The sequence below is a fragment of the Cottoperca gobio genome, chromosome 7, assembly GCF_900634415.1.
Source record: "Cottoperca gobio chromosome 7, fCotGob3.1, whole genome shotgun sequence".
Lineage (NCBI taxonomy): Eukaryota > Metazoa > Chordata > Actinopteri > Perciformes > Bovichtidae > Cottoperca > Cottoperca gobio.
This window is the reverse complement of record NC_041361.1, coordinates 14175078-14294090: the sequence shown is the minus strand read 5'-3', so window position 1 is coordinate 14294090 and position 119013 is coordinate 14175078. Positions and strand designations below refer to the sequence as shown.

Below are 119013 nucleotides of genomic sequence, written 5' to 3'. Positions count from 1 at the left end.
TTTAGCTAAATGCTAACATCAGCATTCTAACATGCTCACAATGACAAAGTCAATGTGCTGATGTGAAGCAGGTTTACTATTTACCATGTTGGCAATCTTAGTTAATATTTGCTAATAAGCACCAAACACAAAGTAGGCATACAACTGAGGTATTCATGTTGCAAATATTTAGTCATATGAAAAATGAAAATAATAATAATAGGAAAATGTTGTTGATATTCCATTCTATGTGTGTTGTACAAACTTCAGGCTGTTAACAAATAAGATATTGCTGTTGCAAAAAGTTTCAAAATCAAATGGCACTTCAGAAGAAAGTTATTATATAAGAATGATCTCACCAAGTACAGATAACATTGTAAGATCACACAGGTTAGTCACAAGCAAATGCACACAAATTAAATTAATTCAAAACAATATCTTTGGTTTATTCTAAATGACCACCTCCTCTTACAAGTGATCCATGCATGATTCAACATTGAACCACACGGGTCGATTGAAATCGAAAATTTGCAATAACTATGCATATCAACATGATAAATGGCCCGGACTCTCACCATAATTTGAATTCCTCCAGGCAGAAGCGCACATCTCCTTGTTCTGCTTAGTCAAATCAAATCAATCTTTATTTGTCACACATCCTTATACAAAAGCAATGTGTACTGAAATGCTACATTGCCATGATCCAAGATTGCGCAACATAATTTATTTGCAAAATGTATATCCTAACAAAAACACCGCATTAAGACCAAGAATTCTGTCTCATGAAAAGTTGAGTTATTTATGGGTTTTTTTCCAGAACATTACACAATTACTTGAAACTCACATTATTCTGAGAACTTTTCACAATCTTCACTAATAGTTTCATTAAATAACTAAGGTTAATAAGATGTGTAAAACACATTGCTGTGATATGTTTGCACTTTCATTCCAAGAAGTTGAATACTTTATAATCAAGAGTGTGCCCGGTACTGTAACATTTTGTTTCCTGGTATGTCAAGATGAAGTTTGGTTTTATGTAGTGCTATTTTCTTTGCCTCTGTCTGCAATAAACTCTCAGAAAATTGCAGTTGGCAGCTTATTTTAGAAAAGAAGGTAATCATTAATTACAAATGCACCCATATTTTAAGTTTCCATTTTAATTTTAAAACCAGAAGTAAAATAAATAAAAATAAACAGTACTAACATTTGAGGAAACAAGCCATACAAGTATATTCAAGTAGTAGTCGAGCATGTAGAAGTGTTCCCATCATGTAGTGCGATTAGTGTAAAACCAAAAAAACAAGCACACATTTCATTGTATATCTTTTATTGAATCGACTTTATCAATGCATTAGCTTACAAAGTTTACCATTTAATGTCCTGTGGCTGTTTAACAACACATAACTTAGTAAGAATGAGTCCATTTAAAGTATTGTGTACATTGAATCTTATATGTTTTAATCCATATGCCAACAACATTACAAACACATATTCTCTTATATTTAATACGTAATTTGAGTGATGGATTCAACTTCTCACAACAGCTCTTTCTCCTGTTACAGTACATTTCTGACTCGGCAGTGTTCATTAGCTGATGAGTAGTTCAGTATTGCAGAAGTTTAGGTTTGGAATAAGGGCATGCACAGATTTATATTCCCCACTGGAGAATATATTTTACATGTGAAGAGTGTGAATAATTCAATACTTGCAAAACCAGAAGCATCTTGCATTAAGGACATACAACTCTGACTCCTACAACTTTGTGTAATGTACCTGCTGATATAGCTAAGTCATTGACTAAATAACTTTAAAGGAGAACACTACACTTATTAACCACTCTTGGTACACTTGACAAAAATGTCAATGGCAGTCAATGAGACCTGCACAGTTGAGTTATTGAACAGTGACTTATGTTATCACAATAATTGTTACAGGAGGGCAGAATTCCCCATTAAAGGTATCAGCTATATATTAAAAAGACATGTTACCAACCGTCTCTGAAATGACCTCTTGTGTATGTTGGTTTAGCTCATTTCAAAGCTTTGTTTGACATATTCCTCAAAAATAAACACACTACAATAAAAACATTCATAAAACATTAGTTTACTCTTGGAAGAAAAATGTACACAACATTTTTACATTAGCAGAAGGCATATCGGTTCTTCTGTCTCGAGAGACACATAAACTGGATGCTGCTACTGGCTAAGTGTTTTTGTATAACTCTGAATAAGACCTTGGAAGTACTCCTGTGTGTTTCTGTGGGGTTGAAAAATCATGATGTAGCATTTTGGGAGGAAATAAAACAACAGAAAGTAGTAGAGACTGGAGAGTACTGCCAGCGCGTTTAGTGTTTGGATGTACTTGCCATGGTAAAGCACGTATTCAGTAGCAAAGATGATCCAGGTGAGGATCAGCAGGAGCAGGCAGAAGGTTATTGCTTTGGCTTCATTGTAATTTTTTGGGAGGTCTTTTCCCATGTAAGAGAAAATAAAGCAAAGGAAGCACAAAGATAAAAGTAAAACCAAAGGACCAGAGGACGCTTTGAGATCAATGTCACAACCAAGTATGATTTTGTCTGGGTACCAAAATGTATCTTTGTAGGGCTTTGAGGGGACAAAAGAATATCCAAAGAGAAGTAAGAGTGCCTGAATAACAAATGCCACAGCAATGACCAGCCATTGTCCATGATATTTCAGCCACCAACTGTGGAGTTTGGGGAACTTGGCGGCTATTTTGAAAATGCAAACAATTTGGAAAGAGCGCACAACAAAACACGAGAGACAAACGGTGTAGAACAAGAGGAATGGTAAGTACCTTAAGATACAAAAGGGAATTGTTGGCTTACCAAAGTAAAAGAACACACTAAGACTACACATACTGAGGCAGCCTAAGATTAGGAAGCACATTGGTCCCCCAGCAGATCTGACAACAGGTGTGTTGTAGTTGATGGCAAAGAGAACGGACACGGCTAGTGTGAGGCCCACCAAGGCCCAGGCCCCGACCATGATCAGTATAGCCCCAGTGTCTGTGAATGGGACGTACTCCACCACCCGCAGGTTGCATGATGTACTTCCTGCTGCAGACCATTCTGTCTCCTTACAGCTGATGCACCTGTAGAGATCTCCTGTTTTACATGAAAGAAGGACAAGTTGTCAATGTAAAGGTTACTTAGGACGCTTGCACAAAGCATAGTCTGTTTGCCTGGTCTGAATCAGAGTGAAACTGATGTCTTTGATACTATTTAGTCTGGTTTAGTTTCATAGTAGAAAAATTAAAGCAGACCCAATAAAAAATGTCTTTTGCTAAGGTGCGTTTTGTGGTGGTAGTTAAACAATGAATAACTTTTTGGTAAGAAATGAACAAATATAGAAGCTTTGGTGTTATTTAATGAAGAGTCAGAAGTGTTAACAGAAGTAGCGTGTATGAAGGAGCAGGGCAGAAAATGTACTCGCAGAAGTCTTTCTTATTGGTCAGAAATTTGGCAGTGGAAAATGTAAGCGTTGAAATCAACATGCCGCAGATACGTTTGGTTATACTGGCAGTAATCCTGCTTTGGTGTTCCTACCAGACACATTAGTAGTTTCAGAACAAAGTCCCCCAGTTAAGGCTCCAGGTTGTCAACAATCTGCTGATCTACTATTTCTGTGATCAGACAACAGCATTTTAGTTCACTTCCTGCAAATGGTTATGGTTAAATAAAAATATCAGACAGTTGAAGTGGTAGTGTTAGATTTTTCTTAATCTTTTACACCGTATGTTTTCCTAAAATGATGTAGGGATCCTCAGTTTACACGAGAAAGAGAGAGAGGGAGAGAGAGGGACAGATCTGAACATTTCGGCAAACTTCCTTTTGCTGTTCACAGTAATAAACAACCTAATTAATTCTCATAAGACAAGAATGCATTGCATGGTAACATGAAATAGTCAATGTGATGCAGAAGATGATAGCAAAGCCTTTCATAGTTGTCTTTTAGTGATTAGGCTTGAGACTAGTAGTCATTTCATTGGTTAGAGGAGTAATAATACAAAATGACCGTTAAGCCCTCTGAGCTACAGGAAAAAATGCTCAACAGTCTGAAATTGAACTCCCATCAAGGCCAGTGCTTTTACTCATTTTCTTCTTCTCATGTATAATAATTTACCTGTGATGTTGACATAAGTTCCATTCCGACAGATTTTACAATCGAAGCAGCATTTGTGGATTTGATTTAGTTTTTTTGCAAATCCGACAGGACATTCTGGGGCACACACTGAAGTAGGCACCTGTGCAAGAGAATTATTTAGCAGAACAGTGAAGCAAAGAGAATAGTGTGAGGGTTGGAGGCAAAGAAGAGGGAACTGGCAGTCACATTATATACAACTTTTATAATTTCTCAACAGGATTTGTTAAATCTGAAGAAAATATTTGTATATGTATCCTATTAGAAATTACAACATGTACAGCCACCATCTTTTCATTTTCTTGATAATCTATTTTGTCACTGTTATTGCCAAACCAATGTGTTTTGCGTACACATACACACATCCCTGTGAAATCATTTTCAATCCTCATATACTGTAGTCTTGACATACTGCATTACACATATAATAAGGTAAAAAAAAACTACTTACTTCTCCGTTTGTGTACCACTGGATCTTGCTGTTGTTGATGGAGAAATGGAGTGATGGTTGAAAATGATAAGAGCCGACCTCCTCTGCATCACCACGGTTGTTCCAGTAAACTATGGAATAGGATCCGTAGTTGGGGTCACCGTTCTCATCAAACCGAATACTCTGGTTTAAAAGTGTAAAATGTGACTTCTTCAGCTCTGCTAGAACCTGATGTGGGTACACAAAGTGTAAGGTCTTTTAAGGTCTCTCTCTTTCTGAAATGTCTTGCCTGTTATTTTTAGGCAGGCAATGTTTAACAGGAAATATCAGCTTTAATTGTACTTTCAGGACATGAAGTTTAATATGACAAGTGATGAAAAAACACATTTTAGGCATATATCTTTGAGTTATGATATATTTATCTATAGGTTAGAGATGTGAAAACAATCTAATTATCTGTATACTTACGATATATGGGTGCACTGTAATATTGTCATTACATCTTCCAAGTCCACATTGCAAGACATTGTGCAAGGCATGAGCGATGGCATATACAGCAGTATAAACAGGAAAATTAAAAGATGGGTCCACAGCAAGGATGTTCTCTGTACTCAGGCTGCTGCAGTTGCAAATCTGATTACAAAACATATTTTTTTTTGCATTTTCACAATGAGTCTGGCTTCTGGAGGAATAGATAAAATCACTGAAACCAGGTATTGTCACTACTGGCTGAGATACTCCAATTACAGTTCCAATATTGTTGATTCCTTTTGTTTTGTGGAGCTTACTGCTTAAAGACCAAGTGTCCCCTGCTATCCACACTTTGTTGGTGACATTTAGTTTGATTGCTGACTCAATTAGAGCTTCAGCAGTCATTTTTGGAGTAAAAACAATAATGATGTGTATCTTCTGTGCCTCTATCTGTTTGAATATTAGTGAATAATTTGTATTGCTGTTGAGGCCTTTGGTGTACGCCACGCAGATCTCAGTTTCCTTAATTCTCTTCATGAACAATTCGTGGCCATCAATGCCATAAGCATCATCACTGTTAAGGAAAGCAACCCAGCGCCAGTTGAAGTGCTGCACAATGTTAACAATCAATTTAATGACGCCTTTATTAGAATGCACTGTTCGTAGGAAAGAGGGAAATTTCACTTTCTCTGCAAAGGCAGAGGAAGCAGCTCCATAACTGACCTGATGAAGGAGAAGGAGAGAAATTGTCAACATTTTCAGTAACAATAAATTCTTAAATGTCAAGGTAAAGGTAGTTTCAATTTTTAAAAGGGTACATGTTTTAAAAAGACATTAGTTGGCAAACTTACCATAGGAATGAGATTCATCATGAAGAGAGGGGCTACAGTCAGGGTGTCGCTGCTTGAAAAGGGGCCGACCACTGCCATCACTTTGGACAGATTCTTGTGTGGTTCACCCCAAGGTTGGATCAAGCCGTTGACTGAGAGGAGTTTTAAAATTCCTGGGAAATTGTTTAAATCTGAACAGTGGTCAAATATCTCATAGCCGAGAGATACATTTGGCAGCAGGTTGGTTGAATTATTAATTTCCTCTACGGAGAATCTCATCACTTGAAACCTCCGATAACTTGGGAGAACAAAGAGGGTACTGTGGATAGAGAATGAACAGTAGGAGAGCAGCATTACCTTTCAATAAACATTATCATTGTTCAGACCTCCACACAGATATGGAAGTTACAAATGGTGATTTTATGGAACGAGGACTGAGGTCCGATTAAATGTTATACAGCAACTTTGATAATATAGCAATTATTTGATTGATTAGGATAGAAATGTGCAACTAGCTAGATATTGACCGAGCATTTGTGGTAAAGGTAAAAAACTATGTGATCTGTTACATTAAGAGGTTGTCTTAGTTTCAATTTGAGAAGTTATTTACCCAGATCTCTTATGAAACTCACCTGGAGCAAGCGATGGCTTCTGGTCTCTCGTGATTAACAAGGTCACTATGATGAATATCAAAAAGTCCACCCAACAAATAATCTCCATCCAGCTGAAACTCTGAGCCTGGGACAGTGCATTGAGCCAAGGCATGTAGAAAAGTTCCCAGGAGACACAGAGAAACCAGAAAATGTTTCATTGTTATAATTACCTTTTACCAATCTGATGTCAACTAGCCTCTACCTTTTTAGAAAGCAATGCTAAACTCGAAACAGCAATCCCCCAGTGTTAATTTCCCTGCACTTGGTAATGCATGACAACAGGTGTCATACACAGAGGATACACAAATCAGTATGCAAAAAGCCATTTTAGTTGCACAGACTCTCTGTGATGACTACACAGTTTAACAATATTTAAAGCATAATAATATCCTCATCATTAATACATCTGGATCATAGATAGCATTCCTTCAGCCAAAATTACAAAAGCACTATATGCAGTGCAGTTTTTAGAATCTTCTGTTTTTCTGCATACATTTGAATTAAGATAAGATCATATCTTCATTAAAATCTTAAATCTAGATAAACAGGACCCAGGTAATCAAATAACACCAGGAGTGGTCGTTGAAGAAAAAATCACTCCAAGAGCAAGGCATGTAATACTCAAGGAGGTCACACAGAACCCCAGGGTAATATCTAAGCAGGGATATCATGATACCAGAAATGTAGTAATCAATACCAATACCAGGGAAATTCCCCGATTCTCAATTGGTAAAAAACAATAACTAAAAATAAATCTCATGTACTTCAACATACATGTTTTTCGCTGTGCACTTTCTCACTGGGGGGAGGAACATGGCCGCCTGCTCCTGGCATGACTGCCTGTTTGTCGCGGTGGTCAGTTGGTCGGCAAACTGTCTTAAAACACCCGGTCTCGTTTACCATGCTTTGTGGATGTGACTTTTTTGCTATGTCATCGCCATTCATGTTTGTACGACCAATGTCTTTATAACTAAATTGGTTACAAGAGCATAAAGTTAGATCTAGCCTCTTCATTTCGCTATCAATGTACACCAGATTAATGCATTTAACTTTTACAATGTACAGACCCTTAGAGTGTCCACCCACCATATTCTTGTAAAATCCTCTGAGCACTGGGAGCACCCATATGGGAGACTGAGACCCTAGGTTCAAATCAGATGGGTTTTAGCAGCTCTGAACAATGTTGCAACACAGGCCAGAATGACCAAGGCCAGGAAGGTGCATGGTAGTCAGGAAGTCATTAGTATGTCCCACAGATCTAATCCCACTACAACAAATGAGGTCATAGGGGATGAGGTTTAAGGTTGGAGTTCAGCAGCATTTAACAGATGTGGTCAATACTTTGTTATGACATAAAGCAAGTTGATGCTCTGCTGACTTGCTACATTTGGCCCATTCCTTATATACGTATGTTAGGGATTCCATATAGGCATGGTGTGGCTTCTCAGGACTAAACATGGCAATATTGTGACCTTTCTTCTCCAGCTGTTGTATGAAGTATGAACCTTTTTTAGAGCTGTTGTGCTGGGATCTCGCCCCAGAGTTTGATATGTACTTTCATCACTAGTCTTCTGTGTTGAGCATGACATGTACACTGATCTTGGGCTTGTAGCCACACCTATGGGAAGGACTAAGACTATTTATTCAATGACATACACCTGAGTCAGTTTGATACCTGTGTAGCTGATGAAGAGCCAATTCGAGCTTGAAACATTCTTACATTTAAATGAGTCTATAGGTGCAACATGAGACCAACATGGTTGATTGACCCACCCAATGATAATATACAGACGGGCTGTGTATAAGGGGTGGACACAATAACACACAGAAGTAAATACGGTGTTGATGTTTTTGGATAACACTTTGTCAGGGATTACATTGTATATTGAAAAGCTCCCAATATTAACTCCTTTGGTGAATAATGAAAATATGGTATTTGATTCACAACTTTTGCACTTGCAACCAAAATTATATTTTCTTTCTAATCCAAAGAGCACCTTTTGGGCTGAAGAGGGATTGTGGGGTTTTTTTAATCAACAAACAAAAGTTAGGTGGACATTTTTCTCACCAAAACGATTTGTGCGTATCCTTGAGGGCTAACAAACATGTTGAATGCATTTGTTTCCGATAAAATATTAAAACATTTTTTTAAATCCTTTATTTCTTATCCACATTTGCTAGCTAGCAGTCATTGCTACACTTCTGTGTTATTGCCACCAATATGTGTATACCATCACTGGTTTGTCTACACACGTGCATGCGCAATATAAACAAAACATTGACTCGTACCAACTGTAAAATCATTGCTCTATAGTGCTAATAGTGGCAAAAAACTCTACAGGGTACCTAATAGCTGTAATATTTCACCCCGTCATTGCAGTATATCAGTCAAAGGATAAGTTTTATTTTGATTTGCATCTTCAAAATAATAATGTTCATTACAAGTATAGGTGCAAATCATTGTGCCTTTTGTTGCCAAACTGTGTACATGTGTAACATTAAAGAAGCATAAGTCAACTGCATTCACAATTGTAAGTCATTTATATATTTAAGTTGAAATAAGTAAAGTGCACAGTTGAAACATCTGGAAAGAACAAGCAAAGTTTTCTTCTTCATAAAACAGGCAAGTGCCAGCTGTATGTTAACTGATGCAAAACTACTTTCCTCTCTTCCTGCTTTGGTACTCAAGAGGACATACAATGTACACATAAATATGTGAATGTCAGGCAAGGTTTAGCACAAACTATCAATAGTTAATATAGTGAAATGTGGCCTTGATCATAGAGAAAACAATTAGTAGGTTTCTCCTTTATACATATTTCTTTACATTTTTTACAATGGGTAAAACTGCTTAAAGCTGTTAAACCAATACTCATTACTGTCAAAGTGTAAGCCTCAAAAGGCTACTGAGACGGTTTTTATATTAAATACAGGTTTTTCTAAAGAGTTGGTCTGTGGATGAAGTAAAACAGACGTGCTTGTAAGATCACATCGGGTCACACGCAAATACACACAAATGTATTAATTAATTCAACCAGGTATCTTTGGTTTATGCTAAAATCCTACATCCTCTTACAAATAATCTCTGCATGACTTCAATTTTGACCACACAGGTTATTTGCAATCCCTCTGTGGACGACAATGACAGATGGTCAGGCCATGCTGGACTCTCACCAGAGTTTGAAGTCAGTCAACCTCGTGATGAAAGGGCGGAACTCCTCGTTCTGCTTGGTAGGAAGGGACGGGCCCTCATCTGCAGGAGAGATGGGTGTCATGGTGATGTAATGTTTAATAATATAAATAAAGTTCTATGGAAGCAATACGAGGTGGGTAAACTACTTCACAATAAGTTTGTTGTTAATAGCAGTCATTGCTTTGTAATGTTTGCACTTTACTTCCCAAGAGATCACCTGCTAATCAGTAGTGTGGCAGCCGGTACAGTGACATTTAATTTCTTTTCATGTTAAGATGAAGTTTGACTTTCTACAGTAGATGAACTGCTCTTTTCTTTGGCTGTTTCCGTCTCAATCTTAAATATTACATTTCACATTTAATTTCAACTCTATGGCTTAAACTGTCAATGATAGCAAGTAAATACATGTGGCTTTGATGATCTTCATGTAAATATTAAATAGCTTCTCATGACCATCACTATATATTACAATTTATACATCCCCTAACCCTTGTTTTATATTTCTTGTGTTTCTCTGTCTGATTGACCGATACAGTTGGACAACGTGGAGGCCAATTTCCCACTTACAATCATATTACACTGATGACACTTTTTCAGTGCTGATACAACTGCTGAACACTAAAAGAGAGTATAATAGCAGAATATATAATGTTTTATATGAAACTGAAAAAAACAATGACTAGTGTGTTGTCATCCTGTGGGCCCACCACTCACAGGAAGAACTGCTGGGGTCGGGTGCGCTGTCACACGGGTGGGAGTGATGGTCAGGGACCTCAACGGACCAGACCTGGCCGGGCAACAGAGGCTGGCTCTGGGGACGTGGAACGTCACCCCTCTGTGGGGGAAGGAGCCGAAACTAGTGCGGGAGGTGGAGCGCTACCAGTTGGATCTGGTGGGGCTTACCTCTACGCACAGTCTTGGCTCTGGAACCGTACTCCTGGATAGGGGTTGGACTCTATTCTTCTCCGGAGTTGCCCAAGGTGTGAGGCGTCGGGCAGGTGTGGGGATACTCACAAGCCCCCGGCTGAGCGCCGCTACGTTGGAGTTCACCCCGGTGGACGAGAGGGTCACCTCCCTACGCCTTCGGGTTATGGGGGGGAAAACTCTGACGGTTGTTTGTGCCTATCTGTAGGGGACTCCGTAGTCTTGCTAGGAGATTTTAACGTGCACGTGGGAAACGATGGAGACACCTGGAGAGGCGTGATTGGGAGGAACGGCCTCCCTGATCTAAATCCAAACAGTCGTTTGTTGTTGGACTTCTGTGCTAGTCATGGAATGGCCCTAACAAACACCATGTTCGAACATAAGGATGCTCATAAGTGTACGTGGTACCAGAGCACCCTAGGCCAAAGGTCAATGATCGATTTTGTAATCGTATCATCTGATCTGAGGCCGCATGTTTTGGACACTCGGGTGAAGAGAGGGACGGAGCTGTCAACTGATCACCATGTGGTGGTGAGTTGGATCAAGGGGTGGGGGAAGACTCTGGGCAGACCTGGTAAGCCCAAACGGGTAGTGCGGGTGAACTGGGAACGTCTGGAGGAAGCCCCTGTCCTGGAGATCTTCAACTCACACCTCCGGCGGAGCTTTTCAGACATCCCTGTGGAGGTTGGGGGCATTGAACCTGAGTGGGCGATGTTCAAAACCTCTATTGCTGAAGCTGCAGTGATGAGCTGTGGTCTCAAGGTCTTAGGTGCCTCAAGGGGCGGTAACCCTCGAACACTGTGGTGGACCCCGGGGGTCAGGGAGGCCGTCCGACTGAAGAAGGAGTACTTCCGGGTAATGTTATCCGGGAGGACTCCGGAAACAGTTGCAGGGTACCGAAGGACTGGGAGGGCGGCGGAAAGCAGCGGGTGTGGGAGAAGTTTGGAGAAGCTATGAAGAAGGAATTTCGGTCGGCACCAAGGTGCTTCTGGAAAACCATCCGGCACCTCAGGAAGGGGAAGCAGCGAACCATCCAAGCTGTGTACAGCAAGGGTGGGACCCTGTTGACCTTGACTGAGTAGGTTATCGGGCGGTGGAAGGAGCACTTTGAGGAACTCCTGAATCCGACTAACACGCCCTCTATGGTAGAGGCAGAGCTAGAAGCTGATGGGGGATCATCGTCAATTTCCCTGATGGAGGTCACTGAGATAGTCAAACAATGACGGACAGTTAACGGATCAGTGCATAGAACGTGTTGTTAACAGCCGTGGTCAAATAAACGTATACATCACCCACACCGCAACGCAGTTGGCACATGCCATTATTGAGTGACAATATGAAAGCTAACTAATACCAGTTGGTTGAAAAGTAAGGTCAATAAAAAAAATCCCAAACCCCAAAACACAATCAGTATTCACATCTCTATCTATGTGATGTCATTACAGATGTATCATTGTACAATGATGATAGAAATCATATATGAAAATATTATATGATGGGTAATATGTTACCTTGTGGGTGTAAGAGTAAGTAGAGAATTAGGTATAAGGAGATGGAACGGGGGCAGAGCTGTAATGCTTACTGGGGCAACCCGTTTCAAAGGTGTACACTTACAGCATGCTCTTTTATGGATTGAGATGAAAGAAAAATATTAAACAGAAATTTGCAGTAAGACATTAAACTAAGAATTTATTACATTATATTTCCAAAGATTGAGACTTCATGTGTCCATAAGGACACAGCAACAAACTTGATACAGGCACTGAGAAAAAAATGGTTGCATACAATCGTGAGAAATAGTCTTTATTTATTACTCCAGGGTAATGAGTTCAATCTTAAATGTATTTTTAAACAAATGTGTGCACACAAACTCTGCAATATTTGAATCTGTACAACATCTTCACAAAAACGGACATTCTGAATCCTAATTTTATACTTAAAACCAAAACGTGTGTTACACAAGTATACAAGGTGTGCCTGTAGTCGGCTGTAGACAGCGTCACAATGAAGTGGCGCCATCATGTGGTGACATTTCTATCATAGCAATCTCAGAAAACTTAAAAATAAAGGAAATCACAAATGTTACATTTTGTTTTTATTTAATCATCCTTACTGTTATATAACTGCTGTACATGAAGATATTTCAATATTTTTTTGCTGACAGACATGCCCCTTATAAGAAAAATAGAATTAAAGACAGATGCAGTCCGTAAAGAAGAAACATCTGCACCAGTATGATTAGGAAGGCTAAATCAAACGATTATTAATCAGCTCTCTGCATGTGGCAGTTGCACTACATTTCTAAACACCATCACATCTCTTAAGAACTCATCAGGGTCACACTTCCCACTTCTAATCGAACAAGTGTCTGGTCATATTACTGATAGAACATCCAAAGTTCATCACCATTTCCTCTCCTGTACTCTCCAATTTAAACAGCCTGCAGATTCACCAGTAGAAAATGACCACAACAGACGGAGTCCCCAATGCATCAGATTCTTCTTCTGACTGCACATTTTCATTTAGTTTGGTGCTGATGTTTACAAAGCTCTGCTTAGGTTAAAAGCATGTTAAAACACTGGTGCAGATAATCTTGACTCGTATTTTATTCATTTGAGTGCCCACTTAATTTGTTCTTATTTAGCTCACATTTTTAAACAAACCTCAGTCATTGATAACTATGGTAACGGCGCCGCCTGCTGGGCAGAGACAGGAGTGGCACAGCAGGGAATCAGACAGCTGGGCAGAATCAGGTAATCAGAGACACAATAAGCAATTCAGGGGCTGCGCCCTCCGAAGGTTGCAGCCCCTGAATTGAGACACAGCTAATATAAGCATGCTGGGAACCTGGTTCCGGCTTCAGTAGGCTGGGTGAGATCTACCTTTTTTGACCGTCTAGTCTAAAAAGCCAAATTATCATTATCATTTCATTTAAAGTATGCAAAAGACCTGAAGCACATGAATCCTTCTGTATACAGTAACACATTTACTTCAAGCTATTACTGGCTATTTGTTTTGGTATAATTCAGAATCAGACCTTGGAAGTACTCCTGCGTGTTTTTGTACGATTGAAAAACGATGATGCAGCATTTTGGGAGGAAATAAAACAACAGGAAGGAGTAGAGACTGGAGAGTACTGCCAGAGCATTTAGTGTTTGGATGTACTTGCCACGGTAAAGCACGTTTACAGTAGCAAAGATGATCCAGGTGAGGATCAGCAGGAGCAGGCAGAAGGTTATTGCTTTGGCTTCATTGTAATTTTTTGGGAGGTCTTTTCCCATGTAGTAGAGAATAAAGCAAAGGAAGCACAAAGATAAAAGTAAAACCAAAGGACCAGAGGACGCTTTGAGATTAATGTCACAACTAAGTATGATTTTGTCTGGGTACCAAAATGTTTCATTATTGAGCGTGGGGGGAGACCAAGAATATCCAATAAGAAGTAAGAGTGCCTGAATAACAAATGCCACAGCAATGACCAGCCATTGTCCATGATATTTCATCCACCAACTGTGGAGTTTGGGGAACTTGGCGGCTATTTTGAAAATGCAAACAATTTGGAAAGAGCGCACGACAAAACACGAGAGACAAACGGTGTAGAACAAGAGGAATGGTAAGTACCTTAAGATACAAAAGGGAATTGTTGGCTTACCAAAGTAAAAGAACACACTAAGACTACACAGACTGAGGCAGCCTAAGATTAGGAAGCACATTGGTCCCCCAGCAGATCTGACAACAGGTGTGTTGTAGTTGATGGAAAAGAGAACGGACACGGCTAGTGTGAGGCCCACCAAGGCCCAGGCCCCGACCATGATCAGTATAGCCCCAGTGTCTGTGAATGGGACGTACTCCACCACCCGCAGGTTGCATGATGTACTTCCTGCTGCAGACCATTCTGTCTCCTTACAGCTGATGCACCTGTAGGGATCTCCTGTTTTACATGAAAAACAGACAATTTGTCAATAAAGTTAAGGTTATCTTGTTCTCTTAAGATTTTGATATGGTATCTTAGAGGTGATATTAACATGATGAAAGGAAATTGGTTCCCATGCAGCTGAAGACAAAAGAATATTCTTAGGACCATTTTTCGCAACAGATTTATTTCATAGCAGTCGTTTACTCAATAAGCTCTGAATTCATCGGCATGTTCAGTCGTTACAGTGGAAATGGAAGCTTGTGTGTCAATTTGTCTGTTCATCTCTCTCTCTCATCAAGGCCAGAACAACAGCACTGCTTTTACTCCTTTTCTTCCTCATGTATAATAATTTACCTGTGATGTTGACATAAGTTCCAGTTGAACAGATTTCACAATCGAAGCAGCATTTGTGGGTTCCAGTAAACCTTTTTGTAAATCCTGCATGGCATTCTGGGGAACACACTGAAGTAGGCGCCTGTACAAGACAATTATTTAGCAACAAATAAAATGTAAGTGACAGTGAGGCAAAATAGATGAAAGTAGCTTTTTAAATTCATAAACTGGTTTTGTTAAATGGAACCACCTGAACGCACACTTTATTTATAGACATCCCTGCAAATGACTCACTCAACCGAAAACAAAACAAAACATTTTCATCATCTTATACTGTATAAACTGTTGATATACTATATTATTCTGCACATATACATACACTGTAAGTAGTTAGGAAAATAAACCTACTTACTTCTCCGTTTGTGTACCACTGGATCTTGCTGTTGTTGATGGAGAAATGGAGTGATGGTTGAAAATGATAAGAGCCGACCTCCTCTGCATCACCACGGTTGTTCCAGTAAACTATGGAATAGGATCCGTAGTTGGGGTCACCGTTCTCATCAAACCGAATACTCTGGTTTAAAAGTGTAAAATGTGACTTTTTCAGCTCTGCTAGAACCTGATGTGGGTACACAAAGTTCAGATTACTTCATGTGTTCACAATGAACATGATGAGGTGGAAATTAAATAGGTTTTTAAATGTAATGTAAGTGGTTTAGACTTTAACTATCACAATATCTCGTCATCTGAGATTTCGCACATCTAAAAACATCTAATAACAGATTTACAGGTTCTGGACTAGACACAATATTTGCTCATGAATTACATGAAACAAAATAACACCGCGATGATATTGACAAAGCCTGACATACATCTGTATGAGAGATTGAAAAATTGTTTACATTTGTTATATATGAAAACAAAGCAGAAATTTACTTTAATCTCAATAATCCGGTTTGTGTACTTACCATGTATGGGTGCACTGTAATATTGTCATAACATCTGCCAGATCCACATTGCAATGCGTTGTGCAAGGCATGAGCGATGGCATATACAGCAGTATAAACAGGAAAATTAAAAGATGGGTCTGCAGCGATGACATCTTCTGTACTCAGGCTGCTGCAGTTGCAAACCTGATTACAAAACATATTTTGTTCTGCATTTACACAATGACTCTGGCTTCTGGAGGAATAGATAAAATCACTGAAACCAGGTATTTTTACTGTTGGTGTAGCAACCCCAATTACAGTTCCAATATTTTCGATTCCTGTCGTCTTGCGAAGCTTCTTGTTTAAGGACCATGCATCCCCTGCTATCCACACTTTGTTGGTGACATTTTGTTTGATTGCTGAGTTAATGAGAGCTGCAACAGTCCATTCAGGAGCAAAAACAATAAGGATACTTATCTTCTGTGCCTCTATCTGTTTGAATACTTGGGAGTGATCAGTAGATTGATTGAGGCCTTTGGTGTACGCCACGCAGATCTCAGTTTCCTTAATCTTCTTCATGAATAAGTCCAGGCCATCAATGCCATAGTCTCCATCGATGTAAAGGAAAGCAACCCAGAGCCAGTTGAAGTGCTTCACAATGTTAACAATCCCTACTATGACGTCTTTATTGGGATGCACTGTTCGTAAGAAAGAGGGAAAATCTTTTTTTTCTGATAAGAGAGAACTAGAAGCTCCATAACTGATCTGTTAAAAGAGCAAGAAAAGCATCATTTTCAGTGACAAATGAACATTAAATCCCATTTTACAATGAATTGATCAAATTGATGAGTTTGCTTTTAGTCACTTGGTTTGGCAGGTAAACATTTTAAAATACAATCATTTGCAAATGTACCATAGGAATGAGGTTCATTATGAAGAGTGGGGCTACAGTCAGGACCTGAGTGCTCGTATAAGGACCGACCACTGCCATCATCTTGGACATATTCTGCTGTGGTTCACTCCAAGGTTGGATCAAGCCGTTGACTGAGAGGAGTTTCAAAATATCTGGAAGATTCTTTGCAGATGAGCAGTGATCAAATATCTCATAGCCGAGAGATACATTTGGCAGGAGGTTGTTAGAGTTATTGATTTCATCTACAGCGAATCTCATCACCTGAAACCTCCGATAACTCGATAGAAGGAAGGGTTGACTGTGAACAAGTACAACAGGAGGGTGCCTTCAGAACCTTTTCTTTTACAACAGTATAACAGGCTTAAATAACACTATCATTCTTGAGACCCCTGTACAGATATGAATATATTTCATGGAACAAGGACAGGTTTCAAAAATATCGTAGTACAGCAACTTTGATAACATAGCCATTAACTGGATTGGGTTAGGCTTATAGATACTAGCTATATCCATTGACCTGAAGTTTGAGGCAAAACTCCTGAATGTATAATAATGTCATCTGCTACACCAGGCATTTCTCATTAGTTTCAACTTCAGAAGAAATCAACTCAGATTTATTATAAGACTCACCTGGAGCATTTAATGGCTTCTGGTCTGTCATGATAAACAGGGGCATATTCATGATGAATATCAAAAAGTCCTCCCAACAAATAATCTCCATCCAGCTGAAACTCTGAGTCTGGGACAGTGCATTGAGCCAAGGCATGTAGAAAAGTTCCCAGGAGACACAGAGAAACTACAAAATGTTTCATTGTTATAATTACCTTTTACCAATATGATGTGAACTCTAATAGGATTATCCTCTGCCTTTAGTAAGTTATGAGACACTGGTGAAGGAGTTTAGCCCCTGTGATCATTTACATGCACGTGGGAAATGCTTGGTGGAGGATTCACAAATCAGTATGCAAAAATGATCTAAAATGCGGCTGCACAGAGTCCATGTGATGAATACTCAGAGGTTTTAACAATCATCAAGAAAGTTAAATGCATTAAACACAAATCTGGTAATCCTTTTGAACAATGTAGAAGTCCCCTCCTTAAAGGAGCAATGTGTAAGATATGGCAGAATTTAAGTTTATAACATTAAAATAATGAACTAACTTTTTATGAAGAGGTAACAGTGTTGACGTTGTGTAAAAGACGTCTATGTATTGTGTTGCAGAGCTATCTACAGAACTAGCCCCGGCCCGTCATGCCGTAACAGCGCTTGTCCCTCTAGAGGGATAGTGAGTCACTGTAGCGCCAGTCTGCCCTCAATACAGAGGGAGAAGAAGTACAGCTGCTCAGACTGGCTTGTACATATTACAGCCATGATCTGTGTCTGTTTTAAAGTTTATTTATTGGATTCAAAGTGTAAGAAACGAGAAAACAACCCGCATCCTCTCCTGGTCCTCGCAATGGTCTAACTTCAAACTCCCTTTTGCTGCCGTTACACAGGTCCACCAGCCCGCTGTGACTGCCGGCACTGGGGTTTGTTCTGGCTGAGCTCTTATCACCGGGGCTCCGTCTGACCGAGGCGGCTGCAGAGTGCCGGCTCGTCCGACCCCTCTTCTCGTTCGGCGGGCTGCTGTCCTGGCTGCGCCCCCGACAAGACAAATTTCTGGATAATTTTCTAATTTCTGGTCCAATAGTCCAATAAACAAACTAAAGTCATGTTACAGCCCCGGTTAACATTAGTGCCCCAGTAAACACAGATGATCAGCTCCACCTGAAGATTATAAGACAGCTTTGTTTTTTTGACCAACTCTCAGAGTTTCAGCAGTTTGGTCGAATTATGCGTATATTTGTTAATAAGCACCAAACACAAAGTAGCCATACAACTGAGGTATTCATGTTGCAAATATTTAGTCATATGAAAAATGAAAATAATAATATGAAAATGTTGTTGATATTCCATTCTATGTGTGTTGTACAAACTTCAGGCTGTCAACAAATACGATATTGCTGTTGCAAAAACTTTCAAAATCAAATGGCACTTCAGAAGAAAGTTATTATATAAGAATGATCTCACCAAGTACAGATGACATTTAAAAATCCTGCATTTCATATCCACATTTGCTAGCTAGCAGTCATTGCTACACTTCTGTGTTATTGCCACCAATATGTGTATATCATCACTGGTTTGTCTACACACGTGCATGCGCAATATAAACAAAACATTGGTGGGGAAACGATGAAGTGGACCGCTATGTACAGCAGAGGAAAATTGTCTTTGTCGGTATCGAGGAGTGGGACAGAACACCCAAAGGAAGGGTGGTCCCAGAAAAATCAGTAGTGGAGGTAATACAAGCCGTACACGACGCGCTAGGCCATGCAGGCCCACTACCCACTAAAAAGGAAGTGGAGAAGCAGCAACTGTGGATTACCCCGAGCCAAATACGCCGGGTCCTCAAAGACTGTGCCGTTTGTGAACAGTACAACGCTGGTCGACCATTTATGGTTGCAGGCTCAACCATAAAAAGCACGTTACCCTGGGGATCGGTAGCTGGTCCTCTGGGAGTGACAGGAAAGAAAGGTGAAGTACCTTTTAGTGCTTGTGGACTCTATGTCAGGATATGTTACCGTGAGGCCAGCCAGAAAGGCTAATGGAAATAGCATTGTCAGCATGTTGGACCAAGTTTGCAGTGACATCGGAGTACCGAAAGAGTTACTAACTAACTAACTAAGGATGGGGTCAACATGGACGGGAAGTATAGCTAAAAAGGAAAAGTATGAGTGTGTCTAGGTCAAGAGCTACAAAAAAGAGAAGTATGAGTGTGTCAAAAGCTACAAGACACACACACACACACACACACACACACACACACCAGAGGACTACAACAGAAAGGAACTACAAAACACACACACTAAAAGTATGTGAAACAGGGCGAGAGAGGAGGGGGCACCAAAAGGCCTATATAAGAAGTGAGCTGACACAAGCTCGAGGTTATTTCCTCTGTGTCTTCACCCGAGATGAAAGATGTGAAAACTACAACACCAAAAAGACTCTGGAAGAAGTGATCCGAGCGGCTGACTGAAGCGCAGGATAGGAGTAACCACTTTCCCAACAGCTTGGACTCACAGATTGGATCTTCAGAGTTTTCTATGCTCACTCTGCAAATGGACGATTGACATGGACTAACCTCATAGGACTTTCGACAAAGTGCGGCCCGGAGGCCTTTGTCATGCAGGAAGAATAGGAATGCTAGGCCTGGCGATCCGACCTTTCTCTCTCTCTCTCCAATCCGATAAGTAAATTAGATAGACATGGCAATTAGTGCGTTAGGGAATTATATTATTGTTAATCAATTCTGATAATCATGTTATATGTTGTTTGAATCAATTTAAGCTGTATGCCTTGCCCCTGCTATTACACTTAAAATAAAATGAGTCTTTTGATTTAAACCTAGAATTGTGGACAGTAAGAATTTGTATCTTTAATGAGGTATTTTATAAGGTTTGGAGCGATTAATATCTCAATGGTTCTGATAATGGTTGTCTCTCGCAAGTAGATTAAACATGTCCCTGTGGTCAATTCCTGACTACTAACTAAACCTAGTCAATACCAAGTGCACAGATCATAGAGGAGAGCTGTCAGACGACCGTGACCGGTGGTAGCCGCCAAATTCAAATTGCTATTCATTTTGGCGGGATTATTGGTGCAAGCGGGATAGATGGTTGTATACAAGCAGTAGACACTAGGCTAAGTCTCCTCGCCACCAACTTAAATAGTCGCTATATTCTAGTTAAGGCGGAACTTGATAGGATTAGGACTCGGACCCGTTAGTTGGAGAGTTGGTCGAGACTCGCTCCTGAGGGACCAGGGCGTGACCTATGAGGATCTGACACAGGCAAGGTTTAGTACAAACTATCAATAGTTAATATAGTGAAATGTGGCCTTGATCATAGAGAAAACAATTAGGAGGTTTCTCCTTTATACATATTTCTTTAAATTTTTTACAACGGGTAAAACTGCTTAAAGCTGTTAAACCAATACTCATTACTGTCAAAGTGTAAGCCTCAAAAGGCTACTGAGACGGTTTTTATATTGAATAAAAGTTTTTTCTAAAGAGTTGATCTGTGGATGAAGTAAAACAGACGTGCTTGTAAGATCACATCGGGTCACACGCAAATACACACAAATGTATTAATTAATTCAACCAGGTATCTTTGGTTTATGCTAAAATCCTACATCCTCTTACAAATAATCTTTGCATGACTTCAATTTTGACCACACAGGTTATTTGCAATCCCTCTGTGGACGACAATGACAGATGGTCAAGGCCATGCTGGACTCTCACCAGAGTTTGAAGTCAGTCAACCTCGTGATGAAAGGGCGGAACTCCTCGTTCTGCTTGGTAGGAAGGGACGGGCCCTCATCTGCAGGAGAGATGGGTGTCATGGTGATGTAATATTTAATAATACCTAATGACATTGTTATCAACAGATATCAGTTTGGAGCTACACAGACTCTGGTGTCAGCTCAAGTGTTATGTTGTTTTTTGTTTTTGTTACTTTGATCTATCACTGGCATAGACACCAATATTTTTAGGTTTGTTTCTGGTTTCAGGTTCTTCTGTAAAGATTGTGTTAGCAGTTTGCGTAAATCCATACTTCAGTTAGTACCCCCTCATTCTTAGCTGATAAGTCTACAGTTAACGGATCAGTGCATAGAACGTGTTGTTAACAGACGTGGTCAAATAAACGTATACATCACCCACACCGCAACGCAGTTGGCACATGCCATTATTGAGTGACAATATGAAAGCTAACTAATACCAGTTGGTTGAAAAGTAAGGTCAATAAAAAAAATCCCAAACCCCAAAACACAATCAGTATTCACATCTCTATCTATGTGATGTCATTACAGATGTATCATTGTACAATGATGATAGAAATCATATATGAAAATATTATATGATGGGTAATATGTTACCTTGTGGGTGTAAGAGTAAGTAGAGAAATAGGTATAAGGAGATGGAACGGGGGCAGAGCTGTAATGCTTACTGGGGCAACCCGTTTCAAAGGTGTACACTTACAGCATGCTCTTTTTTGGATTGAGATGAAAGAAAAATATTAAACAGTGCAACTCACAGAAATTTGCAGTAAGACATTAAACTAAGAATTTATTACATTATATTTCCAAAGATTGAGACTTCATGTGTCCATAAGGACACAGCAACAAACTGATACAGGCACTGAGAGAGAACGGTCGCATACAATCGTGAGAAATAGTCTTTATTTATTACTGAATCTGTACAACATCTGCACAAAAACGGACATTCTGAATCCTAATTTTATACTTAAAACCACACCGTGTGTTACACAAGTATACAAGGTGTGCCTGTAGTCTCGGCTGTAGACAGCGTCACAGTGAAGTGGCGCCATCATGTGGTGACATTTCTGTCATAGCAACCTATACTGTTATATAACTGCTGTACATGCAGATATTTCAATATTTTTTGCTGACAGACATGCCCCTTATAAGAAAAATAGAATTAAAGACAGATGCAGTCCGTAAAGAAGAAACATCTGCACCAGTATGATTAGGAAGGCTAAATCAAACGATTATTAATCAGCTCTCTGCATGTGGCAGTTGCACTACATTTCTAAACACCATCACATCTCTTAAGAACTCATCAGGGTCACACTTCCCACTTCTAATCGAACAAGTGTCTGGTCATATTACTGATAGAACATCCAAAGTTCATCACCATTTCCTCTCCTGTACTCTCCAATTTAAACAGCCTGCAGATTCACCAGTAGAAAATGACCACAACAGACGGAGTCCCCAATGCATCAGATTCTTCTTCTGACTGCACATTTTCATTTAGTTTGGTGCTGAGAGGTTTGATTCTTACTGGGGCAACCCATTTCAAAAGTGTACTGCATGCTCTTTTTTTGGATTGAGAACTCACAGAAAACTGCACTAAGACATTAAACTAAGAAATAATCACATATTTCCAAAAATGGGGACTTCGTGTGCCAATAAAGATACCAAAACATACTGATACAGGCACAGAGAAAAAGGGTAGTATACAATAATGCAAAATTGTCTTTATTTATTACTCCAGGGTAATGAGTTACATCTTAAATTTAAAATTAACATCAAAGATGTGCACACAAACTCTGCAAAATCTGAATCAGTACAACACAAAAACTGACATTCTGCACCGTCATTTTAATCACAATGTAAGTGATTGTGTCACACAGTTTATTGAAGTTATGCCTTTAGCCCAGCCTGTAGATAGCGTCACAGTGAAGTGGTGGGGGCCTTCATGTGTTGACATTAGTGTTATAGCAACTTCAAAAGACCGTTGAACAGAAAAGAAACCACACATGTTCCATTTTAGCCTATGGCTACGGTTAGCAGAAGCTTAAACAATTAGCAACTTTTTCTCTCCATTTCTGAAATGCTTTGCCCATAATTATTTTATGATTTCTTTTAAGCGTAAATGCAATCGCCAGAAGTAAAAAGCTAACGTTATGCTACACCATGGTCACATGACTTAACAAACCCCAACATTTAGTACATAAGTTTTCTAGGTGATAACATTGTTAGCAACCACAGTTTTAAACAAGTAAAAGCTTCACATTTCAGGAGTGGGGTATTTATGTTGTGTTGTAGAACAAAACATGAAAATCTCTGTAGCTTGTGCTAACCACAGACCAAAAACACATTAACAAAACCTGATGCTGGTGGGAGTGTCATTAGTTTTCCAAGAATTTTGTAATAATTCAAAGTATTAGACAAACTTAAATGTTAACCAGATTTTGGCTTGGTCTAGCCTATGTGCAACCTTTTTAAACATTAATTTGATAAAGATTGAGATTTGGGATGGCCCTCCAGTATTAGCCTAATAGCCAGTCATCACATCAACTCCTCTCATGCTCTTTAACCCTTTACAGTAAAAGCAGTTAAATGAGCAGAGAGGTTAAGCTTGCCTTTTGGAGAAAATTGTTTTTCTTTGGGAGTAAAGAATATACAGTATCTCAAAGATGTAATATAACTATATTAATATACTGAATTTTACATATTAATATAAATCTTCCTAAATTTATTATACAGCATCCCAATCCTAAGGACATGTTAAATTAAATTTTAGGAGATACTGAAATCCTGTCATTGTGTAAATGATGACAACAAGATATTTTAGAAAGTAATCTTAAAACATGCTCCCATTATTGCTGTCTGTTGACCATATATTTCACATTTTTGAAGGATGCATTAGTCACATGAGAGTCAATCTTAGAACTCATCAGCTATTGTTATGAAGACGATTTATTAAAAAAAAAGGTCAAACTTCAATGGTTCAATACAATGTATATGATTATGTATACATACAAGACATTGATGGCGGACGAGCCACACTACCAGACTGACACACTGAGAAAACAGCTATATTACAGCTATAACAGCTTTAAGACAGAACTGTCCGATATGAACCGCTATTTTTTTCACACCAGTTTTCTCAAATACTAGCAAGTAGTTAGTAGAAAAAGAGTAGTTGAAGAACAAGAGTGATACCAAGCTGCTATAGCGAGGAGCCCCCTCTGTTGGCCAAAACGAGCACAACGCGATTGAGAAATGGACTGCCAGGCCCTGCTCCCAGGTCTTTTTTGCAAATTATTTCTGTGGGGACATTTCCAGGGACAGCTCCAGCTGGGGACAGGCCAATAAAGACCGGTGTGTCGAGTCACCCCACTGTAGACTCTTAGTCTTAACATAGTTTAAGAAGTCAGAGGCTCTGAGTACGACTAAGAGATGCCAACCATCCCGAAGCTTGAATTACATAAGTTATTCTGTATTCTGTACAGTAACACATTTACTTCAAGCTATTACTGGCTATTTGTTTTGGTATAATTCAGAATCAGACCTTGGAAATACTCCTGAGTGTTTTTGTACGATTGAAAAATGATGATGTAGCATTTTGGGAGGAAATAAAACAACAGAAAGTAGTAGAGACTGGAGAGTACTGCCAGAGCGTTTAGTGTTTGGATGTCCTTGCCATGGTAAAGCACGTTTACAGTAGCAAAGATGATCCAGGTGAGGATCAGCAGGAGCAGGCAGAAGGTTATTGCTTTGGCTTCATTGTAATTTTTTGGGAGGTCTTTTCCCATGTAAGAGAAAATAAAGCAAAGGAAGCACAAAGATAAAAGTAAAACCAAAGGACCAGAGGACGCTTTGAGATCAATGTCACAACCAAGTATGATTTTGTCTGGGTACCCAAATGTATCTTTGTAGGGCTTTGAGATGGCAAAAGAATATCCAAAGAGAAGTAAGAGTGCCTGAATAACAAATGCCACAGCAATGACCAGCCATTGTCCATGATATTTCATCCACCAACTGTGGAGTTTGGGGAACTTGGCGGCTATTTTGAAAATGCAAACAATTTGGAAAGAGCGCACAACAAAACACGAGAGACAAACGGTGTAGAACAAGAGGAATGGTAAGTACCTTAAGATACAAAAGGCAATTGTTGGCTTACCAAAGTAAAAGAACACACTAAGACTACACAGACTGAGGCAGCCTAAGATTAGGAAGCACATTGGTCCCCCAGCAGATCTGACAACAGGTGTGTTGTAGTTGATGGCAAAGAGAACGGACACGGCTAGTGTGAGGCCCACCAAGGCCCAGGCCCCGACCATGATCAGTATAGCCCCAGTGTCTGTGAATGGGACGTACTCCACCACCCGCAGGTTGCATGATGTACTTCCTGCTGCAGACCATTCTGTCTCCTTACAGCTGATGCACCTGTAGGGATCTCCTGTTTTACATGAAAGAAGGACAAGTTGTCAATAAAGTTAAGGTTCACTTTTGAAAAAAATAATCTGTAGATAAAGAGAGATCAAACAGTTTGAAGTGTTAGATGTTTCATTTTTGAAACTGTTTTCTCCATGAGCTTTTACTTCATGTCAAACTTGCTAAAGGTAATTGTTACAATACGAATAATATATCGCTCTAGTTTAATAAGCGTGTGCAACTGAACATCTGAAATTAGCTCCAAGGCCAGAACAACAGCACTGCTTTTACTCCTTTTCTTCCTCATGTATAATAATTTACCTGTGATGTTGACATAAGTTCCAGTTGAACAGATTTCACAATCGAAGCAGCATTTGTGGGTTCCAGTAAACCTTTTTGTAAATCCTGCACGGCATTCTGGGGAACACACTGAAGTAGGCGCCTGTACAAGACAATTATTTAGCAGAAAATTAAATGCAGAGAGCAAGGAGTAAAGTGCAAGACAACACTGTCAGAGGTGAAGTTAAATGATGGAGGAGTGGCAGCATTTAGGCCTAAACAGCGTTTTCAAATTCTGAACAGGGTTTGTAATATGTAATCAACATAGAGTATTATTTATAGATGTACCTGCAAATGACATCATAAACAACCACCATCGTTTGATGTTCCTGATATTGTGTTTTGCCCGTCACAGCATTTACTAAATAAATACTTCTTTGTGCAAATATATATATACACACACAATATATAGCGTATAAACTCTAGGTAGGTAAAACAACTTACTTCTCCGTTTGTGTACCACTGGATCTTGCTGTTGTTGATGGAGAAATGGAGTGATGGGGGAAAATGAAAAGAGCCGATCTCCTCTGCATCACCACGGTTGTTCCAGTAAACTATGGAATAGGATCCGTAGTTGGGGTCACCGTTCTCATCAAACCGAATACTCTGGTTTAAAAGTGTAAAATGTGACTTCTTCAGCTCTGCTAGAACCTGATGTGGGTACACAAAGTTCAGATTACTTCATGTGTTCACAATGAACATGATGAGGTGGAAATTAAATAGGTTTTTACCAAGGCAGTGTTTTCAAGGTAATAAGAGTAGAGAGCACGCTCATCCAGGTGCAGGATCAACCAACTCAATGCTGATGGCAGAATCAGACGCAAGTTTTGCTAATTGCTGGTAGCTCACACTTAAATTATATCTAAATTACAGACATGTTTCAACATCACACAGATCTAATGAGATTTAAATGTCTCACAAAAAGTTTAGGAAAGACAAAGATCTCTTTGAGACTGAAACATTGCTCTATTTAAAGTATCCAACTGGAAGCCATCAGCAGATCTATCATCTGATTTCCGTATTCTGAAGTTTAATGACTTTGTTTACATCTCATATTTCATAACTAAACAAGACAGACCAGTTGTTTGTGTTATCTCTGGTCACTTTCAAATAGTTTTTCCTGTAAGATAAACTTCAGAAAAATAAATGTCCAACAATTAGATGGTGAGAATAAATTAAGTGCATTTCTTAGATTATGTGTGTACTTACCATGTATGGGTGCACTGTAATATTGTCATAACATCTGCCAGATCCACATTGCAATGCGTTGTGCAAGGCATGAGCGATGGCATATACAGCAGTATAAACAGGAAAATTAAAAGATGGGTCTGCAGCGATGACATCTTCTGCACTCATGCTGCTGCAGTTGCAAACTTGATTACAAAACATATTTTGTTCTGCATTTTCACAATGAGTCTGGCTTCTGGAGGAATAGATAAAATCACTGAAACCAGGTATTATTAGTGCTGGTTCAGCAACCCCAATTACAGTTCCAATATTTTTGATTCCTGTCATCTTGCGGAGCTTCTTGTTTAAGGACCATGCATCCCCTGCTATCCACACTTTGTTGGTGACATTTTGTTTGATTGCTGACGTAATGAGAGCTGCAACAGTCCATTCAGGAGCAAAAACAATAAGGATACTTATCTTCTGTGCCTGTATCTGTTTGAATACTTGGTAGTGATCTGTATATTGATTGAGGCCTTTGGTGTACGCCACACAGATCTCAGTTTCCTTAATCCTCTTCAAGAATAATTCCAGGCCATCAATGCCATAAGCATCATTAATGTAAAGGAAAGCAACCCAGCGCCAGTTGAAGTGCTGCACAATGTTAATAATCCCTTCTATGACGTCTTTATTGGGATGCACTGTTCGTAAGAAAGAGGGAAAATTCATTTTTCTTGAAAAGACAGAACTAGCAGCTCCATAACTGATCTGTTAAAAGAATATGAGAAATTGTCATTATTTTTTAAAGCCAAATGAAAAGTTCCCATCAATTTAAAAAAATGTATATAAAACTGTTTTTATAACTTGGTCTATCTGGAAAGCTTACCATAGGAATGAGATTCATCATGAAAAGTGGGGCTACAGTCAGGGCCTTAGGGCTTGTATAAGGACCGACCACTGCCATCACTTTGGACAGATTCTTGTGAGGTTCACCCCAAGGTTGGATCAAGCCGTTGACTGATATGAGGTTGAAAATGCCTGGGAAATTGTGCGTATCTGAGCATTCGTCAAATATCTCATAGCCGAGAGATACATTTGGCAGGAGGTTGGTGGAGTTATTGATTTCCTCTACAGCGAATCTCATCATCTGAAACCTCCGAAAACTTGAATGAATTAAGGGTTTACTGTGGACAGAGGAAGGAAAGTGAGAATTTGTTTCACTGTTCACATAAGTTTAATGGAACAAAGACTTTAAGTTTGATAATATAGCAATTCATTCAATTGGTTATGTTGGAGCTGGGCTATCTATATCCATTGACCTGACATTTGAGGTCGAAACTCTTTATTATATACATAAACATGTATACCAGGCGTTTGTCATTATTTTTAACCTTTGAAGGTATCCACTTAGAGCTGTTAAAAGACTTACCTGGTGCAGTTGATGGCTTCTGGTCTGTCATGAGTAACAGGGGCACTATCATGATGAATATCAAAAAGTCCACCCAACAAATAATCTCCTTTCAGCTGAAACTCTGAGGCTGGGACAGTGCATTGAGACGAGACATGTAGACAAGTTCCCAGGAGACACAGAGAAACCAGAAAATGTTTCATCATGGCAGTCAACGATTACTGATCTGATGTGAACTTCGGGGTTGTCATAAATACCTACCTTGGAGGAGAATACACAAATCAGCATGCAAAAATCCTCTACACTCACTGTCCCTACGGATGTACAGTGCATTTAGAAAGTGACATGATTGTGTTAAGGCACAGATGTGGGGTTGGATTTGTTCTTTTATTCGAAAAGTACAGAAGCATGGAAGTAAAACACCTATAATTCTGTAGAATGCTGATGTCTCATTGGTGAATATAATAACTTTAGTTTTAGTAGGAGTAGTGGAGTATTAATACAAGTACAAGTACTATAGTACAAGAAAGAGTAGTACTAGTTGTTCTCGTAGAATTAATTATTTCTAAAATATAACACGATCTTTCTGACTAATGTAGTACTCAATCCGTGGTGTTTGTATTATTGCAGGTCACATAATCAAGATTGTGCTGCTGGTGGTGACTAATTAAATATGTCCTAATAAAAGGTTTCTGCTAAAAGACACAGGGTGTCCAACATCCTAACATCTTCTAATTTACAGCCTGCAAACAAGATAAACTGGGCACTGCCAACCAGATTGGTGGTGCATGGCCGTTCTTAGTTGGTGGAACTATTTGTCTGGTTAATTCCGATAACGAACGAGACTCCGGCATGCGGTCGGCGTCCAACTTATTAGAGGGACAAGTGTCGTTCAGAAGTAAGAGGTCTGCGATGCGCTTTGTTTTCCTGGGCTGAACGCGCGCCACACTGAGTAGATCAGCATGTGTCTACCCTTTGCAAGGAGGCATGGGTAACCAACTGTAGCCCACTTGTGATAGGTCTTGGGGATTGCAATTATTTCCCATCAACAAGGAATTCACAGTAAGTAGTGGTTATAAGGTTGCGTTGATTAAGTCCCTGCCCTCTGTACATCCCACCCGTTGTTACTACTACTGGTGGAGTGAGGTCCTCGGATCAGCCCTGTCGTGGACGGCAAAAAAGACGATCAAACTCTGCCTAGTTTGCCCCCTGTCACTCTGTCCCTGGTGTTTTGTGGCGGGGTTTCCCCAAGGTGAGCGTGTTGGCATTGTCGCTTGGGCCTGTGCTACAGGAAGCCCATTTCAACCAACTACCACTATCTACTATCTGGGCCACGCCCTGACCCCACTCCATCACCTTGACAGTGGGGTGAGCTCGGGGCAAGTGGGTTGCTGGGGTTGCCGTTCGGGGCCACAGGGCTTGGCACGTCATTCGGAACCTTAAGTTAAGTCCATTGTGGCGGCAGGGGATTCAATTATTATTGCGATACATTCTAATAAAACCTATTTCTCACTTTAAATAGTATGTTGTGGTGACCCACTTGGGACACAGACATTCATTGAACATTATGAGAGGAGACACGTCTCCTTTAAGACAGGTAACCCAGGAGCTTTCTGGGAAAGGTTAAGGGTTAATGGAAGTGAGCAACCAGGGGTTGTTATTGTTTTACCTGTCGTGACTGTTGTGGGTGGAGGCTTGACTACTGCCGCTGTATCGCTGTTCATGTTGGGAAGTAAACGTTCGACTTGACAACTTGTCTATCGTCTCCTCATTACTACGCACGCCCACATTGGTGACCCTGAGAGAAAGCATGTTTGAAGCAAACGGTAATGCAGCGCCGGCAGGATTTCTGGCTAACGTCTACGCCGCAACGATCAAGTTGCCTGAGTTCTGGCAGCACAGCCCCCGGCCGTGGTTTCAACACATTGAAGCCCAGTTCCAACTGAGAGGGATAACTCAGGACGCTACCAGATACTTTCATGTGGTAGCGGCGCTGGATGCCGCGACAACGGCACGGGCGATGGGGCTGCTGGAGGATCCACCGACGGACGGCAAGTACATTGCTCTCAAAATGCTCCTTTTAAGAACATTCGAGCTGTCGGAGATGGAGAAGGCGGACCGTCTGTTGTCGCTCACCGGACTTGGCGACAGCAAACCGTCCGAGTTGCTGGAGAGGATGTTGGCTGTTTTGGGCTCGGCGGATCCCGCTTTTCTGTTTACCCACATTTTTCTGCGCCAGCTCCCGGCGCCTGTGCGCACCGCGCTCGCCAGCTCTCCACTCTCCTTCACTAAGGACTATCGCGCGCTGGCTGCTGAGGCCGACAGGATCTTTCTCGCCAGCCGGCAGAATTTTGCGCACGCGCTGCTCCCCGCCCAGACCCCGGACCCGTTGCTGGAGGACACAGCGGGCACCGCCGCAGCGGCTGCCCATCGCCAACGGGACAATGGACTATGTTACTACCACAACAGGTTTGGAACCAAAGCCAAACAGTGTCGCCCGCCATGCACTTTCAGCAACCAGGGAAACGCCAGGGCCGGCGCTCGTTAACGGCCATGAGCGCTGGCGGGGACAGCAGGCTGTTGTTTATTAAGGACGAGGTGTCGAGCCGGCGGCTGCTGGTCGACTCGGGTGCTCAGCGCAGCATCCTCCCTGCATCGGCTGCGGACACCATGGCTGGCGGATACGGCCCCCCGATGGACGCCGCGAATGGCACACCTATACGCACCTACGCCACCAGGTACGTGGAGGTGAGTTTCGGCGGGCGGCGTTTTGGCTGGGACTTCATCATGGCCGCGGTGTCGGTTCCCCTCCTGGGCGCTGATTTTCTGTGTGCCTTTCACCTACTGGTGGACGTTACGAATTGTCGACTCATCGATGCTGTTTCGTTCGCTACATACTTGTGCACGCCCGGAGGTGCGGGAACGCTCGGCCTGTCCAACATGCTTGCCTCCGGAGACTCGTATCAACGCCTCCTTGCAGAGTTTCCGGACCTCACCACGCCTACGTTTTCGTCAGCGGTTGCCAAGCACGGAGTAGAGCACCATATCGTCACGGACGGCGCCCCGGTCTACGCACGCGCTCGACGCCTCGACCCAGCTAAACTCGCCATCGCCAAGGGGGAGTTCATGGCCATGGAGCGCCTTGGCATCGTGCGCCGCTCTGACAGCCCGTGGGCCTCTCCCTTGCACATGGTGACGAAGGCTGACGGTAATTGGCGCCCCTGCGGGGATTTCCGCCGCCTGAATAACATTACGACCCCCGACCGGTACCCCATCCCACACATCCAAGATTTTTCCGCCCACCTCGAGGGAGCAACCATCTTCTCCAAGGTGGACTTGGTGCGTGGCTACCACCAGGTACCAGTCCACCCACAGGACGTGCCGAAGACTGCAGTCATTACGCCGTTTGGGCTCTTTGAGTTCCTGCGGATGCCTTTCGGACTCAAGGGGGCGGCACAAACATTCCAGAGGCTGATGGACTGTGTACTGCGAGAAATGCCTGTTCTTGTTTGTTTATTTAGACGACATTCTCGTAGCCAGTGCCTGTGCAGAGGAGCACCTGACACACCTCCGGCAGCTGTTCGAGCGGCTCAGTGCTCACGGGCTTATCAGTTAACCCAGCAAAGTGCCAGTTTGGTGTGCCATCCATCAACTTCCTCGGACACCTTGTCTCGCCGGATGGAGCCGTTCCACTCCCCGCCAGGGTGGATGCCGTCGCCAGTTTCCCACGCCCCCGCACCGTTAAGTCCCTGCAGGAGTTCCTGGGCATGGTGAACTTTTATAATAGGTTCATTCCCCGCGCAGCTCACCTCATGCAGCCCCTGTACGACGCGCTGCGGGGTAAAAAGCAGAACTGCAGATGTGGACTGGTCCCCTGATAGGGACATAGCCTTTGACGACGCCAAGGCTGCGCTGGCCAGCGCTGCTTTACTGGCCCACCCGTCTCCCACGGCCCCGATTGCCCTCACGACTGACGCTTCCGACTATGCAGTGGGGGCGGTGTTTGAACAGTGGGTGAGTGGTGCCTGGCAGCCACTCGCTTTTTTCAGCCGCAAGCTACGTGACAGCGAGAAGAACTACAGCACTTTCGACCGGGAGCTCCTAGGTCTCTTTCTCGCCATTCGGCACTTCAGGTTTCTGCTTGAGGGCCGACGCTTCACCGCCTTTGTGGACCACAAGCCACTGACGTTTGCTATGGCCAAGTCCTGCCGAGCCGTGGTCTGGCCGCCAACAGCGCCACCTCTCTGCTATTTCAGAGTTCACCACAGACATACAGCACGTAGCCGGAAAGCACAATTTGGTCGCCGACTGCCTCTCTCGACCTGTGGTGGCGGCCGTCCATTTAGGCCTTGACTATGCTGGCATGGCTGCCGACCAGGCCACTGACATGGAAGTGCAGGCCTACCGGACAGCCACCACTGGGCTGCGGTTAGAGGATGTGGAGTTTGATGACGTCAACACCACACTCCTCTGCGATGTCTCCATGGGTCAGTCCCGACCTATGGTTCCCACTAGCTGGCGGCGCCGAGTTTTTGATGCCATTCACAGCCTTTCGCACCCAGGCGTGAAGGCGTCCACTAAGCTAGTGGGGGCTAAGTTTGTCTGGCCTGGCCTTTGGAAGGATGTCAAGAGCTGGGCTGGCTCCTGTGTGGCGTGCCAGCGTTCCAAGGTGCACCGTCACACAAAGGCCCCCTTGGCACCGTTTCTCGTGCCCGAGAGGCGTTTTGATCACGTGAACGTAGACCTTGTGGGCCCCCTGCCCCCCTCCCGGGGGTTCACTCACCTCCTCACTATGGTGGACAGGACGACCAGGTGGCCAGAAGCGGTTCCACTGTCATCAACCACGTCTGCAGACGTGGCTCGGGCGTTTGTCGGATCTTGGGTGGCCCGTTTTGGAACACCATCGGACCTCACCTCTGACAGAGGCTCCCAGTTTACGTCCGAGCTCTGGACTGCTGTCGCTGAGAGCCTGGGGGTGAAACTCCACCGCACCACAGCATACAACCCACAGGCCAACGGGCTTTGCGAGCGGTTTCATCGCTCCATGAAAACTGCTCTGCGGGCCAGCCTCACGGACAGCGGCTGGGTTGACCGACTCCCATGGGTCATGCTCGGCCTCCGCTCTGCCCCCAAGGAGGACCTCCATGCCTCGTCTGCGGAGCTAGTTTACGGCCAGCCGCTTCGGGTCCCGGGTGAGTTTCTCCCGGTTGCTGCGGCTCCCTGGTCTGCTACATTACAACGAACGGGGCTCCGGCACAGCGCTGGTGACTTTGCTCCTATCCCCACTTCTCACCACTGCCTCCCTCCGTCCTATGTCCCCAAGGATCTTCAGTCGGCCACCTATGTTTTTATACGCCATGATGGCCACTGTACTCCCTTGCAGCCTCCCTATGACGGCCCCTTTCGCGTACTGGAGGCAGGGCCGAAAACCTTTTTGGTGGACAAGGGGGGGAAGTCGGAGCGGGTCTCGGTGGACCGTCTCAAACCTGCCCATTTGGACCTGGACAGGCCGGTTGAGTTGGCCGTGCCCCCGCGGCGTGGTCGCCCCCCTGCCAGGCCCCGGGACCCTGACCCACCAGTGCGCACCTCAAGCCCTGCACTGGCCCCTGTTGGACGGGTCAAGTCCCCCATCCCTGCACCTTCACTGGTGAAGCGCAGTCGGTTTGGACGCCCACTCCGCCCACCGCCGGGTGGGCCCTTTCACTTTTGACTGTTCGGTTGTGTAGGTTCTTGTTTCAGTTCTAGTGAATTCTGGGGGGGCCTGTGTGGTGACCCACTTGGGACACAGACATTCATTGAACATTATGAGAGGAGACACGTCTCCTTTAAGACAGGTAACCCAGGAGCTTTCTGGGAAAGGTTAAGGGTTAATGGAAGTGAGCAACCAGGGGTTGTTATTGTTTTACCTGTCGTGACTGTTGTGGGTGGAGGCTTGACTACTGCCGCTGTATCGCTGTTCATGTTGGGAAGTAAACGTTCGACTTGACAACTTGTCTATCGTCTCCTCATTACTACGCACGCCCACAATGTAAAGATTATTTATGGTGCTGAAAACATGGAAACGACAGCTTGGAAATGGCCAAAGTGTTCTATGCAAGTAATCGCAGACAGCCATGGTCATCAGAATGTCAATATGCAATGACCCTTTATCCAGATTTCGTATAAATATATAATAAATATAAATATTATATACTATATACAGTATGTTTGGCGAGATTTGGTGCTTTTATGACAAAATGAACAACATAGCCCTGCTATTAGTGAACGACACATAAAGCCCTAGACAATGAGAAACAACATTCTCTGGTCTGATAAAACTAAATTATACAGTTTGGCCTTAATTCTAAACGTCAAGTCTGGAGAAAACCAGGTGGTACTCATCACCTTCGCAATACCATCCCAACGGTGAAGCATGGTGGTCGCACGATAACACTGTGGGGTGTTTTCAAACGGCAGGGACTGGGGGACCGCTTTATGCTAGTCCCATGCAGGTGAACTGTAGGACATGAGTCTTCAACAGGAGGTCCGTGACCCTTAGAGGGTCCTCAGAGTTACTGCAGATGGTACGCCAAATTGTTGTTTGATAATGTCTTGATTTCTTTTCTTCAAAAATGTAAATGTCTGAAATTGCAAATTACAGGAACATGAAACCAAAATATTAGCAAATATAAATCGGACTTATTCGTAAAAAAAACAAAACATTGATGATAGTCTAACTGTTTTGGATTTCAAATAAATTCTGGCACTCAATAGAATATTCTTGTTTTTTTGGTCTGGTGAGTGAAGCAAATCTAGCAGCCACTTGCATATTTTACTGGTGCTAATTTACAACCCTGCTGTTGCACGTGAATCTCTGTGCGGCACCTATCCATAAAAGCGAACTTAGCTACGGCAATTTAGGCGGCCCTACATTTAATTGTACGCCCAATTTAATATGTAACTCAATTTTATACATATGGAGTAGCTCCGAAACTCGACAGCCACAAACTAGGGACCTGTGATTCAGATGATGTATGGATTTCCTATAGTATGTACATTGACCACAACGGGGGTTCTGAGCAGTTTCCAGGACAGTAGTCCTCGCCATCTGATCTTCCCATCCAATACATTTCTTGCAGAAGTCTCAATGTCTCATTTTTTATAGCAAATCACAACATCGATTTTTTATATGGTGTTCCGCGAGGTCTTGGTGTCTTCATGTGCTATTTGAGGGATTTTAGACCAATTTGTTTTAAATGGTAAAAAAAAAAGCTTAAATCTTGCTGCAAGAATTTACGAGACAGAATGAGAATGACCACCATACTTTTATCATAATGTGCTGAGCCCTTATACACTCTAAACTTTCAACATAACCAAAACACAATGTTTACATACAAAGTGCTGAGCTGCATCTTAAATTGTTCTACAGATGATGTATATCATTTCTATGTGGCTGTGTACTGTAGACCTTCCATCTCTCCTAAAAGATCCCCTGCACCCCCTAAAAAATAATACAATTGGGTCTATGGTCAGGGAGGGGTGGAGTAGAAGTTAATTCGTGTTCATATTCATTTTCATCGTCTTGTTCTTGCATTTCATATTATCAATGTATGTGGAAATTATGAACTATACTGAAAGGGAGTCAACTTTAGGAAATAGACACCTCGAGCCAGCTCAAATTTGTTGTTTGTCCTTTAACTCTCCCCAATATCTATAAAATATGAGGCAGAGACAACTATGTACTGTTTGAAGGGACACAGCCTCTTTAATAGCATTTGGAGTGAAAAAATTACACTTAAGTTATTAAAATCAAGTTTCTGTTTATAACTGTAGCACAAGAAAACAATAAACATGCAATCCATGAGAAACATATTTAATTCATCAAATCTAGAACCCAATTAACCAGTTCTGCTTTCATTAATTTTAACTGAAATGGATTTAAACACTTGGAAACAGTATGTATGGTGGTTGGAAGAAAAACAAAAATAAAAATAATCTCAAAATAATTTCATATTTTAAAATATATATATATACACACACATACAAATCCTCCAGACAACCCTTGAAACACAAACTTTTTACAGGAAAATGTTTTGATCCCTTACTACAGTTCTGATCAAAGTTTAGTAATGACAGATAATCCCCAGCAGTCGGATAAAAATGGAGAAAGAAAATCAACAGGTTTATAGAAAAGAAAGTGTGATCGCCACCCACTTCATCCATTTGTTATAATAAAAGCTCTCAATCTCTGTTTTTCTTATGTTTCCTCTGCAAAAGAAAGAGAACAAAAGTTTGCTTGGAATGACTATATTTACCACAATGTTTTTCAAAGTAAACACAGATTATAAAGCACTACAACAGCTAGTCTACACAAATTGAATTGACCCCAGGCTTTGAAACCCAGATGGGTAAATGTTTCAAAGACAAAAGGTTGTTGGATTAAACATGTAATTGCTTCGACTATTATCTCGGATTAGACCTCGTTATGAATTGGATTTGAATACTGGTTGTGCATTTGAAGACAAAGTATATTTTGAATAATTATGCACATATGGTGTAAAGATCTGATTTCAAATGAATTAATTGACATGCCATTTCAAGTTGAATGCAAAATCATTTGGTTTAGAGGGGTGCTCAACGACACAGAATCCCATCTGTTAAACTCTACAAAGGCTCTAAAGTAGAAAGAACTGACTTAAAAAATGTAGACTACAGGCTACAGGAGACTAAATGGGTTGGGATTAGCGACACTCGCTTTGAATTATGCATTCAATGATGTGGTGGGTGGCTGAAGTTTCCCTGTTAATCATCCATATTGACGCTTGCTCCACTGGCTATGCTAGTGAGAATCAGGTAATACAAAGAATTGTGTTAGTTGCCAATTTCGAGATAAAAATCAAACATTGTTTGTGCCGAGTGTAATCATTGCAACTGATGAATTATGATGCGTGTTTTTCTGCCTCTCATGAATGCATATTCAAGTGAAATGTGACTAATTTCTCCGAAGTGTCTGCATGTAGTACAGAGGACAACTGGCCAAAACACTTGTGGGCCAGAGCAGCCGCGCACTTTTATCACAAACGATGAAATGATTAAACTTGAAGATTGCGTTTCCTTCAGATTTCATCTTACACACTATCATGTTATTTTCCCTAACACTACTGGCTTTCAATATAGAACGTGTTACAAATAAGTAAGTACCAATATATTAATCAAAAGTTGGCAGATTTATTTCACTTGGGAGAAGGAGATGCACTGGAATCACCATCATTGAAATAATAATAATAATAAACAAAGAAAAATCACTAATTTCACTGCAACTTTTTTTCAGTGTGGTTCCTTCTTGGTGGCTTTATACTTACCCCACTGGGTTTAAAAAGGCAAAAGGCAGCACTGAGTCTCACCAACTACTGAATAAATGCAGACCTATCCTAAAAAATGAGGATCTGGCTCCTCGGAAAAAAAGAACCCTAATCCCTAATAGACAAAAGGCTAATTTGAGCCATGCTGCTCATATGAAAACTTGTATTTTTCATGTTATGTTTTCATGTTACTGTCCCGCTCACAAAAAAAAAAAAGAAGAAAAAAACTCATTAACCCTTTGTCATTCCCCACTAGATGTGACCGATTAATTTAAAATGAGAAGGAGGGGAAGGGTATGTGGGAGATTTTAACTAGCAAAAGGTTTCCCTGTTTCGTCCTTGCCTTTGTATGTCCTCTTCCCGTGTGTGAAGGGCAGGTATCTGTACTTGACCATATGCTAGAGAAGGTGAGGTAGAAAAAGAGGAGAATTAGTAACAGGTATTCAGCTGCAGTGTCAATGTAGGCAGTGCATGCATGTCAGTCAATGTATACTTTCTTACCTTGATCTGCCTCTTCATGGTGATGCAGAAGAGCATGATGAAGTACATTACAAGTATAGGCCAGAACACTGGCACATTGAAGGCTTCAAAAAATGTGCAAATCATGGCGATGACGATGCCTTTTGTCGCCGAATGCCTGACAAGAAAAGAAACGGTTAAAACTGTGTAACCACATTTGTGACATTGAGGGAGCTTGAACCCACAGTCATTTACTGAATGTGTCAAGCATGTCTATACACACAAGTATATTTAGTTTGGCAATTAATGTGGGGAGAGTCGTTTGACGAAGGAATTTATGAGTTTATGAGTAAATCCATATTGGAAAAAGCAGGATAAGTTGAAAACAAAATTTGACACTTGTCAATATGAACAAAAGATGTTGACTGAACTTAATATCTTACTGTATTCTAATGCATCTTATTCTCTCAGATCAAATTTCAAAAACACTCATTTATTTGAATCACATGGAAAGAAGAAACAAAGATGATCTTTTCACACAATAGGCAAATGCCAGCTGCATGACTGATGCAAAACCATCTTCCTCTTCCTGTTTTAGAGGAAAGATAGTTTGCATGAACACATGGCACACATGCTAGGTTTAACAAAAAACTAAATAGTAGAACAGAGAAATGTGGATTTTATGGTCAATTAGTAGAATTTTTAACGACACACAATTTTTATAATGTCTGACACTGCTCAAAGACTAACTTTTACAGTGAATGTTGCGTCAAGGTTTACAAGAGTATAATCCGTTTTTATATTTAATGTCTTTTTAAAGACGTTAATGTTATAAAGATGATCGATGGATGACAGGGATGAAGTAGAGATTAAGTTGAGGACGTAAGATCACAGGCTCACAAGCAAATACACAGATTAACTCAATACGTTTGGTTAATGCTAAAATGCTCCCTCTTCAACAAATAAGCTTTGCATGATTTAAACATCGAACACACAGGTCATTCTAAAGAATATAATTTGCAATCCCTCTGGACGACGTTGACCGATGGCGTGGCCATGAGCTGGACTCACCAGAATTTGAATTCAGGCAACCTCCTGATGAAAGGGCGGAACTCCTCGTTCTGCTTGGTGGGAAGGGACGGGCCCTCATCTGCAGGAGAGATGGGTGTCATGGTGATGTAATGTTTAATAAAAAGGTGTAATATTCAATCAGCATTAAGACCAACAGTGTAGCTGCCAAAACATAAAATAAACACTATTTGATCAAAAGTACAATTGTGTTTATATTTTCTTTTCTTGAAAAGACCCAATTACTGTGGAACCGACACAGGTCTGAATCTGTATAATAACAATTAATGTATAAAAAGGAAAAACATATTGAGGCCACAAAAGCGAAATGAACAGCAGAATAAGCAGACACTGCTGGGATGTGTTTGCACTTTACTTCAGACAGATCATTTGTTAATCAACAGTGTGGCTGGCACTATGACATGTTATGTCCTTGGATGTTATGACAAATGTGTCTTTTTGGGTGTAGTGCTCTTTTCTTTGTTTGGATCCATCGATCTCCGTGTTAAGAAATGTTACATACTTCCAACTAAACATTTCTAAGTATATCCATCTATCTATCTATCTATCTATCTATCATCTATCCATCTATCCTTGAAAGCTTTTGTAACAAAGCATTACATACATTGTGTGGTGTATGAAAGCATTCTTAGTATCTTTGATATTAAACATGTGTGACGAGTAAAACTCCTAAAAGAACAGGCAGGTAACAACCATAAAGATAACTGAGTAAGTACACAACATCACCACCTTACTAAAAACTGATCAGATTTAATTGAGTCAACTTGCCTTCGTCAAGCAGTGAAGGATCCACTTTTGGCGATAGAAAAGCAATGAACAGGTTGAGATGGTAGATTCCCAAAGCATATGTTACTATATACCAACCCTGCAACATAAGGAACATCCCCACATTAAAAGGCTTTCTGAGCAGCCAGTGAACATGAATGTGCATCTCTGTTAGTGAAAATTCAGTACACAAATGAGCAAGAACATATTCATGGAAACAGAGCAGGCGAGTAGTTAAATGTTAAACACACATTACATATTAGACAGGTGAGAAACAAAACAAATAAAGATGTACAGTCACTGTCCTCTTGTAGCGTCTCCTATGCCAATCTTTCTCCAAAAATTGGACATTGCAGGGCAAGTGAATATTGTTGCGTCAGTAACGGTGTTGCATTTATTACAACTATGCCTTACATTTGCTGACTTCCCCAGGCAATAAAGTATATTGAAAAAAGATTAAATAAACAATTACCTGTAGTATGTACACTCTGATCATGTAGACAGCAGTAAGTAGTAGAGTGGCTGCCCATCGCATTACATAGAATGGCGTTGACTTGTCTAGCCATGACTGATAGACCTGTTGCAAAAAAAGAAAATGTAGCCAGCAGAGGTAGAGAATATCACTTATGAACAAGTAAGACACAACCTTAGATAAAACACTGCAGAGCTTCCAAAAAACATTCACTTTCACTTCAGGGAGATACAGTGACACCGGAGCATCTAATCATTGCCCTCATTTCTCCTTACTATAAATATATTTTAATTCAAGTATCCCCTAACCCTTGAACCCATGCCTTTATCTGCCTGACTGACCAATACAATTGGATAAATCAGCACTGATACCACTGCTGAGTACAAAGCTAGTACAAAGCTTGTACTACTAAGAGTGATTATTTTACCTACAAGAAAGGAGAAGAATGTGTGGTTGGAAATATTTTACTGAAAAGTAGAAAAAGTACTGCACTGGAGAAGATTGCCACTGTGACAAATGGTGACTTTAATTGACACCCATTTAGCATTTAAGCAGAAAATCTGAATATTTACAATACACAAACATGTGTTAGTAAGGTAAATAGACTGGTCATAATATATGTAATCCAGTGTTTAGGCCAAAGCATCAAATCATTTAACCCCAATTACTTTAATTATATACATATGATCTAATTGATAGACACATACCTGTCCAATCCGTGTGAAAAAGGCAGCGACTACAGATGTTTTCCCATGGATTGACTCCCCAACACTGTCCCCTTCTGACATTCTGCCAGTGAAGATGAAAAATACATTTGATTAGGGGTGCATGAATATAGGCTACTTGGCTAGTCTTACTGAAACAGACTTTGGAAGATGCAGTATTGAATTTGGGACACGAACAAGACTCTCCTAAAATGGAAATGTGTACACTAGATCTGTTTCAGACATTATTGAAACAAAATGCTGTGCTTACAGAATGAGAAATAAGAGTAAATAAAACTCCAATAGCCTTATTATCATGAAACTTTTCACGTGATAGTCCAAAAGAGCTAGTGCTAATAGCAGTAATAAGCAGCTGGTGTGCTGAAAGTGATCCCAAGAAAAGATGAAACAGTAGAGGGGGACATGGATATTTCTGTCTGAATGCACCAGTACAGTATAGTGTATTCACAATTCAAAATTAACTTTGTGCCTGATTGTAACTGAAGGCACTGACAAATAACGCATCCAGTAAGACTACTTAAGAAGGCGATACGCCTACTGAAATTTCTAGTAGTCGATCTGTTAAAAGATAAGAAACTAAGTAACGATTATAAAACTTAGATCTAATCAATGGCGACACATTTCGGATACTTTAACTATGGACTTTTCAGAGATTCATTGACTTCGTAACGAGTGGATCATGAATTTCCTGGGTAACGTTAGCGGTTTGCCCCCCTGTATTGTTTGTAGCTACGGGTTAAGTTTCAGATATTTGATTACTAACTTGTACTGCGTGGCCGTAGCGATTACATGGCCGTTTAATGATTAATTTTAACATACAACATTATTTTAAAAGAAAGGCAAGACCGCGTCGAGATGGTCGTGGTTTTGGCTAACGTTAGCTGCATAACTAGCCAACAGGCTTTGGCAGTCAGGGAGGCAGCTGATAAATCATATTGATCACAACAGGCTCTCTGGGAAAATCATAACTTGGAAACAATCGAAACAAATCATTCAGTAACTTAACAAACGTTTCATCCGTGATATTATTTTAAAGTCACTCACGTTAGCTTAGAAATTAGCCCTAGAAATAGCTAACTAGCCATCTATATGTGCATTGCCCTTTGGCCCAAATTACCGCTTGTATGGGTTATGTAGTTTTAATAAAGCCTCAGTTAGCCCTATTGGCCTTTAAATGAACGAATGCAACTACATTTCCTACAACTCCAGCGTAGTGCCTATTAAAACCTAGCAAAAGAATGTGTAGTTCCTGGCGCGCTCTCTTTCCATTGAAATATGGTTTCATCAGGAATACGTTGAACTACAAATACCAGTAAGGAATAATAATCTGACAGCTCACTTCCGGAGATACGGTACTACGTTGCCAACGGCTAACCAGCTAGCCCAGTTAGAAATCAAACCATTCTCTAGTAACAACATCCGTACTCACTGAATGGTACAATCGTTTTGAAATGTGTTTCTTAGTTTCAATACGTGTCTGCACCTCTTGGTTGTGTTTGCAATTATAGTGAAAATATTCAATGACAGTCCTTTCTTACCTGATACGGCCGCTGTGTCACTACCCGGCTCTACCTAGCTAGCTAAACTAGCCACTTCTCGTGCAAGCTGGTGCGAACACGTCAGTACTTCCGCGAGGATTCGAGCTGACGGCAGACAGGAGAGTAGAGCCCCGAACACGATGAACTAGTGATCGAAGATTGAAGGTTTCCGCCTATGGGGCTATAAGCGAATACAATCCAAAGCGTACAGTATAATATAAATATTTATTTCGATGCGTGTCGCGTTAAATGCTGCCTAGATTTAGTCTATAGCCTTAACAATTAATTGTCTATTCAAATAAAACTCAGAACAGTAATTAGTCTAAAACCTTTTTTGACTTTGAAAAAGAGACGCATTAAAGGAAGGCAAATATTTTAATATCCATGATTTTAAGAAAAAAACATTGAACAACCTCAGAAACTAATGGCCATTGATGAACAGCTATATAGATACACAATAATCGTTACAAAACTGATAACAAAAACTTACTAGGGATATCAAAACAATCACTATTTCTATTTACATTGCGGTAATTCATAATACTGATCATAAGCACAAATAATCCTGAATTATTTTACTTTTAAAGCCATAAAGTGCTCATTTTGACCAGTTGGTGGTTAGTGGGTGAAAGTATGCATGCCTTTGTAAGTGAGAAGGCCTTTGTAAGGAAAATGGATGCACGTCAAGTACAAATGATTATCATGGTACAAAGACAAGTATCTACTACAACAAATTTGACACCAATATAATTGAATCATGGATAATCATGCTTGATGGCAATCTAAAAAAAAAAACTGGAATGTTGCTATTAAATATCCACAAACAAGTGCCATGAAGATACATACTAGGAGGTACACAACTAGCTATTGTTAATATATAAGGACCTTGCCCCGCAAGGTTTTTTCAAATACACAGAGAAGGACAAAAATGCTACGGTCTTGTCTAGTGTTGTGGTAAACAGGGATGCTATAACCAATTTATTATTCACAATTCAGATTAAATCCCTGCTATTAAGATATAATACTGTTTTTGATAGTTTGTCTCTCAACTGTTTTGCAATGTTTTTCTATACAAGGTTTACAGTATTTCCTGTTACCTAATAAAAAGGTAATGGATTCAACTAATTGATGAACAAATATTGACTGTGATTACCATTAGTTTTCATGAATACACACTATTAATACTAAAAGCTCATTAAGCAATGTCTAAACAATGAAATGATCAGGGCATACTGAACTAAAGCTCATCACATTATCATAGCCATTAAAAATATATACGACTATGTGTTCCCATAGCTTTGAGTTTTTACCAGATCTAACATTAAATTCTTTACCTTTGCTTCAAACAGGAGATACACGATTGTGAACCATAATACCCCTTTTCAACCACATCTAGTCCAAAACATTTACAAGATAGTGTATATACATTTGTACAAGTGAGAGGAAACTGAAAGAACAATAAATAAGTCAGCTGAAAACCAATTTTGTGAATTCAAAGACAAGTTGTAAAAAAAAAAGGTGATAAATTGATGGCCACATTTGTGCGGATGTGAAATTGTTACATTTTATTTTTATAAATGTAACTGGATTCTGTAAAAGTAAATGTGTTTTGTGTAATTGCACATTGCAGCCACTCAACATTCTGTTTTCAAGACATTTTTTAAAAATGCACTCCTTAGAGTCCCAACAAGTATAGTCCAGACCAAATGTGTTTAGCATCGCCTTGACAATGCTTTTGCCACAGTGGTATTTGCTATTTAGACTTGAGACATCCTTTTGTGTCATTTAATGTTCAATCTTCTGGGTGGAACAATTGTTCAAGCACAAAATAGAGACTGCACGGGAAAGTTCATTAACACACAGAAATGTCCCACAATCAAAATGGAACTTGATTCTCTGCAATATCACTGACACATTTAGAGGACAAGTATGACAGCAACACCTAAAAACACGTTTAGAGACCCAATCCACATGTGTTCACTTTGTAAATAGGCTGATGCTGACAATAATATTGGACAAACGGTCCAAAGACTCTCTTCGGGCTCAATGAACATCACTTTCCATGAACTCCTCCTTGATGGAGTGCTTGCTACGTGACAGCTTGCAGTCGGGCATGTCGAAACCAAAGTCAGCCCACTCATCAGTAGCTGCTGCCATCCCTGACGTCCCAACGACACCTGACCTGTTGGGGATGGTGATGGTGTGGCGGACACGAAAGTGCACGGCCTCCATGACGCGCTGACGCTGGAGTTCTCCGCTGGCAGCACCAATGGCCGCCATGGCAGAGGCAGTCATGTTGCTGCTGGAGCGAAGAAGCTGCTGGCCATGATAGTCATGGTGATGAGAGGCGGCAGGCAGTTGGAGGGGAGCAACTTGTTTCATGTCCTGCAGACCTCGCCAGATGGCAAGGCGGAATTGCTCCGGTATCTTCAGTGCACCTAAATCCTGGTGACAGCACAAAGTTACACATTGGAGGAGTGTAAGAATATAGGAGAAAACTATGAACAGAGAAAGAAAAGTGCATGTGCATCCTCATGTGTTTGCTTACCAAAACATATATGGACCTGCTCATCAAAACATTGCTCTACATCACCACTAGTGGTCATTAAAACTCCACAGGGTACCTTTAGTAAGACGAGGCAAAACTATGTCCATCCTTTGCTTTTCAAAAACCTTTCTCTGGGACATTTATATCTGTTTTATGGTCACTATTTACTTCTTTTTGTTATGAAGTAGGGCTGTCACAATATCAGATTTTCACTACACAATTATCATGGCCAAAATAATTCACAATAACCATATTTTCGCAATATCTATAGAACAATTAAAATGATTAATAATAATAACGCTATCAGTTTGTTTATTGTGCGTTTTCTCTATTTTCTGTGGCGTTTGAGGAAGCGAGAACACAAAGAAACAGAAATGATTTAAGAGGTGCTGGATTATTTACACAACTTCACCTTATGTGTATTATTAACATGATATCAATATTAGATTTTTTTATATAGGAGTTATCGTCAATACAGATATGTTGCGACACCCCTACTATGAAGCTCTATGCACAGAAATTGTTGTTACTTTCACTGTGAGATTACGAGAGCAGGAACAGAGAGGTTACCTCCATGGAGAGAGTCTGGAGATGGTAGATGGACTGGAGGCCTTGGGAGGTGAAGTACTCAATGAAGTTCTGACAGCCCAGACTGGTTAGAAAACTGTAAGGGGAGAAAAGCAGGGCTGCTTAGACTGCCATTAGACCACATCTACAAAGCTAGAAGTATGACTAGGATATAAAAATCAACGTCATTAACACTGATGAAAAGTGCAGTTGTGCTTGAGTAGAATAAAGAAGTTGATCATTAGGGTTAGCATTTATTTTTACACAGAACTGAATAGAAAAGCACCTTTCTGCACCATTATGTTATGTTCCTTTATTATCTACTCAAGCTGTTGACTGAGTGGAAGACTTAGGCCACTGATCGAGCCTCTAGTGTACACAAACTATACATCTTGATAGATGTTGTGGAAGTAAAAACCAAAAACATGCATTTATATTAATGATTCATAAGGCCATTCTTGCTTTGATGAAGAACCTTTATTATAAATACATGAAATGTTAACGTTTTGGCAACATACAGTGTAATCGAAAAAAAGAAGCTAACTGTACAATTTAACTGTACAATAAACATAACAATCTACAAACCATAAAGGTGGACAAAGTCTGCTGTATCAAAAATGTTAAAATTGCAAAAGCAAACTTTAAGTATTAAAACGACTGCATTGACACATTATCTTAAAAAAATAAAATGAAAAAAACCCTGTTTTAAATTAAACAGAACTTAAACAATGGAATTTCTTTTGAAGAAAACTGGCTGTAGTGCATTGCAAAGGATGGCTGTATACACAGTGACGATTTTAGATCTAAGTGTATGACACACAGTATGGGCTTTTGGGTGGCATAGCAAACCCTCCGGCAGCCATAGTGGACGTCTGCAACTCTTGAGCAGACATGATTTTTGAATGGGAGCTGATCAACACAGCTGATTTAAACACTTAATAGGAGCTAGCTTAGGCTAGAACACCAATTGTTTTGCAAATTACTTTTCGCCATTTAACAAAGACACTTAGACATATCTCGTACTACTGCGGGTACAGGGCAGTTTTTCAATCAAAGTGGCCAACGTTTGGAAACATACCATTACACACTTTTCAATTGTACTCATAACATACTGAATTAACCTACTTCCTTAACACAACCTTTCAAATAACGTCTTCCAGCTTTTTTCCAATTATGTATAGACATTATTTCCATGCAACCAATTCTCCAGTGGACCTTCATAATGGCACCAGCCATGGTTGTGAGACGATTTGTGATGTTATAGCAAGCTTTTACAAAGCAGCCATAATCCAATCAAACTGACTGCATAAAACAACTCCATCCATACACATTTTGCTGCAAATTGGGAACTTTTCAAATTTTGTACAAATTTGTACGAACATGGCCAAAAAAAGCTGTTTTGGCATCAACATGGCACCTATTTGTATTTAACCCAACAAGTGCATCTGATTGTCTGCTGGCCCTTTACAGGAGGATAAATAAATAGTGTCATTGGAGGGTGAGGTACCTGACAAGGCTGGGGTCAGGGTTATATGGAGGGGGCGGGCTGCAGTGGGAGGCAGATACTATAGTCTGACTGCCGTGGCCACCATTCATATCACCATTTCCCTGCATGTGGTGGCTGTTGAGCATGTTTGAACCTGTGAGAAGGAGGGGTGATCAATGAAATAATGAGCAGCAGAATTGGTTTGAAACATGTGCTACATGAGTACATCAGATTTGATTTGAATCACACATACAGTAGATACTCACCCATATGAGCTATGGAGGTGGGGGCAGTGTGGTGTTGCTGATGCTGCTGCCCCACCAGCTGGTTGACTGAGGACGGTTTGTTGAGGCCTCCGTGGACATGAAGCTTGTTCATGTTGGACATTGGAGAGTAAGAGGACGGGGATGCTATATGGCTCCTAGAGGAAACATGAGAAGGGGCTGAGGTTAGAGGAATGTGTATGTCTGTGTGATAGAGAGTGCAAAAAATAATCCTCAAGACTCTAAATATTGCTTTTCATGAGGGATGTTCTAGTCTGAGTTTATAACTCCAACTTCTTCCCTTATTTAAAAAGAAAAAATAATAGAAAATAGTCATAAAGAAATCAGTGTGTGATTTCTATGAACCTTTTTGTGTGTGCATGTGTTTAGGTCGATCCAATCTTTTCAGTCACGGCTTTATGTACAGTAGGTATGTACATGTACCAGCAGCTGTCTGTGTGCCTGTGCATACGTCAGTGTTGGAGTGACTCACGGTCTCTGCAGAAGCTGCTGCTGTGTTTGTTGTCTGTAAGGAGTCCACCAGCGGCTGTGGCACCAGCTCCACCAGCTCCAAACTGTCTTTAATTTTCATCAGCAGCTCAAAGTTCTCCCGACCACGGACCTACACACAAACACAACACATACAATAACATTGAGCAGGTCATTTAAAATGCTACATTTGTTTTTTCTGTGTTTGATACAATACTAATTGACTCTGTTGAGGTCGTTGCAAAGTTAATATTTCCACATTCTGCTCCATGAATGAATTCAACATTTAAAGGGCTAACATTTCATTAGTTACATCTAAATCATCTGCAGACTTTGTCTGTATTGCACTGCTAACCATTTTGCATATACAATGTGTGAAAGGCTCTTACAGGAATATAGTAAATTTCTTCTTCTCCATGCCGCCTCTTCCTCATGTTAATATTTGGACTGGGAATACTTGGCGGACTCTGTTTGAAGTCTGCAAACGACAGAAACAGAAATAAGCTCAAACAGGTTTCTAACACATTTCACAATCTCATTCGAACAATATATTTTGGACCATTTTGTGTTGATTGTTGAAGGTATACCAACAGCCAGACGGCAGCACAAGTATCACAACACATGAAAAGTCCTATAACTATTTAAATGTGTAGTTAACATGAACGTGTTATTCAGTTTAATTTAACTCACTGCGCTTGTTGGCGCTGCCATTTTTGCACACACTCTCATTCAGGACTTGTTGTTCCCTGAAGTGGTCCTCGTCTGCTTTGCGGTCTCGGCCGGGACACGCACATATCCGACCTTCAAACGACCTTCTGCCCAACACTTGACCACTGCAGAGATGATGAGGGGTAAGAAATATACTTATCAAGTGATGTTTGTTGAGAAAACGTAGGTTCTCTAACATTCCAAGTCCAAGCATGTCTTCACTATTCAATTTCACTTTAGCTTGGCGGACCTGAATAGCCTCACAATATTCTATGTACATAATAATGGTAAAGGGCACTGTACAATAAATAATAGAAGTGAATAATCTGATGTGTAAAATGTAGTATGTTCTGCGGGTTGGTTTGGGAGGTTTGTTCTGTATCAGTTGCCAGTATAATGTTGTAAAACATTTGCAAATTCAAGACTGACATTCAAAAATCCAAGTACCCAGTTTCAGAAATAATCCAAATTATTGCTGTATTGCTTGCTTGTTCTATTAAAAAGAAGAACCTTGTTTGCACTTGTGAAAATGTTGACTTACTCCCTGGTTTCCAGAGTGATGATGATGACGATGGGTCTCCTGTTCATGCCGCCCACACAGCTGCTGTTGCACATGAAGTTGTACAGGATGGTGGTAAACTCAGTCCCCACCTGAAACACAAAACAATGAATCTCAACAGTAAGTGGATGCAAAGATTTGTTGGTTTAGTCTCTGACACTTTTTCAAAATGTTGGTATTTCTGTGTTTCAACCATTTTCTTTTCAGGCACATCGGCACACAAGCAAACCTCCCATTTTAAAGTAAATATGACAATCCACCACCAGAGGGCAGTGTTGTAGAGCACTGTGATGTGAGGCGACACAATCGGGCTTTTCAATAACCTCCTCAGGTGCAATCACAGACATGATCATTTCTCACTCTTGCACTTGTTTGGACATGTTCGTCATCTTTATTTATAGATGGGCTTCCTATGAACTACCTCACAGAAATCGACTGTTTCTTTAGTATGGGCTCAACTGATCCTTTGGTTCTCTTGAACCACATCATTTGGGCTGAATGTACAAAATATAAGAGACATCTTTCAGATATTGAGATGTAAACATTTGTACAATTCACATTCCACAAATACTTCAAATTTTTGTGAAAGGGATTTCTCTGTCTGCTTTTTTAACTGGTATAATGGAAATCAAGTGGATTCACTTCATTAGTAAATATCGCTAGACCATCATTTTTGAAAGTCATGAGTTCAGTCCCTAATGCACCTAAAACAAAGAATTCTCTGTTATACAAAGCAGCTGAACAACCAACCTGTGGAGCCTCATACGGCAAGAAGACACTCTGCCTGCCAGTGACAGGATCATCCACATACTGACAGAGGTTATTCCCCTCCGCTCGGATCAGGTGACTGGCCGGGGCTGCTTGACCTGTGGAGAGAATGATGGCAGAAGGAGTGAGGACACAGAATGCACCAAATGTTATTATTAATGAATTATGTATGATGGGTGATTTCACAGTCATTGCCTTTGTTACCCAGAATGTTACACCCAACAACAAAATAATCATATTTAGGGATATTATTGGAGTCAGTTATGGTCAAGGCTCATACCATCGTTGAAGTCTCTTCCTAGTTCGTGGTTGGGGCAGCGTTTGACCACTTCCGTGACGTGCTCCGCCTTCTTGTAGACGGGCATGGCTCTGATGATGCTGCCATGAGGAGGAGAGGAGGACAGCTTGATTTGGATCGGACATGTCTTGGCAATCTGACAGTAGAGCTTCTTCAGCAAGGGAGAGTACTGGGGGGGAGAACACACACAGAACCGGAGAGGCTCGAGTCAGTGGTCTGGGTTGATATATGGTGTGCAATGACGCAATGAAAGAGCTGTATGCGCTCGGATATTCTCAGAACATTACAATAAGTCAGTCCCATCACAGAAAGTTGTGTCTTTGCAGTTTCATATAAATGCTCTCAAGTAGTAGCTATGGATGAATTCAAGGAGAGATAAAAGGTTAATGGAAATGGGTTAATCTCAAAGGCTGTGCAACCACTGACATCATAGCAAAAATAATGTCTCAGGAGATTTGAACCATTGAGTCACCTGTCAACACATCAGCCAATAAAATATTTGAAATAACAGAAGACAAAGTGGACAAATAAAGAGCTGGGTGATGATATGATAATGCAATAGTGTTTTGTTACCACAGGACAATTATGACTGGAGAACAGATTGTGTCATTTCAGGGAAGGGAAAGCATGAAAGGAAGAGAAAATGGGAAAATACACGAGGACTGTATAACAGTTGGCACTAAATGAAGGTCTGTGTAGTAAAGGTAATTACTGTGTTATTAGAACGAATAAATGATTATTATCCAGCAGACTAGGTTTGTGGGTGGCAATGTAAGAGCTGGCGAAGGTAAAGCGGAAGCTCAAAAGGATAGTTTCGAAACAATGGTTTGTCACTGTGTGTACAAGCTGACAGAAAGAGAAAAGAATGGATGATAATTAAAAGTCAGAGTTTTACTACCTTCACAAAGTTCAATGAGAATGTGCTGAGCTGTGATAAAGTCTTCAGTGATTCCTCCGTTTACGAGCATTTACACACACACGCATGCATTTGTGCATGCGTGTGTGTGTAAATGCCAGATGCATCCAAAGAAACCGGGACAAGCGATGAAGAAGCCTTAACATGCCCCGACACAATCACAAAATCTCAAAAATCTTCCCTCTGGAAATCAAACTGAGACCTTCCAGAAAAAACTGAGAAGAAAGTTATCCTGTGTGGACTTGCTACAATGGGCCTGAATACAAATACAGCAGCGCATCTTATGGCAAATACAGTACATACAGCTAAAGATGCTCATGGAAAACACAAGGAGAGAGAGGATCGTACTCAAACCCGACCAGTTACATCTTAAACCAAAATCCCATTCAAAGCATCGTTTTTTAATTAGCTATCATTTTTTATCTGGAAAGTTTCATCAGATCATCCTGCATTTGGTGAATGCTTTAATGCGAGAAAAATGTGAGTTTCGTAGAGGAGTATGTTTTCAGCCTTGGAGTTAACCATGAAGTATGAACCATCAAACATCAATGATGTTCAGAAAGAAAACACTGTATGTTATCTTGGAAGCATATATCCAACCTTCCACCATCTTTACCTTTCCTAAAGGGACGCTCCACCATAAGAGTTAACTCGTCACAAGGAGTACTCACTCACTCTGGAGACATAGTTGTAAAGTCTTCTGTGGAGGTGGCTTTCCAAAGTTTCACAAAATAAGAGACTTGAGGCTGTATTACAAACTGTATTGAAAGACCTTCAGGAGGCAGGGAAGGTCTTTCAGGTCCCCAAAACCCCTCCTGTACCACCCCAGAAGTCCCATCATTCTTTCCCCAATATTTCTCTTCCCATAATTTTCCTGTTTAAAAAGCTTTTCTTCTTTTTCTTAGCCTTTGATTTCCAAACCCATCTCTCCCCCCTCATGCAAGATCATTATTGATTATCCTTAATTGTTCTCTTTTTTTTTTTGGACTCTTGGACTTTGATCCTACTGCACCTTATTGCTACTTATAGTGTCCATGATTTAATAAGAGATTCAAGCTTTTTATAACAGTTAAATAACATTTATTAACAACATTTAAATTCTTCAAATTTAAATGTAATAACCTTTCAAAGACTCTCACAGACAGCGGACAACATCTGGCACAATGACGGCTGGGAAAGAGTCATTCCTACACCAACAACTGCTTGGATTCCTTGTTGTGACACCGTTACTAAGCCCCTCACTAACACACACACACACACACACACACACACACACACACACACACACACACACACCTTGAGGGCAATAGAAATACCTGTGCACAACATTACCTTTTCCCACCTAGCTTTCATGACAAGTCTCAACAGCCCGTCCATACCATGAATAAATAATTTCCCTGAGATGCAACTGCCAGACAGACTTTTTTATTTACAGACCTGGAGACTTTTCCTGACCATGGGTTTGATTTCCTTTATGGCCACAGAAATAATATTAACTCCTTCAGCGTTTGGCAAGAGGAACAAAGGAAATATGGTTTAACCTTTTAGTAGGCAGCATCACAGAAATGAGTCATAGATATCCAGTCATGGGGGTGGTTCAATACACTTCTGTAGAAAAATGCAAACAGCAAACTGACTTTGTTTTTAGTATCTACAGTATAGCACCCTACATCACCAATGACAATGACTTTTAGCAACTGACTTGCAAATGTCAGACGTCGTACAACCTGTGAAGACAACAAGAGTTTCAAAAATATCCATGGTTCAGCTGCATTATTAAGCAATGTAACAAATATTATTCATATTAAAGAACTTGCACGTTCCTGTGAGCTAATTACATGTAGTCTAGTTATGTAGTCATTTACAGAAGCCAAAAACTCAGAGGACAAATGTCCGTGTGCTGACTCTTGTTTTTATGTTAACCGTTTTGACAGGAGGTCAATAATGATTTGAGAAAGGTTTGGTTCTTTATCCGCACAAAAAAGAAAATATGTTTTGATAGGCTGTGGGATCAGTGTGGACGAGCTTTTGATGATATTGTTTTTCAACATCGCAGAGTACATAAAGAAGTCATGAATTACTTTTTGTGTTTTCAGTCTTCCGGGGTACAGAAGCCACAGGAGACGTCTCGACTCGTCCACCACACAGACTAGTGTGCACATGCACCGACGAGGCATAGGCATGCACACACACACACACACACACAGAAATCTGTGAGTTCAGCTCCATGTGTCATTGTCAGAAGTGCGATTCAGCATAAATAAAAGTATCACAGTATCGGATGTGTATGTTCTGGTACAGACAAGAGATGCTCAGTGATCATTAACCTTGGCTTTCTTTCAGGCCGAAGAGAAAGTGAAAGGATGGAGAGGAAGGAGAAAAAGATGGCGGGAGAACAAACACGGTAAAAGGCTGAAGAGATTATTTGTTTTGTCAGTGATCTGGAAAAAATCTTCAAGGTGAGTGACAAGAGGAATTAGGAAAGGGAAGCTGAAAAAGATTAGATTACATGAAGTGTAAAAGTAAAAAAAAAAAACGTTTACAGAATCTACACCATAAACCCTGGCCAATTGTCGACCTTTCCACCAATGTTCAATGAAATCTGTTGAGCTATAAAATACATGTATAGCTCATGTATACATTTGATTTAATCAAATGTGCTGGACACATCCCGCAATTCACTTCAAAATGTTATTATATGATTATGCCTTTACAAGAGCACTGTATAATGCTCTAACTACTGTATGTAGTTGTCAATTTCCTTTGCAATCTCATTGATACATCCATTAATTTATCCATCCATCCCCGGCCCTGCTTCTACGCGGTGGACCAGTAGAGGCAGGTCCTGACAGGCTCTTAGAGACAAGGTGATAATTGCCAGACCGTCATCCATATACACAAGCAACAGCTTGCCCGCCGCAAATTCGCTTAACTGTCCAAATATCAAATACGTTGACACACACATACAGACAGGCACACAGAGCTGATGTACAATATGCATACTGTACACATCCACAAAGCCTAAGCTGGATTTCTATACAGTCTATAATTATATGGGATTCAAATCAATATAGAAAATTGGAGAATCTCTTACACTTTCGTTGACATCGTGGTAATTGCTGTTGAAACTACTGTTTTTCCCTGTGAGACTTTAAAAGGAAATAAAGCAGGATGTAATGACCCCTTAGAGGCGGACTCTTTAACAACATACAGTTATTATCTGAGCCTCCTTTACCCCAGTAAAGTGTTCACATTGACTGTTATTCACCATACTTTAAAGGATGCATTGACAGCACTGGCACAGTCCATGGAGATTGTAAAAGTCGTGCAGACAGAAGGTGTTACATAGAGTGTTAAGGGACAAATAGCAGAATAGACCACATACTTTACATTATTGATGGCATCCCAGAATAGTCCAGAACATTTCCTGACCAATGTTTATACTGGACAATTTATACTGTTGAACAGGAATTAAATGAGCTATGATATCAAACCTGGAGGCTGTTTTCTTCAAGCGCTTCATCTACTGGGTAGCTCAAAAATCACTCGTATTTGCAGTACAAATTGATCTGAATCACATAAACTTCACGTATTTACTGGTGTGTTGATAAAACCCATTTGAGCAACGAAATGTGTGAGAAAAATCTTCCTTATGGAGTGTGTTTTCGCAGATCCGATGCACAGCAGGTTGGTCTGTGGTGATGTGGCCGCAGATGATGCATTGAGAAAGGAAGGGAAGGATGCATTATGCAGGGCGAGTTGAGGCCTGTGTCCTAACGGAGAGAGGCTAATAGCTGGGAAGATCAGCTTCTGACAAGCCGCCTTGCATGCTCGAGCCCGTACCCACCGCATCACACGCCCTCCCACTTCTGACACATACTGTACACGTGCGCGCACACACAGACACACACACACGCACACACACATATAAACTGATGTCTGAGTGTACGGAAAGAGGTCCTGTTATTTGACAAGGCTGAGGTGTTAGATCTCATTTCCAGCCACGATGACGATCGCCAGCGTCCAAGCCAAGGAATCATATTCAAGACGCAAGAGAGTGGCAAGAGTTTCAGAGCTATTATCACTAATGTACAATGTGTCTTGACGAGACAGGAGGGGGACTGGGAGACTACCAGACTAGCTTAACATGGGCTTGAATGGATTTACTGTATGTGGAAACATTATGATAGATGAGAGAAATAAAGGATTGTGTCTTCTGTTCCAATCTCTTCCCCAGGATTATCTTCTCTTCTCTTCTCTTCTCTTCTTTCACCTTTTGAATGGTGAAGCCGACATGGACCGGCTTGGCAGCCAGTTGTATGCAGCCACAAACCACCCGTAAATCATTAAATTGACAATGTGACAAGAAGAAGATTTATTGAGAAATGATTGATGCAATAGGCAGCTGCATTTCTCGTAATCTCCCAAAACACTGCATGCCACCCGCTTTCAGTGGGAGGCAGAGGGGTGGGGACAAGGGGCGGCTAGCTGATTATAGTCAATATGCCCCTATGGCATTTGGCATTCCCCGTTGCCTGAGGCCACAAAAAATCATCAAAAAACCCATAGAGTGTTAACCCCTTCATTCAAAAGAGGTGACTCAGTCTGGTCCACATAGCCATCCTTTATTTTCAAGCATGTTCGAACCTGGGCCTTGCACTGAATTTTGCCTAAATACACACACCCAGATGTGCATGCACATTAGACACAAATCCTCATGCACCCCTTGTTTTTAGGAAATCCCCTGCCATTAGTAGAAACGTATTCATTCCGAGAGGCTAGACTGTAATCTCTTTTCTTTTGAAAACGAGCACTTCTGAGACGACTCGCCGACATGATGTGAGCCTCAGACAAACCTTTATGTACACTTGGTTTTCTTGGTTTGTTTGTTTTCTGTGAAACATGAATAAACTCCTGCATGCTTTCATTTTTATTTGGAATTGCATGTATTGCAGATACTGCATATATACATGTGGTGTGCGAACATCTGTAAGGCGATCAATGTTATAATATTCTTAAGGATCACACATGGTCATACTTCATCATTTCACACATGAAAAGTTGTGTTGTTCTGTAGCTACTGCATAATAAGACTTAACTAGATCTTCTGATACTTCGCAAATGACAAATCTTCTAATCAGGCGTGCGAGCTAAAAACAAAGCATTACAGTAAACTCCATAAAAGCTATGAGCAATCCTCCAGTCGCTCTCTCATTCTAATCCCTCCTGTTTAATGGCAGCAGAGGAATCTGAATAATCACAGGTTTCCTCACAATCTTTTTTCTCCTGCGTCATCATCTGTATGTTAAGTCGTGTGCCAGTCAAAAACTCCTTTGTCTCTCGTTACCTGGTTCAAAAGACTGCCACGACTTGAATTGTTCAGGCAGGTGGATTCAAAGCATTCGTCTTTGTTCATAAAATTGGATCATTTTCAAACTATCCATGCAAACCAATGTCCATAACAGGAGTTTATTTTGCTGCAAATGGTGTAGACTAGACTGCAGGGTTGAGTAGTGAGAAAATAAATCACTTCAAAGTAAAAAGAAATAAGAACTGGGGTATTATCATGGTTTGATTTCATATATTTCCTTAATAAAGTTATTAGGACTATTTTAAACTGTAAACCGATGAAATGTCAGGCAGAGTAAGGAAGGTTCATTTCAAGAGCAGAATAATAAGTATTAAGTTTAACCAAGGTTGAAACAGGTTTCTGACATATTTCAGGGTTTCATTGTTTTGCAGTAATTGCTCAAGTAAAACAAGCAAATACTTCTTGTTCATGTTTCCTTGGTTTCTGTAGATGTAGTTTTGCCGTGAGAATGACCTGAATCAGAGAATGGAAGTGAGGGAAAGGAGATGATAGACATATTTTAAAGACAAAACTTAAGACGCCAGAGGTGACAGCCATGAGTGTGTGTTAAGACCGGGGGAAGAAAAGAGACAGACAAAGAAAAGGAGCAGGTCAAAGACCACCGCTCTAATGTCCAGAGGGGGATCTTCTTACACCACTGAGGGCTGAGTAAAGGAGCCCACCACGCATGGTTACTTCCAGCAAACACAGCCTCAGTCGATCACACACACACACACACACACACACACACACACACACACACACACACACACACACACACACACACACACACACAGAGTGAAGGAAGTGCAGTTTGTCTCTTGGTTCTCTTGTGTCAGGGAGGTCAACTGTGTGACAGTCGGAGGTGACACCTTTCTTCTCAGAGACTTCTCATCGGGTCATGACAAATTACAACAGCTCTCATTTCACCTGTCTCTCACCGGCATCACTTCACAAGGTAGATGTGTTTGGTGACTTCTTGCCCAGAGTTCAGGTTTGTTTATACTTGTACCCCATAAAATGTGTCCTCTAAGTAGTGTACTACTACTACTACTACTACTACTACTACTACTACTACTACTACTACTACTACTACTACTACTACTACCTAAAACTACTACTCCTACAGCTACCATGTATTAGTGGCAAGAGCAGTAGTAGTAAAAGTAATAATCTTCTTACATTTAACTTCATTAAATTAACAATACATGTAAATGTAATATATTGTACCCGCTGCATAACTAAGAATATTCTGGAAGCCATTTCAGTAAGAAGCATGAATCAAAAGTTTAAAAATAATACCAGATGTATATTTTTCAGTAACACTGAATACCATCACAGCCTTTTCCAATTATTTGTATTATTACTCTAATAATACATTATTATTACAATGTAATATTATGACAACAATTCCTAGACTTACATTACATTCACTGTACATACACTCTAAGACATTACTGTAGATGAAACTTCTCAAATTGATATTGAACATTGTGCTTGATAAGATAAAATGGTTTCAGAAACTAAAATGTGTGTTTTAAACTTCTGAGTCAAACTTTGTTTTATTTTAATAGATTGAGCACCCAGGACAAAAACTTTCTCGAACACGCACCAAACTTTCCCTCTTGCATTCATCACATTGGATTTGTCTGTGAGAGGTGAGTAGAGGACATGACGAATCACTGAATGATGCACTACTTTCTCTTGCACACAGCATGCCTGTACATGTGCAGGCTTGAGTAAGTGTGTGAAAAATAATGTCTTTGTACGCATGTTTATGTGTGTGCGCCCAATAGTTACTCAGTAAGACAGAGAGAAAGAAAAAGACGAAGAGACACACACACACACACACACACACACACACACACACACACACACACACAAACTGCACGCCAAAGCCAGGAAAGTGTGTGTACTCACGGTCCATGTGGCAGACTTGGCAGTGCTAGACTGCTGGAAGGACACTTGGAAGGTGTGCAGTCCGGGGTAGTCGGTGTTGGAGGGGATGGTCGGGGCAGGCGACAGGCCCTCGAAGGTGGAGTTGGGCTGTGAGTAGGGTGAGGGAGTGGGCACGGTTGACGAGGAGGCGTTCTCGGAGCTGTAGGGGCTGGCGGACGTCGCTCGGCTCCCCAGGCTCTCCATGCTGCTGCTCAGCATGTTGTATTGGGACTGGGGAGAAAAAGAAAAAGGGAAGAGAATGAGGGAGGCAACAAAGGAGGGAGGGAGGGAGGGAGGATAGGGAGGGAGGAGAGAGGCGAAGGGAGGGCACAGGTAGAGGTGCTGGAGAGACAGGGGTTTGGAGGCTTAAAGGGAGGTCAGATTACAGGGAGTTACGGGTATTGTTATGCTGCATGTGTGTGGGTTGGGTGCATGTGTAACTGTCTAGGTAGGTGTCCATCATCAATGCTGAGACCTTTTTCTGTGATTTATACATGAAAGATGAGATTTGGAGCTAAAATCATGAGGAATGCAGAGACAAATAAATGATGTGTTTGTGTGTGTGTGTATGAGTGAGTGTAAGTGAGCAGCAGTTGCAGTGAGTTCCCCACAGAAGCCTGCTTGAGGCCATACGAGACAAGTTGTAAAACACAGGCGGAATCTGTCTAATTGCCTGCCATTCCCCTTTTGCCCTCTCCACTTTAAGAAGAGGGAAGATTTGTTGCCCTGACGTGTGTGAGGTGAGACACTTGTCAAAATTAACACACTCTGTGAGGCCCTTTTATAGTCGAACACAAGCTCAGGAGCCACATGAGGGAAAGCTGCTTGGTGGCTGCTGTAATTATTATTATTATTTTGGATCATCCATGTAAATGTGTTGTTTCCCTGTCATACTACTTGAACCAAAACACGCAAAAGTCAGAAAGCACAAACAGCAAACTGCTGTACTGTGAGTCCTGCTGCTCCCCTTTTACTCATCAACATCAGACAATTACTTTCTACAACAATGCATCCATTATCCAAACAATTAGCATCAGTTGATTCACATTCAACAACACAAACCGACATGATATAAAAACACAAACAGTTTAAATCATTGATTTATAAAAATAAATCCCCCAGATGTATCCCTGCTGCCTGTACTGTACACATGTGTGTCAAATAACTGACACTGAAGGCAGGCTCACACTCAAATAGCAACACATAATTACCCTATGAGCAGAAGAAGAAAATAATAATTGTTACCTTCTTTTTCACGTAGTACATCTTCTAGTGCTTTAGTCTCATTAGTCAACTCTTCAGTCAAAAACGTCCAAACACAGGAAAGCAAAGAGAGTGCGGGACCATATCCTAACCAGAGAGTTCAAGTGAGGCGTGCATCAGTGGACTCATCACACACACACACACACACACACACACACACACACACACACACACACACACACACACCCACACACTCACACAGACACATACAGCCAGGACAGAGAGAAAGGTGAGGACTGGTGTGGAGAGAGTGAAACGATAGACTGAGACGAGGGGAGAGAAGGAGAGAGGGAAAGACGGATGGGAACCCAAAAATTTTACAACATTCTAATTATGGCAAGCCCGGACATAGACGGCAATGCCGGGGCGCATGTATGCACACGCTCCAAAACACCATGTGAAGGCCTGCACTAAGTAAACACTGTCTGGACTGACGGAGAGTGGGGGAGAGTGGGGGAGAGAGAGAGCGAGGCAAGAAGGAAAACACATGAAAGAACAAGAGTTCAAGGTTCAGACTCCCCCCCCCCCCCCAGTATTGTATATCAATACAGCATTAAGTCAGCAGTCAGGGCTGAATGTTTTTAAAAACGGGGACTCTTCAACACTTGAAATACACCTTGAAATAAATCATTGATACTGGATGGAGATGATCCCAATAAAAGGTTTATTGTCTATGGCTGTGTTACGGTCCAAAATAAGGAGTTAATTAATTTCTACTTCTACCCTCACAAATAATTTGATGCTTTTTTTTCCTTCTCTTTGCACCTTGAGAAAAGGGAATACAACAAATAACATCAGTATACCAGCTGGAAGCATGAAAGCAGTACGATCTTTCACCTGGTTGCCCTATTGCACACCTCCTGTTCATTTAGACTGGCAGAGCTGGAACTTGTTATATTCCCCTAACTTATAAATACCCAACCTGAAGCAATTTACAGCATCACTTCACCTTGGCTCTGCTGTGTTTTTAACACCAGACACTGATGACTAGCACACAAAAACTGAGACAAAGTTACACAAGGATATGTAAACTTCATGTCATGGCTCATCAGATCATAGCAAAGGTACAGGTCAATGGCCTAGACTTAATTCAAACTGTGTAGGTTAAATGAGGATGCACTGTTGCACAAAGGAGACAGCTGGGTTCAAAACAAGTCATGCCTGTGTTGATTTGGATTAATAGTCTTTCTTTAAGCAAAAAGACTCCACTTCCACTGATTTCTAAATGTGAGAATTCTTTGCTTTTCTTCATCATAGATGAGTGTTGGTTTGGATTGAAGAAAGAGTTTAAAGACACATAGCATTTTTGACAATCTACTGATATTTTTAAAACAAAACAACCAATGGATGATTTAAGAAAATAATAGATCAGTTAGTTTTCTCTTTAATATCTGATTGTTTACTACCTTTGAAATCTTCCTCTGACAAGTATTGTCAAAGGGGCTTACGGGCACAAGGTAAGCCCAGGTGTATGCATCAACAACAAAAAAAGCACTTAACACACACACACACATGCAAACACGCACACACGCACACACACTCTCACACAGACACATGCGCTCACAGGTGTGCTTGGTCTTAAAACCTAAACTCGATCCTCAACAAGTTGAAACAGAGCTAAAACCTCTGCCGCCACTGGGTGAGCAAGTGTGTGTGTTCACTATGTGTGTTCACTGTGTGTTTAAGTGTTTAAGCTTTCCATCCCAACAGCATCTGATGTCCCCTATGGGCAGCTATCCTAGTGGATGCCACTCAAAGCTTTAAAGGCTAAAAACATTTAGAAACATAGATAAGTCAGCCACAGTCAACCTCACTTGTCAAGATGAGTGAAACATTACGGGCTGAGTATCGCCCTGATAATGACCTCTGTTTACAGCTACTCATTAAACAGTTAACAACAGGGACTCGCATGTTTTCATATGGCACTGTTGACACAAGGAAACAACATGACCAAAATCAAAAGTTAGGCTCCATAAATGAATGACATGGCATGATATGAAAACTGCAGCCTGTCTAAACGACAGTTAAATAGAGCTGACGATGAGTGGAGGTAAAATGTGGAGTGATGTGTAAGAAGGTTGCCCCCTGTTGGGAATATTTGGCAAAGTGCAGTAAAGCGATATACTTTTCTCAACAAGTCCACATTCTTGCCAACTCTGTAGAATATATATTTATACAATTAAAGTAAACATCTTAGCAGTTTACAATGCCTCAATACTTCATAATTAACGTAAGAGTAAAATGAAGGAACGTTCAATTACAGATAGCCATTGCATCTTGTGGTTGGATCAAAATGTGTCTGTGTTTCAGGGTCATGAGTCACCATCCATCTTTCCAAATGAATCCAACTTGTTAATGTAATGTTGATTAAACTAACCTCATTACACCAGGATACATATCTAATCGTACTATAATAAGCACACTAGTTCAAATTAAAGTAGCCATGGCTTCTTAGGGTGCTATACAAATAAAGATTATTATTATTAAAGCTTATTATTATGCTTGCATGGAAAAAAATACAAGAGGACACAGACTAGATTTTCAAATATCAAACAAACAGCATGATGAGTCATGAGCATATGATTCACTCTTTCATCTGTTGGCCCTCAATTTTGAAACAGTGACACTTCCTGAACCAGAGTAATACTAGAATGTCTACACTCCATAACACAAAGCATCTCCACTACCACACCAGTAAAACACCATTTTCAAAACATTTAAAAAAAGGCCTCGATAAGCCAGAGCATAAACAATTCATTCTGGTCCACTTACCACGGTGCACAGCATCTTAAGGCTCCTGAAAGATTAGATGGGGTGTTCCTATGTCTCTGTGACCCGGCTCTCATAAGACTTACAGTCTGCTGTGGTCAAGTGTGACTGTAAGAGATTAGCTTTCTGCGGCCAGCTGACCTCTCTGTGGAGCGGGACATGATGGAGGATACAGGGGACGTCCTGCCTCTCTTCTCCCCCACTTGTTTCTCTTGCCTGACTGGGCCTTCTCAACTTGCCTTGCATAGGTGCCTAACAACAAATCCTTGCTCCGCCCCCTTATTTCTGTCATGACTGTTCATTATCTGGCCAGGCAGGCCCAGGCTTGCACCCCTAAAGATTAGATTCAACCAATATTCCAGATCAGAAAGGGAGGACAGAGTGGAGAAATGTACAAGAGGAACAGTGCATATCAGTGTGACCCTGCAAAAACTTGACCATCAGTAAAATGATTACATTCTCAAAAGCATTCAATTACTTTCAAGAAAAATCATTCATAATATGTGGATATGAGGTTTCCATTCAGGAAGAAAAATATGCACCTGGGCATGTTTGTTAATGTGCAAAGACACACCTCAGCCTGCAGATGGCTCTATAGTGGAGCAGCTATGGGTCCTGGCTTAGGGTTTAATTAGCCCTCCCCCAACACACACACACACACACACACACACAACACACACACACACAACACACACACACACACACACACACACACACACAGTCCCTACAGGCCGCTCAGCAGGGAGATAAAGAGAGGGAAAAGGCTTCAAAGAAGAGGGAAACTGCATAGGAGGGAATCTCCTCAACACTGGAGGGAAAAAGTGTGTGTGTGTGTGTGTGTGTGTGTGTGTGTGTGTGTGTGTGTGTGTGTGTGTGTGTGTGTGTGTGTGTGTGTGTGTGTGTGTGTGTGTGCTTACAAAGAAACCATCAGATCTGACATAGAGGATGAAAGCATCCTTCAGGTGGCAGAAGCGGCAGCTTTGTAGCTTGACCACAAGGAAGATCACAAACTGAGGTGCAATGGAAGCTTGTTCCTACCATCACGTTGTCGTTCATGTCCCTCATTTGGTAGACATCCATGGAGACCTCGGCAGCATTGCGGTGGCTCCCAGGGGTGCTAGTAGAAGGCAGTTGCCGCTCACCTGGCTGGCTGCCTGGGGGGAGCTCAAAGTAGGTGCTGTCTGGCTCCCTGTGAACACACGACAACATGAACACAAGTTGATCAAAGAGGGATGAGCTTTCAAAATAATTACATAGCACAAGCGTGTCACATGACAAAGTAACTGATAAGCAAATAAACAGACCTTTGTAAGAAATATATTATTTATGTAATGAGAAAAGATTTAAAGGAAGGGGAAATATAACGTTAGTTAAAATTAATCATTGATATTTTTGTTGTTTAACAAACAAAATAATATTTTAGGACAGCTTGTTTAAAGCAATCTGGTATTTGGTATTTATTCTGGTATACATGTTATTGTTGGATATCCCAAAAGATTTTGAAAAGATTTAAAAAGATTAGAACTACTGTGTTATTTATAGATGTTTATTCAGTGCAACATTAAGAAAGAAATGGAAGCTCCTTGGTTGGAAAATATATATTCATTACATTTTCTCATGTGCAGAAATGAGATGAAAATAAGTGACTGAAAATGCAGATATTTGTTTGTCTTTGACTTTGTGTTTTTGAATACTCTGCACACCAAAACCTCTAATAAATATTCATATTTTTTTCAGTCTAAAATGGGACATCACTTTCCCCATGTAGGCTGCTGCTTTTAAATTAAAGCACACTATGGATTAGTGTTGAATTTGGAATAATTATATCATAATTTACTCATAAAATAATCTGGTAGGTTATGACAGAATCATATGGGTATTGTAATTATTTCCTGATGCATTTCAAAATAAAACTATGACGCAATTTGGAAAATATGTTCATGAACAGAAAGTAAAACAATCGTCAGCAGGTGTTGTTGACACTCACAGGGAGCTCCACAGGTGTTCGAAGGTGCCTCCTTCTTCAGTAACAGTGGAGTGGGACATTTTAGAGGATGGGTAGTCTGGTGAGGGACAGATCACCCTGCAGAGCACACACACAGTTTTTTTTAATGAAAAAAATACGAATTAAAACTCACAGAGTTTTAACAAACGTGCGGAAGCAATCTAAAACACACACACACGCACACACACACACACACACACGCGCGCACACACACACGCACACGCACACGTTCTTCCAGGTGTGATCACACCAATGTAGTCCCAGTGAGGTGGCGCATGGTGTCAGGGGGCCTGGGCGTGCCCAGACCTGCCTGCCTCATCACCGTCTCACTCCGGAAAAGTCTGAGCATCACCTCCTCCGCCTCTGTCTCAAAACGACACAGCCTGCTCTGCAGCCTCAAAATGTATTCAGACTTTATGGAGCTCCATCGGATAGCTTCAAGTAAAGAGGTGCATTATTTATCCTCAAGTCATCGAAACCGCAAGGTCTACGCACTTTGGAGAACAATCGCAACTCAAGCATGACAAACACAACTCGGTGTCTTATTTTGACACACCAGAGTCACAATAAAGACATTATTGTGAAAGTTTAGAAATGTACCTGCAATGGGGGACATCCGGGCACTATTGTGTCAATATTCACGTCCAACATAAAATCCTGTCAGGCGTATTTGTTCGTACCAAAGTTTTCTATATTCACAGTTGCGCACCACAACAGCGTCATGTCTCCTTAGTAACCCCTTTGAAGGACTGCACAAGAAAAACTGTGGCAAAGGTGCCTGACTTTAAATTTACACGCTGCAATCAATGACTGTCCTTTTGCTGCATGTACACTATATGTGTGACCTTTTATCTGAATTAGTTGTTTCGTAAAAGTGACTATTTCAGTATTAAATAATTATATGTGTACAGTAACCTTTTCTCTATTGTCTGTAGCCTATAGGCTACTGAATGATTGAAGATATGCAGCTCTGTAAACATCTAAAGTAACGTCTTCATTATTGAACAAAGTCTTTAAGCTGATCTTGTGGCTATTACCACACATTTAGACTAGTATAAAATATTAGGTTTTCATTCATGACACACGATCCATTTTGCGTGACATAAAAAAGGGAGATAAACAACAAAGAGGCCTGCAGCACGCGCGCGCACGCAAGCAGACGCACGCATATTATTTGGGCCGGCTGAGCTCCACAGCAGCTGTGTGGCTGCAGGTTCCCGCTGCTCCCGAGGCGGCAGCCGCCACAGATAGTAGCTTCCATTCCCAGCTCGGCCTACAGTGCCGCCTCGTCGGATCCCAGAGCAGCTCGTGTCGCGCAGGGGATCTGACAAGGCAGCACTGCAGGATGAGCAGAAGGAAGACAGAAGCTGGCCTCAGAGCTCTGCTCCGCATTTTGAGCAGCTTAATTGGGATTCCACCTGGACACACTGGACTTTTTCACTTAGTCTGCACCTCTTACCCTTACCACAAATAATCACAGCTAATAATCTGTCCTACAAGGCTTACACTTATTATTTATTATGATATATAATATAGACTATGCATACTCATGCCTTAATAAACGTTGTTTTGGGTAGGAAAATATGAATACATATTTCCACTGAGGAAAACATAGCATTTATTATTGCATCATTAGCCTTATCAAGACAAACACTGTATGTACCTAAAAGAAAGTTGAAGATAGATTTAAGTTCGAATAACAAATCAGACAGTTATTTGTAAGCGTCAAAGTAAGCTATTTGATTAAATGCCATGTATTGACATGAACTATATGTATATATTTTAATATTAACTTATCAACACTTGTTTTCTGCTCTTCTAATATTCTACACAAAGAAGCCCACAGGCCTGTTTTATTTCTGTAAAGCACTGCCTCTGCTGTATTTTTGCCCAAGTGTCACATCGTCCTATTACGTTTGACATTGTGCTTCACTGATATTCACCTGTCTCTACTTTGTGTCTCCCCTCCCGAGTTACGGCACCCATGACAACACGTACACACTGCCTTCCCAAGGGCCATTTTATGCAAGAAAATACACAGTCCCAATTGAGAAGAAATTGATTTCAAAATTGTTTTAGATTCAATCCATCACAGCCTCAAGTGAAATACTTCGTATGCCATATGATGATTCAAAGGACGAGGTTGTCGCTGGTGAAGTATCATTGGGAGTTGCTCGTTATCTAAAGCATTTATTTATTGAAATATGAACAATACATGTAAAAACTAAAGTAATATTAGGCCTATAGGTTAATATAAATAACTCAGCCTTCTGTGAATGGCAGGCTATTTAACAAGACTTATACTGAGTTCTTTATGAAAATAATAAAAAATGTCCCCCCAAATATATAAGCATAAAAATATACATATTTGAAAAAAGAATTAAAGCCTGTTTATTATTAAATAAATTAAACATCAAAATGGTGATAGTAATATTACACTTGTTGCATCCTGCATATTGTCTACTATCGGGATTCTCTGTAAGGCATACATTTTATTTTTGTTTAGACAACATATTTTATTATTAGACCTATACACTGTCCTGAGACTAGTCTACATAACGCAGACCATTAACAAACTACCAGCTACCCAAACCACGATTAGCTGCAAAATCACATCAACAAAATAACCAGAACGATGTTGAAATAAGACACTTTTTAAATATCCGGAGTCTTATTCAGCCTGAGCAAATTCTAAGGACAGCTAGGCCTTTCTTGTCAACGACCTCGTTTTAATTTTTAATTTGTCACATTTTGCAAAACAGAACACACCGACAAACTTCTAATAAACAAAAACAACAACATATGACATCAGTTAAATATCTAAATAACAATTAATGATGTAGGCCATTAAAATAAATCAACGTACCTGAAGGTTATTATAACTCCAATCCAAAACCCCAAGAATTATGTTGCGCCGATCACCTGCCTGTTTATTATCAAACATGCCCAGAGAGTGACCCTCCATAAACTAACAGCAACAACACAAAACTGAAGAATCGACCGACTTTACAGTAGCCTATGATAACAGCGGTCGGAGATGATTGACTTTTCGGAGAAACAATATTTACTGCGATGACACAGGAGGAAAACTGATTTGCATGCTGTTCAGGAAAGTGTGATCTTGGCTGAGGGAGACCAAGGAGGAGGTGAAGCGTTTTTTTGCGCTGGGAGAAGAAGGGAGGCGGTAGCGCGGTTTGGGCGCACATAAGCGGGAAACATTTTCCAGCTGGGTGATATGAAAAGTAATTTCATTGTCCCGTACTTACACTAAAAGACAGGTTTGTGTGAATAAAACATAACCCACAGACTATACAACGATTAATTATGAAAGTATATTATTGAGACACACGAAAACATATAAATTATTCCAAATATTTTAGCCTACAAAATGCAAGATTATAAGTGTATTAGCTTATAACACAAAACAAATATTGTTGCTTATAATTTGCTACACGGGCGCACATACACATACACATGCAGACGTTGACACATTCGAATATAAAATAGCAAACACAATAATGAACGACATTTCCCAGAAGGCAAAACACAGCAGACGCATGCTGATTGGACAGCAACGGTATGTCGTCACCGGCTCATACAAACAAACTAGCAACAGTTTAATCAACAGCCTGTGTCCAGAAGACAGTCATGCGACGAAAAAAACTTTTCTAAACTGCTCGTAAGACTTTTTGCGTCTCTAATCACATTGACGGAAGCAGCACAATTGTTATTAGAGGTAAGTTGTACTATTGAGGATGAATATAGTGAAGGTTAGCTACCTGCTAAGTTGCTAGTAGCGATGCTAACGTCAGTGATTGAGTCCAGTGACAACAGCTAACTTTACCGTTAGTATGTAAGCTATAGTTCTTCTTTCTATCCACTGCCGACATTATCTGAACTCTACTGATAACGAGAAGATCACATGGCAATGAAGTTGGGAGTTGGACTGGGTTTAAGTGTGGCTTTATTTTACATTAGCTACCTCTTTTAATTACGAGCCAGCTAGCTTCGTTAACTTAGCTACCTGTAGCTCAGTTGTCTTTGCAGAGTTTGTATTTTGAAACGGACTTATTCAGTTTTTACCTATGGTTTTTACGCAGTGCTTTCGCCTCATAATGACTCTTCTTGCATGATAGAAGAACAGTCTGTGTATGTAATGTCTGTGTGTGTACGCTTACTGTGTGAGTGAAGCGTGTTTTGTTATTGGACTTATGGCGCCATCCCGCGTTAACATTTGGAAAGTACACCAGTTGATTCGAGTAATCAGTCAAAACTGTCTCACTCATGCAGTTAAATGTTTATCTTTTTAAGAAACTGAGTTGGGTTAAAAAAACAAAAACACATAATAACTGTATTTCTTTTCTCCAATTTTAACAGTTGTAATCACAAGATGAATTTCTCTGAGGTTTTCAAGCAATCCAACCAACTCTGTAAAATTTCCCCAGATGGGAAATATTTGGTAAGTGGTTTAGTTTTAAATAAAATGTATATTTGCAAATGTATAGTTTTGTAGTGCGTGTAGTGTAATTCAGTATAAATAATACTTTTAACTCTGATTGAATTCACTCGTTTTGGTTGTTAGATACACAGATAAAAGTGTGTTTGTGTTATAAGTCTTCTTTCTGACTTGTCTCTTTGGCTGTACTTGATAGGCTACCTGTGTGCAGTACAGGCTGGTGGTACGAGAAGTGAGCACCCTGCAGATTCTGCAGCTCTACACCTGCCTGGACCAGATATCCCACATGGACTGGTCTTCTGACTCTCTCTTTATCCTCTGTGCTATGTACAAAAGGGGACTGGTACAGGTAGGCTTTCAGAAGAGGACAGTAATGTGAGTATGTGACTCAGCATGTTGTGTTAATGCTGGTGGTCATGTACTCAATAGGTTGCAGTCTCTGCTAGGTTAATATTTGATGTAATCTTTCCTTTTTTTAATAGAACATCACTATAACCATTGGTCAGACAATATTAGCAATGGGAAGGCATCTCTTTGGGCTCCAGTGGCTTGTAGTAGTCATTTGCCATTATTTTGGTTGACACTTTATGGATCAAACTATAAACTAAGAAATCTAATAAGTCATTGAGAGATGAATCGACAAGTAAAATGGTTTGTTGTAGCCTTAAAAAAAATTACGTGTATATATAGTATTGCCCAAGCCAAATGCAAGCGTATGTCACCTTTTCTTACGGTTTTAAAATATTTTGTTTTGGCAGACATATTCAAATAGTCATATAATCTTAAAGATAAAGTAACATTTTAGAGATGATGAAGACGAAGTTTGGTTAGGTAATAATATTGATAAATATTTAAAAGCATCATTGTCACATTTTAATTTAGACAACAGGATTGAAAAGTACTTTTCTGTGATTGTGTTTCTTTTTTTTTTTGCCTTGGAAATCAATAATTTTATAGCTGGAGTTTTGTCTGATAGGTTAACATGAGATGAAGTGCTCTCCGGATTGTATGTGCACAGAATGTTTTTCATTGAAGTACTAAACGGCCATCGTTTATAATGACAATAATTCACCACATCCTGTGTTAACAAACTTTTGAAATAATTTTAACAAATGCAAAATATTTCCTCTTCTTCAAAATTAACATTCTGTGTCCTCTCTGGTATTTTGAGTTTGTAAATTTCACTTAAATATTTTGCATTTGCTTCAAGCATGCCCTCTACATCACAGTTGTTTCTTATATTTCAATATTACAAACATAGGATATATAGTGATGCACACCAGAAATCTGAGACCCAGAGGATGCTGTTTCAAATTAAATTCACCATTTCACACGACATAAAATGACTCATGAAGCTTCTCAACAGTGACACAAATCTGTAAATGATTAATTCACATTTATGTAAAATAGGGTTACTACTTTTGAATTAATCTTGCATCCTAATCGGCAGACAGACCTTGTAATAAATACTGTTTTCTTTTTTTTTTTTTAAACAAGTTTTGCATGCCAGAGTAATGTCAGTTTCATGTGCATCACAGGGCAAGTAGCTTACCTTTGAAGGGGTATCCAGCGCCAGTCTTTCATGGTGTCTGATGCTCAATTATTTCTTACTGTTTGAACTCAAGTTTAGGGAGATGCAGAATGTGTGTGAGGGATGTCATCAGTGATGGCTGATAGCTGTCCTTCTGTCACTCTCTGTCTTTGTCTTCAGGTGTGGTCTCTAGAACAGCCGGACTGGCACTGTAAGATTGATGAGGGCTCAATCGGACTAGTCTCCTCGCGCTGGAGTCCAGACGGACGTCACATTCTCAACACCACTGAGTTCCATGTAAGTGTGAAGTTGGTGCGTGCATGGGGGCGTGCATTCATGCGCACGGAAGTGTGTTTATGCATATGCTTGTCTGGTTTCAACTGTTGCTGGCCCGCAAGGAAGGGGGACCTGAAAATAGCCAGACACCAGAGCCTTTTTTGACTGCCCCTACACCCCCCCCACCTGCTGCATGTATTCAGCCTGATTTCATAGCTCCCCTCCTGTTAGCGTCCTGTCATACATGGGTCTCAAGTACCTCTGGAACATGGGTGTAATTTCTATGTGCCCTTCCGATGTAGGTCTGGTATTTTCTTTTGGCAGCAAGTTCTATTAATGATGTTGAAGTTCAGCAACAGTGAAGAAGAAAAAAGATAAAAACAGCCAAACCAAAAAGCAATGGTATAAAGAGACAAAACAGGCGGTCTAAAAGTGGTTTAATCAGCCAGCCTTAGAGTGTTCCACAAATCTACACAAAATATGTTTTTGATGAAATTTCACTTCTCAGTATATGGCAGCAGTTGAATTAATATAAGGGCCAAACTAAATAAGGTTATGCAGTGGGAAATTTGAAGCTGCATTTGATTTGACTTGAGCTGAGCTGGTGGCGTCTTTTGGCCCTCATGTCAGTGTACTGTACAATTAATGCATTATAGCGAGACTGGTACTGGATGTTTGAGGCTCATGCCGATATTATAGAGTTTATAAAAATCTGATATTTCCTGCAATTCTTTACTGTACACCAATATATCTGCGATAAAGAAACATTGACCGCGGCGGCCAGTACAGAGGCATGGATATAAATATTGGGGTTTAGGAGCCCCTGTATAATTTCAAGATTTTAAAAATGCTCCAATAAAAACACACGACAAGAAAATATTGGGGTTTTGTTAATTGTGACCTAAATAATTAAGTCTACACAGAACAGGAGGAGGAACACCACTTTCAAGAGTAGACTGAGTTTGGCAGCAATGCATGTTGTTTCCCACTATAATAAGAGAACATTCTTTCATACCTACCTCTAATATAACAAGGATACACATAAACATGTTAACCACCAGAAATATTTCATTTAATTAGTTTGAATACTTTAAATCTGTGTCTTGTCAATGGCACTATTGATTTCTCCTGCTTATGAAGGCAAAGAGTCAGGAGGTGTTGAATGTTGTTTATAGCGGTCTGCAGGATGAAAACCAGACTAATAAAGATGCGTTTCGTTCCCTTCTATGCCTCCTAACTCCTGGTTTAAATTCACTTCATACTATGCATGTGTTGTGAGGGGTGAGAAGTTATAGCAGCTATGCTCGGGCCATTTGGAATATGATGGGGGCACCATGGTGGGATGTGTCGGTCATGCTGAACCTGACTCCAGGAATCATTTGACAGGTGTTGTGGCCCAACACACAACTGTGTCTGGTCTGGAGAAGGGTGCAGGGAGTGCAAGTGTCTGTGGCATGTGTGCTTTGTGTCTGTCTGCATCTTTAACAACAACAAAAAGAGGATATGGCATAAGCATAGAACAGTGTAGCTTAGGTCTTAGAAAGTCTGAGTACGACTTCATCTTAAGTTTGAGCAAATGAAGGCAAGTTCAAATGGTCAATATCAAAACATTTGTTTCCCAAATTGATCTGTGTCAAATAATTCTTTATGACCCCGTCAATCAACAGAAGAATAGTCGACAATTATTATGACAATCAATCAATTGTTTTAAATTCATTTTTCCAGCAAAAGTGAGCATTTGCTATTTTCCTTTGACTTATGTCACATTTAAGAGTTTTGGAATTGCAGTTTGCCGATTGTCAGACAAAGCAACCAGTTTTATGATTTAATATAGAAAATAATAGGTAGATTAATGGATAATGAAAGTAATTGTTAGTTGCAGCCCTATGACAGGGTTCTAAAGCACCTCTTTAGACGCTTGTTTTGCACAACCTTTGAGGAGGCCATTTGTTTCTTTAGATGGGTAAACCGTCTACGGCAGACATGTCAAACTCAAGTGACCCGTGGTACAATTATATCAGGCCCGCGATAATGTGAACATTATTCAATATGTGTATCCTGTTCAATAAATGTTGACCTTGTTTGGCCCTCGACGTAGTCCCAGTTTTTAATTTTGGCCCTCTCTGTGATTGAGTTTGACACCCCTGCTCTACGGGTTCTATCAATGGGTAGTGATGTACAAAGGTCAGATAATGATACTCTGCATTATTTTAACGTGTGTGCTTTTACGTTTAAGTCACACTGGGAAGGGCAGTTGAATTCTGTTTAACCAAGTCACTCCAAAAAAAACTTTCTGGTCAAGAGCTCTGAGAAAACCGATTTCAAGCCCTGACATACAATATATGAACATATTGTCCATTATTCATCATCGTCACAGCAAGATTTGTCATTAATCATTGAATGGTATTTTGTGTGGTTTAACAATGACAAGCTTTTCATAGTAGTTCATGTGACAACATCCTCCCTTCTGTGGTGTTGTGCATTCAGAAACGTGTTACTCACTGCCCTTATCACCCGGCTAAATATGAGCCGGACGTTAAGTACTGCAGCTACTGAGCATCCTCTAGTAATTGAGGTTGAAAAACTCATTTAACAGAAGCAAAGTAGGCACATTTCCAAGGGGTCCACTGAACTTACCTTCACCCCAGCCCCACATTTCATTAAGGCTGTGCCAGACGGGTGTTCGTGTCAGGTTTGTATTTCAGCCCCACTCATAAACAGCCTGCTATATTAACTTGTTTAGGGACAGCTGCCTATGGTGTGGATCATGCCACTGTGTGCATGTGTGTGTGTGTGTGTGTGTGTGTTTGTCTGTCTATGTGTCAGTAAATTTGCTTAGCTGGCTGTGTGTGTGTGTGCGTGTGCGTGTGTCTGGATTTCTGTGTGTGGTGGTATGTTTTCTTTATAAACCCAAATATAATATGTTTAGATATTTTTGATTTGCAGGTGCACAATAATGTTTTAGCTCACAACAAACATTGTAACAGTAGGAGAATAAAGCATATTGTGTCTATAGGGCTGACGGGGGGCTCAATGGCAGCCCGAGAGCTACTACAGGTAAGCTCCTCTTTGCCAGGCAGCTAGAAATGCTCTTGAGCTTTCAAACTTCGAGGTAGAACTACTATGCGTTTAGAGACATGTTAAAAAGCCCCAGTTATTTTAAAATACAGGATGGCGCCATGTCACAGGTTTAATAGATCAATAGTCTCATTGCTGAAACCTAGCCTAAGCATTGTGAGACTTCACGCAATGTTTTTCCTATCATTCCCATCGTTTATCTTCGGAGCTCACAAAATGTCACTCACACATCCATGTTAATCCACCTTTACCAGCTGAGGGGTGATAAACTGCGGGTGGAAGAACTCCAGCCAAGGACATCATTAAACTTGACTTCTCTAATGGTTTTTACATTGTTGGGATCAGGATTAGCAATAGCATTCTTGGCCAGTTCTACTGGAGCCTTACTAACATGCAGCGTTGTTGGCAATGGTGCAACCGGACTAAACCGCGAATAAGCAGCTGCTGCACTGCAACACGGGACAATAGCTCAGCCATACCTATGTGTGGGCTGCGAGAGGCTCCAGTTCCTTGGTAGAATCATGAGGCTGTAACAGGAGAAATAGGCTATATTGGTTTGAGATGGTTTCCTATGTGGAATGCCTGAAGTCTAATCCTCTGCTGACAGATAGTCCTATCAAGAAGCATCAAATGCACTCGCCCATTCTCTCGCTCTCAAATAGGCGCGCAACAAGAATGGCTGATAGATAGATTTTATTCCAGGTTGCTGTCAGTAACTCTGGTCTACAATTGATCATAGTTGCCCACAGGCTGCCCTGTTGGAAATGTTCTCTAATTCTCTGGTTTTCTTATGTTTACCTGCTAATAATACTGCTAATAATACTAAGGGGATGTGATGGTAGAAATGAGCTGGCAGTGTGTTAAGAAGATTGTCTTGTCATAACATGTCAAGTGAAGTTTATTTGTGCAGCTCTTAATTACAGTTAGAATTCTTAAACATCTAGTGATCAAAACAATACTAAAATCACCAGTTGCAGTTATGCTAACCCCAGGACAGACGTGCATGTTTCCATCTCTGATGTATAAACAGCAGCTGTTGTAGTGGAATTTTGCCTTTTCACGCTACCCTAAAGTCCATAGCCCCCCTCCCCAGACTGCTGCTCACCTTTGGTGAGGATACTCCATCTAAAGTGTAGCGTTACCAGCTAAGGATCTTATTGTGTACCAGCCCACATGGAAAAGCATTTCCCACCTATTTTCTTCATGCCAACCTTCCTCCACCCAGTTTAAAGTTACACTGCCTTTTGGGTCTTGAAGTCCCCGCACCCTCTATGTGGTGGGTTCAAGGCATCTAAGAATTGTAAGTCTGTTTGTGTTTGAGCCATGTTGATATTGGTTGCCATGGCACCATGTCGGAGGGGATGTCCAGGAAGCGTGTAGTGAGGTGGTATTACAGGGTCTACACAGCTGGATGTCTTGACCAAACAGGAGGCTCGACGCTTCAGCCCCGTTGGGTGACAGACTTGGCCCAGTTCAAATGTCTATCTGGACACTTTGATGAAAGCCTCGTCCCTTCACTAGTTTTTAGCTCTGCACATTCTCAAATGCAAAATACAGCATTAAGGGTAGGCTTGAATTTGAATTGGCGAAAATCGTGTGTGTGTGTGTGTGTGTGTGAAAAAGGTTAACATAATGACTAAGATTGTAGTTCTAATCTTTTGTTCAACCTGTAATTTGCATTTACATCAGAAAAGGAATATGTTTAACAGTCTTATTGGCTAGCGTACATAAGTAGTTTAGTTCAACAGTTTCACATCTGAAACATTCAAAGCATGATCAGACGGGGCTTTATGTACCCACATTATATTTGCTTACTGTAAGCTGTAAAGGACGGTATGAGTGCCATGCATTTAACACCCTCAATGTTGCAGTGTTGTGCTTGCATGCCCTTTATATTTGGATTGTTAGTAATGACTGTCGTGTTTCAAAGACGAGTTAATCAAACAAGATAAATCTGTGCTGTGCAGCATCAGGAACAATAGTATAGTATGAACTGTACGTCAAACTACAAAATCAGTTCACAACAAAGTGGCCTTTAGAAAACAAATGCAGATGTCTACTGTGTCATATACATGTTTGTAAATATAATGTCATTATAGACTGGCACTCTTGTCCTGTTGTTGTTAACACTGTGGGTTGCAGCTTTCTCTGTGAACACCTTAACACCCAGGCAGCTGTACAGTAGTACAGACCACAGTTTCTCTAACCGTGTCCTTAAGTCCGTCATGTGCTCCTTGTTTCTTGAAGGGCAAGATACCACATATCATACTGGTCCTTGAGTTAAATATGCTGCACTGTTGGCTGAGTACCACCTGTTTGCGTTGGTATCAATCTTGTTGAAGTGAGACTGTTTGGTATTTTGAGTGACTGCTGTCAAAACTGAGCATTAACACATGTTGTCTTTTTGTTATGCCGACTTGTGGCCAAATAGTTATCCTTTTGGCACGGCTTCTCATTTTTGGGAACGTATACAACCTGCTGGCTATGCAACTTGCTGTTAATTTGTCACACTTGTCTAACATTTCATTAATGGACTGGTCCTAATTTCCTGCTATGTGTCGAGATGTGGTTTTGGATATGTTTATTTAATCTTCGCTGAAGTTCTAATTTAATCTGAATAATATCCTGACTTTAACCTTTAAACAAATGCATTCATCCCCTGTAGAAATGCACTCCACACACTCGGAGGCCTACAGGGCCATACATCTAATGGTGGATGGGTTCCATGTCAGTGTCTCGTATCCCTCACAGAGCGGTGTCATAGGCCTCTTCAAAGACACGAGGCACTCTGTCCACACAGCCGTTAAAGGGCATGATGGACCATGCTAGCCTGGACTGTCGTCTGGATCTCCCCAGCTGATGGACAAGTTTTTGGGTGTAGAGAAGCACTTAGAGGCCTCATTAGGCTAGTGGCCTGGTTGATTGAGCTCTTATTAGGTCGCTGTTGACACCCAGTCGCCTTATACAACACTTATTAGATCAAAGCCTCTGCTAAGATCGTCTTACCAAAGACCAAGAGTGGAATTGATGTCATAGACCAACATGTATAACGTCTAGAGAGGGTGTCTCGTCCAAATGTTAATGCAGTTTTCTCAAAGTGTCTTGTAGAACCACTGTTTGCTTCAAAACCCCATCCAAAAGGTTTACATAACATTTTTTGAGAAGAGCCCGTTTTTTCAGAATTGCCGATATATTGTTGTCCAATTTGAGCTCGTCACAGATCTTATTGCTATCAATGTATAAGTCTACTGGTAAGAAAGAAGACGTTACAGATACAAATCCCAAAGATATGTTTGTGTGATGCAACAGTGTTTATAAATGACCTCAGTTTATCCACTAAAGCGCTCTGAGAAGTTATTTTTTAACTGTCAAATGTTCCACTCACAATTCTTTAATAACCACAGTTGAAGGATCCTTATCAAAATGTTTATGTGTCGAAGTTACAAAAATAATATTAGCTGGTATATTGTTATCGGATTAAACTCCCAATCATCAATACACATGTGTATATCAATTCCAGTATTTCTCCAGCACTAACTGGTTAATGTATTTATGCCCTTTGTAAGTTTGACAGTATGGTGTGCTTGTCAAACTTTCACTTGCGAGATGATCCACAGTGATTTTTCCCTTTTTCCTCCTGGTTCCTTGACAGCTGAGAGTCACCGTCTGGTCCCTGTGCACCAAAGCTGTGTCTTACATCAAGTATCCCAAAGCATGCCAGAAGGGTCAGTATGATAAATTATATTTTATTTATTTTCTCGTGTCTTATGAGTGTATATGTATCACCAGGAGTACCTGAGGGCAGGGCCAGTGGTCTGAGTGCCTCAGCATGTCCCATGAATCACATGCCGTTCTTTACCTTGTGGCGTGACCCTGGGTATGAGGCCAAATTATGGTCCTCTCTGCTGACAGCTGTGCCCCTCTTCAGTAAATGGGGCATGCTCTTCATAACAGGCCTGTCAGCAGCTTGGGGAAAAATGATTGTCCGTGACTCTCCCCATTTTCAGCATACAATACTACGTCCCTCTGCGACCTATGTATCCTCTAAACCATCATATAAATAATTTGGCCCTGATAGTAACATACCGTCAACCTGATGGTGCCAAAGTGTCTGATATTTACATTGGATGAAATTAACAGTGAGCCACAAGGTTACAGATTCAGTTATCTGAATAGATAATTGGCTTTTTTTCCAGTCAATATATACAGATGTTTTTTTGATCAAAGTTGAAAATGTCATTGGATTTATTCATTCCTTGCTGCTGCTGTTACTAAACCTGCCTTGATTTAGTAACAATCAAAAAGTGTTGTTTGCATCCTTTTCAACGGCTACACTGTGCTATCTTGTACAGTGTAATAATTAAACTTAACTAAAGGTCTTTCTAGGTCGATTTTTTTTTTACTCATTGTTTTTGAACATACTGTATTTTTGAGTTCAATTCTCCTGTTACGGTGTGATTGTAAGGACTTTATCATACTGGTTTAATTTTAGCTTTCTTCCATCATATTTCACCCAAAGGTATTGATTTCAGCAAAGATGGCTGTTATATGGCCTTGGCTGAACGCCGTGACTGCAAAGACTATGTCAGTGTATTTGTGTGTGACGACTGGCATTTACTCAGGGTAAGTAGGACATTCTACGTTTTATGACCATGATTCTACATTTGACATTTGAGTAAGCTAAGTAACAATCAGTGGAAGAAATCTAAATGTAGGTGACCTAAATGATGTGCACTATCCGCCTGTGACGGTAGGAATATCATTTAGTAAAGCATCTAAAACATGATTTCAGATCAGAATCGCTTCATTCGCCAAATGTACACAGGAAGTCTGAACTGGAACATGATTTGTATCACAGTATGATTTACAACATGTTGTAAAAGCTTCACTGTCACATTGGCTCAAAATATAAATTCTTTGAAAATGTAATGTATCCTTAAAATAAATAAAAAAATATTGTTATATTATTCCTTTTTATTTAGGAAGAAGTTATACAAAAGAATGGTGCATGTGTTTTATTTTTTTCTGTAAATGTGTAGTTATTCATTTGATTGAATTAATCTTAAATCTGTCACAGCATTTTGAGACTGAGACACAGGACCTGGCAGGGCTGGAGTGGTCTCCCAATGGATGTGTGCTGGCAGTGTGGGATAGCAGTCTGGAGGTGAGCCATTTGTCTTAAATACTTAAGATTTAACTAGAGAATATGATAGATCAACTGCCCTGCTGGCTTTGTTCAGCAGCTACTTACTGTTTTACATTTACAACACAGAAACTGAAGCAGCTGGCTATGAATAGTCACTTGAGAGTTGAATAATCCAGTGAAGACTAGAATAAACCTTTTGTCCAGCCGAGGCAGGAAAGCTATCGTCACACCCAGGAAAATATATACAGGTACATCTCAATAAATTTGAATATCGTGGAAAAGTTAGTTAATTTCACTAATTCAATTCAAAAGGTGAAACTCATATATGGATTCATTACACACAAAGTGAAATATTTCAAGCCTTTTATTTGTTTTAATCTTCAGGATTACACTTTACAGCTAATGAAAACACAAAAATCAGTATCTCAGAAAATTAGAATATTACATAAGACCAATAAAAAAAGGATTGTTAATACAGAAATGTCAGCCTTCTGAAAAGTATGTTCATGTGTCTGCACTCAGTACTTGGTTGGGACTCCTTTTGTATGAATTACTGCATCACTGCGGCGTGGCATGGAGGCGATGTGGCACTGCTGAGGGGTTATGGAAGCCCAGGTTGCTTCGATAGCGGCCTTCAGCTCGTCTGCATTGTTGGGTCTCGTGTCTCTCCTCTTCCTCTTGACATTACCCCAGAGATTCTCTATAGCGTTCAGGTCAGCAGAGTTTGCCGGCCAATCAAGCACATTGATTCCATGGTCATTAAACCAGGTAGTAGTACTTTTCGCAGTGTGGGCAGGTGGCAAGTCCTGCTGGAAAATGAAATCAGCATCTCCATAAAGCTTGTCAGAAGAAGGAAGCATGAAGTGCTCTAGAACTTCCTGGTAGACGGCTGCGTTCACTTTGGACTTGAGATAACACAGTGGACCAACACCAGCAGACGACATGGCTCCCAAATCATCACTGACTGTGGAAACTTCACACTGGACTTCAAGCAACTTGGATTCTGTGCCTCTCCGCTCTTGCCTCCAGACTCTGGGACCTTGATTTCCAAATGAAATGCAAAATGTACTTTCATCTGAAAAGAGGACTTTGGACCACTGAGCACTAGACCGGTTCTTTTTCTCCTTAGCCCAGGTAAGACGCTTCTGAAGTTGTCTCTGGTTCAGGAGTGGCTTGACACATCCCATGTCCTGGATACGTCTGTGCGTGGTGTCTCTTCACTGACTCCAGCCTCAGTCCTTGTGAAGCTCCCCCAAATCTTTGAGTGGCCTCTTCTTGATGATCCTCTCAAGGCTGCGGTTATCCCTGTTGCTTGTGCATCTTTTCCGACCACACTTTTCCCTTCCACTCATCTTTCTCTGACTGTTTGGATACAGCACTCTGGGAACAGCCAGCTTCTTTAGCAATGACCTTTTGAGGCTTCCCCTCCTTGTGGAGAGTGTCAATGACTGACTTCTGGACAACTGTCGAGTCAGCAGTCTTCCCCATGAATGTGAAGCCTGCTGAACCAGATTGAGACCATTTAACGGCTCAGGAAACCTTTGCAGGTGTTTTGAGTTCATTAGCTGATTAGAGTGTGACGCCGTGAGTCTACAATATTTTACTTTTTCATAATATTCTAATTTTCTGAGATACTAATTTTTGTGTTTTCATTAGCTGTAAACCGTAATCATCAAGATTAAAACAAATAAAGGCTTGAAATATTTCACTTTGTGTGTAAAGAATCCATATAATGAGTTTCACTTTTTGAATTGAATTAATATAAATGAACTTTTCCACGATATTCTAATTTATTAAGATGTACCTGTATAACACAAAATCATGTCTACACTCAAGGGCCTCCATTAAAATAGACCAACCTGCAATTTAGTACTAGTAGCAACATAAATCTTATTTTAACAGAACTGTTAAATTAGTGACACGCTTGATAATAATACATTAGATTTGTATAGCGCTTTCTAGAAACTCAAAGGTGTGTGTGTGTGTGTGTGTGTTTTTTTTTTTTTTTTTTAAAGAATCCCCTGTTTTTGGGAATCATCCTTATTGTCAAAGTACAGTTGACCAAGCCCAGTGGAGATGAATGGCTAGTACTGTTGTGTTATGTGTGTATATCATCTCCACAGTACAAGGTGTTGCTGTATTCGTTGGACGGCCGGTTGCTGTCGACCTACAGTGCCTATGAGTGGTCGCTGGGTATCAAGTCTGTGACCTGGAGCCCCAGCAGCCAGTTCCTGGCCATTGGCAGCTATGATGAAAAAGTATGGACAAACTCATGATGGATGAGGACATTGAGAAATAAGATTATAGCTTGATACAACTCCACTACAAGTAATCATTGTAAAGCCACGTGTCTTAAGAGTCCTCCACCATTGCACTTCTAATTAATTACAAGCTTTGTGATTAATTAATCGCATATAACAATATTTGCTGTGAGAACTCCGTGCGAGGGGGAGGGGGCTCTCGAAGCTCCGTGCGCCATGCTGTCGGAGCAAAAGTCAGGGGCATCTCAGAGCGCGAAAAATTATTATTATTTTATTACCCACAATGCAACTCGACATCATCCAGTTCAGTCAGAGATTAAGTTGTGTGATGCTAAAGTAACTTTGAGTTTAAGTGGCATTACTGAGACTTTGCCATCTTCATCCCCTATACAACTTTATTTTAGATATGCAGACCTTTAAACAGACTTTGATGTGTACGATTGGTGAAGTTCCTCTTTCAGAAATGCAAATAAAGAATAGTATATACTTAAAGTTACAATGCCGAAGATTTTAGCAGTAATTGTAGGCGTGTTTTTGGATCTCACTTCCCAGAGAGCACAACTTGTGATTTTTCCCATCAGTGACTTGGGCTCAGTCACCATTGTTACCTTAATTGGCGATAGTGATGAAACCAACATTTATTTAAATGAAAATCTTCAATATTATTACTTTAAAGTGTCAAACATGTTTATATCTGGACTATGATTTGTTGTTTTATCACAAATATGACAAGACCTTATTACCCTCATGTCAGGTGCGCGTTCTCAATCACATCACATGGAAGAAGATTACACAGTTTGAGCATCTAGCGACCATCAACAACACAAAAGCAGTGAGTATTTTCCAGCCTTCATGATGAGCTTTGCAGTTCAATTATTAACAGTTTGTTGTGTTTCAAGGTTGTGTATAAGGAAGTGGAGAAAAGGCCAACTGTTCGCAGTGATAACCTGTCTCTACACAACATCACAATTGGCACCAACCTCTTCAACACACAGAGCAAATGTATGTCAGCTTTTGAAAAAAATATATTCTAAAGGTAGTATTTGTCTGCTGAGGTCAAGATGCCAACTTTGTCTAATCACAAACTCTCTTTTTGTGGTTGTCTGCTCCAGACGAGATCTGCCCACCGCCAGTCCAGATTCCTGTAGTAAAACCAGACCCGGACCGAGCCAACCCCAAGATTGGTGTCTCTACTTTGGCATTCAGCTCAGACAGTCGCTATCTAGCCACCAAAAATGGTCAGACTTTTCACTGATCTCTCTTACCTTCATTGTATTATATGTAAACTAGAATGGCGCAGACCTCCGCCAACGCCAATGGTACATTCACTTGCTTCACGGATGATCCCATTTCCGAGTTGGGAAGTGTTTTCCCGACTTCGATGTGTTCATGAGCTTTATGTCGTAAGGTAGAAACTACATGGATGCTACAAAGAATATGTATTTTATTGCTCAGAGCATTTAAACAACGCGTTGATATCATTTTTTTTTTTTACTCGCAATGTTAACAAAAGTGAAACATATTTTGTGTATCCGCCCCATAATTCAATGGGTTCTTCCTTGGCCCACACGACACCCTTCTACCAAGTTTTATAAAATTGGATCAGTAGTTTTTCCGTAATCCTCAGACAAACGGACAAACTGAGCCGAAAAACATAACCTTGGCGGAGGTAAAAACTGTTTCCAATTTTATTGTTAACTTATTAGTGCTGCAGTGCTAGTGTTTCATGGCCCTATGAACTGAGAGTGTGCTTTGAGTGCGTCTCTGTGTTTCTCTGACTGTAGACAACATGGCCAGTGTTGTCTGGGTGTGGGACATGCAGAAGATGAGCCTGGAGGCTGTGCTGGAGCAGACATCGGCCGTGCGATGCTTTCAGTGGGACCCCCTACGCCCCCGGCTGGCACTGTGTACAGGCAACACCAAACTCTACCTCTGGTCCCCGGCAGGCTGCGTTTCTGTCCAAGTCCCCACTGAAGGTAACACGCTCCATTATGATGTTCTTAGATATAGAAGAGGGCCAGTGTACTCTAATGCCTTACCCTAACCCAGCTGCACAAGGAAACTTCTGCATGGCAGCAAGAGCTCACTGTTTCAGTTTTAAAGACTAACAAACCTGGTACTCGTGTTGTATGATATTGGCTTTATCCCGGTGAAATGCGTGCAAAGAGAAGGTTACGTTTTGCTCTTCATTTATTTTCAAATTGTTCTTTCTTGTGCAAAGGGAAGACATCCCATCTGGGATCCAATGTCAAACAGAACAAATCTAATGGTATCTCAGTTTTCTGTGCTCATCTGTGTTGCTGCAGTTTGATTTGCTTTAGCCTGAAAGGTGGGTGTGCTTTACTTAGAAACCCACTTGTGCGTAGTCCTCACACTTGCCCTTCTCTCTCTCCTGCCAGGTGGTTTCCAGGTCCAGTCACTAAACTGGCACTGCGGTGGAGACTCTCTGATCCTGCTCGGGAAGGAGCAGCTGTGCTTGTGCTACATGGACACTGACCAGGTGGACAAGTAAAACACACAAAAACACAGGTCTCAAGAATAACTGGATTACAGCTCTGGTTTATGTACCCATACACACTTGGCCGGGAATGTGTCAAGGGGATGACCAAAAGACTGGTTGGAGCACTCCTCCTCAAAATCTCAACGTTCACATGTTGAACTGTTGCTGCTCGCCAAGGTTTGAAGGCCCTCAGTGCCGGTTACTGGGATGTTCCTTTTCTTGTCTACTTAAAAACGTGTGCAAAACCTGCCATGACATTCCTCCTGAGAGACATAGAATGAATAAATATCAGTGTTTAAATAACCAAATGGACACGGAAGCACTCGTTTCAAACACTGATAGTTGTATACAGATTTGTTTTAGAGATTTCACTGTACTTTTAGGTATGTTGTATGTGTTTTACATTGAAATTGTGTAATTATTTTTGAATAAATGTTGTCATAAATAATGCAGCTCAAGGTGAGTTACTAAAATGTGTGCGTCCAAATCTTTCAGTTTATCAAAACAGCCTGTGTCCTCAGCCCAGACGGTACTAAATAAAGAGTATAAGGACTGTTACTTGGCCTTAAGGCATCATCTCTCTGCTGTCACATTTATATAAGGTTGCATTGTTCTCCATTGTAAAGGCTTTACTTTTACTTATTGTACTGCAAATATTTATAACAAAAAGTAAGCCTTCACATGTTTGTAATAATCTCTCAATGAAATTCTTGAAACTGGCAATGAAATATTTATTTTCTAGAAGCATTCAAGAGTTAACAAAATAACAGCAGATAAATAAAACCTGATTAGTATTTACAAATCCATGTAAGATATTCCTTTAAAAACATCTGTCATGCAAACTTAACGTGCAGGGAACATGCACGAGTAAAGACCAGAAAAAGGCATTTGGGGACACAATTATTCATTGACATTGTTGAGCATGAAAATATGGTGTGTTACCGTTTGGTAGCACAACAATGTATTATAGGATGCAGTTTGTGGTTATTGAACTGATGCAAAGCTTTGTCTGCATGTATTTCATTTTGTAACCCAACCATTATTCCCACTGCACAGTTCAGTGCAGCTGACAAATACGAGTTGCATAAAACATCTGGAACATACAAGAACATTTTAGCTACATTAGCTAACGCAGTTCTCAAAGTGGTACGTGACCCTGCTCTGAGCACAGACAGGCGAATGTAAGCATGGAGAGCACAACATTGGCCAATAAGAGAGGAAGGTCACAACAATTAATTTAATCATCTCCACTGAACACGTTTCATGGATGCTGAATAGGCTATTCCAGCTGTTATTCTTCCATAAGCAACACTGCTGATCCCAGAGCTTTTCAGTATAGCAGTGCAGATCCTGCAACAGTTTCCCGATTAGTAACATTTATTAAAATAATCACTTTGTGATCATCTGTGATCTGAACGATGCAGTCCTCGTAATGTTTCAGTTTCACTGCTCTCCTCTAGCTAGCCTTTTTTCGCTGCATCCATAACCTTGATATAACGACCATGATGTTTGCCTTCCTCTAACAAAGTCTAAACTTCACATTAGTTTTGACAATCAGTGGTTAAACAAGGAGTGTGAGACTACAAGAAGCTGATGAATTGATGCAACTGCTATGTCCTTTCTGTCCAACGTATGTCACATGGGCACACACTCCTGGTTGCCCACGTGGGTATAACAAATCTCTGAGCAGCTCTTTGAAGGAAAGGGACTGTGGGGCGCTAAAAACAAACAAAAAACAAAGGCAGTCCATGCAGTGCTGCACATCATTTACCTACAGTAGGCTGACCACTTGTCTGCAACACCAACTTGAGGAAGTGTGGACATCTCATGGGCTCAACTTACACATACAGATTGCGCATTACACTGTAGTGAAGCTTCCCTCCGACAGCGCAGTGTAACACAGACACATGGGTTGAACTTTGTTGTAATTTGGAGAAACTTGGAATTTAGAAGCCAATCTTGCCACGGGTTATGGAGTAGCCCAACTTTGCTTCATTGTTGATGAAGGACATGATTCCCAGATAGGTCTCGATGAGCAGGGGTCTCTCCAGGATCAGGACACCGTTAGCCCGACCGGGGATGGGGTGCTCCTTATGGGCTTTCTTCACTGCCTGCACCAGTTGGGTCCTGAAGTTGTCCAACTGGGCGAGAAAAAGAACATGAAACCAGAATACCCCTCCAAAAACTTTTGCTTATAACATAATATACAATTTATATCTATACAAACACTCGAGATTAAAAGCAACATCTCCTGAAGCTGCTCTAAAGTGTGGAATAATACATATGATTGAGCCTTTAAAGCAGGGGTGGGGAACTTCCGGCCTCCGGGCCGTATACGGCCCGCGAGACCATTTGATCCGGCCCTCGAGGTAATTCGTAAAACACACGCAAAAAAATCCGCTAGCAAAAGAAACTAGACGGCAATATTTTAAACGGGCGACTGACTGGTTTTCCTGGCCACGGTCAGGGTCCTTGAACACAACACGAGCGGAACATGTCATTACGTGGTCACGTCATGTCAAACTTCAATATTAAACGAGACGTCATTGACATCAGTGAACGCAGCGTGGCGAGTGTAACAAAGAGAAAGCTGGATGCGGAATGTCGCACTTTCCAGGAGAAATGGACGAACGATTATTTCTTTGTGGAAGTAAAAGGCCAGTGTGTCTAGTTTGTGCGGATGCGTTTGCGGTGATTAAAAATAGCGTCATTACTGCACGAAACATGTCAAACTGCACGAGCTGAAAGGACGAGTGCGTTTGGATAAAGTTAACGCTCTTTGGCGGAGTTTGGCCCAACAAGCAGCCCTCTGCAGAGCGTAACATAAACACATGGACAGATAGAGAGGTAGACCACCACACCAAGAACAGACTGTTCCACCACTGCTGTGCAATCATCACTGCCATGTGCAATACTCACTTTATGTTCTATCAACCACTTGGTACTTATATTATTTTTGATTCTATTTAATTATTGTGTACTGCCACTTTACTTCATATGTTCTTTTGCTGTGACAAGATACATTTCCCCGTTGTGGGACTAATAAAGGATTGTTTTCTGATAAACAGAAAGATACATGGATAAAAAAGTTGATTTTTTTGCATTTAGCATAAAAGAAAGGTGAAATGAATGGGCTGTGACTTACATTTCTTTTGCAGAGGTTATGAGTTCAATAATTAGTAATGCCCTCGAAGGATGTTTTACATGTATTTACATTATTTACAAATGCGACTGGCTGAAGGAGAAGATGCAGAACATTTCCCCCGGGTACTGTTGTTGCCTTGCCAATGAGATAAAAACAAACAACTTTAAAAATAACTGTTCATACACAAAGTTATGACTGCACTGTTTAAAGTCATATGAACAACTGGATTTTTCTCTCGGGATGACATTTGTGTTTAAGGCAGCAATCAATCTATTGTTTTCAGTTGTGCTGTCACTGCTGGAGCTGTTTATGTATGTTTTTGTATGAATGAACTGCTGCACCAATGGTCACCATTGTTTGTCTTGTGAAATAAGCAGAAGGCACACACACAAATGTTTTTCAATTTTTAAGCTTTAACTCCTTTTTTCAATGAAATGTCAAATAATCCATTAGATGCATTTTTAGTTTTAGTTTTTTTAGATAAGGGATTAAACCTGGCAGAGGGAGGCCACCTTCTCATCAGCGCGGGCCATGGGGTGCTCTGCGAGGGTGGCATAGGGCATTTCTGTGGACCAGGGGTTCCAGCGGTTTAGGAACGAGGCGCGAGGACGTTTGTCCCACTGAACACGAATCCCGTAGCCTTCTCTCCTGTAAGAAAACACAACAGTGTACAAGAAGAGGGACTATTAAGGATCCGCCGGCTACATGTGCCAGTAGAACATCAAAGCACTGCCACCAAGCTGAGCCACGTATGTTTAGAGGGTTGGAGTCTTTTTTTCTTTTTATATCTTTCTTTATTTCTTTATCTTCATCTCCTGATTCTGTTTTTTTTTTTTTACAACTTTTTCTTTGCTTTTGTAAACCTTTCTATAGATATGGAATAAATCAAGCTCATGATTACTAACTTAACAACAAGTATAAATACTACCAACAATACAAAACTTTAACAGTCTGTAAGATAACTTGTTACTTTTTTACAACTAAGCAACAACAAAATCTCAGCTGCATTATTTTAATGATCTTTCATGGCTGTAGTGGAGTCCTATTTTTAACAGTGGAGTACATGCTATAAATGCTAATCTGCTGTTGGCAGACTAACACATGCTGGCGTACTTGTTGAGGGATTTGGGTGGGAACTCAAACTCGCCCACTGAGATGGTGTCTACAGCGTTGAGAGAGATCCTGACGACCTGCTGACACAACAGGTTGATGAAGTCGTACTTGCACACCAGCAGCGACCTGCGCACATGACCATAATATGTCAGATCGTGTCCACATAATGTGTCGAATGTTATGTGGTATATTTCCTCAAACATGGGTCAACAAAATCTACCTTTTTGACTTACCTATCAGTTATAAGCACAAGTCTCTCCCTCTCATTGTTCCAGTGGTCGATTCTGCAGAAGACCCACACACAAATGACAAATATGTCAGCTGCTTTTTGACAGTTATAAAACACAAATTTGAAACCTGGCATAAAACATTTGTCATATACTGAGTTGCATAGTTAAAAACGTAAAAGGTAAAACTACAAGATGAGTTGGATAAACAATCAAATATATTTATTATCATGTGACACGTATAAGATCCTACATATCAAACAGATCACTGTTAAACATTTAGTCCAGTAGATCTAACACATCTCCAGCTGATGCGTCTGTATATAAGTATACTAAACCATACAAACAGCTGCATGCTGCTGGGATACTTACTCAGCTAGCAGCCAGACGCTGAGCACCTCTCCATCCTCTGAAGGGAGTGCCACAGTCCTGATGTCGCTCACAGCCTGCTCAATGGTACCTGGCTGAGATCAGCATCACACAACTGTCAGTCATCAGCATCACCCATTCCTCCCTGCGATGTGCTGGTGTAGCTTCTGCACTGCTACTTACGCGTGGTAAGTTAATGTTCCTGTTTATTTATCACAATTACCTTTTTAAGAGCATGAGTGTATTGGAAGGGGCTATTTTGAAAGGCACATACGCATGCAGTGGTATTAAAACAAACCTGCCGCTTAACTTACCCTAAACACGAAATAGTCCTTCACTTTCGCTTGCATGGTGGGGTTATGCACATGAAAAGGCGTCAGCGTCTGTAACGGGGGGCAGCAGGCCACGGAGGCTCCGTATCCGAGGCTTCGCCCGGCCTCCGGCGGCGTGAAAGCAACCTCGACCCCCTCCTCGGTTTCTGCAGGGTGGAGAATCGCAGCGCCCTGACTCTCCGGCTCCACCTGTGTCGTTCAGCTGAAGCATCGTGCGACAAACGCTGTTCGGGGAGCTCCCCGACTATTTGCGTCAAGTGTTAGATTACACGATGTCCTGTTTGGATGAAGATAAACACTCACCCATTGCGCACGGACAATGTTTTGATTGTGAGATGGCTACGAGGAAGTAGTGTCCTCTTGCTTCACTTCCTTTCTCTTAAAGGAACATAACGAGCTAATTACAGAAACAGGTGTTTAGAGGTGAAGTGCCCACTTTTCATAATGATCAGTTCTACGATGACTAAATAATCTGAAGACGGGTGTCAATTTGATTCAACGCATCCAATTAACCCGTTATTATTTGATTATGACGTCGCCATATTTACACCCCACTCCCTCATCCTGCTTGAGTGTCTTTATTTGCTCCCATCCACTTTAAGATTTAAAATAGAAGGTTAATCCAACACAAATTTGCTTGTGATCTTAATTCTAGCATTTGGCAGATAATGTCCTTGAAGACCCATCTGTAGGCTGTATGTCATGAGGTTAGAGAAGAGTGAGATGAGAAGATGTAAGAAACAGCATCAGTCTGTGTGTGGCAGTGTTGTGTAGTTTCTGTACAACAATGGCACAGAAGAGTAAAATATATCAGGCTTTATCTACACAGACAATACTTGTTGATATATAATATAGATACAGGCAATATTTAAAAAATGTTATTGTTCATTGTATAGTGTAATAGACTCCCTGCCTTGGGGTTGCATGTTCAAAGATCAGCTTGTGTTCATGCATGGTCCCAGGACTTCATCACCAGAGGGCGACAATACACTACAAATGATGGTAACTCAAGTGGTTTGAGTTGAGCAGAGCAGACTGCCAGTAGGCTACGTGTTATCATTGTAACAAATGATGCTCTTCCATTCGGTGACGTGAGGTTCATGGCTGGTGAGGCACTGACTCAGAGTCAGATTTACAAGTATATGAACCATTTTCTTAGCAGCATTAACATTGACCACTAGTTATGTTTAATATCTCATATCAGCATTATTTATAGACACACAGGTAAGGTACATGTTTGGACAAAAAATAAGCTTATATACAGACTATTCAACAAAAGGATAACCAAAAAAGCAAAATAATATTTTATTCTAGGTCAACATTTAGTTTTTAATTTAAATATTGGATTGTTTTCTCTTAGTCAGATCCCATTTTCAATGGCGATTTTGACTATAAAAATGATCAAAATTATTGCAATCATACAGAAAATACATTTATAGCACAGACCAGTGGACAAATATTAATATTTATTTTATTGTTATTAGTTTTTTTACTTTTCATGATAACAGGTGAGGCTCTGCCTCCTCTGATCGCACGATCACACAAAAGGAAAAATCTCCTAAAACCAGAACGCCTCACAAACAAAACACCAGAACAAAGCAAACACGCAGCTGGACCCAATGAACCCAATCAGAATATAGTCAACACCAGTGCTGGTGTCACAGGAGGCACAACCAACCTATCAACCAACCAACAGCAGAGGTAAGTATTGTGTGTAACTGCATGGCTTGATCAGGAAACTTGTAAAGCAGATTTTTAAATCTTAATGATTTAACCTTTTAGTTCATTAGTCATTTAGGGAAAGAATAAGTTTTCAACAGCTATTACTCACCAAACTTCATGTTCTATGACTCTTCCACACATATAATACAGTAATGGTTTTATGTATTTAAATAATATCCCTTACTTTGTTATATTGTCAGAGTTCAGAATCGTTTCCCAAGGTTAAGTAATGCATTGAGTGATTGACCATATTTTCTAAATTCCCCAATTGTAATACTGACTACTAATCCAACTAATAGGCAAAACACATAACACATGTTCAGTTTTTACCGATCACTGAATTTGTAATGAACTTGAGTTTCTGTGCTATGATCACCCACTTCCATTACCCGCTTCCATTATATGATGCCAGTCATACTTCTGCAGTTCATTTGGTAAAAGTAACACACACAAAAGTAACACATTACTCTACACAGACAGAATTATTGTGAAGTAAAGAATAATTATATTTTTCTTGAATTATTAATATATATATATATATATATATATATATATATATACATATGTATATACACACCACTGCCTTTACATTACATCATTATTACAGCTTAATAAAACTAATCCGAAAGGACCAAACAATAAAAACAACTGAGGAGGAAGATATATGAACACAGTCATCTCAATGACCTCTAGTGGCCTTCTATCCATACAGGATACACTTTAGGTGGTTTTTGAAGAAGTGAAGCTGCAGTTTGAAGTCAGAGTCCTGTTTACCAGGGTTTCTGAAGCTGCTGTAGCGAGCAGGGTTCACGTTGACGCCTTTTTTGGGCTGATGGCCAACGGACACATGGCCACATGTGGCAACAAGCAAGGAGCCCATGCCATCCATAAAGAACTCTAGAGTCAGAGACAGACATTTGGCTTTTTAGAAAAACGCCTACTTGTATCACAGTCAACAAAAACTGAAAGAGTGTGGACTTACTGCCACTTGGACTCCAAACTCCGTCTGGGTCTAGACCTACCTGAGTGCGCTACCCTCTTGAGTTTAGGGTCAAATCCCACCCTCTGTACGGCATCTGTACGAGCCAGGAAGAAGTTGACCACTCCACTGGCCAGGTAGCATTGTGGGTAACCATGAAGTGACTGGAACTTCCCTTGAGACTTCCTGTGCAGGCAACCGCCTTCCATGTCCTCTCCTTCCTCATAGATGAGAGAGAAATAAAACTGGTTCCCTTGTACTGTCCCGCCAAGCTGATGAGAACAAAGACATACCGATTATGAAATGGCTACACATACATTGCATATCTGCTTCTTGCCAAATTCATGCTTGGATAGGCTGTAGTTGATAGCGGGCAAACAGAAACAAGTCTAGAACTGTCTTTCCTGAAGTGGAGCTCATATAGTGACAAAATACGTCCACAGACAGACGTATAAACACCTTCAAACATTTTACTTGAAATAATCAACACAAGCTGACCGCCATTTCATACTCACCACGTCCAGTTCGGGGATCGCCTCCATCACTTTCACCAGCTCCTCGATCTTCGTCTTCTCCGTAAACACAAAGTCATCATCCACCCACAAGAAGTATTTGGTGGTTACCTGGGAGACAGCCAGATTCCTGCCAGCAAACCAGCCCTGAAGGAGGAAACAGGTTTCAGGGCGATATCACGGTGACAAAATCCGACAGAACTATAAACACCTGACAAAGTATCCAAAACCTCCTCTGTGGTAATCCCAGGAGCACTTTTTGCCATAATGACAGTCTCACAAGGTGAAGACGAAACCAGCCTCACTGGTTAAAAATAATAACAAATGACCTGTTCCGATTTTAATACATCAGAAGATTATCTGCAAATAAAAGTCTATATTGAGACTTATTTATATTGATACCTGTAGTTGTTGGATCTCCAAAATAAATTTCCCCCAAAATAAGTATCTAGTTAATTAATGATTATAAGGTGTCTGTCTGTCTGTCTCTGGTGTCTGTCTGTCTGTCTGTCTGTCTGTCTGTCTGTCTGTGTGTCTCTGGTGTCTGTCTGCCTGTCTGTCTCTGGTGTCTGTCTGTCTGTCTGTGTGTCTCTGATGTCTGTCTGCCTGTCTGTGTGTCTCTGGTGTCTGTCTGTCTGTCTGTGTGTCTCTGGTGTCTGTCTGCCTGTCTGTGTGTCTCTGGTGTCAGTCTGTCTGTCTGTCTGTCTCTGGTGTCTGTCTGTCTGTCTCTGGTGTCTGTCTGTCTGTCTGTCTGTCTCTGGTGTCTGTCTGTCTGTCTGTCTGTCTGTCTGTCTGTCTGTCTGTCTGTCTCTGGTGTCTGTCTGTCTGTCTGTCTGTCTGTCTGTCTCTGTGTCTGTCTGTCTGTCTGTCTGTCTGTCTGTCTCTGGTGTCTGTCTGTCTGTCTCTGTGTCTGTCTGTCTGTCTCTGGTGTTCTGTCTGTCTGTCTCTGGTGTCTGTCTCTGGTGTCTGTCTGTCTGGTCTGTCTGTCTGTCTGTCTGTCTGTCTCTGTGTCTGTCTGTCTGCTGTCTGTCTCTGGTGTCTGTCTGTCTGTCTGTCTGTCTGTCTGTCTGTGTGTCTCTGGTGTCTGTCTGCCTGTCTGTCTCTGGTGTCTGTCTGTCTGTCTGTGTGTCTCTGATGTCTGTCTGCCTGTCTGTGTGTCTCTGGTGTCTGTCTGTCTGTCTGTCTGTGTGTCTCTGGTGTCTGTCTGCCTGTCTGTGTGTCTCTGGTGTCAGTCTGTCTGTCTGTCTGTCTCTGGTGTCTGTCCTGTCTGTCTCTGGTGTCTGTCTGTCTGTCTGTCTGTCTGTCCTGTCTGTCTGTCTGTTGTCTGTCTGTCTGTCTTCTGGTGTCTGTCTGTCTGTCTCTGGTGTCTGTCTCTGGTGTCTGTCTGTCTGTCTGTCTGTCTCTGGTGTCTGTCTGTCTGTCTGTCTGTCTCTGGTGTCTGTCTGTCTGTCTGTCTGTCTCTGGTGTCTGTCTGTCTGTCTGTCTGTCTGTCTCTGGTGTCTGTCTGTCTGTCTGTCTGTCTGTCTCTGGTGTCTGTCTGTCTGTCTGTCTGTCTGTCTGTCTCTGGTGTCTGTCTGTCTGTCTGTCTGTCTGTCTGTCTCTGGTGTCTATCTCTGGTGTCTGTCTGTCTGTCTGTCTGTCTGTCTGTCTGTCTCTGCTGTTTGTCTGTCTCTGGTGTCTGTCTGTCTGTCTGTCTGTGTGTCTCTGTCTGTCTGTCTGTCTGTCTGTGCGTACCTGTGCTGGAGGCATGATGTAGTGTTGGATGTTGGATCCATTAATTTTCTCTGGTTCAAAGCTGTCATCTGCAATGATGACGTTTATGTTGCTATAGAATTGCCGGATGCTACTCAACAACACCTTGAGTTGTGGGTAGCGCAGGAATGTCTTTGTGGTGATGGTGACGTGAGAGCTGATATCTGAGAGAGGGAAAAGAGTTATTTCAAGAAAAGACACATGAAGACATTATGAGAACCACTGTTCCCGTGATTAGCGATTAGTTGTTGTATTCAGACCTGGATAGATTTGTTAAATTTGTGTTTCGAGCTAGGAATGGATCATTTCATTGCTGATCCGGCTGACTGAGATTTTTCCACATGAACTTGTTAGCTTCTCTAAATGAGTTCAGCTATTGGTCTTTTTTTTGATTGGTGAAAAAAAATTCTAAAGGCAGTCATCGTAAATGTGTCAGTTTAAATGAATTGGTGAATAACGCTAATATACAATACGAAGCAGTGTTGTTTGATGGCTGAGAAAAAAATTCCTCTTTTCACAAATAATGAATGAATACACGTTTAAAAAAAGAAAAAACCTCAATACACAATTTAGTAACAGTTTCATATTCCTGCATCTTTTATGGGTTGATTTTAAATTTGAATAGTCTTAAATATACTAGACTGCATCTTTTATGTGACATCACTGATTGATGCTCGAATGGTTGAAAATGATATTGCTTCTGTTTGTTGCACTTACATTTGTTTGGCTTATTTGAAGCTAATGTACTTGCAAGATTCCTGCTGTTCGGAGTTGTATCCTCATGATTGTTTGCACTTATTGGGCAAATGCGTCAGCTAAATGTACTGTAATGTAATGAATGATTCATCCCACAAAAGCAGAGAAGAAGCACTTTCCTGCCATAACTAATTGCATGTTAACTGGCTTTTGAACCCCCAGAGACCACCATGTTGAGTGCACTCCTACCTGTTCCCATGTCATACAGGACTGGCAGTTGAGGCTGTTGGATGGTAATGGGGAACATGGCTTCATGGTTTTCAAACTGGAAGGTCGCTAAGTACAGAAAATGACATCTAAGCTGTGTCTTACTAGTTATAACTTAGTTATTAATAGTACATTTAGCAGCTAGTGAATCTAAGAACAGTACGCCAACTGTACAAACATTTTCCACAGTAACTCATTTGACTAATTCTAGTTGAACATTACACACACACAGACTTATGCACATGTACCTGTACAAAACATTGACAGCTGCACATTTTGATTTTTGCAATTCTTTTTGATTACATTCACTGTATCAAGACATAAACTATATGTTTTGCATTCAATTTCTATAAAGACAGATTTCTTTATAAATAAAGATTTTTTTTTTCTAGTTCAGTTCCAATTTCTTAGATGCTTACTGAGGTCTCCAGTGTGTATATGGTATTCAGTACTGGTATAGGACACTTTAGCCAGCATTTTATTGAGGATCACCAGGCTGCTCGACTCCATTATCAGTCTGGTCTCACCAGCACCTGGCATGATTTTGCAAAAACAAAAAGAGAACATTTATATGATTTTAACACAAATTAGTGATGCTTTGAAGTAATTCAGTGTAAATCATTGAGTGGCTATACCTTACACCAGGGGTGACCAACGCTGTGCCGCGGGCACTTGGTCGCCCGCAGGGACTACGTGAGTCACCCGCAGAGCATGTTATAGAAATAGCACTAGTCACCATGAAGCTCCGTCTAAAATTTGTATTTAATTATTTTGCTGTTTAAAAAAAAAATCAATAACACTTGAATTATTCTTTATTTTAAAATGACAATATTGAATATAGAATTTAAAAAACAAAAATGTTTTATGTATATGAACTCTGACCCTGTAAGCTAAATCTCCATTTCCCTTTTCGCTGAGACAAGCTAGCGGGAGCAGCTTCGATGTGATCTCCTCTCTCTCCGATGCTAGATGTAAGTTAGTGTTTGTACAAACAGGATATGATTTGAAGATGTGACAGTTAATGATTTCCTAAATCTTTTTACAGAAGTGATACTTTGTATTAAAATATAACCGGTGTGATTCTGAACAAAATGCTACAAATATTCTCATTCATACAAAACTGTCAATAAAGATATTTACAGAAATATCAGAGATGTGATAACTCTGACTTTCAAATGTTGAAAGAGATTGAGAACATTTTCCTAACAGTTTCCTACCATGGTAAATCATTGTGAGGAATAATTAACATGTGATCAGACAGTCTCTTCACATATATAATATAGTATATTTATTATGATTATGAATGATAATATTATCATTAAAGGTGCAACTATGTTATTCAGGAAGTTTGTATCAAACAAGTAGCCCTTCGTATTATTCAGTACCCTTGAAGTAACTCTCAGTATCTAGTACACTAAGGCAGCGGTCACCAACCTTTTTGTCGGGAACCTTTTTGGCTGGGAGAGCCATAAAAGTCAAATATTTTTTAATGTATTTCCTTGAGAGCCATATATTTAATAAATTTGAATGCAACTTTATGTGTGCATTTTTTAAGTATAACACTGAGAACTAATAGCGGTATCAGTGTTTCATTGAACAGGTGTTTTTTTATTAAATAAACTAAACGCTTACGTTATTTATCTCAATTATGTGCACATTTCAGTGTTTACTGCACGGGTGTCAAACTCAAGGAAATTATATCCGGCCCACGAGAAAATATATGTCGAACTTAACTGCCCTGCCGGTTTTGGTAATTAAATCAATGCATGGCACAACCACGGGAAAAGACATTTGAGGAAGAATCTAAATGTGTGAATGAAATGAAACTGCCCCGGGACAAACTGACGGGACTGACGACAGATGGAGCGCCTGCGATGCGGTGAAAAGTGCGGATTAGTGGGCAGCTGACGGTGTATCACTGCATCATACACCAGGTAGTGCTGTGTTGTAAAGCTCTCGAGATGGAACATGTAATAAGCACCGTAACACAGACAGGAAACTTTACTTTATTTAAGAGTCAATTTAAGTCTTTTCTGAACGTGGCGGTGCGATGGCTGAGTCGAGGGAAAGTGCTGAATAGATTTTTCAAGTTGCGAGTTGCTACCAGTTTTTGGAAAGCAAAAGGAAACACCACAGATCTCTGGGACGATGTGAGCTGGACTGTTTGTGCGACATAACGAAGCATCTCACTGTTAAACCTGCAGCTTCAGGGCCGTGTGATCACAGACATGTGTGATGCAGTGAGAGCGTTCCAAGCCGAGCTGCCTGTGGGAGACTCTGATGCAGAAGGAAACTTTGGTCACTGCGTGTTTCCAAACACTGACAAACCATCTCCACCGTTGTGTTCCCTGCTGCGCATTCTGCTGATAAACTGAGAGCATTTGCCGACTTTGCAGCTCAGAAATTTAAATTGAACTGCTCAGCAATCCTTTTGCAGTTGACTTAAATATGTTCCATATCTTTTTGCACTTTATCCAATATGTGTATCCTGTTCAATAACTGTGGACCGTGTTTGGCCCTCGACCGTGTTTTGGCCCTGAGCGGAGGAAAGGAGATTTCATTATTTATTACTTGTTAACAGATCTCTCGTTGCAGACCCTGCATGTTTCACCTGTCAAGCCTGTTTTGGAGCTGTCTGCCTCGCTTGTTTCCCGACCCGACCCGATCAGGGTTAGGGTTAAGGTTAGGGTTAGGGTCAAACTTTGTTGGCGTAGCACTTTTCATACAGGCTAGTTCAGTTCAAAGTGCTAAACAGGTTAACAAGGGACTGACAAGCTGATAATAAGACTATAAACAGTATCCACATGTTGACTAGAGATACAGGAAATTGAATAATTTAACAAAAGTCAAATAAAATGTAAAGAGAGATAGAAACATGTGGAAATACAGCTTGTGTTTCCTTACAATAATATAATAAGTAATATAAACCTTGACAAAAATGAAGACAAGACATTTACTGTGATGGACTAAGCAAATGACCGCATGGAAATTTATTTAAATCAATGGCCTTCTGGGGGGGGAAATAAAACACATTCAAATATCTGAAACACTGCAGCAGGTGCCAAATCAAGGTCCATTATCTTTAGTAAATGCAACGTTTTTGCTATGGCTCACCCACCATTGTCAGCTCTTGGTTGTATATGTGCTTAAGCAAATCAAATTTAGTCACATCGATTCAAGAACCACGATGGCAACCAATATGAAGTTAGTTGAATCTCACCTTGGACCTGCGCTCCTTCAGCTGGAATCTCAGTGGTGAGGACCCCTCTGGACACAATCAAGGAGACCTAGAGTCAACGTCGAGAAGTAAATCATCCATTTTCAACATTTATTTTAACCAATAAAAATGTTGAAATAGGTTTTTAATCTGTTTATTACGGAGCCCGGGAAGCGACATCAAGAGAGGAAGATAAATAGTTCTACGTTCTCCTGCAAAAGTTCTTTGCAAAACGTTTGCGTTCCATCGCAAACAACCACTCTAATGGTGTACACACACACCTGTGGGAGAGGTGAAGCGTGTTCGTGATGGAACTTACTGAGAGAGTATTTAATAAATCGCCAGACCCGCTGAAGCTGGCCGGGCTGCCTCATCTTTAAGTGAGGAGATTCTGAGAGGTCATCACATCATATGTAAAGCTGCGATGCACAGATGGCACACAAGTTCTTTTTTTTTTATTATAAACGTTGCTTTAAAATATCTTTAATTTCATGAAGATTGGAGTAAAGGTAATGAAATGTATTCCAAAAATGAGTCTTGGAATGTTATATATTTGTTTGCAAAGTAAAGCAAAACGTTCAGATTGGGCACCAGGATATTAATATCCATTTATTAATTTCCCAAGAAAAAAATAAAAATAAAGCCAGTCCCACACCAAATGCCACACAATCAAAAGATCAGAGAAAGCAAGGACAGTGTACAGTTAACACAGGCTGCAACAACAAGGTGGGCAGCAATAGAACCTGATCTTAGAGTCAGGTAAAGACGTTTTGAAAGCCAATAGTAATTGCGAAATCTCGTTAATATTATTTATCACCTTTAAATATAGGCTATTCATGGCAAGGTTATGACAAGAATGGAATTATGGAAAAACTCTACTATAAAAATAAATATTGGTTTTCAAAATCAAATCCATAGGCATCTTTTGCAGCAGTTTCAGGAAATGTGTCATATTTGCAGAGAGGTTTCTGCCCCTTTTCCCCAAAGTTAACACCAAGATGGCTGCTGTACAATGTAATTCATTCTATGGGAATATAAAAAGTTATTTCATGTGATACATACACACACACACACACACACACACACATATATATTTAGTTTTCTGTATGTTTCATTTTCAAATGTGCTATCTTCCTGAAGTGCTATATAATGTAATACCATCGCTGTGTTCTACATGTGGCATGTTTTAATACATAGTAAACATTCAGCAGCCATCTTATAAAAACAATCAAACCTGCTACCACAGGTTGCCTTGTCTGAGAATGACAAGTTGCATCTATGGGATCAGACCAACCTTGTAGCTGTTTCTTTGTTCTGCATGCAGTGCCAAACCTGAAATCCAAATGACCTAAAACTTACATACTCTCCAGTTAAATTAAGCAAACACATTCGTCTCTGGCTTTGTTGACTTTGTAACAAAGTAAGCATTTTTCCATGACTCACCTAACCCATTCTTCTCCAACTAACTGTTGAAAGAACTGCAATGTAAACACACTAACCCTTCAAATAGATTAAGAAAAAATACTGTGTCGTGCAGCATACCTGGTATGAGAGTGGAGGTCAAAGGCCGCACCTTAAAACCCTGGATAGGATACTGCAGAGGAGAGTTAGGCAAAGCAAACAGCATTCTGGATAATACAGATGCAGTCCTGTGGGGGAGAAGGAGGGGGGGGGGGGGGCGTGGATTTGCATTGTGTGTTGCAGGTGACACGTATACAGAGAAGATAACTTACCTTAATGGTAAGACATACAGATGATAACTAAAGCAGTAATGATGCTTTATGAGCTGCTGTGATAAGAGTAGAGAAGTATAAAGTAAGCATTGGGATGTGTGGCGGAGAGAAAGAAAAAAACAGTGTTGATGTTATAGTGAAAATAAATATATGATGTAACATTATAATTATATATAAAAATACAACAATATGATAATAATATAATCATTATATACACAACATAATATAATAATAAAAAATACTACAATAATTAAACGACAATGAGGAGCAAGTGAGAGTTTTTTGCAGTTGGTAATTGTACCTATTAACACTGTTTAAAAAAAGAAAAGAAAGAATATTGGTAAGACTGGGTTTTACTTTGTGTAATAGGGTAGCTGATTCATGGGCAAACACGTGAGAGTAATAACAGGGAAAACTTGACAAAATTGACAAAGGGACTGAGCATCAGTAAGGTTTTATAGAAAGGGTAATATGCCCCCAATAATACAGGTTTATTATTCGCAACATTCATGGGATGATATCAGCGAGTCATGAAATATCTCATTGAAAGAAGAAAGCAATGGATGGAGTTTGGATGAAAAGCACTTTATGGTCTTCATATAACAAATGTTGTACATTGCTATACTGGCCTTCACATGTGGACACAGTAATGAAACAGGATTATAAGGAGCAGATGGCACGTTGTTACAGAGATATTCTGTCCCTTTATTAGGTTGAAATGTTCTTGCCTCATTATTATCCTATTACAAAAAATAAAACGCCAGTATTACCAATATTTTCGTAATTACAGTTAGCCAAGATAGTACCTGGTTGTTATCTTTAATTATCATGGAATTGATCGAGGATCACCAACAAGATGGTTATTACCAAGTGTAAGTACCACTGAAGAAGAAGGTAATTAAACAAAAGCACCCCATTCATCCCTGCATACATTCAACAAGCCATCCAATACCTGGCTTTGTGTTGTTTGAACTCTTTAGCGCGCCGTTGCACCAGCTGCTCATACTGATCCTTAGGGAGGCGATCTTTGAGGAGCACTGCACCGCCAGGACAAGTGCACGGAACAGGTGGGTGAAGATTACTCTGGGGTAGCAACCTGGAAAGGTGTGGGTTATATGGAAGTTGTGAAGGGTCACAATTTGGTTTTCATCATTATATTATTATCACCAAAGAGCTACAAAGTCCAACCAAGCGGCTACCTCCAGTTCTGAAAAGTCAAGCCAATGCAGAAGTGCCCTAAACTTGTATTCTGTCAAACTGTCAAGCAGGGCAGGGTTCCACTTACTTCTCACTTCCTGACAATGTTATTGTCTCTAGTTTCAAGTCTTCTTCAATAATGCATGATGTTCATTTTGTAAATGATGGTCCCATTTAGAGTAACATAGAAGACAAAGCAGGCTTTAGGGCGGGGCTACCTCGTGATTGACAGATCACTATCACACAATGTCGTCAGGTCTGGGTGTTATTGTCTTAGAACTTTTAGCGGGTAACATCTCCTTCCCCACTTCCTACATCTGACAACCTCGCTCGGACCATACCCATCTTCGAACTCTGCCTTCATTTGGATCTCAACTGCACACATGTAAAGTTTTGTCACATCATCTTGCACAGATGCCAAACTATTGCAGTGACAAAATCTGTCTACAGACAGAGAGACAATTTAAAATATATTTAAAACAGTAAGAAATGTTCATTTTCAATTTCCAAACACATTTGAGGACTTACAGATACACAAAAACTCACAAAACTTTGCACCAATCTTCAAATTAGTAAATATTTTTGTTTAGTTAAAGTCGGACATTTTGAATGTTGTGCATTTCTCATGTATTTTATGCAAACTTCTTCAAACTTCTAGAGGGTTTATTGGATTCATTTCAAATTAGGTTTTGTATAACTCTCAGACTAAGGTGATGCTGAATTGTGAAGGAATAGCCGATACCTCTATCGATGATGATGATTGATGTGGTCATGTGATAAAACGCCCTTTTACACCACCGTTTCTTTACCTTACGGTTATGGAACTTTTTGAAGCTCCTCCCACAGGATTGAACAGATCCTTCTCACATGTGTTCAGTAGAAACTCAAGACCTTCAGAATACCAAATTGTGAAGCTTCTATGTTTTTGTGGAATGGTGTTACCGTGGCTACGAGAGCAATTTTCGCCCTGATACAGAAAGCTGTTGTAACTTGACTTGACATTGTCCAATCTGATACATTTCACAAGCTGGATCAGAGTCCAGGCCTGAGACATCTGCATGCCCATATTGAAACAGGAAGTCAGCCTTATGCGAAAAAGATCATTGGATTTATATGACATTTACAAAAAAAGTCACACACACACACACACACACAAACACACACACACACACACACACACACACACACACACACACACACACACACACACACACACAGGACATTACCTCGTTTTTTTTTTAGTTGGAACCTCTTTGATGAGCTTGCCATGATCGTTATGGTATACCATAAAACATATTGTCATGATCAGACACACAACAACTACCATCTGAAGTTTAAATCTGTTACACACAGCCATCTGTAGAGAGACACAAACAAACGCAAACAGGTGGTACTCAGCCAACAGTGCAGCATATTTAACTCAAGGACCAGTATGATATGTGGTATCTTGCCCTTCAAGAAACAAGGAGCACATGACGGACTTAAGGACACGGTTAGAGAAACTGTGGTCTGTACTACTGTACAGCTGCCTGGGTGTTAAGGTGTTCACAGAGAAAGCTGCAACCCACAGTGTTAACAACAACAGGACAAGAGTGCCAGTCTATAATGACATTATATTTACAAACATGTATATGACACAGTAGACATCTGCATTTGTTTTCTAAAGGCCACTTTGTTGTGAACTTGTTTTGTAGTTTGACGTACAGTTCATACTATACTATTGTTCCTGATGCTGCACAGCACAGATTTATCTTGTTTGATTAACTCGTCTTTGAAACACGACAGTCATTACTAACAATCCAAATATAAAGGGCATGCAAGCACAACACTGCAACATTGAGGGTGTTAAATGCATGGCACTCATACCGTCCTTTACAGCTTACAGTAAGCAAATATAATGTGGGTACATAAAGCCCCGTCTGATCATGCTTTGAATGTTTCAGATGTGAAACTGTTGAACTAAACTACTTATGTACGCTAGCCAATAAGACTGTTAAACATATTCCTTTTCTGATGTAAATGCAAATTACAGGTTGAACAAAAGATTAGAACTACAATCTTAGTCATTATGTTAACCTTTTACACACACACACACACACACACACACACACACACACACACACACACACACACACACACACACACACACACAGGACATTACCTCGTTTTTTTTTCAGTTGGAACCTCTTTGATGAGCTTGTCATGATCGTCATGGTATACAATAAAACATATTGTCATGATCAGACACACAACAACTACCATCTGAAGTTTAAATCTGTTACACACAGCCATCTGTAGAGAGACACAAATTAGTAGCAAATATAGTTGGCTAGAGTGGCCTTACTAGGATCTACTATGCACACATTATACATCACAATGTCAACATTAGATCCAAAAACATTATAGGTGATGGTTATATTCAGTTACATGCGGTGAGGTTCATGGCTGGTGAGGCACTGACTCTTTCAGTCAGATTTACAAATATATGAACCCAACATAGAAGCTTATTCACCATTTTCTTAGCAGCATTAACATTGACTACTGGTTATGTTTCATATCTCATATCAGCATTCTTTATACACACACAGGTAAGGTACATATTTGAGTTAGAGAGAGTATTTTCTCTGCACCCTCCATGTGTTCCACAATTCATATCCCTTCAGTACACATTAAAGTAGAAGGGTGCGCCAAAACACGGATCTCAATTTTCAACATGATTCGAAATATTCAGTTATGTTTAAGAGCTTTTTTAGTCTGATGCTTTGATTAATTTTAATACAGACTGTTCAACAAAATGATAACCAAAAAAGCAAAATAATATTTTTATTTGAATATTGGATTGTTTTCTCTTAGTCAGATCCCATTTTCAATAAAATTGTGGTCTTACCTTTACTTGTAAAATCGTCAATTTTTGGCCGTCAGTCGGAGAAAAAAACTAAACTAAACGGATTGCTACAGTGCACCTGACTCTGAATTATGCTGGTGGTTACTGAGGTGACCAGTAGCTTGTTGGCGAAACCGTCTCTGCGTAGAAGAATATCAGTAACAAGAAGATGTCTGCTCAGGTACACCCTACTCACTGCATGCGCTCAAACCAGTTTGCGAGGGATTGCGCAATCCGAGGTGAGGCTCAGCTCGTCGCTGCTGCAGCTCGAAAATACTTAAATTCAGCGATTATAAAAATGATCTAAATTATTGGAATCATACAGAAAATACATTTATAGCACAGACCAGTGGACACATATTTATTTTAATATCAAGTTGTTTTTACTTTTCATGATGACAGTTGAGGCTCTTGAGTCAACTCTGTTTAAATAATTGTTTAGGCTTCTTATTCATAAAACTTGGATGTTAAAAAAACCCTGTGAAGGTTAGATAGCTAACCTTAAACATAAAACAAATGTAAGTTACTGCTGTCACAGACGAGGATGAGATTTCACTCAGATCTACACTCTACAGACTTAACACTTGAGTTTGGTTTTGGAAGAGACTTGTTATTGTCAGTTAGGAACTATGAGGCTGCCACCATTGTACCCCTGAGCAAGGTACTTAACCCTGAGTTGCTCCAGGGAGACTGTCCCTGTAGTTAGTTCAATGTAAGTCGCTCTGGATAAGAGCGTCTGCTAAATGACCTGTAATGTAATGAGAAGATCCAATAAACTGCACACATGACAGCTGCTACCTGACTGGATGTGTTGTATTATTATATTGCTGTTCTTTACAAGCCAGACTTTATTACTGTGCTGGATGTATTGAGGAAGCAACCTCAGCCAGTTAACAACCTCAGAGAGGTCACGATATCTCATTGTCATTAATGTTTGAACAGGTAGAGATGATGATGCTTTTGTTTACTACTCCTTCAATAACTATTTTTTTGTATATCAAGTTGTTCCATGTTTACTGTCCCATCAAGTTGATTGTTGACCCAAATGCAGCACACAGGAATCCAAGGATAATCAGTAATGACATTTACAGGTAACCAGATCCACAGCGGACAATATGACAATAGGAAGTAAGTCAGGGTCGGGAAACAGGCGAAGCAGACAGCTCCAAAACAGGCTTGACAGGCGAAACAGGTAAGGTCTGCAACGAGAGAGAAACAATTTGCCTGTAGGGTAGGGGGCGGGAACCTATGGCTCGCGAGCCATATATGGCTCTTTCGATGACGCGATATGGCTCGCAGACAATTTTGAGCTGACATTTAACATGATTAACAAGTAATAAATAATTATACTGTGTCATTTTAAAGTAAAACATTTAGCAGCGGATTTGTTTTTAGTTCTCCCCTCTCCTTTCCTCCGCTCTGTCTCAGACTGCACAGCGCACACACTTACACACGTGTGTGTGTGTGTGTGTGTGTGTGTGTGTATAGGTGTGTGTGTATGTGTGGGTGTAGGGGTGTAGGGGTGTAGGGGGCGGAGCCCCGCCCGTCGCGAAACCGAGCAGAGGAGAAACTGCGCAAAGCAAGCAGTAGACCGGGGGGGGGGGTCAAACTCATTCACAGAGGGCCAACATTAAAAACTGGGACTACGTCGAGGGCCAAACACGGTCCACATTTATTGAACAGGATAAACATAAAGTGCAAAAAGATATGGAACATATTTAAGTCAACTGCAAAAGGATTGCTGAGCAGTTCAGTTTTCATTTCTGAGCTGCAAAGTCGGCAAATGCTCTCAGTTGATCAGCAGAATGCTGTCGGGAACACAGCGGTGGAGATGTTTGTCAGTGTTTGGAAACACGTAGTGACCAAAGTTTCCTTCTGCATCAGAGTCTCCCACAGGCAGCTCGGCTTAGAAAGCTCTCACTGCATCACACATGTCCGTGATCACACGGCCCTGAAGCTGCAGGTTTAACAGTGAGATGCTTCGTTATGTCGCACAAACAGTCCAGCTCACATCGTCCCAGAGATCTGTGCTGTGTTTCCCTTTGCTTTCCAAAAACTTTCATTTCATTTACACATTTAGATACTTCCTCAAATGTCTTTTCCCGTGGTTGTGCCATGCATTGATTTAATTACCAAAACCGGCGGGCCAGTTATGACAGACATATGATATTTTTTCGCTGGTCGGTTATAATTGCCTTGAGTTTGACACCCGTGCAGTAAACACTGAAACGTGCACATATATGAGATAAATAACGTAAGCGTTTAGTTTATTTAATAAAAGAGCTCCTGTTCAATGAAACACTGATACCTCTATTAGTACTCGGAGACGTGTTATATTAAAAAATGCACACGTAAAGTTGCATTCAAATTTATATGGCTCTCAAGGAAATACATAAAAAAAATATTTGGCTTTTATGGCTCTCCCAGCCAAAAAGGTTCCCGACCCCTGCTGTAGGGGAAAAAAATTGCCTAAGAGGTTTAGTGGGCGAATGTTTTCGAAAATACCTACAAACGACATACCCAAAGTAAATTTAAAGCTGCTCTTCAACCATTTGCACCAGCTGCATGATTTTGGTCTCATTGAAAAGATACCTCTCTTATTGTTCTTGCAAAACAGTGAAGAATCACTCCAAGTGCTTCTGGCACTGAGTAATAGTGGTCTGAATATACTGAATTTGAAGAAAATACACTCCGTCTGAAGTTTGTTGTTGAAAAAGATGTCTGAAGATGGGTATAGCTGGTAGTCCAGAGCTGAAATACACAATAGAAACATAGAACCAAGTGTTATCAAGTTCACCACCAAATTTCAGATGAAAAGGGATAAAAACGTAATTTATTAGGCAGGTTTGTCTAAGAGTAACACCAGGCGTACACCAACTGTGCAATATGTACATGTACATATTATAATGTTTTTATTTATTTATTTTTAATAAATAACTATTATATACCCATATTACCTGTTAGTAGTAATCACACAGAGTAAGTGAAGTATAAAGACATTTTTTTTCTAATATTTGTATGTTTTTTTGTATTTTTTTTGTACAATAAATATTAAATATTATTTTGGAAATAAATTTTATTTTGAAAAACCAGGACGCTGAGCTGTTCCAGGGTCAGTTTATAACAAAAGAAGTGGGTGGGCACTTTTTTATCAAGTTGACTCAAGGTTGTAAAAGACCCATCGAAGCTCCGATTGGCTCAAATGAAGTGTCAATCTAATGCTGAGAGCCCGCGCTAAAACCAGGACGTGTCTGTACCGGGATGAGAGCACAAGATATTAAGTTATGACTGTTTATGATCACACAATGTAAAAATCGATCAGCTGATTTCACAGATTGCAACACCTGTTCATGGACTTTTATCGATGTGACGATGTTCACAGTGGATATCGAACGTGTGGACCTCTGGCAATGCCTTAGGAGCATCTTTTTCAAAATATTGCTGAAAAGAGGATATTTATGAGGCTTTATAGGTAAGTTGGCTCAAAGTTATGATTTTGATTTTGAGTGTACTTGCTAGTTTGAGGAGCTTATTGTACCACTGTTGTGATTTTCATCTCCATATTAAAATAGTAAAGATTCTAAGCTTTCCAAAAAAGATTTCCTCAATGTTGTGAAATATAATCCTGTATCTTCACCTGGATCCAGATGAACACCAGAAACTTGCTCGTTGGACAACAGCATCCAACCAAACCAGCTCACTTTTACTGTCTGATTCTTTACTGTGTTCTATAGAAACGTGAATGGTCTTGTGCTGTTAAGTGAGAGGGGAAATACCCCCCACATAGTTGTGCTTTTTTTATTTCTAAGTTTCTAAGTATCTCAACATACAGGAGGAATGTATCTGTACCAGCAAATTAAACTCACAATTACAGTATTTGTCTTGTAAATGACAAATCTTTACAACAGTAATGTGTACATATTAAATATATTATTTTCATGTTCTCAAACATTTGAATAAAAGCCTAAAACTATCACTGCAATCGTATCTGTGGACTTTTATTCAACCCATGGTAAATTTAGTTTCTAAATAAAGTATCAACTTAATGTTAGCAGAAAAACAAATAAATGTGGCTTATTTGTTAGGGAGTAAGAAATTAGATTTGCTGTAAGTATTATGATAGTTCAAACATTATGCACTACACAAACATACATTTTCCTTTTTCTGAGTGAGGTAATTATAAAGTGATTAATTTAATACTGACTATTAAATCACTAAGTCACTATGATCTCATTAAGGAGATCATAAAGACCATATTATTTAATACACACTAATTGTGAACGAGATTTCGGGTGCAAGCGGCCAAAATGTGTTCTCAGGCAGTTGGCGTCTCCCTTGGTTTTGGAAGAGACTTGTTATTGTCAGTTAGGAACTATGAGGCTGTGGAGAAGATCCGATAAACTGCACACATGACTGGATGTGTTTGTATTATTATTATTATTATTATTATTATTATTATTATTATTATTATTATTATTATTATTATTATTATTATTATTATTATTATTATTCTGCCCTTACAGGGCGTATCCCTATAAGTAGCTAGACAGTTAGCTAACATTAAAAAGTCCTCCAATAAAGATGCAAGGTTTGCTTTCTTGACTTTACTGTTCTTTTAATTTGTAAAACTGTAACAATACAGAAATAAAACACATAAGTATGCTGGCTTTACATAACATATAAGTAGCACTGTACAAACAACACACATACTACTATTAAAATAATTAGCTATCATTAGCATCACTATTAGCTAGAAATAGCACAGATCACCATTAGCTAAATTAGCACACATTAAACTAGCTTCAGACCAAAAGTTATAAACTTCAAACATTCTGCACATAACACATACACATTGCACATGAATAACTCACAGACAAATAGATCGTGCGCATGTGACGTCACGCTTACGTCCCAACCCGTAAGTCAGCCATGTTTGATGATATACACAACCAAGACGGCACCCGTTCACGTGTGAGTTGCTGCAACACTTCGTCATTTTCTTTGTATTTAAACGTCTAAGATTGAAAGAAAATGCCAAACGTGTGCGCAGTGTATAATTGTGGTCATAACGCTACTCGTGACCCAGAGAAACGGTTCTTTAGATTTCCTAAAATCATCAAAAACAACGATCCACAAAAGAGGGATGAATTTCTGTCTACCGAACGCCGTAAGCTGGTTTAGCAAAATAACTTGTGAGGATTTAACAGAAGAAAAAGCACAATTCACCCGTGTGTGTGGCGTCCACTTTATATCTAGTAAGAGCTCATGCTAAAGCTATGTTTTCAATGTTTACGTTAAACATTTGTGCTTATGATATACCCGAACACTGTAAGACCTTACTTCTCCATATCGCTGACTGGTAAATAAGGCACTTTCTTTACATGTGATAGCAGCCATTTGCTCTTTTCTTCTGTGCATGTTTTTGTTTTGCTTATTCTTGAGACTACTTCACTTGCGAAAAACAAAGCACCAATGTGAGAACATGCTTCGCTTAATCTTCTTTATCTCTTCTCACTCACAAACCACGGCTTGAGCGGTGTATCTCGAGCTCTTTGAGAGTGATTTACACGGGCATGGACGAGCACCCTGTCATCTTTCAGTGGTTTGGTAAGAAGACTACCAACCCAGCCAGAAACAAAGACATTATAAGCATCTAAGCTCTTGTATGCCTTCATTTGTGCGTTGGTTGCCCACAACGTTTGTAGCACAAGGTAGTTCACAATATCCGGATATTCAATCGGCGGTAATGAATCTAAATCCTCAATATAATCCGACGGCTTTAGCGTGTACGGGTCACGGCCGCAAATTTGGACTTTTTCCTCTGAATCTTGCCTTTGCAGAGGACTCCAGAGAGTCACAATACTTTGAAGAAGTCGGAGTTGTATTGCTGTTGTTGTTCGCTTTAGACGCCATTGTTGATTTGTATATCATCCAACATGGCGTCTCACGCATACGTCACACAGTTTAGTCATGTGTTTGCACACTATCTATAGTCTCCAAGGCTCAAGCATCACAGACATGAACACAGTTGACATGGCGTCGCTGCTCCACATGTAGATCTCCTGCTCTGTTTACAAAGATCCTTGCAAAGAACATGTCCCAACTCTATAAACATAGAAATAGGCAGCACAATTATATTGCTGTTCTTTACAAGCCGGACTTTATTACTGTGCTGGATTTATTGAGGAAGCAAAGAGAGAAAATGTTTCTTTGCACACATTTCCAATATTAACCAGTAACCACACCCACTAATCTGGTTAGTGGGTGTGGTTACTGGTTAACATTAGAAATGCCTACAACCCAAACACAGGTACTCACTTTCACAAATTAAAAAAGTTATATTGACATTTTGGCTATTTTGACTTCAACCTGCAAAAGGAAAATTCTCCAGTTACTGACAAAAGAAAATGTCCCTCAGGTTTTTTCATTGCACCAGTGAGAGGAGCCTACCACTTTGAGTTCTACATCAGTGCTTATGGACATGCTTCACATCCTTCAGCTGCTGTGTTGGTCAAGATTTTTTTTATATGCAAGCTGATTGACAATGCTGCACAACAACAACAATCTTTTTTTTAATAAGGAAAGGTTCATGATTTACATCAAAATACACAGTGATACAGTTAGGCAATACTTGTACTGGACTTAAGTAGATTAAGGAAGTGTAGTTATTCATAAGAATGTGTAAAGGTTTTAAATAATCACTTTTGGAAGAGACTTGTTATTGTCAGTCAGGAACTATGAGTTTGTATTATTATTATTATTATTTTTATTATTATTATATTGCTGTTCTTTACAAGCCAGACTTTATTACTGTGGTGGATTTATTGAGGAAGCAAAGAGAGAAAATGTTTCTTGGCTTATCTCAACCTCAGTTAACAACCTCAGAGAGGTCACGATATCTCATTGTCATTAACGCTTGAACAAGTAGAGATGATAATGCTTTTGTTCAATGTTTACGGTCACAACAAGTCGATGGTGGACCCAAATGCAGCACACAGGAAACCAAGAATAATCGGTAATGACTTTTACTAGTAGTCAGGAGCAGGTTATAGCAGGTAAACAGATCCACAGCGGGGTGATAATAACCCACAAGGACAAACCAATAGGTAGCAGGCAAGGGGTAAATCGGGGCTGGGCAGAGGGTCGAGAAACAAGCAAGGCAGGTTGATTGAATCCAGTCCGGGTCTGGAAACAGGCGAGGCAGACAGCTCCAAAACAGGTTTGTTCAGGAAACAGGCAAAGCAGACAGGTCAGGGGCAGGTAAGTAACAAGAGATCTGTTAAGGGAAGCACGCTGGAAAGACTTGCACGGTATAGAGTACAATCTGGCAGTGAAGTAGAGGCCTTAAATACCAACTAGGCTTAATTGTTTGCAGCAGGGGGAGTAAGGTGATCTGCAGAGGAGGCGTGGCTAGCAGGTGAGTGAGGTGGGCACACTAGTGGGCGAGCAAGCCTTAAAGCAGTGGTTCTCAACCTTTTTGGGGCCAGCGCCCCCCTATCCATTATCCAGGTCCCTTTTTTAATTTTCTCCCCTGAATTTTAATGTTGATTATTATTCTGTTTGTATTATTATGATTCTTCTTCTTAGTATTTATTATTTATATTACATATTATTATTTTGTATTTCAATTCTTAAAATATTATAAAAACTCAAATTCTCTGAGAGATAGAAGTTACATAATAAAATGTCTAAATAATAATAAATATTATATTATTACAATATTTTTGTTGTAGTTGTTGTTTTTACCTTCAATTGCCCTAATACACCATGTACCCAGGGAGCAAACAATGCAACGGTAAGAAGTTTGAGATTCAAACTTTATTCGGTGTCATAGACTGCAGCCAATCAGAAACAGGTCAGACATTCAAACTGTAACCGGTGTTAAACACAGCAGCCTAGGAACTGCAAAACAATTTGCACTCTTAAGTGATCCAGCAATAAACGAGCACAAAGAAATAAGACTGAGGCGCCGCCCAACCCCAAACGGTTCCTCCTGAAATTCAGTTTAAAAATTTTTTTTTATTTATATATGGCGCCAAATCACGACTCACTTTTCACATTGAACAGGTGCACTTTTATTAAATAAACTAAACACTTATGTTATTTATCTAATTTATGTGCACGTTTCCGTGTTTACTGCGATGCTTTGCGCATCACACAGAGCGGAGGAAAGGAGAGGTGAAAACTACAAAGTGCAAAAAAGTAAAAAATCCAACACTTTAATTATAAATGGAGCGACGTCGACCCCAACGTTCAGAAACTCAGGCGAAAATATCCACGTTTTTTAAAGGCACACAGCCTGAATCAGCAGCAGTGATGCAGGTGTTAGCTCTGCTGATGTTAGCTCCGCTGATGTTAGCTCTGCTGATGTTAGCTCTGCTGGTGTTAGCTCCGCTGATGTTAGCTCCGCTGATGTTAGCTCTGCTGGTGTTAGCTCTGCTGGTGTTAGCTCTGCAGCCAGAGTGCAGCTCGTCTGCTGCTGGTCCAAGTCCCGACCAGAGCATTAGTCTTTTAAGATTAATTTTGATTAGTTTTATTCATGGTGTATCCTTGGAAATATATTCACGCTTTCGAGCAGTGGCGGCGCTTGTTTTGTTTTTTTCAAGCAGAACTTTATCGCTCAGCAAAATAAAAGTAAAAGTCTAAAAACACACAAAGTTGCCTAAACACTGGTCACAGAATCAATTCAGAATTAGTTTTTTTGCCGAGTAAATTTACACATACAAGGACTTTACCAAGCTCTTTTTTTCAAATCTCAGATTTAACAACATAGCAGAGCCTATAAAACAGGGGGGGGAACCTTGTTCCTATCAAGGGCCATTTAAATTTTTACAAAATCCTTCGAGGGCCATACAAATTATTGAACTCATAACCTCTGTTAAAACAATTAAGACACAGCCCATCCATTTCACCTTTCTTTCATGCTTTTTCATCTATGCATCTTTCGGTTTCATCTTTCCATGTTTTTATGTTACGCTCTGGAGAGAGCTGCTTGTTGAGCACCCAAACTTCGACGAAGAGCGTTAACTTTATTCAAACGCTCTCGTCCTTTCAGCTCGTCCAGTTTTTGACATGACGTGACCATGTGATGACACGTTCCACTCGTGTGGTGTTCAAGGACCCTGACTTTGGCCAGGTAAAACAGTCAGTCACCCATTTTATTCTATTGCTTACTAGATTTGGATTAATTTTTTTGGAGTTCATTTTTTGTGTGTGTTTATGAATTACCTCGAGGGCCAGATCAAATGGTCTGGTGGGTTGGAAGTTCCCCACACCTGCTATAAAACAAATGCCCCTCACAAACGCATGAACGTTCTCTGAACGCCCACTGGGGGGGCGCTACCGCCCCCGTTGAGAACCACTGCCTTAAAGGAACATAACTCTGACAGTTTACAATGTTGAATTTCAGTGAGGACGACAATCACATCTATCTGGTACTGTTAGTCATAGAACCTGTCTCTGTTATCAGCCATGAGTGGATTTTAAACAATATATCATACAATACAATATATAAAATATCTTAAACAAATATATTTTGATAATCCACATTGTAGTAGTTAAAATGTGATTACTTAGTAAGAATTCCTACACACACAAGTCTTTTTTTGTTTCTATTTTGTTTATCTCTATTTATTTTTATTTTATTGTGTTAAAATGTATTATTACTAACTATATCCCTATCTCTCCATTTATAAAGGTATTACATTTACATGTTCGGAAAGGGGAGAATTGCAATGAAAAAAAGAAAGAAAGAAACATTTATAAAACACATATTGAACTATTCAGTGATCTGTAGTAATAAACGTCAACCTTTTTTTTTTTTATATGAGGTGATATTCAGTTTAAATTACTGGTGAATTAGAGTTTTGAATCTTGTATGTAGCCCAAGTTCCGCACTCACAAAGTCAACTCTTTTGCACATTGTCATGACTCTGGATTTGTGTTCCTGTTTTATTTTGTAGAGTTCACCTCCCTTGTGTCATGTCTTGTATTTACTTCCTGTCCTGGTGTGATGTCCCTCCATCGTCAGCGTCTGCCTCGCCCCTGATTGTTTTCACCTGTTCCCACTCACCTCTTGTATAAATTGTCCTGTCTCCCCTTGTCGTGTGTCACTTCGTCTGGTCTTATCCTAATCATAGCATGTGTAAGTTCCAGTGTGCCAAGTACCAGTGTGTTTTTTCAGAGAACTTTGTTTATCCTCCTAGTGAGAGCTTTGAGTTAAGATTTTGTTTAATTGAAGTAAAGTATTGTTTTTTTACACTTTACCATTGTGTCCGGACTTGTGCGTATGAGTCGTAACACACATTGAATCTCAGTCTTTTTTTAATGACTTTAAAAAGTACTACTATGACATTTCATGATTTTCTTAATGACATACTTTACTATGTATTTTCTTAATGACATACTATACTATGTATTTTCTTAATTACATACTATACTATGTATTTTCTTAATTACATACTATGTATTTTCTTAATGACATACTATACTATGTATTTTCTTAATGACATACTATACTATGTATTTTCTTAATGACATACTACTATGTATTTTCTTAATGACATACTATACTATGTATTTTCTTAATGACATACTATACTATGTATTTTCTTAATGACATACTACACTATGTATTTTCTTAATGACATACTATACTATGTATTTTCTTAATGACATACTATACTATGTATTTTCTTAATTACATACTATACTATGTATTTTCTTAATTACATACTATACTATGTATTTTCTTAATTACATACTATACTATGTATTTTCTTAATGACATACTATACTATGTATTTTCTTAATGACATACAATACTATGTATTTTCTTAATGACATACTATACTATGTATTTTCTTAATGACATACTATACTATGTATTTTCTTAATGACATGCAATACTATGTATTTTCTTAATGACATACTATGTATTTTCTTAATGACATACTATACTATGTATTTTCTTAATGACATACTATACTATGTATTTTCTTAATGACATACAATACTATGTATTTTCTTAATGACATACTATACTATGTATTTTCTTAATGACATACTACACTATGTATTTTCTTAATGACATACTATACTATGTATTTTCTTAATGACATACTATACTATGTATTTTCTTAATTACATACTATACTATGTATTTTCTTAATTACATACTATACTATGTATTTTCTTAATTACATACTATACTATGTATTTTCTTAATGACATACTATACTATGTATTTTCTTAATGACATACAATACTATGTATTTTCTTAATGACATACTATACTATGTATTTTCTTAATGACATACTATACTATGTATTTTCTTAATGACATACAATACTATGTATTTTCTTAATGACATACTATACTATGTATTTTCTTAATTACATACTATACTATGTATTTTCTTAATGACATACTATACTATGTATTTTCTTAATGACATACAATACTATGTATTTTCTTAATGACATACTACACTATGTATTTTCTTAATGACATACTATACTATGTATTTTCTTAATGACATACTATACTATGTATTTTCTTAATGACATACTACACTATGTATTTTCTTAATGACATACTATACTATGTATTTTCTTAATGACATACTACACTATGTATTTTCTTAATGACATACTATACTATGTATTTTCTTAATGACATACAATACTATGTATTTTCTTAATGACATACTACACTATGTATTTTCTTAATGACATACTATACTATGTATTTTCTTAATGACATACTATACTATGTATTTTCTTAATGACATACTATACTATGTATTTTCTTAATTACATACTATACTATGTATTTTCTTAATGACATACTATACTATGTATTTTCTTAATGACATACAATACTATGTATTTTCTTAATGACATACAATACTATGTATTTTCTTAATTACATACAATACTATGTATTTTCTTAATGACATACAATACTATGTATTTTCTTAATGACATACAATACTATGTATTTTCTTAATGACATACTATACTATGTATTTTCTTAATGACATACAATACTATGTATTTTCTTAATGACATACTATTCTATGTATTTTCTTAATGACATACAATACTATGTATTTTCTTAATGACATACTATACTATGTATTTTCTTAATGACATACTATACTATGTATTTTCTTAATGACATACTATACTATGTATTTTCTTAATGACATACTATACTATGTATTTTCTTAATTACATACAATACTATGTATTTTCTTAATTACATACTATACTATGTATTTTCTTAATGACATACTATACTATGTATTTTCTTAATGACATACTATACTATGTATTTTCTTAATTACATACAATACTATGTATTTTCTTAATGACATACTATACTATGTATTTTCTTAATGACATACTATACTATGTATTTTCTTAATTACATACTATACTATGTATTTTCTTAATTACATACTATACTATGTATTTTCTTAATGACATACTATACTATGTATTTTCTTAATTACATACTATACTATGTATTTTCTTAATTACATACTATACTATGTATTTTCTTAATTACATACTATACTATGTATTTTCTTAATGACATACTATACTATGTATTTTCTTAATTACATACTATACTATGTATTTTCTTAATTACATACTATACTATGTATTTTCTTAATGACATACTATACTATGTATTTTCTTAATTACATACTATACTATGTATTTTCTTAATGACATACTATACTATGTATTTTCTTAATTACATACTATACTATGTATTTTCTTAATGACATACTATACTATGTATTTTCTTAATTACATACTATACTATGTATTTTCTTAATGACATACTATACTATGTATTTTCTTAATGACATACTATACTATGTATTTTCTTAATTACATACTATACTATGGCATTTCATGATTTTTTTTAAAATAAAAAGCTATACTTTGACATTTTTGACTTTTTTAATGATGTGGATGTCTTTTTTACTTCATACTATACTATGACATGCAATACTATGCCATTTTTATGATTTTCTTTAATGACTTAATATACTAACATTTTAGTGACATATATTTTCCATCTCACTTTCAACCAGTAGCTTTGTACAAGTTGTCATTCCTAACCTGACAGACGCTGACAGCTCATAATTACACAGTGGACGTGTCATTTAAAAAGCACACAGGTTTTATTGCATATCAATTTCATGTATAAATTCTTCATAGCATTGGAAAGATTACATTTGGTATACATTGCTATTCTACAGAATTAACATCAGAGTCATATCTTTTCAATGAAATTTCTCTAAAGCACATCTTCAATAATCACAAGCATCAAAAGAACTGCAATTTTCAGAATTGTTCAACATTATTCTACAATCCTTTATTGTTTTTCATTATGTCTTCTCCCACAAGTCTTTTCTAACGTCTTTCAGAGCCACCTGCCCAAACATCTGTAAGGCAGTCAAGAACTTGAAGTCAAACCTACCAAACTAACCACATGTACAATAAGTGCATCTACGGATTTATTTTTTTCTTTTCTTTTTTCTCATTTTTTGATTTGATACACATTTCACAAATGGACATCATTATGACTGCTAAACACGTCATGCACAATACCTTTTTTTTGTTTGTTTGTTTGTTTGTTTTCAATAAACATAACAGAGGCGATATACAACTCAGATTCAAACAAAACAAGCACCATCCATTTAAACCCATATTTTTCAATGATTTTTTTCTTCAGACAAATGCACCATTGTTTTTCATTCTTTAAAATACTATACAGTTAAAAAGAAACAATAACTATATTTTTACTTTCTCCTGTAACAGTGGGGAGGGGGGGGGGGGGGGGGGGAACAGCAACCATGTTCTAATATGCTGAAACATATTTCAGCGACCATCTGCCAGAATACTTTCTGAAGTTGGCAAAATGGAATACTTCAATGCCTTCAATTCCTTTGCTTTACACAGCGCGTACTTATTACAGTAGTCCATGACATGAATTACTACATATAGTCAACCTAAAAACATAGCAACCCAAGCCTTTACATCTTATAACCACAACTTGGGAAAACAATGTGTTTACCATGAATGAAATCTCATTCAGTAGAATTATAAAAAAAGACTTTTGTCTTTAGAAAAATGAGATGACGCAGCAGTCCTGACATCACACTACCACCTGCTGTCGTGGATAAAAATTACAGTGCTTCTGTTTAAGATTTTTCTTAACTCTCCATGTCAAGCTCGAGTTGCTCATCTACTGAAAGCGAAACTAGTCTGAAAATGTATCTGTGTTCTCCTTTCTAGAGACCTAAGCCTGATCAATTTATGGCTTGGACCCATATGGTTTAAGTAAGTAAGTTTGAAAATACAGCATCAGGCCTAGTTCTGAGAGTCCCAGTAGGCAGGGAGGACCAAGGCAACAATGATCAACAATGCTCACCCCCCCTGCTCCTGCAGCTATCTACAGTTATCTACATGACTCATGCCCGCCATGGCACAGCTACCTTGTGGACAACATGGAATGAGTTTTTAGTATGACCTCAGAAGAAGAACAGGGAACATTACATTCAAATCATGATCATGTGTTTCTGTTTTTCCTGTCCAGAATTAACTAGATGTTGTTTTGTATGTGTTGGACGGACCAACCCATGTAATTAGGATGTACATTTGAACACTATCTGTGGTTTACTTTACTTTCTTTTTTTTTTGGTTTCATGAGTCCTTGCCTTCATTCTTGCACGACCAGCGATTCTGTCGCTCCAATGCAGCGCGGACCAGTTGTTAATGCAGACTTTGTGTTTTAGACTTCTGGACCATGTAATATAGGACAGCTAATTATAAAAAGAATATTCATTGTTTACACTA

The 119013-nt window shown here is 39.9% G+C and overlaps 9 protein-coding genes across 19 annotated transcripts in view; 1 reads left to right on the top strand and 8 right to left on the bottom strand.

The window, feature by feature from the left end:
- Positions 1-2174: 2174 nt before the first annotated feature.
- Positions 2175-6681, bottom strand: LOC115011185 (taste receptor type 1 member 1-like). The gene is made up of 6 exons (XM_029436218.1): positions 6503-6681; positions 5892-6189; positions 5038-5763; positions 4591-4797; positions 4122-4242; positions 2175-3103 (listed from the first exon to the last, which is right to left on the bottom strand). The coding sequence occupies exons 1-6, from the start codon at positions 6679-6681 to the stop codon at positions 2175-2177; spliced, it is 2460 nt and encodes an 819-aa protein (XP_029292078.1).
- Positions 6682-13639: 6958 nt separating this feature from the next.
- LOC115011204 (taste receptor type 1 member 1-like) lies at positions 13640-17540 on the bottom strand. The gene is made up of 6 exons (XM_029436250.1): positions 17359-17540; positions 16729-17026; positions 15855-16580; positions 15299-15505; positions 14908-15028; positions 13640-14568 (listed from the first exon to the last, which is right to left on the bottom strand). Exons 1-6 carry the CDS (start codon positions 17538-17540, stop codon positions 13640-13642), a joined length of 2463 nt encoding a protein of 820 aa, XP_029292110.1.
- Positions 17541-24426: 6886 nt separating this feature from the next.
- On the bottom strand, positions 24427-28627 carry LOC115011184 (taste receptor type 1 member 1-like). The gene is made up of 6 exons (XM_029436217.1): positions 28446-28627; positions 27903-28200; positions 27059-27784; positions 26294-26500; positions 25832-25952; positions 24427-25535 (listed from the first exon to the last, which is right to left on the bottom strand). The coding sequence occupies exons 1-6, from the start codon at positions 28625-28627 to the stop codon at positions 24607-24609; spliced, it is 2463 nt and encodes an 820-aa protein (XP_029292077.1). The 3' UTR covers positions 24427-24606.
- Positions 28628-36143: 7516 nt separating this feature from the next.
- Positions 36144-42972, bottom strand: rer1 (retention in endoplasmic reticulum sorting receptor 1). Of its 3 annotated transcripts, XM_029436435.1 has the most exons (8): positions 42814-42972; positions 41258-41339; positions 40551-40655; positions 40082-40178; positions 39296-39374; positions 38267-38402; positions 38109-38163; positions 36144-36671 (listed from the first exon to the last, which is right to left on the bottom strand). In XM_029436435.1, exons 2-8 carry the CDS (start codon positions 41336-41338, stop codon positions 36661-36663), a joined length of 564 nt encoding a protein of 187 aa, XP_029292295.1. In that variant the 5' UTR covers position 41339; positions 42814-42972; the 3' UTR covers positions 36144-36660. The 3 variants fall into 3 exon arrangements, with proteins under 3 accessions (XP_029292295.1, XP_029292293.1, XP_029292294.1); XM_029436433.1 differs by having other exon boundaries at positions 36144-38163; XM_029436434.1 differs by lacking the exon at positions 42814-42972 and adding an exon at positions 42705-42756 and having other exon boundaries at positions 36144-38163.
- A 1666-nt stretch (positions 42973-44638) lies between these two features.
- Positions 44639-64781, bottom strand: tp73 (tumor protein p73). Its single transcript, XM_029434970.1, is given in 14 exon segments — positions 44639-45258; positions 45932-46025; positions 47436-47568; positions 47681-47835; positions 48171-48208; positions 48210-48299; positions 48556-48644; positions 48857-48999; positions 49416-49525; positions 50184-50299; positions 50482-50668; positions 58686-58934; positions 63774-63924; positions 64723-64781. Coding segments are annotated over 14 exon segments (2016 nt in total). The 3' UTR covers positions 44639-44856.
- A 3503-nt stretch (positions 64782-68284) lies between these two features.
- On the top strand, positions 68285-84440 carry wrap73 (WD repeat containing, antisense to TP73). Of its 2 annotated transcripts, none has more exons than XM_029434972.1 (13): positions 68285-68476; positions 69118-69199; positions 69393-69545; positions 70908-71024; positions 77734-77806; positions 78601-78704; positions 79159-79245; positions 81351-81485; positions 82243-82317; positions 82388-82490; positions 82601-82726; positions 83273-83464; positions 83888-84440. In XM_029434972.1, exons 2-13 carry the CDS (start codon positions 69131-69133, stop codon positions 83998-84000), a joined length of 1347 nt encoding a protein of 448 aa, XP_029290832.1. In that variant the 5' UTR covers positions 68285-68476; positions 69118-69130; the 3' UTR covers positions 84001-84440. The 2 variants fall into 2 exon arrangements, with proteins under 2 accessions (XP_029290832.1, XP_029290831.1); XM_029434971.1 differs by having other exon boundaries at positions 82243-82320.
- Positions 84441-84702: 262 nt separating this feature from the next.
- On the bottom strand, positions 84703-89532 carry tprg1l (tumor protein p63 regulated 1-like). Its single transcript, XM_029434975.1, is given in 7 exon segments — positions 84703-86129; positions 87628-87781; positions 88247-88372; positions 88480-88530; positions 88846-88937; positions 89157-89363; positions 89365-89532. Coding segments are annotated over 7 exon segments (846 nt in total). The 5' UTR covers positions 89386-89532; the 3' UTR covers positions 84703-85934.
- Positions 89533-91505: 1973 nt separating this feature from the next.
- LOC115010440 (beta-1,4 N-acetylgalactosaminyltransferase 2-like) lies at positions 91506-102537 on the bottom strand. Its single transcript, XM_029434973.1, is given in 11 exon segments — positions 91506-91793; positions 91919-92147; positions 92391-92534; positions 94122-94303; positions 95085-95171; positions 95522-95635; positions 98323-98389; positions 99614-99651; positions 99862-99968; positions 101005-101163; positions 102464-102537. Coding segments are annotated over 11 exon segments (1398 nt in total). The 3' UTR covers positions 91506-91596.
- Positions 102538-117313: 14776 nt separating this feature from the next.
- The window catches only part of prdm16 (PR domain containing 16), a 173412-nt gene continuing 171712 nt past the window's right edge, over positions 117314-119013 (bottom strand). For all 8 annotated transcript variants that reach the window (XM_029435764.1, XM_029435758.1, XM_029435759.1 and 5 more), the window contains one exon: positions 117314-119013. This exon is cut by the window's right edge and continues 1848 nt beyond it. The gene's annotated coding sequence lies outside the window, so the exon portion shown is untranslated.

What these genes read in the sequence shown, in the direction of transcription:
- rer1 (XM_029436433.1), bottom strand. Translation starts at nt 41,338, where the DNA reads ATGTCAGAAGGGGACAGTGTTGGGGAGTCAATCCATGGGAAAACATCT. An exon ending in TCAGAGTGTACATACTACAG is followed by an intron (nt 40,179 to 40,550) that starts GTAATTGTTTAT and finishes CTTATGTTGCAG; the next exon opens with GGTTGGTATATAGTAACATA. An exon ending in TTGCCTGAATTCAAATTCTG is followed by an intron (nt 38,403 to 39,295) that starts GTGAGTCCAGCT and finishes TTTTCTTGTCAG; the next exon opens with GCATTCGGCGACAAAAGGCA.
- LOC115011185 (XM_029436218.1), bottom strand. Translation starts at nt 6,681, where the DNA reads ATGAAACATTTTCTGGTTTCTCTGTGTCTCCTGGGAACTTTTCTACAT. An exon ending in GAAGCCATCGCTTGCTCCAG is followed by an intron (nt 6,190 to 6,502) that starts GTGAGTTTCATA and finishes CTCTATCCACAG; the next exon opens with TACCCTCTTTGTTCTCCCAA. An exon ending in TTACAGTGCACCCATATATC is followed by an intron (nt 4,798 to 5,037) that starts GTAAGTATACAG and finishes TACCCACATCAG; the next exon opens with GTTCTAGCAGAGCTGAAGAA.
- LOC115011204 (XM_029436250.1), bottom strand. Translation starts at nt 17,540, where the DNA reads ATGAAACATTTTGTAGTTTCTCTGTGTCTCCTGGGAACTTTTCTACAT. An exon ending in TAATGAACCTCATTCCTATG is followed by an intron (nt 16,581 to 16,728) that starts GTACATTTGCAA and finishes CTCTTTTAACAG; the next exon opens with ATCAGTTATGGAGCTTCTAG. An exon ending in TTACAGTGCACCCATACATG is followed by an intron (nt 15,506 to 15,854) that starts GTAAGTACACAA and finishes TACCCACATCAG; the next exon opens with GTTCTAGCAGAGCTGAAAAA.
- wrap73 (XM_029434971.1), top strand. Translation starts at nt 69,131, where the DNA reads ATGAATTTCTCTGAGGTTTTCAAGCAATCCAACCAACTCTGTAAAATT. An exon ending in TGTGGGATAGCAGTCTGGAG is followed by an intron (nt 79,246 to 81,350) that starts GTGAGCCATTTG and finishes TCATCTCCACAG; the next exon opens with TACAAGGTGTTGCTGTATTC. An exon ending in CTATCTAGCCACCAAAAATG is followed by an intron (nt 82,727 to 83,272) that starts GTCAGACTTTTC and finishes CTCTGACTGTAG; the next exon opens with ACAACATGGCCAGTGTTGTC.
- LOC115011184 (XM_029436217.1), bottom strand. Translation starts at nt 28,627, where the DNA reads ATGAAACATTTTCTGGTTTCTCTGTGTCTCCTGGGAACTTGTCTACAT. An exon ending in GAAGCCATCAACTGCACCAG is followed by an intron (nt 28,201 to 28,445) that starts GTAAGTCTTTTA and finishes CTCTGTCCACAG; the next exon opens with TAAACCCTTAATTCATTCAA. An exon ending in AACTTATGTCAACATCACAG is followed by an intron (nt 25,536 to 25,831) that starts GTAAATTATTAT and finishes CATGTAAAACAG; the next exon opens with GAGATCCCTACAGGTGCATC.